Source organism: Carcharodon carcharias, chromosome 32, assembly GCF_017639515.1.
Source record: "Carcharodon carcharias isolate sCarCar2 chromosome 32, sCarCar2.pri, whole genome shotgun sequence".
NCBI lineage: Eukaryota > Metazoa > Chordata > Chondrichthyes > Lamniformes > Lamnidae > Carcharodon > Carcharodon carcharias.
In genome coordinates, this window is record NC_054498.1 from 19,084,591 (window position 1) to 19,215,042 (window position 130,452).

A 130,452-nucleotide genomic window follows, 5' to 3' on the forward strand; every position below is an offset into this window, starting at 1 on the left:
AGGTGGTGTTGGGTGTTTTGGTGAGGTAGAGTTGTGTGCTGGTGTGAGGTAGATCTGGGTGCTGGGAGAGATAGAGCTGGGTGCTGTGAGAGATAGTGCTGGGTGCTGGGAGAGATAGAGCTGGCTGCTGGGGTGGGCTAGAGCTGGGTTCTGGCAGAGATAGAGCTGGGTACGAGGGTGAGGTAGAGTTGGGTGCCAGGGTGAGATAGAGCTGGGTGCTGGGTTGAGGTAGGGTTGGGAGCTGAGTATGGTAGAGCTGGGTGCTGGGGTGAGGTAGTGTTGGGTGTTTTGGTGAGGTAGAGTTGTGTGCTGGTGTGAGGTAGATCTGGGTGCTGGGAGAGGTAGAGCTGGGTGCTGTGAGAGATAGTGCTGGGTGCTGGGAGAGATAGAGCTGGCTGCTGGGGTGGGCTAGAGCTGGGTTCTGGCAGAGATAGAGCTGGGTACGAGGGTGAGGTAGAGTTGGGTGCCAGGGTGAGATAGAGCTGGGTGCTGGGTTGAGGTAGGGTTGGGAGCTGAGTATGGTAGAGCTGGGTGCTGGGGTGAGGTAGAGCTAGGTGCTGGGAGAGATAGTGCTGGGTATGTGAGGTAGAGTTGGGTGCTGGGGTGAGGTAGAACTAGGTGCTGGGGTGAGGTAGAGCTGGGTGCTGTGGTGAGGTAGAGCTGGGTGCTGAGGTGTGGTAGAGCTGGGTGCTGCGATGAGGTAGAGCTGGGTGCTGGGTGAGATAGATCTGGGTGCTGGGAGAGGTAGAACTTGTTGCTGGGAGCGGTAGAGCTGGGTGTTGGGACAGATAGAGCTGGGTGCTGGGAGAGATAGAGCTGGGTGCTGGGAGAGATGGAGCTGGGTGCTGGGGTGAGATAGAGCTGGGTGTTGGGGTGAGATAGAGCTAGGTGCTGGAGTGAGGTAAACTTGAGTGCTGGGGTGAGGTAGAGCTGGGTGCTGGGTTGAGGTAGTGTTGGGTGCAGGGATGAGGTAGAGCTGGGTGCTGGAATGAGGTAGAGTTGGGTGTTGGGGTGAGGTAGAGTTGGCTGCTGGCGTGAGGTAGAGTTGCGTACTGGGGTGAGGTAGTGCTGGGTGCTGGGTGAGATAGCTGGGTGCTGGGAGAGATAGAGCTGGGTGCTGAAGTGAAATACAGTAGGGTGCTGGGTGAGGTAGGGCTGAGTGCTGGGGTGAGGTAGAGCTAGGTGCTGGTGTGACATAGACCTGTGTGCTGGGAGAGATTGAGTTGGGTGCTGGTGTGAGTTTGAGCTGGGTGCTGGGGTGAGGTAGAGCTAGGTGCTGGAGTGAGGTAAACTTGGGTGCTGGGGTGAGGTAGAGCTGGGTGCTGGGATGAGGTAGAGCTGGATGCTGGGGTGAGGTCGAGTTGGGTGTTGGGGTGAGGTAGAGTTGGGTGCTGGGGTGAGGTAGAGTTGCGTGCCGGGGTGAGATTGAGCTGGGTGCTGGTGTGAGATAGAGCTGGGCGCTGGGTGAGATAGCTGGGTGCTGGGAGAGGTAGAGCTGGGCGCTGAAGTGAGATAGAGCAGGGTGCTGGGGTGAGGTAGAGCTAGGTGCTGGAGTGAGGTAAACTTGGGTGTGGGGTTGAGATGGAGCTGGGCGCTCGGAGAGATAGAGCAGGGTGCTGGGGTGAGATAGAGCTGGGTGCTGGGAGAGATAGAGCTGGGTGCTGTGATGAGGTAGCGCTAGGTGCTGGAGTGAGGTAAACTTGGGTGCTGGGGTGAGGTAGAGCTGGGTGCTGGGGTGAGGTAGAGTCGGGTGCAGGAATGAGGTAGAGCTGGGTGCTGGAGTGAGGTAGAGTTGGTTGTTGGGGTGAAGTAGAGTTGGGTGTTGGGGTGAGGTAGAGTTGGGTGTTGGGGTGAGGTAGAGTTGGGTGCTGGGCTGAGGTAGAATTGCGTGCTGGGGTGAGGTAGAGCTGGGTGCTGGGGTGAGGTAGAGCTGGGTGCTGGGGTGAGGGAGAGCTGGGTGCTGGAGTGAGATAGAGCTTGGTGCTGCGGTGAGGTAGAGCTGGGTGCTGGGAGAGGTAGAGCTGGGTGCTGGGAGAGATAGTGCTGGGTGCTGGGAGAGATAGAGCTGGGTGCTGGGGTGAGGTAGAGTTGGGTGCTGGGGTGAGGTAGAGCTGGGTGCTGGGGTGAGGTAGAGCTGGGTGCTGGGGTGAGATAGAGCTCGGTGCTGGGGTGAGGTAGAGCTGGGCACTGCGGTGATGTAGTGCTGTGTGCTGGGGTGAGGTAGAGTTGGGTGCTGGGGTGAGTTAGAGCTGGGTGCTGGGGTGAGGTAGAGTTGGGTGCAGGGGTGAGGTAGTGCTGGGTGCTGTGGTGAGATAGAGTTGGATGCAGGTGTGAGGTAGACCTGGGTGCTGCGGTGAAGTAGTGCTGGCTGCTGGGGTGAGGTAGAGTTGGGTGCTGGGGTGAGGTAGAGCTGGGTGCTGGTGTGCGGTAGAGTTGGGTGCTGGGGTGAGGTAATGCTGGTTCCTGTGGTGAGGTAGAGTTGGGTGCTGGGAGTGGTAGAGCTGGGTGCTGGGAGAGATAGTGCTGGGTGCTGGGAGAGATTTAGCTGGGTGCTGGGGTGAGGTAATGCTGGGTGCTGGGAGAGATAGAGCTGGTTACGAGGGTGACGTAGAGTTTGGTGCCGGGGTGAGATAGAGCTTGGTGCTGGAGTGAGGTAGAGTTGGGTGCTGGGGCGAGGTAGAGCTGGGTGCTGGGATGAGGTAGAGTTGGGTGCTGGGGTGAGGTAGAGCTGGGTGCTGGGGTGAGGTAGAGTTGGGTGCTGGGGTGAGGTAGAGCTGGGTGCTGGGATGAGGTAGAGTTGGGTGCTGGGGTGAGGTAGAGCTGGGTGCTGGGTGAGGTAGAGTTGGGTGCTGGGTGAGGTAGAGCTGGGTGCTGGGTGAAGTAGAGTTGGGTGCTGGGGTGAGGTAGAGCTGGGTGCTGGGAAAGATAGAACTGGGTGCTGGTGTGAGGTAGTGTTGGGTGCTGGGGTGAGATAGAGCTGGGTGCTGGGTGAGGTAGAGTTGGGTGCTGGGGTGAGATAGTGTTGGGTGCTGGTGTGAGATAGAGCTGGGTGCTGGGGTGAGGTAGTGTTGGGTGCTGGGGTGAGGTCGAGCTGGGTGCTGAGGTTAGGTAGAGCTGGGTGCTGGGGTGAGGTAGAGCTGGGTGCTAGGCTTGATAGAGCTGGGTACGAGGGTGAGGTAGTATTTGGCGACGGGGTGAGATAGAGCTGGGTGCTGGGGTCAGGTAGTGTTGAGTGCTGGGGTGAGGTAGAGCTGGGTGCTGGGGTGAGGTAGAGCTGGGTGCTGGGGTGTGGTAGAGTTGGGTGCTGGGGTGAGGCAGAGCTGGGTGCTGGGATGAGGTAGAGCTGGATGCTGGGAGAGCTAGAGCTGGGTACGAGGGAGAGGTAGAGCTGGGTGCTGGGGAGAGATTGAGCTGGGTGCTGAGGTGAGATAGTGCTGGGTGCTGGGGTGAGGTAGAGTTGGGTGCTGGGGAGAGGTCGAGCTGGGTGCTGAGGTGAGATAGAGCTGATGGTGCAGGGGCAGAAAGAGAAGCCATTGAATGGAGCCAAGCGAGAGCAGCCCCACCCAGCTGGACAACAATGGAAAAATTTTGGAGGAGGATTGTGTGGTCAACCATGTCAAGAACTTCAGACAGGTCAAGAAGGATGAGGAGGGAATGTTTATCTTTGCCACATTCACATAGGATGTCTTTCAGTGACTTGGATAAGAGCCATTTTGATACTGTAGCAGGGGTGGAAATCTGACTGGTGGGATTCATCAGAGTTCCAGGAAAGTTGGAAACAGATTTGGGAAATTAGTTGAAGGACTTTGGAGGGTGAGGGGCTGTTGGAGATGGGACAGCAGTTGGCAAGGAAATTGGGATCAAGAGTGGGATGATGATGGAAGGTTTAAAGGGCAGGGGGCGATACCTGACGAGGGAGAACCAGTTACAATACCAGCTAACATGGAGTCAAGGAGTGGTCAGCAGTTTAGTGGGAATAGGATCGAGGGAGTACGGGGTGGGTCTCATGGACAAGATATGCTCAGGAGAAGAAATGAGGGGAGTTAGGGGAGAAATTAGGGAAAGGTGCGAGTGCAGAGCAAAGGGAAGAGTAGACCTGAGAGTAAACCTAGCCCAATGTGTTAGGAAAAGGGAGGGAATGAACAGATGAAGCTGATCGTATGGTGTCAATCTTCATGACGGAGAAGTTCATGAGCTCCACTTGCTTGTTCTTAGCGGTGAGCGGGTAGGAGACAGGGAGTTTAAGAAGATGACATAGGAAAGAAGACAAGTGTAATCATTGCATTCCAGGATGATCCTGCAACAGGGAACAGGCAAAGAGTACAGCCCAGTATTACTTTTGTGTCAGTCATGGCTCTGTTGAAAGCACTCTTGCATCTGAGTCAAAATGTTGTGGGTTCAAATCCTATTCCAAGACTTGACCGCAACAATCCAGATTGACACACACGTGCAGAACCGAGGGAGTGCTGCACTGTTGGAGGCATTGTCCTTTGGATGAGACATTAAACTGAGGCCCCATCTGTCCTCTCGGGTGCATGTAAAAGATCCCAATACAGGTACTATGAAGAAGAATAGGGAAGTATCCTCGATGTTCTGGCCAATATTTATCCCTCAATGGATGTCATGAAAAGCAAATGATCTGGTCCTCATTCACATTGCTGTTTGTGGGAGCTTGCTGTGTGCAAATTGGCTGCCATTACAAAAGTGACAACACTTCAAAAAGTGCATCATTGGTTGTAGAGCGTGTTGGGATGTCCTGAAGTCATGAAAGGTACTATATAAATGCAAGTCTTTCTTTCTTTGGTAGCTATGAATGGTTAAACCTGTTGTGTGGTTCATCAGCTGCTATTCCCCTGGACCTAAGGGAATGGTAATGAAGGCTGTACCAGATGTCATGCCCAGTTAAGGCATGTCATAGTCATAACATTACACATGGACTGAGCTCATATGGAAGCTTCTGGAACCCTTTTATTTGTTTAAAATGGGCATTGATGAACTGTTAAGATGCCTGCCAAGGCAGTCAGGTGAACTTTGCTTTTTCACCATAATTATCAAGATTCTTGAAAGTTCTGAATTGAATAAACCTTGGGGTGGGGGGGGGGGGGTGCGGCAGGAAGGCTCCTCCAGAAATGAGCATATCCATGCAGAACCCCTCCGTGGAATTCCTGCCTGCCATTGTTCGAAGCTTGCCCAAGGCATGGGCTCCTGGGATGTATGTCTCCAGATTTGCAATTTAACAAAAGGAAGTTGGCGAGACCAATTATCTTCAAATTAAGTGGGAAAGGCCACTATCTATCTCCTATTGCAGAGTGAGGCTTTTGCAGTCCAAACCATTCTGGTTGGATGATTGCCAGTGTTGGCCACGTGATCGAGATAACAAGTTTTAATCGAAAGGTGCCAAGAGACCAGAGCAGACTGCGGAGAAACACAGACAAGAACAAAAACACCAGCTGCAGGGAAAGGTTGGGCCACCTTTGCCTTTTAGGAACCAGTCATCAGCCAGTCTGAGAATCAGACTTTAAAACTAGCTGCAAGTCATCAAGTAGCCAAAGTATTTAACCTGTTCCAGTTTCGACTATTAGAAACCCCGCAACCTGCTGTGAACGATTTGCTTCACAAGGACCCTCACTTCAACTTTAAGTCATCGAATCCATTCAAGAAACTACAGGCCCACCACATGGGAGATCAAAGTAGTAAATCAGAGACTGAATTAACTGTAATCTGTAAAAGTGTACGATCTTTATACGTATTCAGTGTGTGTGTGTGTGTGTGTGTGCGTTAATTTTCAATAAGTATATGAGAATAAATAACATTCTTTATTTTAAACTCACAAAAGCTTGCTTCTGGATTATTTAATTGTAATGCACGCTCCAAAGGTAAGAACATCTCGATCCATACAAAAACATACTGATTACAGACAGTAAGAGCAAATTGATTCTGTCCATGACACAAGGAAAACCTTTCGGGTGGAAGAGATAAAGGCCGGGATTTTCCAGCCCCCTCACGGTAGGACCTGTCACGGGGCATTCAGTGGCCCAGTCAAAAATCCATTGACCTTTGGCAGGACTGGGACGATCCCGGTGGTGGGCGGGGGCTGGAAAATCCTGCCCTAAGCGTTTTTATCTGGGGACGCAAACATCAGAAGTGGAGGCGAGGGAGTGATTGAGTGGCAGAAGTAACCATGGTGATATCCGTCAGCTGCACAACCTGTGTTGGAGAACCTTTCCAGAAAGATCCAGTGATGCAGTAACCACAAACGGATCAGTTGGGTAAACAGGAGGACCCTTTTTTTTTTTAACTTGAATTGTCAGTGTGAGGGGGACACTCTACTCTGGCACACTGACCCTTTAATGACTCGAACGCCAATCCACAATTTTCACCAAGCCTTTTTGCCACCCATGTTTAACCAATCCTGCAAGATTTGCTTCTGAACAGCAGTTCATTAAAAGCTGACATCACCAGCTTGGGTCTGGGGTGACATGAAAGCAGTTCAACAAAAACCTTCCAAATTCTGAGAAGGGTTGGAGAGAGGGGATGATGAAAGATTATTTTCACTGTTCGATGATTCAGTGACTAGGGGCATTAATTTTGGGATTAGAACTGAAAACATGAAAAGCCAGCTGGAGGGTTAGGAGAATATATTGATGCAAAGTGGCTGTTTCCAACCCCCTAGGATTATCCTAAAGTTTTTAGGAATTAAAGATTCATCTCTAGGGCACTGCTAGGGAGATAAATCATAGAAGTGAAAGGTTTAAATAAGTTTACATTCATCTCTAGGACATTGTACATTTAAATTGTTGGCCTATTGTGAATCTAAAACTTAAGAGAGCCTGTGCAGAAATCATTTGAAAAACCCAAAAGCTGATAAGAACGAAACGAATAAATTTAAAGCCATTAGCAATCATTGGAAAGGACGGGGCATATCTGCGTGAAGAAAGGCTTTTGAAAAAGTTTGGACACTGACAATAGAGGCCTCATAGTCTGGACCGGGAAGGACAGACTCTGAGTGAAGGGTTACACCAAACTGCCAATCGTCCCTCATTAACGCCTCACAATTGTGGGCAATCGGACAACGTGGATCCTCCTCTAACTTTTGCTTGCTCCTCAGCTGGCAGGAATGGGAGCAGGTCTGGGCACTGCAGTTGGAGAGGAGCCTGAAGAAGCTTCACCAAGAGGGAGGAGCAGCTTCAGGTGGTATAATGGAATTGATCACACTTCCGGGGATATTAAAAAAAAAATTGTGAGCTTTTCTATGAAGACTTCCATTTATTGGTTATAAAAACATTGAAGATATGAAAAAATGGCTATTTGGGGTGTGTTGGAAGCAGAGAGCATGTGATTTTTTTTTTTATTCATTGGATTTGGGCATCACTAGCTGGGCCAGCATTTATTGCCCATCCCTAATTGTCCTTGAGAACTGAGTGGCTAGCTAGGCCATTTCAGAGCCAACCACATTGCTGTGGGTCTGGAGTCACATGTAAGCAGGATTTCCCCAAAGGACATTAGTGAACCAGATGTGTTTTTACAACAATGGTGTCATGGTCATCACTAGACTTTTAATTCCAGATTTTGTATTGAATTCAAATTTCACCATCAAACCCAGGTCACCAGAGCATTACCCTGGGTATCTGGAGTACTAGGCCAGTGACAATACCATTACAGTGCCACCTCCCTTTAAGAAACCTGTTAAAGTAGCTAGTCCCAGTATGGAGCTAGCCCAGGCAGCATGAGCCAAATGCAAGATTCAGCACAACAAGAAGCCATGATTGCATGGTTCCAAACCACAGAGTCATTCCTATTGCACAGCTGCTCTGAACAGAGCTGTGACATCAATCCTAGGGTCATAGGGGTCTACAGTAGAGAAAAAGGCCTTTTGGCCCATCAAGTCTGCGCCGGTCAAACAAGTAACTAACTATTCTAATCCCATTTTCCAGCACTAGGCCTTGTATGCCATGGCATCGCAAGTGCACATCCAAATACTTCTTAAATGTTATGAGGGTTTCTGCCTCTACGCCCTTTCAGGCAGTGAGTTCCAGATTCCCGCCACCCTCTGGGTGAAAAAACTCTTCCTCACATCCATTCTAAATCTCCTACTCCTTACCTTAAATCTATGAACCCCACCCCCCCCCCCCAACCCGGTTATTGAACCCTCCACCAAGGGGAGAAGTACCCAAGGAATTTTAGGTTAGAGGATCCCTTGCTCTGTCCTGCCATCAGGAGCAGTCACTGCAAGGAGCTGTTGGTGCTCAGCAGCTCTCTGCGACCTCCAGATATCTCTCACATCTCCTCTGTGTCGTATAAATACATCATTTAAGCCGTGCACCCTCTGTGCTTCATCCTTCTTCCTGATCCTACTGAGTTGCTTGTTCACTTCTCAGTTCGGGTGAAGACTTGGAGCCCGAATCATGAACATGTAACACTTGTAATGTGTACACTCTTTCTCTGACCTGTTGAGTGCTTTCTGATTTTACTTCAGATTCCCAGCATTTCAGGATTTTTTTATCCCCCCTGTATACGAAGAACGTTTCACTGTTATTTTACAAATTTGGGGTTTGGAATTTATTTCGGGAAGTGTTAAAGTGCTGTTAGAATAATTTCCGACTGTTTTTGATCAGATGAACTGTAAAAGGGTCGAGCAATCACCAGGCGACAGTTTTAGTTAAATAAATTAAATTGGTTCTGATTATTATAGATTTAGCAACGGAGGGCTAACGTTTCTGACGGCTGTGATGTGCATTTTCAAACTTATTTTAAATGCAGCTTTCGGGTTCCCTTTCCTGTAAGGTTAATGATTAATATAGACTTGACCCGGTCTCTGTAACTGGGGGTTCAATTCCGTCTCCCGGTATTTAACAAATTTGCAGAATGCCTGAAGAGAAAGGCATTCCCTTCACAAAGTTTAACTTCAGATTGGTTTGGTATCAGTGCTTGACAACAACAAAAACAACAACAACTACTTGGATTTCAGTAGGGCTTTAAAAGTAATAAAATGTCCCGAAACAGTTCACGGGAGTGTTAATAAAATTTGACAGCGAGGCACGTTGTGACAGGATGGAGTCGGGGTGGGGGTGCAGTGGGTGGTCAAAGAATGTAGACGACCGATGGGCAACACTGCGTGATATGGGTCCACTTTCAATGGGGCTGCCTGATTATCATTTAACTGCCAGGCCCCACAATCTCCACAGTGACTCAAATCCACCATCACCGACCCCCCCCACCGATCAATTATTTAAAGGCCCAGTTCAGAGGTGAAATAGAATAGGAGGTTTGTAAAGCTCCACTTCAAAGAAGTAGCTGAAAGTTGAGGGACAAGTGGGAGATGCATTGGGGGAACACCACCGCCTGTAAGTTCCCCTCTGAGCCACACACCATCCTGACTTGGAAATATATCGCCGTTCCTTCACTGTCGCTGGGTCAAAATCCTGGAACTCCCTCCCTAACAGCACTGTGGGTGTACCTACACCACATGGACTGCAGCAGTTTGAGAAGACAACTTGCCACCACCTTCTCAAGGGCAATTAGGGATGGGCAATTAATACTGGCCTTACCAGCAACACCCGCATCCTGTAAGTGAATGAAGAAAGGCTGGGCCCAGGTTTTCAGACCACGTTTCTGAGGGTGCTAAAGGGCAAATGGAGCTGCTGCTGGGGTAAGGCTGACGGGGGTGAGGGGGATGTGCCGCTGGGGGTGTTGAGGGGAAGGTGCTGGGGAGCATGAGGTGGGGAGGTGCTGCTGGGGGTTGGGGCTTGCTGGTGTCTCGTGGGCAGAGGTGTTGCTGGGTGAAGGGGAGGTGGGGTTGGAAATGCTGTTCGCAGTGTGTGGAGAAAGTAAGACTTAGCCGGAGATGTCCCAGGCAGTCAACAGGGGGAAGATGTCCCAGAGGTCATAGGTCAGCATCATTGGGGAACCCTGGTGATTTCTGAACATTTTAAACGATCCTTGCATAGACAAAGAAACACAAAAAGACTCGGGGACATTTTTAAAATATCGCTGGAGATGAGGCATGATCAGAGAGGAAAAGGAAGAATAGCCTTTACTTATGACCTCAGAACATCCCAAAGTGCTTTACAGCCAATGAAGTAATTTTGAAATGTCACTGTTAGGAAAAATAGCAGCTGGTTTGTGCACAGCAAGCTCCCAAAAACGGGGACACAATAATGACCAGATAATCTAGCGACGCTGGGCGAGGGTTGAATACAGATTAGTGAGTCTCGGCCTGTTTGTATGGGAGAGCTAGGGGTTTGAGGAGTTATCTGTTCTGTTTGTTGGGCAAAGGAATTCAGGAATGGGGCCTTAAAAAATAAATACTACCGTATTGTCGATGCTGAATGTGAGGAGTTTAACGAGTACTTTCAGGCTGGACAAAAGCATTCTTCATGATGGTGAATGAGGACAAAGCCTGAGTCAGTGAGTGATCGCACAGAGTTTGGATACGAGCAGACTCTGGAATGAAGAAGTGTTGGATTTCATTCATTCGGACACAAGGAAGGTCAATCAGCATTTCTGGAGGCAAAAGGGGGACAAATCTTTTAGGCTCCTTGCACATGCTTCAAATGTCGGAGAGGATTAGCACTGCCAGACGAGGTGTAGGCGAGGAGTGTATAGACGCGGCTGAAATTTAAAGTTGGCAGTACAGTCACAGTCAGTGGACAATCCTATAAAAACTTTATTATTGGAAATTAAGCTACTGATGAGGAGTTGCCATCACCAGTCAGCTGTGACTCTTGCCAAACTGTCAGCACATTGTTGGGTATTCGGGAATGGACTGCCAAAAAAAACCGTGGGCATCGTATAACATGATGCCTACTTTGTGAGACTCTGATAGCAATGTGAGCTCACACAAAAACACCTTGCCCCATGCCAAGTGGCCCACCTCCACATAACCCACTGCTGTACAACCCACACCCCCGTGTTACCCACATTGTGTAACCCATGCCCACGGAGAGTGTCCAGAGCTGTTACACCCTGGCGCCAATAGCTACACACTCAACAACTGACATTTATGTCGCAGGAAGAGATGTTTTAAGGAAAGCCTTAAAAGGAGGAGAGGGAGGTTGAGTGGAAGTGACGTTTAGGGAGGGAGTTTCAGAGCTTAGGGCTTAGAGGCCCAGCATAATGTTGTAGCATTATCTCAAAATCCCAGAGTGTTGTAACCTTATAACTTACCCAAAGCTGGATATAACTGCTCTGGAGAAATTGCCATGGAAGGTCCACTAGACCAGTTCCTGGGTTGAGGGGATCGTTTCGTGAGTGGAGATTTACTAGTCGGAGCCTATGTTCCCTAGAGGTTAGGAGAATGACAGGTGATCTAATTGAAACTTATAAAATTCTTAAGGGGCTTAACAGGGTAGATGCTGAGAAAATGTTTCCCCCGGCTGGGGAATTAGAACATGGGGGCACAGTCTCAGGATAAGGGGTCAATCACTTCGGAGTGAGATGAGAGAAATTTCTTCATTCAGAGGATTGTGAGTGTCTGGAATTCTTTACCTCAGCGTTGAGAATGTCCAGTCATTAAGTACTTTCATTTTTGATTTTCGATTTTTGAATGATAAGGGAATTAAGAGAAATGGGATAGTGCAGGGAGGCGGAGTTAAGGTAGATGATCACCCATGAATGTATTGAATGGTGGAGCAAGCTCGAGGGGCCGAATGGTCAACTCCTGTTTCTATTTCTTATGTTCTTATCTCTGACCTAGTGGCCACCATCTGCCTCATGTCCACCTGTGATGTACCCAGGACCCCTTGATTGGGCATTGATGAGGTAACTCAAGCCTTAGTACTCACCAAAGTTCCTTAGACAGCTCCAAACCTGCAACCTCTATAACCTAGAAGGACAAGGGCAGCAGATAGATGGGAACACCGCCACCTGGAGGTTCCCCTCCAAGTCACTCACCATCCTGACTTGGAAATATATCGCTGTTCCTTCACTGTCGCTGGGTCAAAATCCTGGAACTCCCTCCCTAACAGCACTGTGGGTGTACCTACACCACAGGGACTGCAGCGGTTCAAGAAGGCAGCTCACCACCACCTTCTTAAGGGCAATTAGGGATGGGCAATAAATGCTGGCCCAGCCAGCGAAGCCCACATCCTGTGAATGAATTTTTAAAAACACTCGCAAGTGGGCCGGGAAGGGCAAGCCCATTTAGCAACAGCTCCGAGCGGCTTGTAGGAAACTGTAAAAAGCATTTTTCACCATTAAATTTACTTCTTCAGGCCTGAGGCACGTTTTTGTGCCAAAAACGCAGCTTCATGGGCAAAGCCTCTTGAAAGCCCAAGAATGCAGCAACAGCGCCACCATTAAAGTCTATCTGTAAACTGTGGCCGATCAAGGAACTGCAAGTCAGGGGAGCCACAGAAATCAGGTGTTGAAGGTCTGTGAAAGTCTGGACCTTTGTTCCTGTTGTAGTTATTCTTACTCGTCCTGCGAAAAGCCACAGGATGACCACAAAGTTTGTAACACTCAACTGGAAGGCAGCAAACTTGCTCTCAGAGTTCACTCTGCTCAGACAACGCACTGAGCTCAGTTTCCTGGACCTGAGCATATCCGAGCCAGATAAACAAGGCATAAAAAGGTTAAAGTTGCTACAGGCAAAGACAACTTCCGGTCTGTCAGAAGGTGACCTTGAAAATCCAAAATATGGTCAACATTCAAAGATCGACCAGGAGCGAAGCTCAACTTCCGAATACACCGTCTGGATTTCGTGTCTTTTAGACAACAACCAAAGGAGATCATAGATCAGTTTGTAAGCAGATGCAGAGAGAAGAGGCATGACTGTGGCTGGACTGTGACTTTGCAAAAGCAGGGCAGGCTGACAGAACAGTTGAGCCCTAATAGAAGTGTTCCAAAAAGATTTCTTGGACCAACCCAAATTAAATTTACCTCTTCAGGCCTGAGGCAGCTTCATGGGCAGAGCCCCTTGAAAGCCCAGCGAACGCAGCAACAGCACCACCATTAAGGTCTATCAGCAAGTTGTGGCCGATCAAGGAACTGCAAGGCTACAGCGTGGAAGCACTACTGCCGCAAAGCAGACGCAAGTGTGGAGTCCTACTACCAAGCAGAAAGAGTCTAAGCTACATGTAATTTGTCCACCATTAACCCGATAGCGAACACAGGCGAGCCCAGTAAACATTACAGGCAGTGCAACCTCATACATGCACCCAGAAATTGCCCAGCTTTCACCCGATGTATGTAAGGCCTGTGGCACCAGAGGGCACCGAATGCCCCAATGCAGAAAGCCAAGGCCGGAACAAGCGGTTCGATGCCACAACCAGAGGCCAGACAAATACAGCACTCCAATCAATCAAAACCCGTCGCAAACATAGTCAGGAAAAGATCCACGAAATGGTCGGCCAAGCTATGGTCAGGTGATGAGGATGACCAGGACACCAAACACACCAAGTGAGCAGACGTTCAATACGGTGAACATCAAAGAATGTATCGGCACAGCGGTAGCATCGGAAGCATTTGCCACCACCCAGGTTATATGCCCACAGATGCAGGGACAGCATAAATTATATGCATAATTGGACACTGCTACAGGTGCCAACATCCTTCTGCTTTACCCACTGAAATATCTGTACCCACAGATGTGGCTCAACCAACCACTGCCAAACCCGCCACGTGCAATGGCTTAGAGACTCCGTCCCTGGAATCCATTACACTTGAATGTCACGACAACAACTCACTCTGGTCACTCCACACATTTCATGCTGTGGACACCACAGGTCGCAGGGCTACTGGTATGCAGGGTCCCGTCCCTGGTCACCATTCATGACAGCGTCAGGACAGTGATGAAGAACCACAGGGAGCACCATTGGGAACCGGTGCTTCCAGCGAGAGAAGAGCACCTAACTCTGCAATGCAGATCGGCTGCTGACAGGCTACGCAGCACAGTCTGAAACGAATATGCGTACCTGTTCCAAAACTACAAACTTCTTCATACTGCGGAGCGGCTGTGGAACTGTCATTCAGCAGACAAGCCCGAGCAACCCTTCCCAGTCATCTCTCCTCGCTACTCCCTGCAGCATGGGATGCCTTGCTCGAAGGACAGTGGAAGACGAAGAGATACCCACAACCAGCGTGCGGCTAACAAAATTACCCAACCTAAACATCGGGCAAAAGGTTAAGGGCACAACACCCAACGGCACGTGGAATCAAGTGGGAATCGCCGGCATAAGCCCAGAGCTGAGATCATATCATGTATAAACACCAAACGGCATGAGAGGGGGACGAAGCAGACGCCAAATCGGACCAATACCACAACCAGGAACACTGAATAACCCTATTGCTAGTACAATACGGTCTGCAACAAAACCAAAACACAGCACCCCTGCCGACAGCCAGCACCAAGAGAACACACACCGATCTCAAACCAAGGTCTGGGCATAAGTAAACAACCAGTCGGCCTCAGGGGCTTATAAATTCACTGCTTTGTTGAAATATATTCAAACACAGCATAGTTTTATTTTGATGTAAGGTAAATAATTTTTGATTCCTTGGATAATTTAGAAAAAAAAGGGAGAAGTTGTGATATGTCTTTAAGGGGCGTATCTTAAACTGCTGTCCCTCACTAGTCACCATGAGACAGGACGTGATGTATAATTCCATCTACTCTGTATACAGAGCAGAGCAGCAGTCCCACAGATTAGACATGTCCTACATAGTTTCCCAGCTTATCATTGTATTGATATGGTCTTAGCTTCAAATAATAAAGAACCCACGTTATTGTTCTTTCAATCCTTGTTTTATGATTGGTACGCTTGTGCTAAACGGAAGAATGCAACACTCACTGTGTTCCACTGAGTGATCTTCAAAGTCACTGTAATAATTTGCGCACAGCAAGATCCCACAAAGAATGTGATAATAACCTGCAACGCTAACTCTGTTTCCCTCTCCATATATGCAGCAGACCGGCTGAGTTTTTCTGCCTTTATGTCTGTTTGAGTGACGTTGGTTGAGAGATGGTCAAGACATTGAGGACAGAGCTAGGGAGAGAAATCATGAGGCCTGGGATGAGCCAGAGCCCAGGATAGAGGGGGTAGGGAGGGGGTGGGGAAATGCAGAAATCCCATTCGCTTGGGAAATGCTGGCCAATCAGATCCCAGAAGCTTTTCATTGACGACAGCGCCAGTGAGGGGGGGGGGGGGGTGAAGCAGTGGTAGATGCTGGTAATCCGCCCACCAGGATCAGCGAGGGACCCCAGGCCACAGGCGAGGGGGGCGGGGGGGGATGTGGGGGGTTGGGGGGAAGGAGGCTGAGGGGGAAGTTGACAGCAAGAACTTTTGGGGGATGAGAGGAGGGGGTTAGAAAGAGGAGGCACTCAACGGGCCCCCCTCTTCCTGATGCTGCACCCTTTGATCAAGCACTGAATGCCCAACACCAAAAGGAGCCATTCCCACCTCCCCTCCCCCACCCCACTCCTCCCCCACCCCTCCCCTCCCCCACCCGTCCCCGCCCCTCCCCCACCCCACCCCACCCCTCCCCTCCCCTTCCCCACCCGTCCCCCACCCCTCCCATCCCCTCCCCCACCCATCCCCCACCCCTCCCACGCCCTGCGACTCCCCGACCCTCCCCACCCCTCCCCTACCCCACCCCTCCCCTCCCCTCCCCCACTCCTCCCCTCCCCTCCCACGCCCTGCCGCTCCCCGCCCCTCCCCCGCCCCACAGCCCACAAGCAAACACAACAGGGGTTTGTTTTTCGGGCTTCCCACATGGCGAGTCCCCTGCCCACTGCGGGGGGGCGGGACGAGGCCCTTAAGTGAGCATTAGTTGCCCACTTTAAGGGCTTCAATTAGCGGTGAGGTGGGAAGGACGTCCACAAGCCTTCCTGCTCCGGATTTAGTTGGGACAGAGGCTGGAAAGCGGAGGGGTCCCCACCCTGCATCGTCCCGCCCAATTAAATGTACCCCCCCCCCCCCCGCCCCCCCCATCCAACCTCCAAGCTCACTGCAGGGGGAGGGCATTAAATTCCACCCAATATCTCTTCACCTGACTTGGTGCCGGGAGCATATTGTATGACACATTGTGATCCGGCCCCTCTCTGTCGGTGAATAAAGTGTACGACAAATGGCTGATTAAGTTGAGTGGGAGTTATTTCCAGTCCAGAACCCCACCGTGTCATATTTTGTTTTGTAGCATTCCTGTGAAGTGCCTTTGGGAACACTTAACCACATTAAGGTCTCCAGATACGGACTGGTTGTTGCCGCTGAATTTTAAATGTGAGGCATTAATGCTGGAGCAGGGGCCAGCGTAGGTCGGCGACATACTGAAAAATTACATAGCACCAAATAACAAGCAGCTTGTGGGCTGGGATCAGGTGCAGCCACGATGCCCCATGTGGCTGAATAGCTTCTTGCTGTCGCGATGCACATGTAAATAATGATCTCTTGGGGATCAAACTGATTCCCACACAAACATCTTCTGAAAAAGGGGGCAAGCCAGTAAAAACAAAAAAGGGTAAAAGCAAGATACTGCGGATGCTGGAAATCTGAAACAAAAACTGCTGGAAAAACTCAGCAGGTCTGACAGCACCTGCGGAGAGGGAGACACAGTTAACATTTCGAGTGCGTATGACCCTTCATCAGAACTAAGGGACAACAAAAAGGGATTCATTCACGTACCAAGCCTTTCAAGACAATAACATTGAACTCCTCGTTCTGCTTTTTACTTTTTCCCTTTGTCACTTCACACATTCTCCTGTTCATTGACAGCCTCGCACCACAAGGCAGAGAGAGTGTCACCAGGTGGCTGAACAGTGAATTACAACACAGGTCCGGGGGAGATAGAGGCATTGTGGTAATCTCCCTGGACGAATAATCCCGAGGTTTAGGCTCATACTCTGGAGATGTGGGTTCAAATCCCACCAGGCCAATTTGAACGCAGTTAATAAATGTGGAATAAATCTGAAGATGGCGACCGTGAAACTATGTGGACTGTCGTTAAAACCCATCTGGTTCCCTAATGCCCCTTTAGGGAGGGAAATCTATCATTTTTACCCGGTCTGGCCTACTTGTGGGCGCGCCTGGAAGCAGCCGAGATTGCTGCTTCCACCCACAATCGCCAGAAGAAAGCAAATATGCAGCAAAGTCTGATTCTCCACGGAGTTGGCAGCCCAGATCAGCGGGTGCGCAGCAGCTGGATTCATTGCCGAAGAAGGTTCAATAATCTTCTGCGCTTGGGAAGGGCAGGTACCAATTTAGCCTGGTTGCTGTGTGGAGAACACTTGAAGGGTGGCCGTCCTTCATGGTGCTCAGGGGTCAGGGGTGTCAGGTTCAGAGATACCTGTGCCTGCTCGGGCTGGGAAATCAGGCCGGTAGCCCTGGGTGCTACATGAGGGTCAGCTCTGCAAAACATGCCGGGGCTTCAACCTGCTTCCCGACGGGTTGCAGAGGGTGGGGGGGGTAGGGTGGGGAGACTGGGACGGTATTGCAGAGGGCAGAATGCCGAATGGACCTCTGTCCGTACAGAAGAAGAGAAGCCGTCAATGCCGCTGAGCATGGGTGGTGGGGTGGCCAACCTGCCCGTCCTGAGTAAATGAGAGGTGGACGCCTCTCGAGTGAGAGCGTGCGCCAAGATCACCAGGTCGCGGAGAGGCAGGAGTCTGGGAGGAAGGGAGGAGGCCAGTGGACAGAAGCAGGTCGGGCCGAGACTGCAAACAACATAGGGTCCCCATCTCAAAAAGATCACCTCCAACCAAGACCCTCCCAGTGATCCAGCAATGACAATGCCAACGTGATGCTGCTGTCCATAGTCTTACTAGGCTGCCTAGCATACACATTCAATATGTGATGATCGATACCGCTGACACTGTCTTCCTCCCTCAGATGCACCATCCTCCAGAGGCACCTGGGACCACGGGGAGTCTCAATAGACACCGGAGGAGGAGCCATGTACAGAACCGCCCATGTCACACCCTGTCCTGCCACCAGGCACCAGCTCAGATACCAGCACTTCCTCGGGCTGTAGTTCGTCAGCTCGCACTGTAGTGCATTGTGGGAAGGGCACGGCACACTCGCAGAGGGTGCCCAGGGCGCCGGCTGTCGGGGGACTGCTGGAGACCAGGACCAGGCCGAGTCTGAGGCAGATGACGAGCCTCTGGAGTCGTCTATTAGGCAGCAGATGCTGGGAGATGAGCAGGAAGATTTGACCGAGAGCCCCAAGGGTTGCATGCCATGGTTTGTCATGGAAAATCTCATGAGCACTTGCACACTGCGTTGACCCTCCATTGAAAGTGTGGCAACTCTCATCAAGAGGCAGCTCCAGCAGCAGAGTCAGAGGATCCTGGGGTCGTGCTCGGACTTGCAAGCCCACACACCAGCTGTGAACTCAGGAGATCACTGCCAGCGCAAGGAATGGATGAGGCACCTAGTCCCTCTGAGTGAATATCAGGGAGGTACAGATGTGCCTCACGCTAGTGGGTGAGCCGCCTGTCGTCTCCAACCCTCTGCCAGTGACCATGGCAAAATGGAGTTGAGACCAGATCAGCCATGATCTTATTGAATGGCGGAGCAGCTCGAGGGGCTGAATGGCCTCCTGCTGCTCCTAAGTCCAATGTTTCCTTCAGGTTTTTATTACAGGACTCACATGAGAGATGAGAGTCCTGCTCTGCCAGATCCCAAATTAGAGTTATGGAATTTTACAGTACAGGAAAAGGTAATTCGGCCCAACATCTCTGTGCTGGCTTTTTTATTTCCCCTCTCCATGTTAGTTTTTTTTCAATTTCAAATATTTCCCACTTCTCCTTTAGGGATTCTGATTCCACAGGCATTGCTGGAGACCTATGGTCTGAGAAACATGCAATCAATATGGAGAATTGAACTCAATTTACAAGGTCAGCTTTAAATATATTATATCCCATATGCCTGTGTGGGGGTTACCGTTGACCAGAAACTCAACTGGACTAGCCATATAAATACTGTGGCTACCAGAGCAGGTCAGAGGCTGGGAATCCTGTGATGAGTAAATCACCTCCTGACTCCCCAAAGCCTGTCAAGGCACAAGTCAGGAGTGTGATGGAATACTCCCCACTCACGTGGATGAGTGCAGCTCCCACAACACTCAAGAAGCTTAACACCATCCAGGATGAAGCAACCACTTGATTGGCACCACATCCACAAATATTCACTCCCTCCACTACCGACGCACAGTAGCAGCAGTGTGTACCATCTACAAGATGGCTCAGCAAGGCTCCTTAGATAGGACCTTCCAAACCCATGACTGCTACCATCCAGAAGGACAAGGGTAGCCATCACATGGGAACACCACCACCTGCAAGTTCCCCTCCAAGTCACTCACCATCCTGACTTGGAAATATATCGCCGTTCCTTCACTGTCGCTGGGTCAAAATCCTGGAACTCCCTCCCTACACCACAGGGACTGCAGCGGTTCAAAAAGGCAGCTCACCACCACTTTCTCAGGGGCAATTGGGGATGGGCAATAAATGCTGGCCCAGCCAGTGAAGCCCACATCCTGTGAAAGAATTTTTAAAATCCTCATGTCTCACACCCGCCTTGCTGTGATCTCTGAAAGAACAAGAAATAGTGTCAAATATCAGGCATGATTGGACTGTTTTCCTGTTTCAAAGGTTACGGGGAGAAGGCGGGAGAATGGGGGTTGAGAAACTTATCAGCCACGATTGAATGGCGGAGCAGACTCGATGGGCCGAATGGCCTAATTTCTGTTCCTATATCTTATGGTCTTTTCAATTTCCTCCATGGCCCCGCCCATCTCCTGACCCCCCAATTCTCCGAGATATCTGTGCTCCTCCAATCCTGGCCTTTTGGAGCATCTCCTCATTAAAATCTCCCTCTTTGACCAAGTTTTTGGTTACCTGCCCTGATAGGCCCATCTGTGGCTCATTGCCAAAAATATTTATTCATAGCACTCTTGTTAAACACTGTCATTAAGACACTGTATAAATCCAATTGGTTGTTGCTATTGTAAAGCTACATTCTTAGGAACCAGGTTGACCACCCAAACCTACTTCACGTAGAACCCTAATGGCCAGTGGGTAGAAGGGGCTTTCAACACTTCACATTTTAAGGGACGGTGGATGGTTCACCCGAGAATGAAGGGGAACAGTCAAAGAAGCAGGTTTGCCCCATTGGATTCACTCTTCTTGACACTCTGCTCCAGGAAGACATCCATTCGGAGAAGGAAATATCCATCAGTCAGCTACCCCATGTCCTTCAACTCACACTGGGCAATTGGTTAATTGGAGATCTAGATGAAATAGGAAATGAGACGCTATTGTAAATTAAAGTAGGGTGGGCAATGGGGATGAGGTGTTGGCCCACTTGACTGGAAGCTCTGAATGTCCTCTCTGCAGAACAGGCACCTAATTGAAGGCCTGCGCAGGCTATTTTAACTTAACTTACCAAGTATGGCTGCTAGGGTAATTATTATTGCCCCTTGCTAGTTGACCTGAAGGTTTTTAAGAGTCCAATGTGCTCCCTTCCCTGGTGATCTGCACTGTCTTGGTAATTTATTGGTAATTCCACAATTTACTGTGATGGGATTTGAATTTATAACTTATTCTGTTTTAATGGTAATAACACGATCCCGAGGCTGCCATAGCTTCCTTCCTTCAGCAGCAATCTCAACTGGAATTTAGCAGCTGAAACTGTAGTGCTCAGTCTCCGGATCCCTCTTATTCTATCTGCTATAGCTAATGCTCCTCGTCTACCGCCCCCACCCCCAGGAACGCCTCTCTCAAAGTCAAAGTGATGCAAAAATAACTGATCATTAAGACTATGGTGGAAATTTACTGCAGCATGCATTCTCCCTGGATTGTCCGGATATTCCAATCTTTGGGTTGCCCAGAGATTCCCCCTCCCAACACTAATGTTTACGCCCAGCCCCCAGCTCACCCCCCCAGAATACAGGATGGACGGATGCTGAATTCAGCAGCCCGCCCACCATATTTAAATAGATAATCAACGGTCAATTAGGCTTGTTACGAAGCCACTTGGCCCTGATTCGCTGCCCACACCATATAACGTTTGGCACGAGCGGCAGGGCAGGAGCAGGCTGCCCAATATTGTTAACTACATTCGTCAAAGGGTTGGGAGGAAGGGAGGTGATGAGTAAGGGGTTTGATCATTGATGGCTGGCCTTTGCGGATCAGGTGGTGGGCGACCCACCTAAGTTGGAAACCCCTCCCTTTCTTCCTACTCCCCCGCAGCCTTAAACCTAAACACCCCCTCCACCCCCACCCTGGCCCACACCACCCCCTGACCTGCTGACACTCTCCTTGCCTAAGGTCCAGGACTTAGCTGGTTCTGGGGATCCATGGGCCTCCCTCCTTCCTCCTCCTCTCTCATGCCCTGCAGCTCCCACTAATGTGCTCTTGGCGCTGCCAGGGATAATCCAATTGGTCGGCTGCTCCAAGCAGGGGAGGGGGGCAGGACTTCCTCCCCAGTGAGGGGCAGTAATACCACGTGGTCCTTGTGGGGCAAGTTGTCCACCACTCATCCCCCCTCACCCGGTAATATTCATCCCTTTGTCTTGATATTCCAATGCCCTAATCCTGGCGATTTTCTCTGCCTTATTCCACCTCCTCTGCTCCTGTTTGTGGCTGACTCATGAACTATGAGATACAGGGGAGGATTGGGGGCTGACAAATGTGACACCATTATTCAAGAAAGGCTGTAAGAACAGACCAAGCAGCCACAGGCTGATCAGGGGTGAATATGACTTTAGAAGCCATATTAGCTCCCATGATGGTCTAGTGGTCAGGAGTCAGTGCTCTCAACCCCCTCAGCCTGGGTTTGATTCCTGGTCAAGGGATTAAAAGTTTATTAGAATGACAATGAAGTCAAAAGTTATCGTTTGTAGGGAAATTGTGGATTTGAGGCCACAATCAGCTCAGCCATGATCTTATTGAATGGCGGAGCAGGCTCGAGGGACTGAATGGTCTCTTCCTGCTAATTTGTATGTACTTATGCATCAGGGGCAAAAAAACCGACAGGCACTTGGGAGGTTTAAGCTAATTAAGCAGAGCGAGCACAGCTTTGTGATAGGCAGATCTAATGGAATATTTTGATGCAGTAACAAAGAAGGCTGATGAAGGGAATCTGTTGGATGTCTTCTATATGAATTTTAAGAAAGCCTTTGACAAAGTATCACATAAAATTCTGGTTAACAAAATTGGAAGAGGCGGGTAGTGTTTGATTGGATAAAAGAATTGACATTAGGACAGAAAGCAGCAAGCTGTGCTAAATGGTGTGAGAATGGTGGTATAGAGAAAATGTTACTGGACTGGTATTCTAGAGCCCTGGGCTAATGGTGTGGACACCTGCATTCAAACACCAGTGTGGCCGCTGGGGGAGTTCAAAATCAAATCATTCAAAAATCTGGAAGTAAAATGGTAGTCTTATTAATAATGGTCATGCAACAACTGGGATTGTTGTAAAAACCCATGTGGTTCACTAACGTCCTTTAGGGAAGGAAATTTGCTGTCCTTACCTAGTCTGGCCTACATGTGACTCCAGACCCACAGCAATGTGGAGGGGGGGTGGGGGAGAGCTGGTGGAGGATTTTGGTCTTGCTGATGTGGAGTGAGAGACCAACCCTTTTGTACACGGAGCTGAAGAGGGTAAGGCTGGTCTGAAATTTGCTTGCAGCGTGGGTCACAACTGCTCGGTGGCTGGCATATTGTAAATCGCGGATGTGCTGGGAGGTCACCTCAGCCTTGGCTCTCAGCCTGTTGAGATTGAAAATCTTCCCGTCAAGTCAAAACTCAATCATGACCCCTTGTGGAGGTTGGTCACAAATGCATTCTTCGACCACATTCCATTAGAGGGGAAGCAGTGTTGTCACTGGACTAGTAATCCAGGGGCCCAGTCTAATGCTGTGGTATGACAGGTTGAAATCCCACTATGGTGGCATTTAAATTCAATTAATAAAATCTGGAATTGAAAGCTTGCGGTAATCTGAGGTGTAATACACCTTTAAGAGAATGTGAGCAGATTGACCACGTGACTATAAGACCCAATAGCTGTGTAGCGCGGGCTACCATGTTAGTGTTAGTCTAGAGAGTAGGGTCTGGATGGAGAAGCGCACGTCATGTTAGTGCTCTGTTGCTCGTGTAAATAAAAAGTATGTGCTTCATTTCATATTGGTCCCTGTGTCTGTCGTATATTGTTATCAACTCACCCGCTGACAGATAAACGTGCAGCCTGTTTGCGAACAAAGCGACCCCGTAGTAAAACATAACAACTGGTGACGAGGCAAAACCACAAGTTGGCGACACCAAAGAAAGCTGCAAAAACTCAGCTGAAGTGAATCAGCCGTGCCCTGCGGGCTGATTGTAAGTACGTTACAATTGCAAGCCCTCAGAGTAGTAGTCGTAGTTATCTCCCTCCAGTATGCCACAATTTGACTGCATCGAACCCTTTGATCAGACCAGCTGGTCGCAATATATTGAACGCCTTATGTTCTTTTTGGCCCACGACATATCGGGGAGGAGAAGGTTGGGGGGGGGGGGGGGGGGGGGGGGGGGGGGGAGGGGGGGGGGGGGGGGTGGTTGGTGGTGATCCTCATATCAACATGTGGCAGTAAAACTAATTCATAGTCTAGTGGCACCCAACACCCCAGATTCCAAGAGCTTTGATGTGTTGATGAATCTAGTGAAGGGCTACTTTCAGTCAGTCAAAGCCTTCGGTAACAATGCAAGGTTTTAAATTCAATTCGAGGTGTTGCGCCCCTGGGAGACAGCTGCTTGCCATGTAGCAGCCTTGAAACAACTGACGGAGCACTGTGAGTTCGGGACGTTGATTAATGACATGTTAAGAGACCGATTCGTGTGTGGGATTAACGAAGACGCCATTCAAAAAAGGTTGTTGTCAGAAACGAACTTAGACTTCAGCAAGGCGCTGGGGTTGGCGCTCGCAATGGAGAGAGGAGTCGGGGACTCAGAAGCAAACAAGGGAGCACAAAATGGCGCCGCTCTTCACGTCAGGAGGGAGGCACCGGTTAGAAATGGCGCCAAAATGCAGGGCTCTGTGGAAAGGCGGGAAACTGCCACTGTTAACAGACCAACAAAAAGCAATGGTTTAACAGATAAGAACCACGTTAATAATAACAGAACTGGAACCAGACAGCCTACAAACCGACAACAATTTAAAAGAACCGAGTGTTCCTGCTGCCATCGCAATGGGCACACTATGTGATATTGTAAAGAAAGATTGAGGCAAAATTTCAAACAAAAAGGCAAAAGTCGAGAAATTTATATAATGGAGGAACCTGAAGAAACAGTCAGATATTTACTGACTATACAACTTAAAAATGGGTAAAACGGAGCCAGTCTCTGTGATAGTAGAAGTCAACAGAAAAACTGTTCAAGTAAAGGTGGATACAGGGGCATCCATGATAGTCATAGGGGAACATATGTTTAAGTATCTGAATGGAGGAGGCCACTCACTAAAGCTGGCAAACCTAGATGCCAGACTAAAGACATACTGGCGAAAACATACAAGTAAAAGTTATAAGCAAGGTTCCAGTGCAATATGGAAGCCAGTCTGCTAATCTTCCCCTCATGGTGATAGCAGGCAGAGGACCGAGTCTCCTCGGAAGAAACTGGTTAAGAGAGATCAATCTTGATAGATTACTGAGATCTCAATCAGAAGCAGGAAATGTTGCTGTTTGGAAAAAGGAGCATGTAAAGACTCAACGAAAGGAACTCGAGGAGCTGATCCTTCAGGACAGAGCTCGAGTTGAAGTCAGTAACCTCCAAAAAGAAAAAGAAAACCTGCTGAAGGGATTTCGCATATTACAAGATTCCCTCAGATCCCAAGTTGTACCACTGAAAAGGTATGAGGAAGAACGGAAAGAATTCCACATGTCTCTGGCCAAGATGGAGAATCAATTTGCCAAGAAAGCACAACAATAATTAATCCTCCAGGAAACAACTAACAAATATAAAAAAGAAAGGGAAGAGCTGAAGCATCAGCTACATTGAAGCCAAGAAGCCTTCAAAATGGAGACCCCTGAGTTTTCAAAGGAGCTGATAGATGAGGAAATGCTGGAAGACTCAACCACTGAGTTCACTCAAGTTGAGCTCATACCTGAGCCTAGTCTCCTAGTCTGGCCAATAGGGAAGCTGAAGAGGAAGCCGAGATTAAAGTCAGCGCTACCAAGAAGAAAACCCATCAAAAGTAGGAAGAGAAAGTGAAATTACTAACAAGGCCCCGAAACTTTCTTTACACAACAGGAAGCTGATCATTTCATGTTGCATTTAGCCTTGCCCAACACCCTAACCCTCAGAACCTGCTTGACAGCTGCCCTGCATATTGTTGAACTAGGAGGGGAGGGGCAGCAGGAGTGCAGGCAATGGGGCCCGAAAGAGGGTGAAAACATTCTTGTTGGAATCTACACCACAGATAGAAGGAACTCCTCCTGCTTTGCAAGTACCTGTAAGATCCATTGAGCCTGAGAGAGTCGAAGAGGCAAACCGACAGGTTCCTACTAGGGAGCCTCGTGGACAGATAACTCCTGAGAGCAAGGCCTCAGATAAACCATCTGAAGTCGTAGAACTACAACAGTTGACATGTTTAAAAAAGCCTCCAGAGAGAGTAAATTTGTAAATAGTTTTTTTTTGTAAATAGTTAATATACTGTAAAGTATATTTACAAGTATATGGAGGAGGGATGTGGTAATCTAAGGTGTAATATGCCTTTAAGAGAATGTGAGCAAATTGACCACGTGACTGTAAGACTCAATCGCTGTGTAGCACGGGGTCCTTACCTGGTCTGGCCTACATGTGACTCCAGACTCACAGCAATGTGGTTGAGTCTTAACTGCCCTCCGAAATGGCCTAGTGAGCCACTCAATTCTAAGGCAATTGGGAACAGACAACAAATGCTGATCTTGCCAGCGATGCCCACATCCCACGGAAGAAAAGAAAATGACCAGGCTGAGGTAGATAGTGAAGGGAATTCACACAATTACACAGTCTTATCACCCTTCCTGGAGAGTGAGGGGTGTCTTGATTGAAATATATAAAATCCTGAATGGTCTTGTCAAGGTGGACGTGGAAATGATGTTTCCTCTTGTGGGTGAACGAGAACTAGAGGGCAGTGTTTTTCAAATTAGGGGTCACCCTTACAGGACTGAGATGAGCAGAATATTTTTCTCTCAGAGGGTTGTGCAACTTTGGAACTCTCTGCCTCAGAAGGCGGTGAAGGCGGGGTCAGTGAATATTTTTGAGGCAGAGGTAGATGGATTCTTGTTAGGCAAGAGAATCAAAGGTTATTGGGGTGGTATATGCGGAAACACAAACAGATCAGCCACGGTCTTATTGAATGGATGAGCAGGCTCAAGGGGCCAAATAGCCTACTTCTCCTCCTATTTCATATGTTGATATCTATGCTTGATGCCCATCCAGACACGAGAGGGCTCGGCCTCTGATCCATTGCAAATGTCATTTGCTATCATACCTTCATGCAGCAGCCACAGGATAGTAACAAATTTTGATGGACATCCAAGTCTCCGGAGGACTTTCCAAAGGGCTTCGTGGCTGATGGAGTCAAAGGCCTTTGCCAGGTCAATACAGGCCATGAACAGCTCTTTGCATAGTTCCAGATGCTTGGATTTACTAAGAGACAAAGATCATGTCTGTGCTTCCCCTGGATGGCTGGAAGCCACATTGGGTCTCTCGGAGGATGTCTTCGCTGACTGGTAGAAGGCAGTCTCGGAGGATTCAGGCAGGAATCTTCCCCACAGTGGACAGAAGAGATTTGCCTGTACAGTTTCCACAAATTGATTTATCACCGTTCTTGAAGAGTAAAACAGTGATGGTATTGCGAACGCCAGGAGCTGGTACCTCTTCTTCCCAGCTTCTTTTTTTGGAAAAATATACTTTATTCATAAAATATCTAAAAGAACATGACAAAACATTTCTAAATGGCCATCACAAAACGTGTAATCATATTCAACTTTTACAAGTGGATCACGAGGTGCTTCAATACAATCAGTGAATATTACAGTCATGTCAATGTGGCCATTACAGACAGTCAGACAGTGCAATGGTATTGGAGTTATCAACATACATCATTTGCACCCTGAGGTGCTTCAGTACAATTATGACACATTTAGTATTCACTGCATACATTCATTGTGAGCCATACAGCCCGAGGGGTCTACATAATTCCCAGCCCCTCGGTGCACTATGGCAGAAAGGTCTTAGACAGCGACCTTTCCCCATTGCGCCTTTGCAGCAGAGTCTGAGGGTTTGAGAGTTCATGACCACCAGCTTTACAAATCCCTGCAGGAATGTTATCCAGACCACACCCCTCGATTGGAATGTTCCAGCCCCATTGACATCGGGTGTCATGGTAGGATGTCACGTAAACTGTGGGCGGTATGGCTGCAGTCCTGGGTAAGAAGGGAAGTGGCACTAACTGGATCCAGCAAAGGCAAAGCCTCCCTGACTTACCTTCTAGCCTGGTCTGCTCCTGCTCGTCAGGGCCTCAGGTCCCAGCAGCCGCCAGCACTCCTGGTCTGATTGGCCGGCAGCTCTTGGGGGCAGGACATCCTCCAAGATGGCGGCAAAAGCCACGACCTCAGGCAATTAACTGCCTGACAACTGTGAAATCTGGCTGTGGCTTCATGGCCTGGTGGAGGCAGTCTCTCCCCCGCCTCCCCAATTTTCAGCCAGCGTGCCTCCTTGAAAAATTCCGGCCTATATAACTTTATGAGTGGAACGTCATGCTAAAGCTGAAATTTAAGCGGTATGTGGCTGCATAAGGGGGGCAAACTTTCAACACTATGATTGCATTGGAACCCTTCAGCAGCCTTTCTCAGGGGGAAGTCAGGTAAAGGAAGCACCAGTCCAAAATAAGGTGGCAAGGAAACTCAATGTGAAGGCAAAATTCAAGTCTGTGCAGCATGGTGCAGCAACAAATCACTTGAACCTCTGTAAGGGTACGATTAAAACCTTTATATTACCTTTAGCGTTCAACAAGTCCCTGTTAGCAATGCTCAGTTATTACGAAGGACGCCAATCAGACAGGGTTGTAAGTGATAAGCAGAGGTCACAAAACTATCTGTTTTCCCTTAGCTGGAATAGGCACCAGCCATTAGTCTGGAAAATGAGACAATGTGAGTCAGGCTTGGGGAGTTGTTCTTGTTCAACCTGAAGATGTTGCAGCTAATGGGGTGAGGCCACACTTTAAAACATGCAGATTCCAACTGGCCAGTGTGAAAAGTTTAACAGGGGAACAAATACTTCAAAATTTGACAATCCTATCGAACTTGAAACCTGTGATAGGGTAAATTCTCCAGTCTAGTAGCACTCAACCAGGTGTACAATTATTACTGGTATTATTATTGATAAAAACAAAAAAACTGCGGATGCTGGAAATCCAAAACAAAAACAGAATTACCTGGAAAAACTCAGCAGGTCTGGCAGCATCGGCGGAGAAGAAAAGAGTTGACGTTTCGAGTCCTCATGACCCTTATTGTATGTATGTGGCTATCGGTAATAATGGTTAACATTGCATGTTTATTCTCAGCTACATACTGCCCTTTGACATCATCCGAAAGCAGAGTTAGCTTTCACATGTACACTGATGGCTCCCAGCTCTACGTCACCACCATCTCTTTCTCGACACCTCCACTGTTACAAAATTATCAATCTGCTTGTCCGACATCCACAACTGGGTGAGCAGAAATTTCCTCCAATTCATGTTTAGGAAGACTGAAGTCATTGTTTGCAGTCCACCCCTTCAAACTCTGTTCCCTAACTGCCAACCCCATTCCTCTCCCTGGCAACAGTCTGAGATTAAGCCAGTCTGTTTGCAACTTTGGTGTCACAGTGTATTTGATCCTGAGATGATATTTATATCATCACTAAAACTACCTATTTTCACCTGCGTAATATCACCTGACTTCACCTTTGTCTCAGCTCATCTGATGTTGAAACCCTCATTTATGCCTTTGTTATCTCTGGACTTGACTATTCCAACACACTCCTGGCTGTTCTCCCATGTTCTACCCCCTTAAACTTGAAGTCATCCAAAATCTGCTGCCCATCTCTTAACTCGCACCAAGTGTCATTCCTCTTTTACTCCTATGCTCTCTGAACTACATTGTCTCCTGGTCAAGCAGCATTTCGATTTTGAAATTCTCACCCTTGTTTGCAAACCCCTCCATGACTTTGCCCTCTCCCTACCTCTGTAATTTCCTCCAGCCCTACAGCCTTCCAAGATACCTGCGCTTCTCCAATTCAATCCGCCAATGCCTCTTTTGCATTCTCAATTACGGTTGCTCCATCATTGACGGCCATGCCTTCAGCTGCCTGGGTCTTAAAGTCTGGAATTCCTTCCCTAAACCTCTCCGCCTCTCAATCAGGCTTCCCTCCTTAAAACTTTCCTCTTTGACCAAGCTTTTGGTCATCTGACCTAATATCTCCTTACATGGCTCGGTGTCATATTTTGTTTTATAATGCTCCCGTCAAGCACCTTGGGATGTTTCATTTGGTTAAAGATGCCATATAAGTATAAGTTGTTGTTATGTATCTTATATTTATGGCCCCGTCTTTCTTTCTAGTTTTGTTCTCTCCACAAGTGGAAACATTGGCCGGGATTTTCTGGCCCCATAGTGGGTGGGACCTGCCACGGATGAGATGGCGCCCCAGCCAGAAGTCCATTGACTTGCGTCGGGACCAGAAGATCGCGGTAGCGGGTGGGTGCGGAAAATCCCGCCCATCGTCTCTACGTCTACCGTAACAAACTCTTTCGTAATTTTAAAGACCTCTATCAGGTCATCCCTCAGCCTTCTCTTTCCCAGCCCCACCCCTTCTTCCACTGCTGTATATTCATGGGAAATGACTGACAACACAAAGCTTTAAAGTTAATATTTTTTCTTCAGCTTCATACAAAATAAGCAGAGGGTATGAACTTACAAAGTCTGCGAAGTAATGTTTGAAAAGAAAAAGAATAAAATGCATGGTTTATGTCCAAGGCGACATAATCTGTGTAATTCGTGCTCATTAAATATTTAGAGCAAATTACTCCAACTCCTCCACTTTCTCTTAGGAATAGTTTTCCACTTGTTAGTTATTCCCAATAAGCAGTCCTAAGTTAAAATGCCCTTGATCCTTTGCACCCAGTCTCTCTAAAAGGGATTGTTAGTTAATGCATTGCCCCCCTCTCCTAGGCAAAAGAACCTATGAAAGCATGTGTTCTTCTCCTTGTCCTTATTCCCATGTCACATTTATAGAATAAGGGATTCCTGCTAGTTCATTCAAAAACTCATGACCCAAGAGGAGGAGGGTTTACATTATAATTGAGGTGTTATTATAGTTTTTCGGCTTTGACTGTACTTTACCGCTTTATTTTATCAGACTGTCATGTGTTTGCCATGACATGGAATTCCTGGGGTGTTTTCCCATAAGCAGCCTCAAAGCAGGCAGGAAGATATGCAGCATGTGCAGCCAGATCTGGACAATGTTCAGGCTTGGGCTAATAAGTGGCAAGTAACATTCGTGCCACACAAGCGCCAGCAAGAGAGAATCTAACCATCTCCCATGACATTCAATAGCATTACCATCAATGAATCCCCCCACTATCAACATCCTGGGGGTTAACATTTACCAGAACTGGACCAGCCATATAAATACTGTGGCTACAAGAGCAGGTCAGAGTCTGGGAATTCTGCAGAGTAATTCACCCCCAGACTCCCCAAAGTGTGACTACCATCTACAAGACACAAGTCAGGAGTGTGATGGAATACTCCCCACTTACCTGGATGAGTGCAGCTCCAACAAAATTCAAGAAGCTTGACACCATCCAGGGCAAAGCAGCCTTAAACATCCACTCCCTCCACCACTGATGGACAGTGGCAGCAGTGTGTACCACCTACAAGGTGCACTGCAGCAACTCACCAAGACTCCTTTGACAGCACCTGTCAAACCCGCAACCTCTACTACCTACAAGGACAAGGGTAGCAGATGCATGGGAACACCACCACCTGCAAGTTCCCCTCCAAGTCACACACCATCCTGACTTGGAAATATATCACCATTCTTTCACTGTCGCTGGGTCAAAATCCTGGAACTCCCTCTCTACGCCACATGGACTGTAGAGGTTCAAGAAGGCTGCTCATCACCAACTTCTCAAGGGCAATTAGGGATGGGCAACTAATGCTGGCCTAGCCAGTGATGCCCATATCCCATGAACAATCATAAAAGTAAAGGAAATGTCCATATTTGTCGTCTTAACGCTTAGACTTAGAGGTTTCATCAACATTTTCTCCATTGGTGATGACAGTGCCCTTTAAAGCAGGTAAACCAACAAGACCCGCACCCATTCCTCTAAATCCTAATTAATCCTGGCTACACCCCCTGGTCTCCAAGGCCTAGTTACCCTTGGTCATACCCATGCTGTCCGAGACCTTGGTTCTCACAGGTCCTGCTTATCCATGTGCTAACCAAAGTCCAGATAACAAGCTCCCCTGAGCCGAGCTCTTTCTTGCTGTCTGAGGCCAGGTAGCCCTAGTCAGCTGGGAAGGCAGCAGAAGGTCACTGGTTCCATGCTGGAGCCAGTCAGGTCTCAGAAGTCCTGGGAGCCATTTATAGCTCAATGAAGCCGGGAGACTGGAGTTCAGAGAAACCCAGAGGCAATGCCAGCTCAGTAAAGCTAATGGTCTGTGAAAAAGTTGGAATTGTGCTGGTAATTAGAGGTGGGAGCTTTGTGAATCCCATGGAACGCAGTCTCAGGAGGAGAGATTGAACCATCTGGAGGTGAGCAGCTATTGAGACAGTCCTAGTTGGAGTTGCTTTTCAGGTAATTCGGAGGCTAGAACTTCAAAAGTGAAGCTTTGAAATCCCTCATGAGGGAGAGAGAGTTTTAACAAAATTTTGTGACTCAGCGGTCCCTGACGTCTGGATGGGTTGCTGAGAAATCCGTGGGATCTGTCTTGCTCACATGTGCCATTTAATATGTAGTGTGGTGTGTTTGACCAGTTTGCCTGTTAATTCAGATTTACCTCATGTTAATTCTGAGTATTAGAATTTAAGATAGATATTGTAGGTTGTCTTACTTTTCTGAAATTGTAAAGTTTATTTTGTTTGTTTAAAATCATGGAATCTTGTGGCTTTATTCTCCAGGTGGGTAACTGGGATTTCCAACATTGTCTACTTTAAACAAGAGGTTACTGGGTCCCTAGCTTGATCGTAACCTACTTTAGGAAATTAAAACCCTTTTGAGTAGTTTCTACAATCATAAAACTTTTTCATGCAGAATCACAGAATTTTAATGGCACAGAAGGAGGCCATTCAGCCCATCAGCCCCTCTTACACGGCTGTAGTTCTGACTGCTATCCTTTGTGTTTGGGAAAGCAATCGCTTTAAGGGTACAGAGATTGTTGAACCAGACAGGAAGGGTATTTGATGATCAGATCTTTCTTGATGAAATCTGCTCTTTAATAATTTTGACATAAGTAGAGTGTCATGAACAATGAGAATCAACCCTTGCAACAATATTACTGCACGTTCAGGGAAAAGGCTACAATCCCTTAGAAGTAGGAAAACTTGGTTCTTGAACTCACTTGGCCCTTTTCTATAAGAACTTTTAACAGCCGTTTGATGAATAGATGAGGATATGTACTCATGAAAGGTTTCACTGACTGGGAGAAAAATGCATTGGAACAGCTTTTAATGCATTTTAATTAAAGTTAAACCTGATAGGGTCGTTTCATTGAAATTTTTAAATGAATGAGCATTGTACCTGAAATAAATTTGCATATGGACAATAAGAAAAAATTGAATTGATTGAACCTCAGGTTACCTCATGACTCTCTGACCCTGAACTCCTGGTTAGCCCCAGGTCAGCCCACCCCCCTCAGTTAATCCCCAGGTTATCCCCCCAAACCCATCATTATACCCCCAACCCTAACCCCACCCCCAGGTCATCCCCCACCCCAACCTCCCCCACCAGCCCCAGGTTATCCCAACCTCACCCCATCCCCTGGTTATCCCCCCACCCCAACATTATCACTCCCACCTCACCCCCCCAGGCCCAGTTTATCCCCCCCACTCCACCCCTCACCGCTTATCCCCCCCAACCCCCCATCCCATCTCCCCCCCACCCCAGCCCCCCACCCCCGCTTATCCCATCCCCCGCTTATCCTCCCCACCCCCGCTTATCCCCCCATCCCTCCCCCCACACCCCCCCAGCTTATCCCCCCATCCCTCCCCCCACATCCCCCATCAACCCCACCCCCTTATCCCCCCATCCCCCCCACCCCCCTAATCCCACCCCCCTAATCTCCCTTATCCCCCCCACCCCCCAGGTTATCCCAACCCCCTCATCCCCCCCTCACCCACCCCCACCCCCCCTTCACCCCCTCACCCCTCAGGTTATCCCCTGGTTACCCTTTGTTGACATTCAATCTTCCCAGGCATTGTGACGTCACAAGGACAATCCCCATGGTAACCGGAGGGGGGGGGGTCATTGTGACCTGTCCCTGCTCCCGGGAGGGGAGGGGGCAATGGTTGCCATGGAGACCGGCGGGGCGGCGGTTACTGAGGCACCGAGCCGGCGGGCGGCCGCTCGACATCCTTCAGCCCCTACCTCAAAACAAAAAAAAACACCCCTCCCCCCCTACCCCTTCCCAGGTCAGGCAGCGGCCTCGGGGCTTCTGAGGGACATTGAGAAGAAGCGGTTTCCCCACACACTTCCCCCGCCGGGCCCCCGGAAGATGCGCTGAGGCGGGGAGGAAGCCGCACTCGGACTAGGCCCCCGAAGATGGCGGCGGAGTGATTGAGAGCGAGCGCGGCCCACGCACCCACCCCAGTTCCGCATTGTCCTCCTCCCCTTCCTCCCCTCGGCACCTCCTCCCGCCCCGTCCGTCCGTCCCTCTGCACACCGAGAGAGCCTCCCCGACAGGCGGGCGGGCGGGCAGAGAGAGAGAGAGACAGAGAGTTAGCGCTGCTGTTGCTGCTAGTGACCAAATCCTCCCCACCCCCCACCTTCCCCCCCCCCCGCCCCCCAACCCCAGCCCCTCTCCACCACCTCCTCCTCCCCCCCCCCCTCCCCCCAAATCTCCCGGCCTCAGGCTCCAGGCCTCGGCCATCCCCCCCCCCCCCCCCCCCTCCTTCTCCCCCGGACATGGAGTGCCCCCACTTGGCCAGCAGCGTCTGCATCGTGCCCGACTCCACCAGGTTCCCGAACGGCTCGCCCTCCTCCTGGTGCTGTGCCGGTGAGTTGCCCCGCACTCTCTGCACAACCTGGCCCCGCACACACACACACACTTACACTTCTTCCAATTCTTTCCAAACCTCCTCTTCTTCCTGTCTGTCTGTCTGTGTGTATATATATTTGTGAAACCAGCTCTTTTTCTCCCTCTGTGCCTCCCCCCCCCCCCCCCCCCGGGGGCTAAAACACCAGGAAAGGCCACCCCACCACGGGCTCGGGTCGAGGCCTGATGTGGAATTATTTTAAAAAACATGTTGGGTGGGGGGAAGAAATAAGGGAAATCGTGAAGCTTATTTCGCAGAAGTTGAGGCCCCCCCCCCCCGCCAGCTCCTGGACTTTTTGTGTTTGTGTGAGAAGAGGCCCGGGTGTTGGGGTCTCCCCTGGAACATTTTGCCTCCGTAAACTTGTAGACAGCTAGAGGGAGTCTACCTCCCCCCCCCCGCCCCCTGCTTTTTAACCCGATTCTACCCCCTGCTTTTTAACCTGATGTATTCTTGGGGCAAATTCATGCTTCTAATCTTGACTTATTCTGATTTTTCGGGGAGCCCAACTGGATTGAAACTAACTCGAAGCTGCATTTAATTAACCTAGGGAAAGTTTTTTTTAAAAAAAGTGTTAATGATCAGTGTGTATTTTGTAACCTCCTTGTCTGTTGACATTTTTGCCACGTCCTATCCATCCGGTCTGGATGTAATGGGCAGGCTTCTAGTTTCCAGTAACCCGCAGTTTATCCCAAGGATGTAAGATTTATTTTGCAAAACGGAAGACAGTCGGGTTACTGTAGACTTTGCGAGCGACTTTTCTTTGTAGAAGGCGTGTTCGGAGTCGGAGCAGACTGGCTTCCCTTTCTTTGCTCAGATGTTAGGCCTTGTATTGTTTCCATTGTCTGGGCTGCCCAGTGCAACGTCTGAAGGAAACTTGTTCTCCAGGCCTACTTTGGCTTTAATGGGAATGGTCTCCATATCTCAAAAGCTAGCATTTACTGCAGGCTCCGCACAGTTCGGTCGACCTTGCACATAGAATTCTGTACAATGATAAAACTCGTACTGAGGAGACGGATGGCTTTGCGATCTAATCAGCTTTGTCTCACTACAAGCGAAATTCAATAGGAATTTAGATTTAAGCGATGTGAAGTTTTTCCTGTGATAATTGTTAGCAGCTTTAATGGCAGATTACCGAAGCCCACTTTTTCCTTAACACTTCCCTGTCTAGAAGGTTCAAATGTCTACACTTTATATTGTATATGGGAGTGGTGTTGTATTGTGGGTGATTTTGTAGGTTAGTTTTAAAACGCAAAAAAACCTCGCACAACTATCGTTGAAGTGCTTTTGTTCAAAATCTGATTTGAGGACATTCAGGCAACCTCTGGGATTTCATAATTTCCGAGCGGTTTTCCTTTTGCTTGTCGTGGCAAATGTTTAAAACTTCTGAAAATAATTTCAGACTTGCAGAAGGACTACTTCGTCGAAATAGTAATGTGAGTGAAAAAAATGATCTCTGCGTATTAAAATAGCAGTATAAAAGCATAATTAATGGAAAACCTGAATATATGTTCAGGATGTGTCGGGCGTTTTGAAATAATTTTTCAATATGCATGATTGTTCCAGCCTGGAATTTAAATGTAGCTTTGTTTTACTGATGTTTTGGAATTGCAGTGCTGAGCTGAAGTTTAATCCCATTAGGCTTGTTTTGGTTTCATGTGTGGGTGGTCCCCTGATACATTTGTCACCTGACTCATCTGGTAAACCACACACAAAGATTTAGGGAATGTTTGGCCAAAGTGTTAATCGAAGTAGAGTAACAGCACTGACCATTTATAGTACTGTGATCTCAGCAGCCCAGAACTTACTTCCTGACTGGTGCACACGAGATGGTTAAAGGTGAGAGTAGAGTTGTCATTGCAATCTTTAATGTTATAAATGGGTGTTTCCCAGTGATGCAATGTCACTGATTTTCAAAGCAGCTTAAGAACAGGCATGCAGAGCTGCCTGCAGTGTGACATTGTGAATGGGAATAGTAAACTGGGTGGTGCTGTCTTCATTCACATCACTGGAACACAACCTTGAGATCACAAGATAATTATGGATGAGATCCACATAGCTTCATTTATCTCAAAATATTCTAAAGGCCCTTCATATGCACCATCATTATGTCAGGGTGCCCACCTCCAGCCTTCTACCTTGGAGTCCATTCCATGTATTAGAATCATAGACACATACATCACAGAAGGAAGCCATTTGGCCCAACATACCTGTACCATCTTTTTAAATGAGCTATCCACTCCACTGCTCTTTCCCTGTATCCCTGCAACTTTTTTTTCAATTTTCAGGTATTTATCTAGTTTCCCATTGAATATTACTAATGAATTTGCTTCCACCACTTCTAGAAACAGAATTGCAGATGGTTTTTTAAAATCTCATCTTGGCCCTGGTTCATTTGCCAAATACCTTAAATCTGTGCACTCTGGTTACTGACTTTCCTGCCAGTGGAAACTGTCTGTGCCTGAGCATTCCAGCAAAGCCCTTCATAACTTCAAATACCCCTATGTTGTTGGCTATTCTTTGTCAAGAAGAGCTGCCTGATATCAGCCCTACATTTATTTTTTAACAGGTTTGATTCCATGTCCTACTCTTGCAATTTAATTTCGTGCTTTTTCAGATTTACCTTTTCCATACCATTTACCCTCTTTATAAGATCTTGGACACCACCTTTCCAGGCTGAGAGTCCCAACTTGTTTCACAAAGTTATAGTATCCTCCAAGATGTTTCAAAAAAGGTTTAGTGCAATGTGCCCCCAACGAGTGGCAACAGCACCAGGAAACCATAGGAACCTTTGTTATTCTTTTTAGGGCTGTATGGTATACAGTACACTCTCATATTCTAAACCCCCCCCTCCCCCCATTTTTCTCTTGGAGTTATCAGTCTGCCTGAGGCGTAACATTTTTGGGAGTCATTTCCCCAATATCTGCAATATGTGCATTCCCTGCCTGCTGTGTTGGCAAACTGTTCCCTAAAAGGGCTATTGTGACTAGTCAGATATTGCCCTTGATTTGGTTTCCACAGATGTTATTGTTCAGGGCCTTCCCCTCTCCCTCACCAGCCTTAATGCCAATTCAAATCAGCTGTCTGCTTGATCAGGATCCCTCCCATCACTTTAAACACCCTCCACCACCAATGCACAGTGGCTGCAGTGTGTACCATATAAAAAATGCACTGCAGCAATTTGCCAAGGCAGTTTCAACAGCACCTCCCAAGCCCATGGCCTCTACCTAGAAGGGCAAGGGCAGTAGGCACATGGGAATGCCACCACCTGCAAGTCTCACACCATGCTGACTTGCAACTATATCACCATTCCTTCTCTGTTGCTGGGTCAAAACCCTCTTAACTTCCTTCCTAACAGCACTGTGGGTGTACCTACATCAGATGGACTGCACTGGTTCAAGAAAGTGGCTTACCACCACTTTCTTAAGGGCAATTAGGAATGGGCAATAAATGTTCTTGCCAGTGATGCCCACATCGTACAAATGAAAATCAAAAACAAAATTGAGCACGGGTTTGAACCAGAGATATTTGTCTGTACCATACGTTGAGCTATAGAGTGAGCGAGCTATACTCTTGTTTTGAAATGAATATCAAGATTTATTATAAAATGTGGAGCTAAATCATGAGTATATAAAATTGATATCTAAATGTATTTTTGAATGATTTGTGTGGTTAAGGGAGTTAATTTATTTTTGGTGATCCGATTGCTGTGAACAATTACTTTATTGTATGAATTTGCAGGAAAGTTTAAGTATTGAACTAGCAAAAGACTTCACAGATTTCATTGTGTTTTCTGCCAAATGTTAGGAAATTACCAATTCCATAATCTTGTGCATTAGCATGGGATACTGAGAGTGGAAATGTGATTTTTAAACAATAGCTTTGTGAGGAATGAAGCAATCATTGAACTATTTACTCTGTTTTTAAGAGGCCTGTTTCCTGCTGCTGCTGGTGTTTGCGAGAGGAAGTGGAAAGGACAGTGTGATATCTGCTTAATGGTGTTTCTCATTAATGCATTACTGGGTAGTAAGGTATTGATCCAAAAATGGGGAGCTGTGATCTCTTTAATCTGGGACCTTAAACTGGTTAACACTTCCATTTGGGAAGGAGATACCATCAGAAAAGAAAACGGGCTTTTCCATTCAGAGAATTTAGAACAGTGGCTTGACAAGCAAGTCATCTACCTGAAGAATTAAACGAGCACCAAAAATAAATTTGGAAAGGCAAAGAAGAGAGGGAATTAATTTTTTTAATGTGTCAGAAAACCCTTAATGAAAGGGGAAAACTGAGAGGTAAAGTAAAAAGACAAACGAGGAAGGGAGAAATGATTTCCTCTTCTCCCCCCCAACTCCCATTCCACTCATTAACTGTTCCCTCCATTTAGAGGGTTACTGCTGATGTTTTCAGTGTTGATAAAGCTGAATCTCCATATAGTAATCCTGTCTCATCCCTTTAGTTCTTTATTTCTGGAGCTCTGCTTGCAACCGGCAGTTGTATTTGTGAAGTGAAAGCAGGAGAGAATCAGTGGTGGTAATGTTTGTGATGTAAAGGCTCCACTGACCGAGTAGTTGGTAAGAAGATCCAGAACTCAGTTATGCACTTATTTCTAGTTCCTACAAGTTCTTGGTGGGTTCACATGCTAGTTATATTATTAAATTACGTCAAATCCAGTTTAAGTGAAATATTTTAGTTCCATTACTACTACGTCTGTTTAAGATTCAAGTTTACCTGTAGGTTTAGCCTATGTAGATGTTCTTTGTAAATAATGATTACCAGCGACTTTGAGATAATATTTGAATAATTTTTTATTATTCGTTCATGAGATGTGGGCGATGTTGGCAAGGCCAGCATGAATTGCCCTCGAGGAGGCGGTGGTGGGAGTGAGCATTAAAGTGGATTTAAATATAGCACCACAAATTTTAATTTAGGCGTGTGAGAAATATTAGTTTATTTTAAACAGGACAAATGGGAATAGAGTTCAGGGAGTCTGCATTAATTCTGCCTGACAGTGTCTGAATGAGGGCCATGTAGGCACTATTCCTAAACTGAAAACCTGAGGAAATCGATAGACATTCATTTGCAAAGCATTAATGAAACATAATTTGGACCACAATTAAACATATATGTACATTTCCACAAAGGCTGAGCTGCTGGAGGCCAGCTCTGGTGTAATACATAGCCAGAGTTACATTGTGTGCAAATTAATTCTTGCTAAAAATTGTGCAGCTGAAATCTTTGAGGAATTATTGGTAGAAAATCAGTTCAGTAACCTAACCGTAACTGAAATTACATCCATATGTTGTGCACTTGATTCCATAAAAATATAAACCTGAAGCACAAGTAGTTTCTGGGGCCTTGACATTTTAAAACCTGTAATCTGAGCATCTGTGAACTTGATTGAGATAAGATTTCAGAAAAAGAGCATTGATTGTGCTTTCATTGTTTTTGCAGGTATAGACTTTGACATTTGAAATTGGAGCTGAAGTTAGTTCTGCTGATGATTTTTAATAACTTTAAATGTATTTGTGCTCAGATTAAATTCCACTCATCTTTAGTCCCACAGGAATTGATTTCTGCAAATCAAATGCCAGTCACAGGGTAGCTGAAAATATATGTACTGAAAAAGAGCAGTTAAATGCTCTAATCCCTTGGGAGTTAAATATTGCCAGTAAATATTTAAAGGCTATTACAATTCTGCAATAGTTAATCAGCACCCAAGGGCTTGCTGTTGAAAGTTTAGCTATTATCCAGACATAACCTTTACCCAGCATTAGGTACCTGGATAACTTTTCATTGGCTAGGATCTCACTCAGCTCTAAAGCTTAAATACAAACAGAAAATGCTGGAAATGCTCATCATGTTTGGCAGCATCTGCGAAGAGAGATGTTTTAGGTTGATAACCTTTCATTAGAACTTTAAGAAATTGAGGTGTGACCAGTTTTAAGCAAGGGAAAGGCACGAGCGATAGGGTGGAAAGTAGGAATGATAGTGAAATTCTGATGAAGGGTCGTACGGACTTGAAACGTCAACTGTATCCCTCTCCGCAGATGCTGTCAGACCTGCTGAGTTTTTCCAGGTATTTTTGTTTTTGTTCCAATGCACCTAATTGCTTTCCAGCAGGAGATATGGATATTGGGTGAGGATTGGATTTGCACTGGCTGTGGTATCCTTCAAAGCCAAATACTCCCTCAGCCTCCAAAGCCAAATACTCAGTCAGCATTCATCGTCTACACACTAGAATGACTTGCCACAGAGCGGTCAGTGCATGAGTCACCACCTTAAGAATGGGTGAACACTACAGGAGAAATCCACCCCACGCCTGACTCTCCCACTGTTTGAAGTGCGGTGCATTTTAAAAAATGATTTTTGCAACAGTACATTTCCTAGCCAACTTACATTCTTAAATCTTCTACTCTTTCATCCTCTCCCCTCAAAGCTTAGTGACTAGATTAGTTTAATGAAAAATGCGATTGTTTTTAACCTTGCTCTTGTAGCCCCTTTTTAATTGAAGCCAGAGAAGTTTTGAGAGTGGGAATCCGTTTGTGATTAATTTTTGTTTCATTAGGTAACAGCAGAGACTGCATTTCACAAGAATGTAGACGATTTCATGTATGTTGATTTTTTATTTATATATATATATATTATCCACTATAACTGCAAAACAGTTCTAGTTGGACATCAGTGGCAGTGTGACTAAGGAGATTAACAGCTCACTAAAACTCTGACATGTCAGACCACCAAGGGACTATCTCAAACCTGTTTAAGTTCAAAAGTGCAGCAACAAAACAGCCTGCATTTATTACCTTAAAGTGTAATAAACTCTGCATGAGTGTACAAGTGTAGTTATTCTCTTTTTCATTCATATGTTGTATCTTTATGATAACTAATTTCCACTTAATTATTGCTGCAGTGTAATAAATACAAAAGTATTATTTTGTTTTGATCACATTTCTGGATGCCATGGAATGTTTCTTCACGTTAAAGGCGCTATATAAAAAGTTACACAGGATTCAACCTTAACAGATAACTAGAATGTTCAAGTATGTTTCACCATGCCATCGTGAGCTGACTTGACCATTACTAGAAATGACTGACTGCTCACCCTGAAAATCTCCTAAGCAGGGATTAAGTACTGTATTACATTTACACAGCCGTCCTTTTGGGCCAGCTGTTGTTACCAGCACAGAGTATGTGGGTTCTTGTGAAGTTCAGTTGTTTGATGTCGCGTCAAAATGTTTCAATACCTCCTTAAAAACAACAGTTGGATTCTATAGGAAATGAAGGGCTGCTCCTGCTGTCTGAATTCCAAGCTGTTGTCTGTAAGTTTATACCACAGCCTGAACACTGCATACTTACCAGAGTTACAGGGGATGGGGAACTTTGTATTTCCAGAAGTATTTAGTATTGCTCTGCATTAGGCAAGGTTTTCTTAATATATATCTTAGAAGAGAAATAAACACCCCGAAGATACTTTTGAGAGTTCTGAAAGTAAAACCATGATCTCAATTTTCTTTTGCAGTTTGTCGCTCCAACAAAAGTCCATGGGTCTGTCTAATGTGTTCAAGTGTTCACTGTGGAAGGTAAGGTAAAATTATGCTGAGTCTCAGACTGTCACAAAGATGTATTCAGACTTTGATTGTAGCAGTTATTCATGAGTTCTTTAGTGATTGTGTTGTATAAAGATTGGCAGGTGTATAACTTCAGTTGAAATGTGAAACACTTGATAACAGATTGCAAGCTCAGCATGATTTTTTAACTTAGTTATTGTTAAATGTTTTTATAGTTATTTTTTAAATATTTCCTACCACCCAACAAAGCTGTTTGCTAGTTTAATACAGTATGGTCTGGAACCATTGCAGAATAATTCCCCATTGAATGATATAGTGTAAATATGATAGACTAATATTTAATGGAGTAGAATGATTTTTGAAAAAAACCCTGGACTTGATGACCCACGCCCTAAGGTTCTACAAGAGATAGCAGACACATGGGTCATGATTTTCCAAAGTTCCCTAGATTCTAGAATCGTCTCAGCGGATCGGAAGTTAGCAATTGTAACCACTATTCAAAAAATGAAGGTGAGAGAAAACAACTACAGGCCAGTTAGCCTAACATCAGTTGTTGGGAAAATTGTGGAATCTATTATTAAGGAAACCTTAATGCATTTAGAAAATCATAGTATGATCAGACAAAGACAACATGGTTTTATGGAAGGGAAATTTAGGAACAAATTTAGAGTTTTTTGAGGCTAGTAGAGTAGATAGGGTAGAACCAACGGATGTAGTAGCCTTGGATTTTTCAAAAGGCATTCAATAAGGTGCCACTCAAAGCTTAAGAGCTGGAGGTAATATTTAGTAAGGAATAGAGGGTTGGTTAACAAACAGGATGTAGAATTGAGGTAAATAGGTATTTGTAAGTTGGCGGGCTGTTACTATTGGAGTGCCACAAAGATCTGGGGCCTCAGCTATATACAATCCATGTTAATGGCGACTGAAAGAGACCAAGAGTAATTTATCAAAGTTTGCTGATGATACAAAGCTAGGTGGGAATGTAAGCTGTGAGGAGGATGCAGAGGCTACAGAGAATTATAGACAGGTTAAGTGAATGGGCAAATGGAGTACAATTTTGGGAGGTATGAGATTATTCACTTTGGTAGCAAGGATAGAAAAAAATTTCTTTTGAAAATGCATGAACACTTGAAACATTGAATTTCAGAGAGACTTGGGTTTGCTTGTACAGGAGCACAAAGTTAGCATGAGGGCTAGGTAAAGAGGTTAAGAGGTAAGACAGTTAAGAAGCAGTGGCCGGCATTTAAGGAGATGTGTTCCATTGCGAAAAAACCTGAGAAGGATGCGTCATCTGTGGCTAAAAAAGTAAAGGGCAATTTCAAATTGAAAGAAAAGACGGGACAATGCTGCAAAATTAGTAATAGGCCGGAAGATTGGGAAAAATTTCAGAAGCCAGCAAAGGATGAGTTAAAAAGCATAGATGAAGAAATTGGAGTATGAGAGAGAGCTTGTAAGAAATATAAAAACAAACAGTAAAAGCTTCTACAAAAAGGAAAAGAGTAAGTAGTTAAAGTGAGCATTGTTCTCTTAGAGGTTGAGACTGGGAAATGACACAAAATATTTGTTCGAAATCTCTTGTCTTCACAGTAGAAGACTTGGAAATCATCCCAAGAATAGTAAGAAAGCAGGGGCAAAAGGGAAAGAGGAACTTAAAAGAACCGCAATCACTAGAAAAAGTACTAGGAAAACTAATGAGACTAAAGGTTGACAAGTCTCCTGGACCTGATGGTTTGCATCTGAGGGTTTTTAAAGAAGTGGCTGCAAAGATAATGGGTATATTGGTTGCAATCTTCCAAAACTCCCTAAATTCTAGAAAGGCCCCAGTGGATTTGAAAGCTGCAAATGTAGCATCACTATTCAAGAAAGGACTGAGACAGAAAGCGGGAAACTATAGGCCAGTTAGCCTACTATCTATCATCTGGAAAATGCAAGAATCCATTATTCAGGAGGCAGTAGCAGGACAATTAGAAAATCATAATACATTCAGGCAGAGTCAACATGGTTTTGTGAAGTGGAAATCATGCTTGACAAGTTTTTTAGAGTTCTTTGATGTAACAAATGGGGTGAATAAAGGGATACCAGTAGATGTAGTGCACTTAGATTTCCAAAAAGTATTTGATAAGATGCCACAAAAGATTAGTGCACAAGCTAAGAGCTCATGCTGTTGAGGATGAGATATTAGCATGGATAAAGGATTGGCTAACTAACAAGAAACAGGGTCAAGATAAATGGACAATTTTTAAGTTGGCAAACTTTACTGAGTGGAGTGCTGCAGGGGTCAGTGCTGGGGCCTCCACTATTTCAGATCTATCTTCATGACTTAGATGAAGGAACTTGTACCCAAATTTGCTGATGATGCAAAGATAGGAAAACAATTTTGGAAGTATACAAAGAGACTGCAAAGGGATATAGGTTCAATGAATGGGCAAAAATTTGGCAGGTGGAGTATAACGTGGGAAAGAGTGTGGTTGTTCACTTTGGCAGGAAGAATGGAAAAGCAGAATATTATTTAAATTAGAGAGAGACTGCAGAATGCTGTGATATAGAGGAAACTGGGAATCACAAATCAGCATGCGGGTACAGCAAATAGTTAGAAAGGCAAATAGAACGTTGGCCTTTATTGCAAGGAAGATGGAGTATAAAAGCAGGGAAGTCTTGCTATAATTGTATAATTGTGAGACCATACCTAGTATACAGTTTTGGCCTCCGTACTTGAGGGATATACAAAAGCAAAATACTGTGGGTGCTAGAAATTTGATAAAACCAAAAAAATGCCAGAGAAACTCAGCAGGTTAGACAGCATTTCTGGAGAGAGAAACAGAGTTAACAGTTGAACAACAACTTTGTTCTTCTGCACAGATGCTGCCAGACCTAAATTTTTGCAGCATATCTTAAAAATTTCTATAAGCAGGGCTATACTTGTATTGGAAGCAGTTCAGAGAAGATTCTCTAGGTTGATTCCTGGAGTAAAGGGATTGTCTTATGAGGAAAGATTGAGCCGTTTGGGCCTATGTTCATTGACGTTTAGAAGAATGAAAGTGATCTTATTGAAACATACAAGATTCTGAGGGAGCTTGACAGGGTAAATGCTGAGGGGTTGTTTCTCCTCTTGGGGGAATCTAGAACTAGGGGATACAGTTTAAAAATAAGTGGCCTCCCATTTAAGATGGAGATAAGGAGGAATTTCTTTAAGTGTTGTTAGTCTTTGGAATCCTTTTCCACAGAGAGCAGTGGAGGCTGGGTCACTGAATATATTGAAGGCTGAGTTAGACTTTTGATCTATGAGGGAGTCAAGGGTTATGGATGGGCAGGAAAATGGAGTTGAGGCCACAGTCAGATCAACCATGATCTTATTGAATGGCAGAGCAGGCTCGATTGGTTGAGTAGCCACCTACTCTTTTTTTTCTTCTGATTTGAGGTTATCTAAGGAAGGATATTACTTAGATTGGCAGTGGCGCAGCGAACTTTCTCTAGGTTTGCCCTATGAGGTTGAGTAAGTTGGGCTTATACCCTTTTGAATTTGAAAGAATGAGAGGTGATCTCATTGAAACTTAAGATTCTGAAGGGATTTGACAGGGTAGACACTGAGAGGTTGTTTTCCCTGGTTGGGGAATCAAGAACATGGTGGCATAGCATCAAGATAAGGGGTCGATCCTTTAGATGAGATGAGGAGAAATATCTTCGCTCAGAGAGTTCCGAATTTAGAGTGCTCTGCCCTTGAAGGTTGTGGTTGCTCAGTCGGTGAGTATAGCCAAAGGTCAGATAGACATGTTTTTGATCTCTCAGGAAATGGAGGGATATGGGGAGTGATCGAGGAAATGGAGCTGAGGCAGATGATCAGCCGTGATCCCATTGAATGGTGGAGCAATGGTTGTATGGTGCATTTCTGTTTTGGTTTCTTATGTTGATGCAATTTTTTGTTAACTGAGTTTCAGGCACTGTCTCTTAATCTGTGATGTTGTCCATTGATAAATGTTTGGAGAGCAAGGGGCTAAGTCCAGCAAATTATTTTGAATAATTGAGCTTTTAAAGACCTGATTGAAACCTGGCATCTTTCCAGACCAGGGCTGTTGAACTCAATTTATCGAGTGAGCCTGATCTGACATCCTGGTGCTTGGCGAGGGCCTTTGGAAATGTTGGGGTAGAAATGTATAACCATTTTGTCCATTTTCTTGAAGGGAATTATTTATGGGAGGAGCAGGAATGTTCCTTCCAGCTCTGTAGTAGTGTGTGTTGCTGCCAGGCTTGTACTTGGCCCTTCAGCATCGGCGGAGAAGAAAAGAGTTGACGTTTCGAGTCCTCATGACCCTTGAAGGGTCATGAGGACTCGAAACGTCAACTCTTTTCTTCTCCGCCGATGCTGCCAGACCTGCTGAGTTTTTCCAGGTAATTCTGTTTTTGTTTTGGATTTCCAACATCCGCAGTTTTTTGTTTTTATCTATATATTTGTACTTGGCCCCTCCTGATTTTTCCTCTACCCCACCATGCAGCAGGTCTAAGTTTGTTCCCCAACATCTGATGGAGGCAGCTCATTTCTATTATTAAATTGAGGCCTGCAGCCCACTTTAGTATGATTCTTTGACCCCGGTCACTGTGAGCGTCGACTCTTATTTCTGCAGATTGCAGCATGCAGTTCTTCAAAATTCTCTCTCAGAAAAGTTTCACTGATGCAGTTATTTCATGGGTAATCCTATAATGCATCTTAACAGCAATACCATTGACACGTGTTCTTTGAACGTTGTAATCTTTCAGCACAGCTACCTGTTGCTTATAAATTGAACGTGTTGGTTTTCTTTTCAAGCCCACAATGAAATAGGAAATTAATTTCATAATTCATGCAAATATCTGGTAATGTATTTAAATGCCAGTGGAATAAGTTCTGAGTTACAAATTGCACCATTTAAGGCAGGGGCTGACACAAGTCACTATCTCTACCTGCTTGGACATGTAATCCAGGATGTATTTATCAGTCAACTAACATCATAAAATCTTAAACATTATCTGGCCATTATATTGCTGTTTGAAGCACTTTATTTTCAGCAAAGTGGCTTCCTTGTTTCCTACATTATAACAATGACTACACTTCAAAGGGACTAATTTGGCTGTAAAGCTCTTTGAGAAGCCCTGAGGTGGTAAAAGGTGCTTTATAAATGCAAAGCTTTCTATGCCATGGAGTATATAATGCTGTATAATACCTTCTACATATTGTATTGTGGGGTTCAGATTTTTATCACTTCCAAATACAATTTATACCTGGACCTATGAGACAACCCATAAATGTCAGGCATTTGATTTTCAAGGTGGGCTGTGGAGAATTGACATAGATTAAAACCAAATTCATTCATCACATTACATTTTGGAAAAGGTATTCAATTGTTCAAACATTTAGACAACATGGAGGAGTGAAGTGCAATTAAAAAAAATGATTAGAATATGTTACTCAAAAATAATTTAGAAAAATAATCCTTACTGCCCAGTACAGTCGGTCTCTCCTCCAGCTGTTCACTTGCTGCTGGTTAAAGCTTGGCCTCTGGCTACAGACTGCAAGATCCTGATGAAGAACTAACAGTGTGTCAGCTCTGGGGTAGTTTGTGGGTGTTTGTTGTTCTTAAAGAGGAGCTGAGGAAACAAAGTTGCTGCTGCTTCAAGCTCTGTAGGAAATGCTGGGCCCATCCCACCCATTCCTTCTCTAAGAACCACAGGCTGTGCTTTTTGGCATCTGTTTAAACTGAGAAAATGTGGCTCAGTTCCTGTCAGAAACCATTACCTTCTGTGCTTCAAAGTGCAGATTAATTCATCATTAAGAAGGCCTTTTCCATCCCTTGATCTAACATCTTGACTGCCCCTATCATTTCTCTACCTCTGCTGAAACCTTTATTTATGCCTTTGTCACTGGTCTGACTTCTCCAAAATCTGTTCTATTGGCCTTGCAAGCTATAGAAAATACAATTCATCTAGAACTCCAGCACTAAGTTTAACACACTATTCAACAGCTTCTATCGTCTACAGCCTCCCCAACACACAATATAGAATTCTTCTTGTTTCACAAGCTGACTCCTGTAATGATATCTGTGATTATCCCAACTCGTACCTTCTGCATTCTGCCTTAGTGTGGCACTCTGGTCCTCTGCCTTGCTGCATCTCTTCCCCCATCTTCAAAAGAGACTCCAGGGTAAACTGGGAAAATCTGTTAATGGGTAAAATGAGAGGAGCTCAGTGGGAGATGTTGAAAGAATTTTTAATGTGATGCAGAACCAGTTAATGCCTCTAAAGGGCAAGAGTTCTTGCCAAAAAATAAGGCAAAGACAACTGAAGAGCTAAGAGATGACAAATCTAAAAGAAAAACATACAAAAGTGCAAAAAAAAGCCCTGATCCTGATGAGTGGGAAAGGTAACAGCAGCAAAGAGTGACGCAACAGGTAGTAAGAGCTGCAAAAAAAGTATGCATGGAATATCAAAAATCAGCAGAAACCTTTACAGTTACATAGACAAAAACAGTGGCCAGAAGCAAAGTGAGCCCTTTGAAAACTGATGGTTACATTTGCCACTGAAGATAAGGAAATAGTAGCCACGTTGGATTATCAGTATCTACAACAGAGGAGTATGTTAACATGCTAAATATCTCAAGGAAAATATTATTGAATCAGGGACACAGTCATCAAAATTAAGCAAGATAAGTGATGGAGAAATTATGGCATGAAAGAGCGACATATCTACAGGACCAGATGGTTTCCATCCCAGAGTTTTAAAAGAAGTAGGTGAGTACGGTGCAGATGCTCTAATTATAATCTTCCAACAAAGTTTTCTTCATTTGGAAACTGCTCCTTTAGATTGGAAAATTGCAAATGTCACTTGACTACTTAAGAAAGGTGAGAGGAGGAAACCAGGGAATTATAGTCTGTTGTAGGAGATTACCAGAGCCCATAATCAAGAATAGTGTGACTGGACATCTTAAATTTTCAGCTGTTCTGAAGAGCCAGGGTGGTTTGGTAAAGGGTAGGTTATATCTCAGGAATCTGAATGATTTTTTTGAAGAGGTGATTGTAGTAGTGGACAGGGAAATGTCTATAGTTATTTATATGGACCTCCGGAAGACATTTATGACGATATTGATGTTGACTAAAGTTGAAGCTCATGAAATTGAAGGCATATTATTGATATGGTTAGGAAATTGGCTGAGCAGCAGGAGACAGTAGGGATAATGGACAGACACTCTAATTGGCAGGATGTGACGGGTGGTGTCCTGCAAGCATCTGTATTGAGGTCTCAACTATACATTACATTAACAATTTGGAAGATGAGATAGCCACATATACAAATTTGCTAATGGACATATAGGATTGCAGTGTATATGGAAGCATAAAATTACAGATTAAGTGATTGGGCAAACCTGCAGGACAAATGTGAGGTCATCCACTTCAGAGTACTTTCTAAATGGTGAAAAACTAGAAACAGTGTAGGTCCAAAGACACTTGGGAGAACCAGGTATATAGATCATTAAAATGTCATGACTCATGATAAGGTACTCACTGTTTGAGTATGTCAACGTCTTTTGTGGGTCCTCTCATGATTAAAGAGTCTGATGTGAGATCAGCGTGGACGTCTAGAGAACTGGCAGTTCATATTGTCACTGCTGATGCTTGGGGGAACTTCTGCAGTTGAGCCACTCTGGCATTTCTCTGAGCACATGGAATGTTGTGAGTTTGTCATAAATGGTCCTCTAAATATGCTGAACCAAATTTCAGTGCTTGCCTACACATAGGCTGGTCGCTGCAGTGTTTTTTTAAGAGGTGGTCTGCAATCCTGAAGCTTTTAGGGCTCTTTTATATAGGGTGTCCTTGTGTCATTTGTACTTAATCACCCTTTGATGTAATTTGTCCTGCAACAGTTTCCCAGATCTGTTTGGGGGTCTGTAATCATCGATATGGGAAACATGACACATCATGAATAGGTCAAGAAAATAATCAAAAATGCGAATGGAAGGTTGACTTTTATATCTGGATGACTGGATTGCAAGGGAGCAGAAGTCAGGCTGCAGCCATATAAAGCTTCAGTTAGACTACAGCTGAAGTACTGTGAGCAGTTCTAGGCACTACACTTTAGGAAGGATTTTTGACTTTGGAGAGAGTGCTGTGTGGATTTTCTAGAATGAGTTATGGACTCCAAAGGTTAAATTACATGGAAAGATTAAGCAACCTGGAGTTGTATCCCCTGGTATTTAGAAGGGGTGATTTGATTGAAGTTTTCAAGATATTAAGTTAAATGGGTAAGGTGGATAGAGGGAACTGTTTCCACTGGTTGGGGAATCTAGGACTGGGGTAATAGACTTATGACTAGAGCCAGACCTTACAGGAGTGAAACTCGGAAGCACTTTTTTCACACACAGGTTTGGGAATTCTCTTCCGTAAACAGGAATTGATGCAAGGTCAATTAATTTTAAATCCGAGATTTTTGTTAATTTCATTTCCAGTGAAGGCATGTCTTATAACTTTAAACATGGACTGCGCTCAGGAATTGTCTTTTATTTGAATATGGACACGAACAAAACTGTTAAGATGGCAGCTGAGGGTCAGACAACTTCTGTAATTTCCACATTGACTACCACAAGTTTCCATAAAGTTTCTACATGAATGCCTAGCCCCTTGAATGGACATACCAAGATGAAAACTATCTGTGGAATTTACACTTGCTATTGTTTGTGGATTTACCAAAAGCAAAATCCAGGCTCTCATGTCTCCGAGTTTGTATCTTAACAAAGGAGGTCAGCAGAAACCAATTCATCTCCGGTAAATGTGAGGCACTCATTCATTACCCCATTGTGTAGCCATTGTTTTGGACTTCCAGATTATTCTGCGTGAACAATAGAAGTTGATTATGTGGATAACCTTGTCTTCTGATAACGAATTGTACTTAACCTGGAGATTTACATCTAAAAAGTCTCCTTGCTTGGTTCCTATTCCAAACCCACTTGTAAAAAAGTTTCTCTTGGCGAAACTGCAAGTGACTAACTTCGCAAACTGTTGAACATCCATCTCTTCGACAAAATCCTCATTTACAACTACAGTTATTGAAACCACCTAAATTATCTTTTTGGAATGAAAATGCTGCCTCCACCAGGCATGCAATGACTGTTTTTCCTACGACAAACCAAACATCCGAACTACGAGCTATTCTTTTGTTTATAGATTTCGGGGTGAATGTGTGAAGTGTGAATCTTCTTTAGTTAAATCCTGAAATGCACAAGCACACACCTTCCTTTCCAAACCCACAGATTAAGGACAGTAAAGGAAAGAGTATAAGGGTTTCGGATCTCTCCTGACCCTGTTCATAACAGTTAGCCAAAGGTATTGAGGGTTTATGGAGTAAAGGCAAGCATATGGAGTTACGTTACAGATTCACCATGATCTCATTGAATGATGGAGCAGGCTCGAGAGGTTAAAAGGGCTAATCCTGTTTCTTACCTATAAAATTTTCCTCTACCTCGTTTACTGACTATGATTTGCAAACCTCCTTTTGGTGAATGAGTGAAACTGGTAATGTTTCAGTTCCTCCCTTGGCCTTTGCCTCAGGATGATCAGCTTAATCAATTTTTAAAAATCAAGACTCCATTTGTAAAAATAATATACCTGTGGATTTTACTTCCAGCCTTTTTCAGACTTTCTGTTTGGGGAAGTGCACCGATGCATGTTAATTGTAAATTAATCGAGGAAAATGCAGTGGAAATCAACTTATTGTGCAAGAAATGAAATTAAGGTTTTATTAAATGTAGTTTGGCTGATATAATGTTTAAAACCTTCACTTGTGGAATTATTTTAGGAGGACTTACATCTGCTGTCAATGGCAAATATTGTACCTTTTGAGTTGGGCAATGTTTCCTTATTCTGGAAACCTTTTGGGTTTAGTGGTCCTGTTTGTGCTGTTATGGCACTGGTATAATTTTAGTGTTTATGTGCTGTTAGTTTCTTTTTCAAAGGAAATCATTTGATTCAAAAATGTAAAGGCAAAATTTCAACTGTTTGAAAACCAAACTTGGGCTGGTGAACAAATCATAGATTGACGTGGATAATTTTAAAAATAACATCCCTTCTCTCTGCCCCCTGTATACAAACCACCTGTCCTTCATGATGCTGTCCAGCAGGGAAGGGAGGGCAGTCTGCTGTGATGATTTCACCAACATGGTGCTCCTGTTTGTTCAGCCACCAGGGGCTGTGATTCAAATAAAGCTGGCACATTTTTTAATGCACAAAAAAAAAATACAATTCTGCAGATGTTTGTAATCCGAAATAAAACAAAAAAAATGCTAGAATCACTCTGATTTGCAGAGTATCTATGGAGAAATGGGAAAAATGTTACATTTTCATTTCCATTTTCTGACCGATGTTTATGTAGGCAGCTTTTTTTCTTCCGCCCTCATTGCCCTGCATCTTTCTGTGGTTTTCCATCCAGCAGGCAAAATTCGTCTAAATGAACAGCCAATTTATAAAAACCATGCCAGAGAAATCTTGACTTTCAAGCCTCTAGTTGGGAATGAAATATTCCTGTCTCAGTTCAGATTACCAAGTGACTTGAACACTGTTGGGGTCGGAGTTGTAGCCGTTCTGTTTCTTTTGAAATTCTGCACGTTTTATAAATCAGCTTATCTTCTTTCCAGAAAATTATGGTTCAGCCATTTTCTTTAGCCATGATTTGAGATCTGAATCACTAGGAATGAATTATCTTGCTTGTTTTTATTTGGCATGGCGCAGCTAAACAGACTATTTAACCTAGCAACAACCATGTAATCTTTTATGTGTAAGCATACATGTGGAATTTAACAATAGCGCCTTTGTTAAATGTTTAGCCTAATTATTCAGAACTATGCACACATTGGGTACAGCTATAGTTAACTTTGGAAGAAGGCAATATTTTTTTCCCGTATCTTTGTTTTTCTCTTCCTTCATTCCTTTTCTGATGCCAGTGATTTGTGAAGTAAAGTTTCATGAGTGATCAACCTATGTGCTTTTGTTCATGTGATCCTAACCAATGGGTGTTTGCCAATTAATCATTTGTGGTATTCATAGAAGCATAATATCCAGAAAATGGCACTGATGATGGCTGGGAGGCCTTCACTGCCTCCCCAACGGAGATTGGATAGCTCTGGATAGGAATTAAATATTGACCACTCTGATCTGGAAACAATCCATTGTATGTTTGTTGATTGATCTTCCTGTGGAGGTCTAGGGGGCAGGATTCAATGTGTGCTCCTTTGTTTGTTTCCACCCCTGAGGTGGTAATTCATGCAGTTTTCGCATGGGCAGTCAATGGTAGTCTATTTGGGGAGAGGTGTATATTTCTCTTTTTCAATCCCTCTAAGTCTGAAACTCAGCAGTGAAGTTGTGTTGCACAACTAAATATCAGGATGCATTACTGGGGATGGGATTGGAGTTGGTAATGGTGTTGACTTGGGTAAGTGTGCACCCTGCACAACAGTGTTAGTTGCCTCTGCTGATGCAGGCGCTGGCTCTGGAAGGTGCTGGGCAAGGATTGAATATTCGAGATGTGAACATGCATGAATATTCTGGAGCTCTACTCGATTATTACCTTGAAGAATCAGGGAGTATTTATACAGAATTTTGTCATGGTATGAAATGGCTTTGTAAGAGCCTATTAAAGTTTTATCTTTACACGGTGAGGCTGAAGTGAGTTTGGTGGGTCAGATGCCATTTTCTTGTTCTCTGCTCCCTCATTTTTGTTCTGACATGCTGAGGCTAGTTTAAAAATTAATGCTGTCCTGACTGAGAGGCTAAGGTAGCTCAAATCAAGGATTGAAGTTGCAACCTTGTTGTCTATGTACTCATTACCAACGACCCCTGTACTTTCCTTTTTTGATGTTGTTGTGCACTGTCTATTCATTTGGTGACTTTAAATTGTTTTGCTTAGCTGTATGTGTGCGTGCACTGTATCTTCAAGGGGACAACTTGTACGTAGCCTACACGGTAACTGCCAGGTTGCTGCTTGGTTGTGCAGCTTGGAGCAATTATCAACTGAATCATCAAATGTGGGAAGAGGGTGTGTCACAATGTCTTCTGAGGAGAAATATATTTGGAAAAATATAAATCCATGTGCTGAAAAGGAAGTGCTAATTGCTAATTTGGCTAAGTATCAAATGTTGATAGAGCTGTTGTGTATAATTAAAAAGAACTTCGATTTACATTGTACCTTTCACATCCTCAGTACATCAAAAAGTAATTCATTGGTATGTAACATGCTTTGGGATGTGTGGTCACTGTTGTAATGTCAAAAATGCAGTAGCTAATTTTCAAATGGCTACCACAAACAGCGATGAGCTACATGATCAATTAGTCTGTTTTTGGTGGTAGAAGTTGGGGAATAAGTCTTGGCCAGGGCGCAAGAGGAACACCCTTGCTCTGTTGCCATAGGATCTTTTTGTATTCACCCGAGAGATCAAATGGGATCTTGGTTTAACATCTCTTCAGAAAGTTGGCAACTTTGACAATGCAGTACCAGTGTTGCCAGTCTAAATATTTCAAACAGGTGAAAATTCAAAGTCCAGACCTCAGTAAATGGTGACAGTTTGGAAACTGAGAGCTGAATCCTTTTAATTTTTTTATTTGCAGGTATGTGAATGGACATGCCAAGAAACACTATGAAGATGCTCAAATTAATTCCAACAACATTAAAAAGTCAGAAAAGCATGAAAAAGAGAAGTTGCAGCATGCAGTGTGTATGGATTGCAGCAGTTACAGCACCTATTGGTATGTGAAGGTCAAATATTAAATGTTAATGCAGGTTTGTAATAAGTTCTTTGAACTGCAGCACTTGGTGTGCATTTTAATGTACATTCCTTAAAATTTAAGGACCTGCTTCATTCTGGCCTTCAATGCTGAATAAAATTTGCAAGTACAAGGTGTAGATGTAGGATGTGGGTTTTAGCTGAAATGTTTAGGCTTTTCAGCAGCCTAAAAATCAAAACACAGCTTGACTTTTGTCCCTTTTGAAATCTGCACAGAAGAAAAGAATGAATAAACTTGGAATCTATAGCACTGCATCATGTTCAAAAGCGTTTCAAAGCAAATAGGTGATGAGTTAGTTTTCTGGGAGTGTTGGTTGAAGGGGAAATGATGGCCAGGAAACGATGAGAAACCTCAAACTTAGCCTTCAAGCGGAGGTCTGATTATTGCCATTAAAATGGATTTCAGCACAGCCAGTTTGCACATGCACCAAGGATTCTCAAGCCGTAAAATGGATATATGACTAGATAATGTTTTTGACTGTCGGATGACGTTTGACTAGGACAAGATAATTTCTTGCCTTTTTTTACTTGGGTTAACATCTCACCTAAACAAAACAGGTCACATAATGTTGCGCTCCTCTGGTACTTATCTCTCTCTATCTCTGAAATTTCCTAACACATTCAGTTTCTTTCTGATCCTGACCTCTTGTGCATCCCCCCCTCCCCTGCCTCTTCACTAGTCATAGGTAGCTGTACCTACTGTTGACTGGGTCCTACAGTCTGGAATTTCCCTCCTTTAAACTCTTCTTCAAGTCCCTGTCCTTAAAAGCCCACCTCTTTCACCAAGCTTTTCGTCAGTCTGCCTATTAACTTCTTTGGCTTTGCATTTATTTTTGATTGTGTCTCTCTGAAGCACTTTTTTTCAATGTTAAATGTGCTAAGTAAATACAAGTTGTAAATCACACAGCAAAGTAAAAAAAAATCACTAAAAATTTGAATTATCAGATTTCAAACCAAATAAATTTGAATGAAGTATTTTTAATATATTAAGATTCTTGAAATTGGCTGCCCTGTTTCCCTGCAATTGTTTGGCTATGATATGTTTTGGGATAGTCTGCCATTAGTCTGCTATATAAGATGAAAGTTCTTTTCTTTTCAGAAAAACTGAAAATGAATTTTTGGAATAGCAGTGTTGTGCAATGATAATGCAATGTTGCATTAAGCATATTTGAAGAAGTGGTTGCTTCTGTTTAAATACTTACTTCTGGAAATAAAACCAAAAGCAGTGATAGCTTTATCTTGGTGGTGGTGACAAGACAGTTAAATGTCAGCTTTAGATCTGTGATGGTGTTCTTGGTTCGCCCAGCATCAGCTGATACCTACAGGTACTGCCCCACACATCTCAGCAGTAATTTGCATCCAAATACTTTGTCTGAGATCTGTTATTCCAGAGCTCTTGTTAAGTCTTGATGTCAATTTTGCTTTCTTTAAGCTATTGAACTCCTTTGTAGACTGCACCTCTGCTCTGTCCTCAGGTGATTTTTCTCAGGGCTTTCAAGTGTGCTTCTGCAGTGAGGTTTTCCTTCCTTCAACTGAGTACAGTAAGGTCCTAGGGGAGGGAGGTTTGTCCGTTTTAATATTCTCATGTGTCTGACTGAGCTTGTGTTTTCACCTGTCCCAGTAACAAAGGTGTTTTGCAGTATTCTTGACTGGCTAGGGGCAGACTAGATGATCGTACAATTACTGCATTGTAGGCTTCTGTTGCTGCTAGCTCAATGACTTGATTCAACTTATGTAGTGAAGGCACCTTTGTGAAATTTTTGCTTTACAGGTGCTGCATATTCTTCCTACATTACTTCTAGCTTGGATTGCAAATAAAAGCCCAGAGTTTTGCTCCCTTTTCCAGAACTGGGAATTCACTCCAGCTATGTATTCTCATTTGTAATGGTTTTAAAAAAAATACAAGACAAATTTGTGTTGCTGCATTTGTTCAACAGGAGCATTGACACTCTTATGTGTCCTTTTCTCCTCTCCTGATTGTTTTTGGGAATTTTGGTGCCCCAGTCATATTGAGTGCAGCAAAGAGAAGAGGTAGGATAAGAAAATTCCAGGGAGCACACCATAATTGCTTTCAAATCTCTATGATCAGTAATCACTACTTGCAGCAATTCAACATTGCGCAAGATGAGAGGAGGAAGTGAAGTCCTGATGTCATTCTTTTGACCGTACTTCGCATCACTTAAAAATAGGAACTGGAAATCTATCTTGGGTATTTTGCTGTATAGGATGAGGCATCTGATGTGGAAAAATGAAGTGTAAACCTATTTGAGTATTGGCATCCCTGCATTATATAACTATCACTGGGGGGGGTCTGAGGAGTTTTTTTCTTTATTTTTTCATTGTCACTGCTGGGGCCATCAACCCCAACTGAACTGAATGGCTTGGTAGGCCATTTCAGAGGCCAGTTAATAGTCTGGAGTCACATGCAGGCCAGACCAGGTAAAGATGGCAGATTTCCTTCCCTAGAGGGCATTAGTGAACCAGATGGGTTTTTACCAGATGATAGTTGTCATTGTCACCATTACGGAGACTAGCTTTAGATTCTAAGTTTATTAATGGCATTTAAATTCCACCAGCTTCCATGGTGGGATTTGAACCCATGTCTCCAGATCATTAGCCTGGGCGTCTGGATTACTTGTCCATGGACATTGCCACTACACTCCAGTCTCCCCTGCCCTGTTAACACTGTCATTAGGCAGGATTTCAGCTTGATACCTTATGAATATTCTAATTGGTCAGTGCTGCCATTTTTCATTTGAGGAGATGGATGTTTTGCAGATATGGGCAAGTCACTGAATAAACAATGGTGGAATATGACTTCAGAGTTAATGCAAAGTAAACTTGAACTGCTTCTTATGAATTTAATTAACTTGAAAGACAGTCAGTTAAAATTATAAAATCAGCATTTTCTCCAATTTCCATCTTTCCCTCATGCATTTGGGATTTCAGATTTCTCTTTGAAAACTGCACAAGAGAGCTTACCATGTGCACTAGAAATATGCAGTTTATTGTTAAAGTATATATTTTAGAAAATCTCAGCCACACGCAATTACATCATTTGCTTCAGGCTGCCAGTAATCTTTGTGCATCTTCATCTATTGCCTTTTTGAATATGCCATGAGACCAGTCTTTATTGCATTTAACATTACATACAACTTGCCTTTTCTGCTATATATAGTTATTGCTAAATATATAGAATTTTTATCAATAAAATAACAACGTGAAATGAAAGGAGATTATTTGTCACTTGATTTATGTTTAAAAGTTGTATCTTTCTTTCTACAATCTTGCATCTTTGAACACTTCAGCCCTGAATTTCTTGGCTTGCATTTACTTTGTGCTGATTTTTTTTATATCAGAAACCCGTGTCGAGTGCTTCTGCCACTGTTGGGGAAATGTATTTGAATGTTGTCTTCTGCCATGGCACTTCACTCTTGAGCGTCTTGTCTCTTCTAGATTTTCTCGTCCTTTATTATGCAAGGGTGTGCTAATTTTGGAGACCATTCCAGCTGCTTAGTCCTTCTAGATGTGTATGATTTGGGGGAAGTGGGTGGGTGGGTGCGCAGGGCCAAAAAAAAATTTTGAGTGCATCGAGACTGCTAGCATTTTGTTCGAAATAATGCAGGTCTCTTAAAAACATTTTTAAAAGTGGCAAAAGGTTTGCGAAGATGTATCTTGGAAGCAGCACAAAAGATCAAGGCAATGCACATGGCTTGGCATAAAACTAATATAAATCAGTTATGCAAGAATTTCCTCAGGAAAGAAAAGGGGCAAACTCCACTTGTAGTTAGGTCAAAAGTTTCCAAGAAAGTGCAGGCCTTCCTGTCGTCCCTTTCCATTATAAATATTTTCCTCTGTCTGCATTTTTAATGGAGATGACCTTTGTCAACTTATTGTACTGTAATTGTATTCTGCTGCCAGTGGACATGGAAATGATGATAAGTTACAATAAAGTAAAGCTGGAATTCACGACTTTAAAAATGTGGACCAAATTCCATCTACATATTCTGGCTCAGTTACCCTTGCTCTTTGCTCCGGGTGACTCATAGTCTTGACTTTCTGTACCCTTTGCTGCAGGAGGTGAACTACTTTATCAAGTGATGTACAATCAAATGCGTAAGGGTCAATAATGTTGAGAAGAAAAGAGACGCCTACTTTTTAAAAATGTGTAATCTGTTTTTTGCTTCTAGTTACAGATGTGATGATTTTGTGGTGAATGATACCAAGATGGGCCTGGTTCAGAGGGTCAGAGAGCATCTACAGAACTTGGAGAAGTATGTGTGAATAAGTTAATGGCACTACTATAATCACTTGACTGTGTGAGGTTTATTTTCTAGACTAGTTTATCTGTGTTTAGATGCAGGTTTTGGAAATCAAAAAATGCAGAGTTCAGAAAAGGTTTCGGTATGGCTCACCAAAGTAAGGTCTTGAGACAATATAGCTTGCAAGAGAAGTATAGCTTATAACAGAAATAATGCCAACTTGTGCATTTCCTTTACTTTACTCAGTTCAGTTCCCATCAGCTTGTCCTGGTTAAAAAGGCTACAGTCACAGGTAATGACTCTCCCATATTGGGTGCTCTGACAGCAGCACCTCCTGAACAATTTATTTCAGATTCTGTGGGAAATGCCACTGTGAAAAGTTCCCACTGGGGTGAAAATTTCACCACCTACAGAGTAGTAGTTTTATTCATTTTGTATCAAAGTGGGATATCTTGCCGAGTTAAGTTTCTCATTGAAAGTAGTTTTTGCTAATCTTGGGGGATATGTTTACTGGTAGGCAGAGAACACATTTATGGCCAAATGTACTGTTGGCCTGGATAATTGCTTTCATTTGAAGTCTTAAACAAAAGGAAAAGAACAAGTATTTAATTTGGTTTCCGTTGAATTTACATTTTCTATTTAAAAGTAAACATTTTAATTCTAGATAATACTCCAGCCTCAGCAGTAATGTCACATTTTGCAATTTAGTACTTTTTAGGTAGTTTAATTTTTATTTTAGTGGAAATGTTGTATTAAAGGCTTTGTTTTGTGGCAAGGATAAGGGGGGTGTGGCATGTAAATACAAACTTGCATTTATAAAGTACCTTATCTTGTGTTGCAAGCTTCTGAAAGTCTTGCATAAGAACAAGAAATAGAAGCAGGAGTAGACCTTATGATCCCTAGATCCTCTTCCACTAGCCAGTAAAGATCATGGCTGAATTTTCACCCACTCCACTTTCCCACTGTAATCCCATATCCCTTAATTTCCTTAGTTTCCAAAAATATTGACCTCAGTCTCAGAATGTAGGCAGTGAAGGAAGCATTCACAACCCTCTGGAGTAGAGAATTACAAAGAATCACCATCCTCTGAGTGAAGAAATTTCTCCACATCTCATACTTAAATGATTGCCCCCTTATATTGAGAACCACTGTTTTAGATTTTCCAACCTCTCAGCATCTGTCCTGTAAAGCCCTCTAAGAATTCCTTATATTTCAATGAGATTGCTTCTTCTCCTCCTAAATGCCAGGAAGTAAAAACCTATTCTATTCAATCTCTCTTCAAAGAACATACCCCTCATTCAAGGAATCAGTTTAATGAACCTTTGCATTCCCTCTAAGGCGAGTATATCCATCTTCAGGTACAGAGACCAAATCCATACACAGTATTCCAGGTGTGGCCTCACTAAAGCCCTGGATAAATGCTGCAAGACTTCCTTACTCTTTAACCCCTTGCAATTAAAGGCCAACATGCTTTTTCAGAAGCAAAATATCACTGATGTTGGAAATCTGAAATAAAAACAGAAAATACAGGAAATAATCAAAACATCAGGCAATATCTGTGAAGAGAGGAACAGAGTTAACATTTCAGGTTTGCTAGTTGTATTTTTTCTCATTTCTTTCTTTATTCTTTTACTTTGCATTCAGACCACTGCTATCCAGCCATTCACACCTCATCTGGATGCATTTTTGGTTCCTTTTATCTATTACCACATCCTTTTGTTAAGCCCAATCAACTGTGCCTTTTTTTTTGAGGAGATTGTGATGGGTGTGGAAAAGCTGGATGGCTGCAAGCCTGACAGCTTTTTATAGAAACACAGAATGGATGCAGCACAGGAGGCCAGTCAGCCTGTTGTGTTTGTGCTGAATCTCTGCAAGAGCAATTCACCTAGTGCCACTCCTACACCTCTTCCCCATTGACCTACTAATTCTTTTTTTATAGATATAAATCCAATTCCCTTTTGAAAGCTATGTCTCCACACTCTCAGTCAGTGCATTCCAGGCCTAACCACTCACTGCATAAAAAAAGATTTTCCTCATGTCATCGTTACATCTTTTGCCAATTACCTTCATTCTGAGCCCTCTGGTTCTGGATTCTTCCACCAATGGGAATCATTTCTCCCCATCCACTCTGTCTAATTCCCCACATGATTTTGAACACCTTTATCAAATCTCCTCTAAACCTTCTCTTCTCCTAGGAAAGCAGTCCTAGCATCTCCTGTCTTTCTTCATAGCTGAAGTTCCCCATCCCTAGAACCATTTTTGTGAATCTTTGCCACACCCTCTCTAATGATTTCGCATTCTTCCTAAATCACGGTGCCCCTTTAGAATTGTACCCTTGATTTTATATTGTGTCTCTGCGTTCTTCCTACCAAAATGAATCACTTTGTGTTTCTCTGTGTAAATTTAATCTGCCACTTGTCCGTCAGTTCCACCAATCTGCCTGTCCTTTTCAAGCTTAACACTGTCCCCCTTGTGGTCCACAATAATTCCAGGTTTTGTGTCATCAGAAAACTTTGAAATAGTGCCACGTACACCAAAGTTTAGGTCTTTAAGATTTATCAGGAAGATCAGGGGTTCTAACGCCGATCCTTGAGGGACTACGTTATAAGGCTTCTTCCAGCCTGACAAGCCTTTCACCATTACTCTGTTCCCTCTCATTCAACCAATTTCATATGTTGCTACTGTCCTTTTATTCCATAAGCTCTAACTTTGTTCACAACAGTTGTGCAGCACTTTATTAAATGCCTTTTGGATAACTTTTTCTCCAGCACTACAGTATTCCCCTTGATCAATACTACTGCACCCCCGCCCCCTTTTTTACCTTTCCTATCTACTCTGAAGACCTTGTGTCCAGGCATATTTGATATCCAGTCCTGTCCTTTGAACCAGGTTTTTCCATGCGGCTATCTGCAGCTCGCCAACCTTATTTATCACACTCTGCACATTCGCATACATGCACAGTAACTCTAATTTAGACTTCATTACCTTTGCTCTTATTCTGACCCCTGACTCTGACGTGCCCCAGTTAATTCTCTATGTAACTTGGTGCCTCTCTAGTATTACTTCATGGTTTCCACACCACTTCTAAGTTAGTGTAAACCCTTCCCTGCAAGGGGAGTATAAATTGCCCTGCAAGGAAATTGATCCTGGCTCTGTTTAGGTGCAATCTGTCTGGCCTGTACAGGCTCTGTCTCCCTTAGAACTGGCCCTAAATCTCAGGAATCTAAAGCCTTCCTCCCATTTGCACCAACTCTCCAGCCATACATTCATCTGCTTTATCAGCCTATTTCTATACTTGCACACGGTACTGTGAGTTATTATTCTTTCGGGGATGTGGGTGCCACTGGTAAGTCTGCATTTGTTGCCCATATCTAATTGCTCTTGAACTGAGTGGATCGCTAGGCCATTTCAGAGGGCAGTTAAGTACATTGCTGCGGATCTGGAGTCATGTGTAGCCCAGAGTTCCTTCTCTAAAGGGCTTTGGTGAGCCGGATGGGTTTTTACATCAATTGATAGTCTCATGGTCACCATCACCGAGACCAGCTTTATATTCCAAATTTATTAATTGAATTCAAATTCCACCAGCTGCTATAATGGGGTTTGAACCCATGTCCCTGGCCTGGACCTCTGGATTACTAGTCCAGTGAGGTTACCACTGCACCATCATCTCCTCCCACCCAGTAATGTCCCAGTAATCCGATAATTGCTACTTTTGAGATCCTGCTTACTAATTTCCTACCCAACTCCTGAAATCCTGACTGCAGGACCATATCTCTCTTTCTACTTATGTTGTTGGTAGCAATGTGGGCCATGACCACTGACTATTGACCCTCCCCCCTCAATGTTCTTCTGCCATTCAGCGACATCCTTGGCCCTGGGATGAGGGAGGCAACACACCTTCCTGGATTCACATCTACAGTTGCAGAAACGCTTGTATGTACCCCTGTCAAATCTCCTTTTGCTATTGCTCTTCCAGTCTTGGTGACCCCCAGTACAGCTGAGGCAGTTGTACGACCATGGACTTGGCTCTGGCTGCACTCCCCAGATGAACTATCACTTTCATCAGTATTCGGAACTGAATACTGGTTGGAGAGTGGGATAGGCTCTGGAGACTTTTGTACAAGCTTAGTCATTCTTGACTCGTGGTCACCCGTTCCTTCATTCCCTGCATACCCTTAAGCTGTGGATTGACCACATCTATAAATGTGCTATTCACAAAGTTCTCAACTTGTGGATGCTAACCACTTCAACACAAGTGGGAGAAGAGAAGCATTAAATTCTGGAATAGCACATTTGGAGTCCTGCATTTGTGTTGTTATATTGATACTTAATTTGCCATCAGCGATTTTTAAATAGCATCAGCCACGTGTATCTGTAGTTTGAACCATAATGATGCCATTCTTGACTTTGCATCCATTATTGTGATTTCTGATTGTATTCCCTGGGCACAGTAAAATATGACTATGATACACATGGCTCTCTAACTAGTATCTCTAATACCAGTTAGAGATCATAAACCTAATACGACACCCAACATATTATCTGATTAGAAAATTGTCCATAATTGTGTCTGGATTGTGGTGTTACTGATCTTCATTTAAACCCGTGTGGTGCAATGTCCCTGCTAAGATGCATGGGTATGTGGCTGTGAAAATGTCAGGAAGGTGCCACATTAGGATTTGTTCTGTGATAAATACTGTGCGCGCCTGGCTGCATAAAAAATTTAAAGGGACTGCACATAGTGGGGAAAAACTGGCTACACACAAGAAATACATTTTAAAGGATGAGTGGTGTGTTTCTGTATTGATCTTTTAGAATACCAGCCCCAATAATTAACCACCTTCACCTTGGTGTCTGCTGAAAATAACCGACTGATACATTTGAGCTGGACTGTTTGTGTCAAAAAGATTCAGTTGGTCCAGTTATGAATAGTTGGAGTGGTACCTCCATCGATTGAGAGCAACCTGGAATTGTGTACAGACTGGCTTTTAGTTCTCCATTTGGGTTTTGCCCCATCAGGAGTCTGGAGAAGGAAATATCTCTAATTCTTTACTGGTTGTGTAAGCCCGGCTCCAAACTTACGTTGAAATCTTCGTTGACTTTTCCTGACAGTTAAGAGTTTTCTCACCTTGTACTCTCCAGTCTTTAGTTGGGCCTCCATGGTCTACCACTGCTTAGGAAGATGAGAAAAGGCCTTTTGATCCGTTGAAACCAATCCCTTTAAAGCATGCATTTGCCATCTAGAAAACACCCTATTTAAAAATGTCTATAGCTGCAAATAGAAAAGATCTGCACTTATGTCTGTTTTAGAGGAATCTACCACAATGTGTGAAAATAGTATCACCCTAACTACAGAGCCGACCTGGGGAAGTCGATAGCTATTCCTGTAGGCCTTATGCAACAACTCTATTCATTTCCTTTCTCCCCACTCTCCCAACTTTGGAAGACGCTCAATTGCAGAATATTTGCAAATAGCTTGTTGACAAAAAAGTAAATGTACATATTTTTTGAACTAGACTTTTTTTGGTATTAAATGAAGTCCCCTGACCTGAAGCACGCGTAGTCCTTGACCCAGAGTATTATTATTTTTATCGGCTTTGGTGATTGCCAGAAAAGCAAGTGAACTGTACACTCTGAGCTGTTCCCTTATTTGACAGGAAGGCAGTGATCAGACATCACTGTAAATTCCTCCAGGGTCATGCCTGAATTCTGTCTGACTCGGGCAATCAACCCTCAAATCTGGTGTGTGAATGTTTGGGTGATAGCCTGATGCATTTTCATCAGCGCCAGTTAACTGGCTGTTTTGCCATCGAAGAGAAGTTGTGTTGTAAAGGCAAGAAATGTAAATCATAGTGATTTCGCTTTATTCTTGCACCCCTAGTCATGCTTCTGAATAATTATGTTACCCATAATGTAGAAAAGAAGGGCGTTACGCTAAAAGAATGTGTACTGTATTGAAAGGTGCGCCTCCCTTGCTTTCTGTAGAGAGAGTGATAGCCTCATCCACTGAAGGAGATGATTTGATAAAACCTTTCACAATATGATGCATTAGATTGAGGGGCAGCAGGTATTGAGTTTATATTAAAACATTTTGTGGCATTGTTTGATATATACACTTTAATAGAGTTATTGCACAGGATTGGGAGACAGAATTGCACCTGAGAATCATTTTTCAATTGCGTACGTTCTACCAGAAGAAAATTAAACCCTTGTTCCTATAAAATGCGTTGGACATCATCTTTTTCTCTTTAATCTTGAATGTTATCACAAAAGACGGCAATAGATTATCAAGCATGTTTTGATTTATGTTCTTCATTACTTCAGCAACATAGCTATAGTTCGTGTCCATGTGAGAACGAAGTGTACTGAATGGGTCATTTATCCCTTAGGTTGCAATGTTGCAAGTCAAGAAGGAACTAATTTGAAAAAATACTGTTCTGTAGTTATTCATTTGATTCCATTTATGTACCGAGCGAAGAAAAATGTAGCCATATTTAGCTATGGGATCTATTAAACATTTAGATATTTTAGTGGTCCTATTAAGAGTGCTTTATATCATCATCTCTTTGCAGCCATTTGGTCATTGGTTTTTACAAATATCCTATGCTGGTATTTAATTTACATGTTTTTTAAAAAGTAGACGTTTCGTTGCATACATTATAGTGTGCACTATTCATGAATTTAAATGTCTCATGTTCACTCCCCTGTGCGCGCCCTCCCCCTCGCCCCTGGCGCGCGTGCACCCCCCAGCACGCACATGTCCCCCTGCCCCCAGCATGCCCATCCTCGACCCCAGCAAGCACATCTCCTCCCCCCCCCCCCCCCCCCCCCCCCCCCCCCCCAAACATCGCCAATCAAGCTGGCTGCTTTGTCCTGGAGGGTGTTGAGCTTCTTGAGTATTGTTGCAGCTGCACTCATCCGGACAAGTGGAGAATGTTCCATCACACTCCTGACTTGTGTCTTGTTGATAGTGGATAGGCTTTGGGGAGTCAAGATGTGAGTTATTCCTAGTCTCTGACCTGCTTTTGTCACCACAGTGTTTATATGGCTTGTTCAGTTCAGTTTCTAGTCAATGGTATCCCCCAGGATATTGATGGTGGGGGATTCAGCTATGGTAATGCCATTGAATGTCAAGGGTCAGTGGTTAGATTCTCTCTTGTTGGAGATGGTCATTGGCTGGCACTTACGTGGCACGAATGTTACTTGCAACTTGTCAGCCCAAGCCTTGATATTATCCAGGTCTTGATGCATTTGGACATGGACTGCTTCAGTATCTGAGGAGGCGTGAATGGTGCTGAACATTGTGCAACCACCTCTGACCTTATGATGGAAGGAAGGTCATTGATGAAGCAGCTGAAGATGGTTGTACCTAGGACACTACCCTGAGGAACTCCTGCAGTGATGCCATGAAACTGAGATGAGTGACCTTCAACAACCACAACCATTTTCCTTTGTGCTAGGTATGACTCCAACCAGCAGAGTGTTAACCCTCTGGTTCCCATTGACTTCAGCTTTGCTAAGGCTCCTTGAGTGGCCACATTCGGTCAAATGTGACCTTGATGTCAAAAGGGCAGTCACACTCACTTCACCTCTGGAAATCAGCTCTTTTGTCCATGTAGGAACCAAGGCTGTAATAAGATCAGGAGCTGAGTGGCCCTGGTGGAACTCAAAGTGAGCATCAGTGAGCAGGTTGTTGCTAAGCAAGTGCTGCTTGATAGCACTGTTGATGACCCCTTCCATACCTCTACTGATGATCGAGAGTAGACTGATGGTGCAGTAATTGGCCAGATTGTAATTGCCCTGCTTTTTGTGGAAGCTATGTACTTGGGCAGTTTTCCACATTGCTGGGTAATTGCCAGTGTTGTAGTTGTGCTGGAACAGTTTGGTTAGGGGCATGGCAAGTTCTGGAGCACAAGTCTTCAGTACTAATGCCAGAATATTTTCAGGGCCCATCGACTAACCTTTGCAGTATCCAGTGTCTGCAGCCGTTTTTTGATATCGCGTGGAGTGCTTTCAATTGGCTGAAGATTGGCATCTGTGATGCTGAGGACCTCCAGGGGAGGCAGAGATGGATCATCAACACGGAGCTTCTGGCTCAAAACTGTTGCAAATGCTTCGGCCTCCTTGTTTGCACTGATGTGCTGGGCTTGAGCTGTTTAATTGTCTTCCACCATTCATAAGATGTGGCAGGACTGCAAGGCTTGGATCTGCACTGTTGGTTGTGGAATTGCTTAGCTCTGCCTATCACTTGCTGCTTATCCTCTTTGGCATGCAAATAGTCCTGTGTTGTAGCTTTACCAGGTTGACACCTCATTTTTAGGTATGTCTGGTGCTGTTCCTGGCATACCCTCCTGCATTCTTCATTGAACCAGGGTTGATCCCCTGGCTTGGTGGTAATGGTAGAGTGGGGGAAGTGCCAGGCCACGAGGTTACAGATTGTGGTTGACTACACTTCTGCTGCTGCTGATGGCCCACAGTGCCTCATGGTTGCCAAGTCTTGAATTGCTAGATCTGTTCAAAATTTATCCCATTTAGCACGGTGGTAGTGCCACACAACACGATGGAGGGTATCCTCAATGCGAAGATGGGACTTGTGGCATCAAGGACTGTGTGGTGGTTACTCCTGTTGATACTATCATGGACAGATGCATCTGCAGCAGAAAGGTTGGTGAGAATGAGGTCAAGTATGTTTTTCCTTCTTGGTTCCCTCACCACCTGCCGAAGACCCAGTCTGGCAGCTATGTCCTTTAGGACTTGGCCTGCTTTGTCAGTCGTGGTGCTACCAAGCCACTCTTGGTGATGGGCATTAAGGCCCTCATCCAGAACACATTCTGCACCCTTGCCACCCTCAATGTTCCTCCCAGTGGTGCTCAACATAGAGGAGCACTGATTCATCAATACTCAGGAGGAGATTTCCTTGCCCATGTTTGACCTGATGCCATAAGACTTCATTGGGTCCGGATGTTGAGAACTCCCAGGGCAACTCCCTCCCGACTGTATACCAGTGGGACAGGGCATCCCCAGGAATGATGATGGTGGTGTCTGGGGCATTATCTGTAAGGTATGATTCCAAAAGTATTACTATGTCAAGCTTTGGTTTAATTACACTGTACGACAGCTGTCCCAATTTTGGCACAAGAGCCAGTTGTTAGTCGTATGGAGGACTTTGAAGGGTTGACAGGACTGAGTTTGTTGTTAAAGTTACCGGTGCTTAAGTTGATGTTGGGTAGTCCGTCAGGTTTCATTCCTTTTAGACTTTGTAGCGGTTTGATACAACTGAGTGGCTTGCTAGGCCATTTAGAGGGCAGTTAAGAGTCAACCACATTTCTGTGGTCTGGAGTTGCATGTAGGCCAGATCGGGTAAGGACAGCAGATTTCCTTCCCTAAAGGATATTCGCGAACCAGATGGATTTTTACGACAATGGTTGCAAGCTCGTCGTTAGACTTCTGATTTTTATTAAATGCAAATTTTGCTATTTGCCTTGGTGGGATTTGAACCTGGATCCCTAGAGCATTACCCTGGGTCTCTGGATTACTAGTCCAGTGACAATACCACTACGCTACCACTACAACTTCTGCTGATTTTTCTTCGTCCCAACTTTAGCAATGCGGAATCATATTTGGGTCAAGGCATATTATTATCTAAGTAAATTGATAACAGATAACAGCTAGAACTCATGATGTTCAGTCACAAAATATAAAATTCCTTCGTAAGTTGCAGTTTGCATTGTCTTGCTGAGCAAAATGATACCACGAGCTACCCTGTTAGTGGTTTGTGTATCACCTGCTAGCCAATTATGAGTCGCTCCCAGATGTCTACTTATTTATCGAGAAAGGAATTAACTGTGGCCCTTGTTTTGAGGCAGTTTTGCTACAAAAAATTTTAGTTTATTGCAGAAAATAGAAGTTTGCTACATTTATTAGTACTGTACGGAATATTAAGGTTGACAGACTTTTTTAAACTGATCAGCTTTTGAATTAATACATGTACATTTTGAGCATCAGTAAAAAGGTGCTGCAGAGAAATCCAGAGATGTGTTTTGTTTTTCATTATTATTAGCATTTAAATAACAGCTTTGTGACTTTTAAGATATTGCGTTTTTTGACTCCTCTGATTGAGGCTGCCAACCTCTGTTATAGACGATTAGCATCCAGGATCTGAGTTCTGGAGCTCAGGTTACAGCTGGCTCCCTATTCCAACAGCAGATAAGGAAGCTAAATTTAGTACTGTGATCCATTTTGATCTAAGCAAACAGCATTTGTTATAGACAGGAGGTGGGTTAATTTGAACAGCCCTGACTTTTCATCTCACCAGTCCTTCGTAAACAAAAAGGTGCTTTGATTTGCTTCCCCCTTAATAAGCGGTGGCATGTTTCCCAACCCCTTATTCCCGGTGCGATCCAATTTTCTATTGGTAACCCCACAGCAAGCTCAAGATAGGATGAACTCGGAGGGTTGGTTTATTTGCACACACTCAAAACATGGGAGGGGAGCGTCACTGCGTGCCTTGTACTGTAAAAGATGGATAGAGAAAGAAAGATTTACGGGGCAAAGACCACAGAGAAAAGAATTTTGGTTAACGTGTATCCAGACTCCAGAATCAAAGTCCAATGAGGTATTCGTTCACCGAGGTCGGTAGGCTGAAAACTGATGCAGGGTAATTCACTTTTCCAGTAAAGTTGACTTCCACGATGAGATAGGCACACAGATGAATCAGTCTTGTAGAGGCAATGGTACAGAAATTCCAGTAGAAATGTAGTTGGAGCCAGGCATTCAGCCTGGCAGAGCCCCTTTTCCGTGCTGCTGCTAGGTAGATGGAAAGATGGCAGACTGGGATTTCTTCATACTACAAAGTAATATTACTGGTTCCACCAGCTTAGGGGTTCATGTCGCATGACTCTCGCCTCTCCTCCCTGGCTTGGACAAAGGGTGTGTGTCCGTTTGCTGGTTAATGAGATGGTTAATGTCCAACCATTAAGCCTTGAATGGGAGGTTGCAGGACCCTTTGTCCTAGCAAATTAATTGGCTCTTGTTGGCCAGGCCTGGCTTATGAAATTTAGACAGCTTTTGTATAGTTGCCTTTGAATTTGGTCTCTGCAGCACCTTGTTAGGGTCTCTTCAGAGATAACGAGATGTCAGTTTCTATGAAACTGCCATATTAGTTATAAAAATATAATGTGTGAGGTCTTAGCCCTCTGACACAGTGCAAAAGGGTTTTGTAAGCTCATGTAAAGTTGTGTGTTTGTCTATGTATATTTTGTCACTCCTGCCTGCAATGATAATGCATTGCTTGCAATGATGATACACCACCTGTACCTATTTGTTATAACCTTTTTGAGGTGAGAGGAACTGTTCCCCACGGTACCATTTATTTCCGGCCAGTAATAGGCATGATAGCATGATCAATAATTTCACATCACACAGCTAGGAATGTTTTTTTTTCTCACTTTATATAGGGCAAGGATTCCAAACATTGAGCTGAGAACACTGTTTATGCTGTATTTTTGCTAGAATATATAAGTAAAATATATTTTTTCACAATTACTGTACATGTTTAATATGAATCTCAAATAAGATGCTTCCCAGCTCAATGGTGGAGAAGTTTTTTTTTTAAACCTTCTGTGGGAGAGGGCCTTCATTCTCAATCATCGCATACATCTGCTCAAATATTTGTGCCTCTTCAATGCTGGCCTATGTCTGACAAGAACAGTTAAGTTCCAATGCCTGATTGTTTTTTTTTAAACTGGTTACTGCACTTTTTTATGTTGCTAAATGTCTTGATGATCTTTAGTTGGTTCACTGACTTATGAATCTGCATGTGGCTATGCCACTTTTATCTGCACAGCCTCCAACCCAGGTCCCCCTCTTGCACACAATGCCATGACCAATCCGGCAAGGTGGAACAAAATTGAAGCCTGTTGTCCACGTTGGACTCTTTATTGTTGGCCACAGTACTCACCCAAGTTTAGTTATGAATGACTGCTTCAAGCTGTAGAGATTATACATTAACTAATATCTATATCTAAGCATGGCAAACATTCATAGTTTATCATCCTTAGTAAGGCTTCATTGCTCACAATATCTGAATAGACCATTCAAAATACTTGGTATAGAACAGTGAAAATCAAATAGTGGGAATATAGAACCAGCTGGAGTGGTCACATAAATAAGCTCATAGGGACAGGAGTCGATCATTTAACCCCTCAAGCTTATTCCATCATTCAATTAGATAATGGCTAATCTGTATGTCAGCTGCATTTACTTGCTAATACAGAAGCAAAATAATGCAGATGCTGGAAATCTGAAATAAAAACAGCAGACTAGAAATACTCAGCAGGTCTGGCAGCATCTACAGAGAGCAACCGGGGTAATGTTTCTGGTCAATGACCCTCCTTCAGGACCTGAAATGTTTACTCTGTTTCTTTCCACAGATGCTATTTAAATGCAAGTTCACCTATTCTTTAAAATTGTACATACAACAAATTTTCATTTTTAGTTCTCAGCAGGTGTCTTCAAACATCTTAATTTGAGTTCTTCCAAAAAAAACCAAATGAATTGAATTTCAAATAAACAAAAATGATATATTGACATCACCTTTTTTTGTTTGAAAAACTCAAGTACAATGTGAGTGAAAAATATTCTGCTGCACCCTTTTGATCTATCAAATCGGTTTCTGTGTCATGTGCACTGATATCTACATTTGTTTACTACTGTTCTCATGATAACATTTCCTGTCTTCAAAAGTCTCTTTCATTTTACCACTCTTGCCCGTCTTAAGATAAACTCTTCGAAAACGCTCTGGCAACAGGATGTATGCAGTGTCTTAAGTGACATCTGGATGAACTCACCCAGTGTTTCCTTAACTGCAGAAACACTGTACTAATCACAATAAATCCATTCTTTACTTGACCACAGTTTATTTGGCCAACCCTTAAAGGGTTCACGCATAGTATATCGTTCAAACATTTTACAAAACTTGCACAGCATAACACACTGCCTAGTAAGATGCATGCACTGAAATCTCCTGTGCTGTTGCGCACAGGAAGTCAAAAGCTGCCTGCTTTAATACCTCTCATGCACAATAAGACAAACACATCAGTCTTTGACAGCAGAGGATTAAAGCTTCATTTCACATGATAGTGAATAAACAGTTTTTTCTAATCATAAAATGCAGTGCTTACGTTTGGTATTGTGTGACATACTTAGAGAAACTCTACCCAGACAGAACAACACATACCAGATATGCTGCCAGTCACTTACTGTCCCTGATGTTTGCTAATATTTGTACAAAATATTTTCACACCTTACTACACCAGTTGCCCATCAAAAAGAAGCATCTCACAATAACAGACTATTCAGTTTCTAATGCATTCATTCATCGTACAAATTAGTAACTGACCCATATCTACCGCTACCCGTCCTCAAACCTGCTGTTGATTCAAACCTCAGATGCAAAGGCCACAATCACCCATAAGGTTGTCTGACCACTTTCTGGTTTCCCTTACCATTCGGCTGTAGAAAGTGATCCCTGCTGCTCCTTGCTTGCTTGTGTCCTCTAACTCCCATCGCCCAGTCCTTTTGGTTCTCCAGTTGCCAGAACACATCTGGCGCTAAACTGTCCTCTCTTCAAAACTCTTCTTCCCAGCAAACCAGCCTTTGTCTTCCACCCATGGTACACGTCACCCACTCTTCACTGCCTAGATTAGAAGAATGTAATCTTGAGTGCAATTGGCTGTCAATTTTCAAGATTTGACTTTACCTCATTCTCCTGCCAAGACACTTCTTATTCCAAAATAATTCTAGAGCTCAAGAAAGACCTTTAATTCCATTCCCTTCTCTACCCTCAGCTCAAATACTGAATGTGAGGAGCTTGTGGATTTCTTTGTCTCTGAGATGACATCCATACAACTGCGTCCTCCTTTAGCAGACCTCCACACAGTCTCCCAGCCACTCCAGCCCTAATCCTGCTTCACTTTGCACTTCCTTCCCCATGTCTCTTTTTGCCTTCTAATTTTCTGCTCCCATGATCCTCTTGTACCTAACACCTGATGGTACTTAGTTACTTATGGTTTTTATTATAATTGACATTATTAATGGTTCATTTTCCTCAGGGACTGTCTGTCTGCCATTCAAAATTGCTATTATCCTTCCCCACCTGAGAACTCACTGTCGACCGACCTGTTGCCCCATCCCAGTAAGGTCTTTGCTCATTGGCCCCACCCCTCAGCTCTGTGATTACCTCTTCAAGCCCTCCATCCTGACTTCCAGCCATATCAAGGCAACATTCCTGAGCTAATGTCACAGGTAAAATGTTGCATGTGACTGAATTATCCCTTGATGCGCTTCTTGATCATCCTGCAATATTTGTCATGACGAGCACTCCCCCACGAGATAGCCCTTGTGCAGTCCCGTTCTGACCTAGTGTATGCAGCCAGTTTATTTCATAGCAGTGATTTCTATTCCACTCTCTGCACCATTTGTCTTGGGGTCTCTCAATGTCCTATGCTTGGGCCAACCTGCCTTCTCCCCTTCACTTCTCCTCTTTCAACTGCTGCTCTCTGCTCCTTAGTGGAAAAGTAACCACAGTGTACTGCTTACTAATAAGTACTAACTCACCATTTCTCAGGCATTCTGTTTTAATTTGTCTATATGCTTTCTTTGCCACTCTGTCACCCAAATTAGTATTGGAAATAATTGAGAAACTATGATAACATCCATAGGATGTCCCAAATGCTTTACATTCACTATTTTAAGTGAAGTCACTGTTGTATAGTTAAATGTGGGAGCCAATTTGTGTCTGTTCAACAGCAAATAGATGAATGATTGAGTGGTGATAATTAAATGGAAAATGTTGGCTAGAATGCCAAGAGAATTCCATACTCTTTATGGCATTATTTTGTGTCTGCCTGACCAATCAGGTTAATATCTCTTCTGAAATAAGGCACCTGCTATAATCAGTACTCCTATAGTTCTGTAAGTAAGTGCTAGCCTAGGTTATATGTTCAAAACCTTGAGTGGGCCTTGAACCTGCTGCAACCTTTTTACTAAGGTGCAAATGCTACCCACTGAGTCTGGGATGTCCAACAATGAATTCCAGTCTCTTGGCTGTAAATGGCTTATTCTATTTTATTGGCAGCATTTTTTTTTTATCATTCATCGGATGTGGGTGGCTGGCTGGCTCAGCCAGCATTTATTGCCCACTGCTAATTGCCCCCAGCAGATTTCCTTCCCTAAAGGGCTTTAGTGAACCAGATGGGTTTTTACAACAATCGACAGTGGCTTCATGGTCATCATTAAACTTTTAATTCCAGATTTTTATTGAATTCAAGCTCCACCATGGTGCGATTTGAACCCAGGTCCCCAGAGCTTTACCCTGGGTCTCTGGATTGCTAGTCCAGTGACAATACCACTATGCCATTGCCTCCCATCATTGAGTTTTTCATAATGTATTAAGTGAAACTATTAACCTAATTAGTTGTTAACAGTTCCTCCAGGAATATGGGGCTGGGTTTTATGACTTCCAGCTGGGTGAGGGAGGCAGAATGGGAAAAGTAGGTTGCGGGGGTTGGTCCACTTGCTCCTGCCATTGCAACACTGAATTAAAAGTTGGATGGTCAATTAGCGGCTGCCTGGTGGGAAGGTGACCATCTTCCAGTGGTGAGGGGTGTTGGGGCACCATACCCAATGGGCATCTAGGGAGGGATGTCCAGCAGGAGAGGGGTTATGCCATGAACCAGAAGTCGGTCACAGCCACCTATTTAAAGGCACACTGGCATCGTATTGGATACTGCAAGAGAAATCCACGTGTGATGATCCACGTTGGTTGAGAGAAGTCCCGGAAGAAGGCAGCATCCAGAGTAGGCAATGAAGCAGCAGCAGGTGAGAGCATGTTTTTCCCATTCTGTGGACTATTGTGCCAGCAGTGTCTCATTCAGGACCCTTGACAGGGAGGAAACAACATCTGAGCACACCTTTCTCATTCCCCTTCTGAATAAGAAACATTCAGAAAAAGAGTCATATTATACCCTTTAACTTTGTTTGTCTCTCCACAGAGGCTGAAAGTGAATCTGTCTGTTTTCAGTAGAGTAAGCTTTGAATCCTCACCACCAATTGCAGTTGCCAGGCCAAATGGAGGGGCACAGAGCACATACAGCCCCATGTTTCGACGATTACTTGTGCGAGCGATCGGCGGGAGCTCCTCATGCTAAGGGATGGCAAGAGGAGACCTTCCACCCAGACCAAAGAAGCCTGGATAGAGGTCACAGGCGGTCAGTAGCTGTGGGGTTATCCAAAGAATCTAGCTATGGTGCTGTAAGAGGCTGAATGACCTCTGAGTGCCCAAACCTTTTGTAGACTGAGCTATATCAGAGGGTGTGACGCATGTCAAGTGTGGGGTTGCCTAGTGTCAGAAGGTGGAATGAAGCAGGCATGACACCAGTTGATTCTGAGGGGGGTTTGAAGTCCAAGACCTGTTAGTTTGCAAGGATCATTGGGAAGGGGTGGACACTGACAATGGGCATAGAAGTAACTGCATGATCTTTCCACAGAAGATTTATGACCATGTCCCTTTTTCTTTGGAGAAGGCAGCATGTGAGAGTTCATGGACCAGAGGAGGTGCACCAAACCTGGAGGTGGTGGTTTTGGAGTTGGTAACCAACCAATGGTGCAGGACCATTGACCATGGAGAGGCTGGAGGACAGCCCCAAAATGGTGGTGAGATTCCAAGGGCTCATAGCTCCTTCCTAGAGAGATTGTGCTGAAGTTGGGGGGTGGAGGCAAACTGGGTAAGGGTGCAAGGAGGGAGCATTGATGGGTTTGACTTTAGCAGCTTGCAGTATTTGGGGAGGAATGTTTGTCTGAATTTTGAAGGGACTGAGTGTTACACACTGGTTAACATTTTCCATGCAGAGTATGTGTCTTTTAATTCATTCATGGAATGTGGGCATCACTGGCTAGGCTAGCATTTATTGCCCATCCCTAAATGCCCTTTAGAAGGTGTTGGTGAGCTGCCACCTTGACCCACTGCAGTCCATGTGGTGTAGGTACACCCACAGTGCTATCCAGGATTTTGACCCAGTGACAGTGAAGGAACGACGAAAAATTTCCAAGTTAGGATGGTTAGTGACTTGGAGGGGAGCTTCCAGGTGGTAGTGTTCTCATGTCTGCTACCCTTGTCCTTCTAAATGGTAGTGGTCACTGGGGGGGTGGGAGGAGGGTGTGTGTGTAACCTTGGCAACTGCAGGCAACCAGCCCTGAGGGACTGACAATTAACCTCTGAGGAGGGGGCCTCAGAGGGTACACCATCACTTTCTTGCAATGCACCTAGCACAGGTATATGCACTTCAGTGGGAATGGACGAGCTGGCTGAAAGGCGTTACACTCACTGATGTGAGTGCAACACAGCACAATTGCATGACCAGCTGTTAGAGTCTGAAAGAGTGTAGGCATCTGACACTCGGAGGAGTGCTGGAGGCAACTCAGATGCTGAGCCCCAGGCTGATGATGAGCCTTTGGAGTAGTCGGTCAGAGGACAGATACTAGACGTCCAGTGCAAGATATGTGGCAGAGCTTCCAGAGGGGTTGCACAGACAGTGGAGGTGTCCATGTAGGCCACAAGTGCTGCAATAACCTCTTCAAAACGCATGGCTTCCTGCATAGAGAGTGGCACCTGTCATGGAGGATCAAACCCAACAGCTCACTGTTGGGATACTGGATATGCATTCTGACCTGCGTTCCATCACCTTGTCTCTGAGCTCTGGCGCCCAGAGCCAAGGTGAGAGTTGGGTCAAGACACCTGGATGTTCAGCCAGGTCCTGCTTTCTTCTCAGGAAAGCAGAGAGGGCCAAATGGACCGCACAGTAGCGGATGAACAGGTGCTGTCGCCATCGGGGAACGCCTTTCAGGGCACTTCTAATGGGGACAGCTTCTCTTCTGGATGAAATCTCCCATGGATTCTGTGCACGGGGTGGTGAGTTCGCCTATCATGAACTGGCTGCTATTGTCTCTCTTGTGCTAGCCCTTACCTGATCCTTGACAGCTAGCCTCTTCTGTCATCATCACCCCCTGCTCATTGCCTCCTCCAGAGTGCATAATTCCCATGGGGACAATGATCCTTAGCTCCTCTGCTGGAGTCCTCAACCTCCAGGATATCCATGTCTGTAGACCCCCTTTGCCCTTGCTCTTCTTATTTGTTATGGCAACCTAAAAACAGTGAAGACTTTGTAACCCCAAGATCAAGAGTTCAAATCTCACAATGGCAAACTATGAAACAATGTAACTTCATGTGAAACAGATGGAAACGGGTTTGTACTCGAAAGAGTTTCATGCAGCCATGCATGTTTTTATATACCCTTGTCTCATACCTGGCGTAACTCGCTCGCAATGTTTTTTTTCCTGCGTCTAAGAAAAAATGGAGTGGATGATGTAAAATCGCAGTTGATTGCATCTTTAACAAGGTCAGTTATTTGCTATGGCATCTGCTTGCCTTCTGTAGTATCAGAGACAAGCATGATGACCGTAGGGAGGTGGGGGGGTCGGTGGGGGGGGGGGGGGGGGGGGGGGGGGGGGGCGGTGGGGGGTGTTCCATGGAGTGTAGAATTTTCATTAAATTCGGTCAACCTAACAAAATGAGCATCATAACAGTCCTGGAGATCTGGAGTACAGTTCAGTATTAAAGATGGCGATACTGAGCTCTTGGAGCTTCATTACACATCAATAGATCAGTAATCAACTTGGGAAACACACAAAAAAAACATGTCTTCTAATGTCTCTGATAGTTAATTCAGCCTTTATCCATTAACTATACAACAGATCACTGCCACACAGTTGGAAAGCTGGTTAGTTGATTATATACATGAGAACAGCAGTGACAACTTTGAAAATTCTGCATCTATAGTTAACATTTCCTGTTATTTACAAAAGAACATACTGACCAGTCTTTAGTGAGGGCAAGCCATTGCAGAATGGTGAGAAAAATAGGCCTGTGAATTAAAGTTGGTAGGGCCTTAGCTGGAATTGAACTACTTGGCTAATTTGGTGAGGTGGGTGGGTGTCACCATTAACCAGCCACTTAAGTATTGTGGCTACCTGATTAGGTCAGAGGCTGAGTATTATGTGGCAAGTCACTTGCCTGGCACCCCAAAGTGTACCACCTACAAGTGGAGGTCAGGAGAGTGATGGAATAATCTCCTTGTGCCTGGATGAGTGCAGCTCCAACAACAGTCAAGAAGCTCGAGGGCAAAGTAGCCAGCTTGATCACCACTCCCTCCACCATTGGGGCAGCGTGGCTGTAGTGTGTTCCATTTACAAGATGCAGTACCACAACTCTCCAAGGCTTCTTTGGTAGCACCTTCCAAATCTTTGTCCACCTACCTAGAGGGACAAATGCAGCAGGCACATGAGAGCACCACCATCTCCAAGTTTCCCTCCAAGCTGTACAGCAGCCTGACTTGGAAATATATTGTTGTTCCATCATAGTCTCCGGGCCAAAATCCTGGAGCTCCCTCCCAAACGCACGCTGAAGGTACCTTCACCGCATGGCCTGCAGTAGTTCAAGAAGGTAGCTCACCAACATCATCTCAAGCGTAATAAGGGAATAAATGCTAGTCTTGTGATGCCCACATCTGGTGAATGAATACATATAAAGGAAATAGCAAGTATCCTTTCCATCAGAAACGCAACCTGCATTCATGAATGCTGATGTTGCCTGTCTCTGCCCTTGCCTTGCCTTATCTGTGTCTGCAACCTTCATCTATGCTTTAGTTCCAGACTGCACTATTCTAATGCTTTCCTGTCCAGCCTACTCTCTTCCCACCCTCCGTAAATTTGACCTCATCCAAAACTCAGCTGTTTATACCCTGCACCAAGTCCCATTCACCTATTGTCCGTATACTTGCTGACCAGCATTGGTTTCTGCTTCACCAGCGACTCCAGTTTAACATTCTTTCACATGTTCAAATCCCCCTAGGCTAGGGTTTCCTCTTCCTATCTCCATAACTTTATCCAACCCTGTACTTCCTCCATTACACCATTGGTGGCCTTGCTTTTAGACATCAAGGCCATAAGCTGTGGAGCTCATTTCCTAGACTTGACCTCCTCTCAAGGCACTCCTTAAAACCTACCTCTCTGGCAAAGCTTTCTGCTCATCCTCTTATCTCATTTGGCATGGTGTTAATTTTTATTTAACCATGCTCCTGTGTAGCACCTTAAGATGTTTTATAGCATTAAAAGGCATGATATGAAGGCAAGATGTTGCAGGGCCAGTATCTATCACCTAGCTTAGGGTCTCTACTTGAATCACAGCTCTTTTTTTTGTTCATGACATGAGACTGCTGCTGGCAAGGGCAGTATTTATTTCCTATTCATGGGGAAATTGATACCAATAACGGGCCAGAAATTTTGTGACACGAACTAAGTATGCAGAGCACAGGAAATGCAGACTAAATGTTGATTTCCTGCAGTCTTGCATGAGAGGACTTGGGACAAATTGAGTACTGCCCTCAGACGAAGAAAGATTAGAGGCTGGGGAGTAATTTGATGAGCACACATGCAGGCATATTTCATCCTCCTCTCATCACCGCGCCCCCCCCCACCCCACCCCGCCCAGCCCATTTAATATCATGCATTCTGTCCTTATGGACACTGCCTATGTAAACTTGTGCTGTAATTACAGCTTCCTGCCAATGGTGGTGCTCCAGCACACACATCTGTAATTAAATGATCAGTTATTGTGAATATGGAAACGAGCAAAATGCTGGGGATGCTGGAAATCTGAAATGAAAATAGAAAAAGCTGGAAATATTCAGGTCAGGCAGCCTCTCTGGAGAGAGAACCAGTGTTAACATTTCAGGCCGATGACCTTTCGTGAGTTTAGTCCTACATTGCTAACTTAGTTTGTGACCCAAGTGATTTGTTTTCCTGCTTTGTAGGCACAGGGTCAGCTAGAATCAGTGATTCACATCCAGTTCCTTTCAATGCCTCTGTGGGTTTTTATCAAATTGTGCAGCATGGCTCAATAATATTTTGAATAATTGGCTATTTGAACCCAGCAATGAGGCATTGAAGAGAAAATACCAGCTAATAAAAGGCTTTCGTGGACATGCTGCACTGCGCAGTCACTTGGGGAAGTGATGCACTCTCTAATATGTCCTTCTCATCATACAGTTCAGCATTTTCAGCAGACAGACACCGCAAAAGAAAATTGATGGAAAGTTCATCTATGAACAACAAGTATGTGAAGCTCAATGTAAGTATAGGACATAACAATTAATGGGCACCCTGTTAATATTAATTTGATAGCATTTACTCTTGCAGCAATTGTTTTCTGTGCAATGTACCTTGCACAATGAGCATGATTGAGTGATCAAAGTGCCTTGCTTACTGTAAGGGATGCTATTGGAAAGTGACTATATTTATCTTTTACAAAATCGATTTACAAATTGGGTTGTGCGTCTTTTCAGATTAATGTTCAGAAATGTGCCCCATTTGGGATGTAACTTTTGGGGATATATTCTGTCTTTAAATTTTTCATTAAGATTAACTTCAAATTCTAAGGAAGATTGTCTATATGCCAGCTGGCCTAGGGTGCTCATATTCTGTTACCCTTTGTCTATTTTTAAAAAAAAATGTGCCCTTGCACAAAGGCGCCAACATCTTGGAGCCTGTTCTCTTGTGTGTGAGAAGTTAATCGGAGACATGTGTACCAAATATTAATTCAGAACCCAGGCATCATTGCATTGCATCATTTAAAAGTGAATCTTTACACAGCCATGGGTAATCTCCCATTCTAGTACATTATACCTTTCTGGCTACATTTTTCAATTGGCATGAACAACATCCATGTGTTTGCACATGAAGGTTACATTCTGATAGAGAATCGGTTTCATTATCATAGCAGTGGTTGACAATGTTTCTTTATCTATCTCTGACTGGCACAGTGGGCTAGATGGTGGTTGGGGGGATGGTGAGGTGTGGGGTGCATGCATGTTGCTTCGAGCCTCCTGTGTCCATTAATTTTTATGATCCTTTACCTTGATTTTGCAGTTTTTCTGTTGCAACTGGGTATAAAAGTATCACTCTCAGAAAAACAGATTTTTGTTCAGTCATTTCACATTTTTGCAAATTATCAAATGAGCAGGACCAGCATATTAGAGAGTCCCTTTAGGCCTTTTCATAGCACTCCATGTTTGTATTTCTGCTGCTGTGGGTAAGATAACAACGATCAGGAAACAGTTCTGTGAAGCCTTTCTTCATTTGATTTCTTATTAGCAGCTGTTGTAGGTGACTTTCTTTTATGTTTCAATATCTTTTAACTCCACACTGTGAGGTAATTATCGTCAAATTGTATGTTTTGAATGTTGAGATTAAAGTCACACTAGCCTTGTGATTAGGTATTTAAATAACACCGTAAATTTCACTTAGAGTTTATACAGTTCATTATGGATGACTTGCCATTCTGGTTGCATTTTAAATTATTTTGTCTTTAATCTATATTCGTAGAGAAATTTAAAAGGATTGACATAACATGGCTCCTTTTAAAGGAAAACTTTCCAGTTAAATTTGGATGATTCTATACTGTAGAAACTCAGTTTAGTCAGGGTACTGTACTTTGGCTGTTCACACGAGTTCTAGCTGGTTATGCCTCATTATTGAACTTGAATGGAGGCCAGATTACTAATTGCCAACTAACAGGTTTTAATTGTCTGATAGGGAGGAACCACTGCCATTTGCGCCACAGGACTTCGGAATCTTGGGAACACCTGTTTTATGAATGCTATCCTCCAGTCACTCAGGTAACTGACTCAACACTGAGGTGTAATTAACCCACTATCACTATTACAACCTATATTAATGACTTGGATAAAGAAACAGTAATGAATCTATGTGGATGATAAAGGTAGGTAGAAAAGTAAACTATGGGGAGGACGCAGTGAGACTGCAAAGAAAGATGGACAGATTGAGTCAGTAGGCAACAAGATGGCAGATGGATTATAATGTAGGGAAGTGTGAAGTTTTTCACTTTGGTCGAAAGAATAGAAGAACTGAATACTTTTTCAAAGGTGAAAAGTTTGTAAGTGTTGATGTTCAAAGAGACTTGGATATGCTCATACAAGGAATGAAAAAGTTATCATATAGGTACAGCAAGCATTTAGGAAGGCAATATCTTGTTGGCCTTTATTGCAAGGGGGTTGGAGTACAGGAATGAAGAAGTCATGCTGGAGTTGTACAGTGTTTTGGTGAGATCACATCTGGAGTACAGCATGCAGTTTTGGTCTCCACATTTAAGAAAAGATATGCTTACATTGGAGGTGGTACAGCGAAGGTTCACTAAATTGGTCCCTGGATGAAGGGGTTTTCTCTATGATGAGAGGCTGAGCAAACATTGGGTCTATTTTCTCTGGAGTTTAAAATAATGAGAGGCACCCTCATTGAAACGTACAAGACTTGGAAGTGGCTTGATAGGGTGGACGCTGAGAGATTGTTTCCATCGGCCGGGGAATCTAAAACGTGGGGACACAGTCTCAGGGTGAGGGGCCAATCATTTAGGACTGAAGTGAGGGGAAATAGTTCACTCAAAGGGTTGTGAATCTTTGGAAATCTCTGCCCCGGAGTGTTGTGGATACTCCCATTATTGAATACATTTAAGTATGGCATAGACAGATTTTTGGAATCTCGGAATCAAAGGATATGGGGAACGAGCAGGGAAGTGGAATTGAAGCTGAGATCAGCCATGATCCTATTGAATGGTGGAGCAGGCTCGATGGGTCATATGGACTACTCCTGCCCCTATTTCTTGTGTCTTATCATAATTTCTAGATTGGCAAATAGAATTAATTTGCTGGCTTTAGAGAACTGTTGTGATGTTCAACTAGGCCTTTTGGAACAACATTGAGAAGTGTGTATCAAACATCCTCCTTTATTGAGGCCTGCATTGTAATGCTCAGTGAGCTGCGAAATTGAAGTAAACCATAGAAAAATAGGGGAAAGTAATTGCATGCAACAAAATACTATTATATCTTGTTCTTTGATAAATTTTATCTGACATTTTTAAACCTTTTCAAAACAGCCCTCTAACTTAGAGCTGTGACCCCTTCAGGGAATTTACCTTTGTCATACTAACATAAAACTGAATGTTTTCCTGCTGACAGGCTTATAGAAACAGGCAAATTCTTGTGTTGGCAGAAGTTGTGAACATACTTAGTTGGGAGTTTATCTCCCTATTTTTTTAAGCATTGATGTATTGGTATTATACCAGACAAGGGACGTAATGAAACTCTTAAGTTCTTAATTGCCCTGTTCAATCTCTGATCTGCAACTCAACAATCTCCGTTAATCTCTGCTATGTTGCAGCCAACCTCAAAGCATCTGAATTGGACTTGCCTAACCTTTTTGCTTTTGTGGGGGGGGGTACATTTCACCTTTTTTTTCATTCAAAGGGCTGATAAGCAGCTTTCAGAAAGATAAGGTTTAGCATGACATTGATTGTGAATTTCAAAAAAAAAAGCTGAGGTATGAAAAGAAACTTCTTTCTAAAAAAAAAATAACAAAGCAATAAATTGATCATTTTAAAATATGAGTAATAAATCTAGATGACCATTAGAGTATGAGAGGGTGTGTGCATGTGTGTCTAGCCCACTTCCCAATCACAGGGTGCACACTCACTCGCCCTCACCTACTGTGGGTGCATGTAAGAGTGTGTGTTGGTCTGTGGGGTTGAGGGTGAATGAGAACCCTGAGAGTGGGAGTGAGCCTCGCTCTCTCACCCTCCTCTCGCTCACACTCTCTCCCCCCCCCCCCCCCCCCCCCCCCCCGGTGCTCTCCCCACCCCTCCCGGTGCACGCGCTGTGTGCCCTGCTCCTGCTTCTGGCACTATTGAGCTTTTCAGCAGCAAATGCAAGGAGAACCCAGACTCTGATTGGATGAGCAGTTTTACAGTATTTTTCAAATCTATGTCTGTTGTACATCCAACAACGTTTGGCGGGCTGGGTGCAGAGGGGTTGCAGTCCGCATTCCGGCCCGCCAGTTGCACAAGCCTGATCTGAATAGTGTGTAGAAGCGAAATGCTAAATGATTGAGTAGGTTCTGCATGCTTAGCAAATCTATTGGAATTTCTCTAGTCTGACCTTGATACAATTTTGCAGCCCTTGTTGCAGTCTGTCTTTGAAATGTTTTTTGCAGCAGGGATACTCTACCATATTGCAGCAGTTTATCAGTAATCACATACTGGCCGTATGATTTAACACGTTATAAAGTGTGTACTGTGCAATGCAGCAGTTAGAATAAAGATTGGAGTGCTTTCTGTTTCTCAAAATCAAGAATAATTGTGTATTAAGCAGCAAAATATGTTAATACAGAAAGATTTAGTGTATTGTTGCTTCAGGGTGAATCCAGTTGTGCACTGAGTAAACAGCACTCTGTTCGGGCCTAGGCTGATGGATTTTACATAGGCAGATGATGCTTTGTGAAAGATACATAAAGGATGGGAGAAAAACAGCATTGAGGTTAAGAGGGAAGTCAAAGAGATGTTTTGTATTAGTGGCTGTGGTAGTGCAACAGGAGTACTGCGTAATGCAGAGGCCTGGACTATTAATCTGGAGGTGAGCGTTCAAACCCTACCATGGCAGTTGAGGAAGTTAATTCAGTTAATTAGACAATTCTGAACTAAAAAGCTAGTATTGGTAATGGTGACAACGGATCCACCAGATTGGCGCAGAAGCATAACTAGTTCTATAATATCTTTTCGGGAAGGAAGGAAGCTTCTTAACCTGGTGTGGATTATCTGCGACTATAGAACACACAGCAATGTGATTGACTCTTAACTGCTCTCTGAAAAGGCCTATCAAGACACACTCTGTTGTACCAAACTGCTACAACAAAGCATAATAAGGATAAGACCAGATGGACCCAACTGGCATTGACCTAAGTTCTGGATTCGGACATGACAGATACATACAACCTAGTCAGCCCTGCACAGTGCTCTTTGATGGAGACTTAAGCCAAAATTGAGAGTTGTCCAGCAAACTCACCAAGCAACAGCCTGACATAGTCATATTCATAGATTCATACCTTTCAGACAGTGTCCCAGGGTCCTCCAACTAACAGGACAGTCCCACCTGAAGTGGTGGCATAGTAGTATACAGTCACCCTGCGAGGTTTTTTCATTCATTCATAGGATGAAAGATTCGGTGACTAAGCCAGCATTTATAGCCCAACCTAATTCCCCTTGATAAGGCCATGGAGCTGCCTTGAATTGCTGCAGTCCATGTAGCTTAGTTATACCCATAGTGCTAGTAGGAAGATTTTAGACTCAGCGATGATGAAGGAATGCTGATATGCTTTCAAGTCAGGGTGCTGCGTGTATTTTTTTCAAAATTTATTCTTTCACAGGATGTGGACATCACTGGCTAGGCCAGCATATGTTGCCCCATCCCTAATTGTCCTTAAGAAGGTGATGGTGAGCTCCCTCCTTGAACCGCTGCAGTCTATTTGGTGTAGTTTTAAGGAGGGAGTCTCAGGAGTTTGATCCAGCGACAGTGAAGGAACAACAATACATTTCCAAGTCCGGCTGGTGTAGGGCTTGGAGGGGAACTTGTAGGTGGTGGTGTTCCCATGCATCTGCTGTCCATGTCCTTCTAGGTAATAGAGGTCATGGGTTTGGAAGGTGCTGTTGAAGGAGGCTTGTCGAATTGCTGTAGTACATCTTGTATGTGGCACACACTGCTGCTACTAATTAATATAACTGTCTTTGCAGTATAGATTCAAAAGATGGCACCTTTAGTGATAACTGAAAAATTGTATCTAAGTAATGACAAAGCTCGCAGACATGTATTTAACCTTCAGAATTTGATGATTGATTGCATGCAAAGCTTTCAGTGCCTGCCTAATGTTCCACGTGTAGGGTTTTTTAAAAAGCACTTTCCTCTCTAAATGTTTTGTTTAACTGCCAAGATACAATACTGTTGGGTATAATAGTTGATGATTAATGAAATGTTCTGCTCAGTGTTGAATTTGGGATGGAAATAAATTGATCTGTTCAAAAATGCTTTGGATTGTACATGGTCTGATTAGGTGCAATTAATGTATTGTACTCATTGTGTATGATGTAGGAGTTGATGGAAATAGGCTTATTCACACTTGTCAATCTCCTATGACTTTTCATATGGGGATTCAAGATTAAATAGCCAATTTTAACTCAGAGCAGGAGTTGTGTGGCAGGAACCAAAGCAGACAGCTAAACGTCCAGCCCTTCACAGAGTGGGGCCTGGGAGATTTTAACCTCCTAGCACTCCTCTAGATAGGCCAACTACCCCTTCCCACCTCCCAACCCAAATCAGTCCCCTGCCCAAATCCGGCAGGAAGCATTTGCTAGCCATTACCAGGATTGTGATTTTGAGCAAAAGGGGGGCTGTTGTAGGGGACGCAAAGGAACGGTCCAGGCATTCTGGTAAGGAGTGGGGAGGTCTCGGCTGGTAAGGCCCAGGTTTCCTTTGTGGGGAATACAGGAGCATTCTTGTTTCTTTGTGGACTAAGAAAACCAAAAAGAAATACAATTCACTCCCCTTTTTGAGCTTGTGGCAACCTTGGCTCCTCTTGCTGCTTTGATTGTGGGGAAATCATAACAGCCATTTTAAGACAGACATGCCTTAGGTTAAATTAGCCGTCAGGCCTTATGTTGTCTTTGGAGCCAGATCTACGTATTTAAAAAGGACCTTGCAACCATCCAGCAATGGTCCATTCACCTGTCAATAGAGCAAGTTAAAATACTCCTGTGGGAAGGCACCAAGAAGATCAGTGTGACAAGTCACTGTGGCTATTTTAATTGTCCTCCTGCCTGGTAGGAAGTAAAGGGGCCGGGGAAAGAGGTTAAAATTTTAAAAATGACGGAAGCAAAGAAGGGAAAAATCACTCAGACAAGGTAGGAGTGAAGTGGGAATTCACTTCATGGGAAGGAATCCAAATAAGAAACCCTGCCTGTCATGAGTGTGAAGTGTAGCTCCTTGCTCTCCTATGGCTTCCCGTCTCTTCAATCACCCTCCCAAATTTTATCTCAGTGAGCTTTCCTTTTCTTTCCCTCCTGCAGGGAGTGGTTGCTTCTCACCTCCATTCAACCATTCAAGAGGTCCTGATTTTTGTCATTGAGAGCAGAACAGGCTTGCCAGCTGGGCTGCTACCTCCTCTTCTCACCTGTGGATGTGGTAGAAGGGAAGTGGCTTATCCAAGCCTTATCTTCCCTCCACTAGGCTTCAAAGTGGTGGAAGGCTCACCTTCCCTGAGAGGCCCTGGGAATCAACTTGTTGGGGCCAAGCAGAATTAGGTTCTCTCCAGTAACACCTGGAAGCCAGTGGGGCTTCATCCCTCAATACCTCAGTACTAGCATGGCCTTGGGAAATGTCTCTGCCCAGCAAGCCCCTAAATAATACCCTCAATTGTGGAGGGGGCAGAATAAGTATTTCATTCAGCAAGCTGACAAAACTAAGCTGCTGCTTATTGGGTATTGGTTCAAAAATCCCTCGTACAGTGTCCTGAACTCAGCTTCCTCAGGAGAATACCTCTGCAGAATCCATCACTCCTGAATTGTTTTAATTGGAGGGGGTTATTCAGAGCCCCCTTGGTGATATTGGATACTTTGCATTTGATGACATTTTGGTTTGGAGGAACACGCTAAGGGTAGGACTTGGAGGCTCAGTTCAGCTCCATGTTGTCAACTGTGTAGGCTCCTGCTCACAGGAAAGGACAAGGGACAGTTCTTAAGAGCTGGGATGTTTCTTGAGTTGTAAACCTAGATGTTAGCTGATCAGTAAACTGTTCAAGTCCAGCCCTTTTTCTGCTATTGCCCGATAACATGCATTTCAAGCAGGTTCTTTGGCTTTCCCTTTTCTAACCAAGATGTTGTGGAACTGACTATTTCTTTTTTACTTTTTCATGGGCATTGCTGGCAGGACCAGCGTTTTGTTGCCCATCGCTAACTGCCCTTGCGAAGGTGGTGGTAAGCTAGCTTCTTGAACTGTTTCAGTCTGCCTGGTGTTGGTACACCTACAGTGCTGTTGGAAGTTACAGGATTTTGGTACAGCAACAGAGGAGTAACAGTTATATTATTCCAGTTCAGGATGGTGTGTGGCTTGGAACTCCTTTTACCTTCTGACTGAGATTAGCTATTTCAACACTGACCAGCGATTGAACCTGGGTACTTTCTGCCCTGTTTACTTTAGCTGCTCACTAACTAAACCAACAAAGTTCTTGAGAGCCTGCTAGTGATTTTTTTTTCAATTGTTTTTTCTGAATTAGTAACTTGGTGGAGGCACAAGATTCTAGCCTACACCATGTATTTTAAATTTCCAGCAAAACTTGAACCCCATTTCACTGCAGTACAGTCTAGGGATCCTAAAAAGATTTGCTGTAAATAAGATATATAGAGTGATTTTAACTGGGTCTGTCGCTGTGAATTGTCTGGTAGACACTCATCATTTTTTCTGAGAGGTTTACTATTTCTTTAAAAAGCCACACTTTTGGACCTGAGGGTTAAGTGCATGATTTTTCTAATGTTTCACTCCTAAAATAATTCATGCCCAAGAGCAATATCAAGGCAAAGATCTGATTGATGAAGTGTTCAGCACAAGAGAGCACAGTATGAATAGCTTCCAATAGAAATATGTGCACAGAGTGAGATTACTGCCTTGAGATCGCTTCAGGGCACAGTTGATACCTAGTTGCACTATTAACCACTGGCTTTCACACTGCCGGAACTCATCACGCTTACAGTGTAGAATTCCCTGAAGTGATCTTCAGGTTGTAATCTCACCTCTGGGTTCATAAATCTGTTGGAAACTATTTGTACTGTGTTGGCTTGTTCTGGGCACTTCATCAATCAGGTTGCTGCCTTGTGACTGCTCTGAGGCATGTATTATTTAACAGTGGTACTTTGGAAAAATCAGGCAATTAGCGCTTTTAAAGACACACACTTTTGGATTTAAAGGTAGTGATGTTGTGCTTTTCAACCGATTGTTATTTTCCTTCACTTGCAGCAACATTCAGCAATTCTGCTGTTATTTCAAGGAGCTTCCAGCAGTGGAGTTGCGCAGTGGTAAAACTGCAGGTAGAAGGACCTATCACACCAGGAGCCAAGGAGATAACAGTGTGTATGTTGCTACATCTCTCTGATTATTATAATAATCTGTAATACTTAATAAAATGGACACAAGTGAGAGCTAATCAAAAATGTAATAAAATCGAGGCCACAAAAAAGCCCATGTTGAAACACTCCTCTTTTATTTAACTTGAGCTGCAGGCAAGTTTTCTCACTTTCGTATTGATGAGTTAATCCACTTGAATTGAGCCACTGTTTCGGACTGTTAATTCCTTAGACTCTTGGAGTGGGGGATAGTGGTTACCAGAGGATTGGAAAATTGCAAATGTTACGCCCTTGTTCAAAGTCTTTTTTTGAACAGTGAGTGGTTACAATGTGGAATGCACTGCCTAATTGTGGTGGAGGCAAGTTCAATGGAGGCATTCAAAGGAAATTGGATTTTTATCTGAAAAAAAAATTGCAGGGCTAAGAGGGAAAATTGCAGGGAACTGGCACTAGGTGAATTGCTCCTTCAGAGGGCCAATGTAGACAACTGGGGCCAAATGTCCACCTGTATTGTCACCATTCTGATTCTAATTAATGTTAAAGAGGAGTAGAAATTTCAAAAGGGTTGAATGTTGTTCAGAACTTGCCTTGCCTCATTAGCTAATGGCTGAGAGAAATTATAAATCAGTTGTAAAAATGCTACTGCTATAGTATGCTATGCCTGTAGTATATCTTAAGTTTTAAACAAGACCCTGAAGACCTCAGGATATTATATAAACGATGGTTTAGTGACTACGAATATTTTTTTATACCAGAAATAGTGGGAGGGTGGAGTCTATAACAAATTTTAAATGGGAAAAGGGTGATGCAATAAAATGCTATTATGTAAGGTAGAAGAAAGGAACTGCGTGGATAGCACTTTAAAAAAACTGGGTCAGGCGCATTTGGTCAAAAGATCCTGTGTGTTGTATGGTTCTCTCTTTCGAGAAGATGTGGGAGTTAGTAACTGGGACCTGGAGCCTTAGAGCAATGCTTATTAATGATGCACCTTTTTTTTTTTGCTTCCCTGTTAAATATTACAGCTCCCTAGTTGAAGAGTTCCGGAAAACTCTCTGCGCTTTATGGCAAGGAAGCCAAACTGCATTCTGTCCTGAATCTCTCTTCTATGTAATTTGGAAAATCATGCCGAATTTCAGGTAGGCAGCAGAGGAGAATCACACCCAAAAATGTTGAGCTGCCTTTCTCCTTACAGGTGCTGTATATTCCTAGCACGTGTAGTTTTTGCTGATGTGAATTACTATTGGAGAGAGTATAATGAATCAGTTTTGCTGCCCTCTTTTCTACAACTAAGATGCCTCTGCGAAACAGCCCTAATTCTCGTTAACCAACTAGCTGAGAACACACACAATTACCTGTGGAAGCCTGTTCAATCAAGAAAATGTGGCTTTGATTTCACAATTTATTTTGTAGCAATGTCAACTTAAAGCAGCATAGTGATTCTTGGGAGTTAGTGATTTGTAAACCTACTTAATGTTTTGAGTTTGTTTGAGTGGCCTTGCCTCGAACTGTAAGTAGTAACTGTGATTAGGAGGCTATCCATAATGTGTTTCAAAACTGCACCATAGAGTATAGAATCTAAAGGAATTTTTCTATGTACAAATATAGTACGGAACACTAAGTAAGGAGTCATCACATTGAATTCCCTCAACAAAATGAGTGTTTCCAGGCAAGTGAATTGAAATTACTACCATTTGCTTTATCATGGAGCTAGAGTTAATAATGGGGAATCCTAATTTGCAATGCTGGATGCAGTGAGGGAGAGAATTCACCATTGGAGTATGATATAATGAGGTCTGTAAAAGCAATGCTAATCACTTGTAATGTGTGAGAGGCCATTTTACAGTTAAAGATGCCCATTCCCTTCACATGGCTTAATTCCCCTGATTCATTGTTACATAATTCCCATTGCACATAGTTCCTTGGCCCACCAGGAAGCTCAGTGACCACATCCCAAATGTTCAGATATTTGCCAGTAATTTTCAGAAAAATTTTTTTCCTCCCTTCCCTCCCGAGGCAAGGTATCACAGAGTGCATGAGTGTTTCACAAAAATGTATTTTTTTATTATTCTTTCATAGGTTGTGGGTGTCACTGGCTAGGCCAGCATTTATTGCCCATCCCTAATTGCTCTTGAGAAAGTGGTTGAGAGCATAGACTGCAGCATGGCTGCTGCAGTCCCTGTGGTATAAGTACACCCACAGTATTGTTAGGAAGGGAGATCTAGGATCTTGACCCAGCGACACCCACAAGGAACAGTGATATAGTTCCAAATAAGGATGGTGTATTCCAATGTTATAGACAACATCAAGATTTCACACCAAGTATGAACAGTTTTATAACAGTGAAGTTAAAATTTGTCATTTTTTGCAGAAGAACTAGCTTATTTATCCAACAAACTGCAACTCCCTCATTAAGAATATCAGATTAAGTACAATGCTCTAAACAATTTGTAATGGAAAGAATCAAATGATTGAAATTTTGTGCCTCAGGAAGATTGAATAATGATTTTCTCTGTCTCCATGTGCAGAGGATATCAGCAGCAAGATGCTCATGAATTTATGCGATACTTGTTAGACCATCTCCACTTAGAGCTTCAGCGGAGCTACAACGGTATGACAACTTCATTTATCTCACCAGACAGCTCGAGCATCTCTTCATCCAGTAAATGCTGCATGTAAGTCCTTGATTTCGTCCGTATCGTGTATCAGATAAAATATATTGCTAAAAGCTTTATTTGTGTCTTGACCATCATTGCTGTGGTGTATAGTTGTTGGTTATTTGACAACTGAGCTGTCTCTTCTCCATTTTACTGTCACTGATAATATTTTGTTTACTTTCAGAAATGGTGTTTCAACAGTTGTTACTAACATATTTGGAGGAATACTTCAGAATGAAGTAAACTGTCTAATTTGTGGGACCGAATCCAGAAAGTTTGATCCATTCCTTGGTAAGTATTTTTGTTTTAGAATATTTCCTACAAAGGGATTTATTATACTCTCAACCATGTTTTTTCTTTCAAGATCTTTCATTAGATATCCCAAGTCAGTTCAGAAACAAAAGATCCAAGAACCAGGACAATGGACCAGTATGTACCCTACGTGGTAAGGTTCTGTTTGGTTTTAATGTTTACATAAGTGAAAAGAGGAGTACAAAATTGGTAACTAACTAGTAATGAACAGATCATTAAAAGCCACCTCAAATAAAGGAGGAAGAAAGTTAGACAGCAAGGTGCAGCCTAACTACGAAATGTCTATTTAAACTGAGACCTCTTGTGGCATTTCCTATGGTAAGTCAGTGGAAAATAGTGTTTCCCTACCCACTGCAAGGAATAACAGACCTGCTGTGCCACAGCTCTCAACCATACCATAAATACAGACAGTAGTTCTGAAGCCAACTCGAGCCTTAGGCCTGTGCCTGGGACTAGTTCCCATTGGACAGTTTTCTCCAAGTTGACGTATGTTTTGCAAGTTATTTAGATCTTCATACATTGTTTGCTAGTTTGTTGTTAACAGTCTGAAGAAATAAAAACTCATCTGAAACGGTTGAGAAAATATTTTGAGTGAGTTGTTTGGTTCAATATTTCAGTTTTATTGCTGGCTGTTGCTAACTGCTTATTTTTGCTTTGTGGTCTTTGGGTTTCATTTCTGCATTGCATTTGCTATTTGGCACTGTTCAGTATTGATTTGCTTCTGTTAAATTCCACCTGAGTATTACCATTAATAATATCTTTCCTTTTTCCAGACTATAACTATTTTCATATGCTCATGTACTGTTCCTTCCTGCAGGCAAGCACCTGTGTCCCTGCTTTACCATCCCCCTCCAACTGTGGGATAATTTTCTTCTGGAATGTGTCCTCCATATACTTTCCCTTTGCTCACATGTTGCATGGTATAGTCAGCTTGTCCTTGAGCTCTACATTCCTCTGCTTGAGTCGCAACTTCTGGAAACTTTGCAGATCCAGGATATCCTACATTTTGCTGTAACTAACTTGGCTCCTGATTACATTATTTCTGTTTCCAGCCACTGTACTACTCTGGTTCGAATTTATTTGATGTAATTTTCATTTACCTACCTGCTTTTGCAGATTCAGATTCACTCGGACTCCTGCTTATGGGCAGACCAGCCCCTTCCATCTGTCCACTCTGCTCAATAAGCTATTTGTTACAACTGTATTGTAAATTTCATACCTGCAAAAACTTTGTAATGATTCACTCAGAAATTTTATTAGAGTATTGTGAATTTTATTCTGTGCTGATGTAGCTTTTTCCTGATTAAAATCACTAATCAATAGCTTTTGCCATACCTATATTGCATGATTGTGGCTATGATCCCAAGTCATACTCAAAAGGAACAGTGATAGATGATATGTTTAGTGAGAAACGTTGTGTGTTTTAAGGACGGTTTAAAGGGCAAGTATTTTATTTTCAAAGAAATCTCTTCCTTTCTCCAAAAAAGTTATATTCAAAGTGCATGTGGGTTAGACCCTAGGAAAGTCCTTCTCAAAAGCATTTGCATTGGGTCCATCTTTGGCTGGTTATTGTAAACTCGCCTTGAGATTAGGGTTATTCTGTTCCCCCATTCATGGCTAGAAATTTGTGTAGAATAGTGGGTTTCTGATCCACGAGATTGCACAAATTCTGGGACAGATTGAAAGTCTTTACATGGGATGAGCACACCCTAAATTAAGCAGTTAATTTTAGAGAAGCTGAATAGAGCGGTTTTGGAGAGATTAGAGAAACAGTCGAGACAAAATGTCATAAATAAAAGGAATGACATAATTCGTAGAAACGTAGAAGTTCAGAGAATTGGCTTAACCATTAAGACATGCCTTTTACAAATATATCAGAATGACTGCACTCATGGTTGTTGCAGCAGTTAGAGACTGGAATGTAAATGGTATCTCAAACACAGCAAAAAGAACTTGCTGTTATACACTTTCATAGCCCCAGGACACCCGAATATAAATTATTTTGAAGGGTAAACATTATTGTAATGTGGAAAATGCAGTCACAAATTTACAAACGTCAAAGGTCCACAAGTAGCAGCGAGATAAATTATCACATTATCTGTTTTGATGGCGGTGGTTTGAAGGCCAAGATACCTGAAGAACTCCCTACTTTTCTCTTTTGGATGTTCTACACCCAGCTGAGGGGGCAGTTAGAGCTTTGGTTTCACATGTCACTCAAAAGATGACACCTCTGACAACTCAGCAATCCCTCAATGCTGCATCATAGTGATTTTTTTCTTTCTTCTTTCATGGGATGTGGGCGTCGTTAGCAAGCCCAACATGGGTTGCTCATCCCTAATTGCCCTTGAACTGAGTGGCTTGCTAGGCTATTTCAGAGAGCAGTTAAGAGTCAGCTACATTGCTGTGGGCCTGGAGCCACATGTAGGCCAGACTAGGTAAGGATGGCAGATTTCCTTCCCTAAAGGACATTAGTGAACCAGATGGGTTTTTACCACGATCAATGATATTCATGGTCAACATTACTGAGACTAGATTTCAATTAACAGATTTTTTTGTATTGAATTTAAATTCCACCAGTTACCATGGTGGTATTTGAACTCATGACCCCAGAGCGTTATCCTGGTCTAGTCCAGTGACATTACCACTATGTCAGCCTGGTTTCTGTGCTCAAGTCTCTGCAGTTGTTTGGAGTACAATGCAAGGAAGAACAACAAATTTATTTATACAAATGTATTCTTTCAGTACATTGTATTCTTGTGATTGTCCTGATGAGTGCAAGGTGAAAAGCTGCATCAAAATGTTTCTCTTTTCAGCAATACTCAAATTCTGTACTACCAAATAACTATAGAGAATTTAAATGTTCTGGAATAACAGTTTAGACTGGAAAAAGGAAATAGAGCCATTAGATAAGTCAGAGATACATAAAATTACATAGAAAATCCAACCTGACCATATTCCTTTTGTTTGCACAGAATGGGTCCTTGCATTACTACGCTAACAACCAATTTAAGATAATCAGTCAAGCTCGCAACATCATTCATTTACGCTTGCTAGAATTGATATATATTCATACAGAAGGATCCGTCTCTGCAAAAGAAGGAATATGAATATGTTCAACCTTGGTCTCTTTTAAATGACCTGGGAGCTAGGGGAGCCTATGGTTCCCTGTAGTCTTCGCCATGGCAACGCCTCAGCTGAACAGTCGACTTTGCCAACCAATCAGCCTTTCCTCCTGTGGTGTAAATTGTAGACTGTTTGAAATTTGGCATTTTGGCGTTTGTCCTGTTGAGTGCAAGAGGAGAGGCTTCAGCAATGTATGTCTCTTTTCAGCAAGATTCAAATTCTGTGCTACCAAGTGACCCTAGTGAATCTGTGTGCATTCTCTATTGCCTCAACAATCCTTCTGATAGTCTGGAATCCAGAACTGGACAGACTGTACCAGCTGTGGTCTGCTAAGGTTTTTATAGATTTGCGATTATAAAAACGCTTAGATTCTGTACTTCTAATCATAATTAGCATTCAATTAACTTTCTTTATGGCCTTATCAACTTGAGATGCACCTTGTGGAGGGAGCTTATTGTTAATCATGTCATGGCTGGATTTTGGCTCTGTTCAGGAGCATTGTTGGTCCTAGTGTCAAAAAGCTCATGACCTCCCCTGTTACTATAACACGTAATTGCTATGTTCAACCACCAACCCCTCATACCGCCTTTGTCCTGTGAACCACCCCCAACCCCCCCCACTGCCTCACCGCCTTCTCAGCTCTTCTGGAGTCACTGAACCATACTGTAGTGGAAGCAGGGGCTGCCCTCCACAACAATGCTCAAATGGCTCTTTGACACACAGATATTGATTAAGCTAATCGACTTGTCACTGTTTGGCTTGGGTCATTGCTCATATTGTCCACACAAAGATCACTGGAAAAGAAGCTGAGCTTCTTAAATATATTAATTTCAATTATTGAAGATGCCAGAGGGATAGGAAATAAAACAAAATATTCAAATCAGGCTACTAATGGCAAGATAAATGTTAGATTGGTAGACCAGTTGGAGTTGCTTATAAAAACAAAGAATGCTGGAAACACTCAGCAGGTCAGGCAGCATCTGCAGGGAGAGAAGAGAGTTCCCGTTTCCACTCAATGATCTTTTGTCAGAAGTTAGTTTCTCTCTGATTCTGTGTCCACAGATAATTCTTGACCTGCTGAGTGTTTCCAGCATTCTCTTTTAATTTCAGATTTCCAGTATCTAGGATTTTTACATTCTGAGCATGTAAGTGATACAATGTGGGAGTTTTAATTTTCATCCTGACCTTCTGCAGCACATAACAACGAACAAAAGAAATTAAAATGAAGAAAGATTACGCCACAAATATATATATTTTCTCTTGCAACATTTTTAGAAAAGTTTGCCTGTAAATAATTCGTAAGTTAACAATATTGTTTTTGATAAGTCGCTGAGAAGGACTGATTTTCATGGCAGGCAAAAGGAGGACATTTGAAATGCATTGATGCTGAACTTGGATATTCTGGATCAAAGAAATTGTCCATCAGTTGGTTGGTTGGTCGGTCTGTCAGTCAAACCCAAAGCATGGTGAGAGTGCTGGCTGTTGAAGAGAACAAGAACCCCAAATCCAATGTAGGAAATAGATGAGCAAACATTAATACTCCTGTAAATAGCTGAGAAATCGAAAACTTTGGAACATAAGAAATAGGAACAGGACTGGGACATTCAGCCCTTTGAACCCTCCCCACCATTGAGTGAGATCATGACTGACTTCCTACTTCAGTGTCATTTTCTGCACTATCTCTGTATCTTTTGCTGTTTTTAATATGTAGAAACCTATCGAATTCTGCCTTGAACATGTTCAATAATCGAGCCTCCAGAGCTATCTGGGGCAGAGAATTCCAAAGATTCACCTCCCTCTGAGTGAAGTCCTAAGTGGCCTTTCCTGTATTCTGACACTCTGTCCCCTGGTTCTAGGCCCCCTGCCCAGCTTGGGGAAGCGTCCCTCTTGTATCTACCATGTCATGCCTTATTGGAATTGTGTATGTTTGAATGCGATCACCTCTCATTCTTCTAACTCCAGAGAATAAAGACCCAGTCTATTTAATCTTTCCTCATAGGATATCCCTCCATCTCAAGAGAAAAGACAATAGAAGTGCTGCATCTGGGCAAAAATGATAAACCCAGCATGGCAAATGGAACAAACAATATAAATATTTGAGCTCAGGCAGGTTTATAGAGGGATGAACAACATGGCTATAATCTGTGAGGGCCTCTATATTTATATCATGAGTAAGGTGAGAAAAATTTTTAACCTGAAGCAGCCACGTGATACATTGCTTCAGTACCTTTTCAATAACTCCAAAGCTATGAATTCTGAGCAGCTGAGCATTTGAAATTTGAAGAATGAGATGTTTTTGTTGGGTAAGGGTCTCAGGAGTTGTGGATCAGAGGTGAGTAAATGGATTTAAAGTACAGATCTGATTGAATGGCAGACCAGGCACAAGGGGTTAATGGCTTTCTCCTGTTCCATATTACACCGTTAGCCGATTAAATGGCAGAACAGGCACAAGGGGCTGAATAGCTGTCTCCTGTTCCATATTACACTGTTAGCTGATTGAATGGCAGAACAGGCACAAGGGGTTAATGGCTGTCTCCTGTTCCATATTATACTATTAGGTGAATCTCTGTTGTCAGTGGCACATTGATAAAGACTCCAGAGCTATCTTTGCAAAGCATGATAGGTGATCTGGTTAAAAACAGTGCATTTTATATGTTGAGAATCTCACCAATATCGGTGTGTCAGATACTGTTAACAAATTCTTATCACTTATTTAATTTGGGAATAGAGAATTCTATGTGAGCAGCATGGGGGAGGAGAAAGAGCACTATTCAATAAGACAACTTGTATTTATATTGTACCTTTTAACATAGAGAACACCCTTAAGGTGTTGCCATGTCTACAGATGATGCTCCCATTGATACTAAGTTGGAAATGCTAATGTGCAAGAGTGCTGACCTTTATTTAGATTGTCTTCTCTGAATTGAGTTTAAATAGTTTGCAATTTGTCTCTCCTAATGTTTTTTCAATGCAGATGACTCTGGTAATGCAATCAGGATCTTCTACTTTTCCCCTCAAGCTCTTGCCTGATATATTTTGCTCTTTTTTTCAATTGAAATATGAACTTCTCTTCAAATTAAAAATAGGATGCTACGTATAAAAGCAGTGTTGACAACGTATTGTGGATATTTTTATTTCAGTAAACGTAATTAAAAACTCTAGATGCATCAACGGTGTCCATTAGAAATGCAGACTGCAGCTGATTTCTCCAAATACTGCACTAGACTACCATCCAAAAGAGGCCTCTTGAAGTGTTTTGGGGAAGAGTCCTAGCCATATGCAAACTTAATGCACCAACTCTGGTTTGCAAAAGACATCTGAGGCTCGAGAATCACAGAATCATTCAATTGCATAGTACCTGTGCCTGTATCGACTATTTGAAAGAGCTACCCAGTTGGTATCATTTGCCTGTTGTTCTCTCATAGCTCTGTAGCTTTTTGTCATAGAAACTAGGAGCAGGAGTAGGCCATTTGGCCCTTCGAGCCTGCTTCGCCATTCATTATGATCATGGCTGATCATCCAACTCAATAGCCTGCTCCTGCTTTCTCCCTATAACTTTTGATCCCTTTCTCCCCAAGAGTTATGTCTAACTCCTTCTTGAAAACATACAATGTTTTGGTCTCAACTACTTTCTGTGGTAACAAGTTCCACAGGCTCACCACTCTCTGGGTGAAGAAATTTCTCTTCATCTCAGTCCTAAATGGCCTACCCCATATCCTCAGACTGTGACCCCTGATTCTGGACTCCCCCACCATCGGGAACATCCTTTCTGCATCTACCCTGTCTAGTCCTGTTAGAATTTTATAGGTCCCCCCCTCATTCTTCTGAACTCCAGCGAGTATAATCCTAATCGACTCAATCTCTCCTCATATGTCAGTCCCGCCATCCCAGGAATCAGTCAGGTAAACCTTCGCTGCACTCACTCAATAGCAAGTACATCCTTCCTCAGATAAGGAGACCAAAACTACACACCAAGGCCCTGTACAATTGCAGCAAGACATCCTTGTTCCTGTACTCGAATCCTCTGGTTATGAAGGCCAACACACCATTTGCCTTCTTTACCGCCTGCTGCACCTGCATGCTTACCTTCAGCGACTGGTCTACAAGGACACCCAGGTCTCGTTGCATATTCCCCTCTCTCAATTTATAGCCATTCAGATAATCTGCCTTCCTGTTTTTGCTACCAAAATGGATAACCTCTCATTTATCCACATTATACTGCATCTGCCATGCATTTGCCCACTCACTCAGCTTGTCCAAATCAGACTGAAGCTTCTCTGCAAACTCCTCACAGCTCACCTTCCCAGCCAGCTTTGTGTCATCTGCAAATTTGGAGATATTACATTTAATTCCCTCATCTAAATCATTAGCATATATTGTGAAATAACTGGGGTCCCAGCACCGATCCCTGCGGTACCCCACTAGTCACTGCCTGCCATTTGGAAAAAGACCCGTTTATTCCTACTCTTTGATTCCTGTCTGCCAACCAGTTTTCTATCCATCTCAATACATTATCTCCAATCCCATGCGCGTTAATTTTGCATACCAATCTCTTATGTGGGACTTTGTCGAAAGTCTTCTGAAAGTCCAAATAAACCGCATCCACTGGCTCCCCCTCATCAATTCTACTAGTTACATCTTTGAAAAATTGCAGTAGATTTGTCAAGCATGATTTCGCTTTCATAAATTCATGCTGACTCTGTCCGATTCTGCCACTGTTTTCTACGTGCTCAGCTATTAAATCCTTTATAATGGACTCTTGAATTTTCCCCACTACTGACATCAGGCTGACTGGTCTTTAATTCTCTTGTTTTCTCTATGCCTCCCTTTTTAAAAGTGAGGTTACATTAGTTACCCTCCAATCTGTAGGAACTGTTCCAGAGTCTATAGAATCTCAGAAGATGACCATCAATGCATCCACTATTTCTAGGGCCACTTCCTTAAGTACTCTGGGATGTAGATTATCAGAGCCTGGGGATTTATTGGCCTTCAATCCCATCAATTTACCCAACACCATTTCCCTAATACTGATTTCTTTCAGTTCCTCCCTCTCACTAAACCCTATGTTCCCCAACATTTCTGGTACGTTATTTATGTCCTCCTTTGTGAAGACAAAACCAAAGTATGTATTTAGCTGGTCAGCCATTTCTTTGTTCCCCATTATAAATTCCCCTGTTTCTGACTGGAAGGGACCTACATTTGTCTTGACCAATCTATTTCTCTTCACATACCTATAGAAACTTTTACAGTCAGTTTTTCTGTTCCCTGCAAGCTTACTCTCGTACTCTATTTTCCCCTTCTTAATCAATCCATTGGTCCTCCTTTGCTGAATTCTAAACTGCTCCCAATTCTCAGGTCTGTTGCTTTTTCTCGCCAATTTGTATGCCTCTTCCTCGCATCTAAAACTATCTCTAATTTCCCTTGTAGGCCATGGTTTGGCCACTTCTCCTGTTTTACTTTTGTGCCAGACAGGAATAAACAATTGTTGCAGTTCACCCATGCACTCTTTGAATACTTGCCATTGCCTATCCACCATCATCCCTTTAAGTAACGTTTCCCAATCCATCATAGCCAACTCGTGCCTCATACCATCATAGTTTCCTTTATTAAGATTCAGGACCCAAGTCTCAGAATCAACTACGTCACTTTCCATCTTGATGAAGAATTCTAACATAGTATGGTCACTTCAAGTATTTGCATCCACTTCCCTTCTGAAAGTTAATATTGAATCTACTTTCATCCTTCTTTAGGTATGCATTCCAGATCATCATAACTTGCTGAGCTTTTTAAAAAAAAAATGTCAGATAATCTCCCAGTCCTCCCTTTGCCAATTACCTTAAATCTGTGTCCTCTGGTCAATGACCCTCTTGTCAATGGAAACAGTTTCTCCCTATCAGTTCTATCAAAACCCCATATAATTTTGAATGCCTGAACAGATTAAAGAAGATGATCATTGTTGTATTGTACTTTCACTTTTTAATTGCCATTTTGCGGCACTGTGCAAGCATTACCTCATATTTTCTTTTCTGAGACCGGAATTACTTAATTTGATGAAAAATTAATTACAGATGAGAGTTTGGAGAGCCAGTGATTGCAGTTCTCTGGGCTATTTTTATTGCAGATTGCCTACGCAGTTTCACAGACTTGGAGGAGCTGGATGAAACTGAGCTCTATATGTGCCACAAATGTAAAAAGCGACAGAAGAGCACCAAAAAATTTTGGATTCAAAAGTTGCCAAAGGTTAGTATTTTGCTTTTTGGGCAGCTGAGTTGCTGAGAGATCAAATACAAAATAATTATCAGGATGTTTTTGATTTCAAACCTGGCTCTGAGTTCTGTAGTTTGAGTAATCTTACAATACACGTGTCTGAATTGCAGTTTTCAATTTGACAATTGAGGACATTATCAACAGACTTGACTTCAGCACTGTGATACACAGGTTTGTGGCCATCATTAATCGCTTTAAAAATGCAGTGATTTTACAGCCTTTTTAAACATTTAAATCCCCATCCAGTGATCACTGAGTGGACTAGTTTCAATAATAAGGATGTGCTGCAAGGCCCTATAATTAACCTTCTAGCCTCCATTGTACAGTACAAGTGATGTCATTGGTACATATAGCTTGCAATCTCGCAGTTGCTTGGTGGGACGATTGATCTCTGTGCACGCCAGCATTAGTCAGTACTTCCATTGAACAATAATGCAGAAAGCCTCGCTGAGTTTTTAAGGATTTACGGGTAGGACACTCTGCTGCAAAGTATCTATTTCTGATACCAAATGTGCAGTAAAAGTTTGTCACCCAGCACATCTATTGCACTTAATTGAATAAAGTGGATGTCACTAGTAAGGCCAGCATTTGTTACCCATTCCTCATTTTTTAAATTAATTTACGGGATGTGGGCATTGCAGGCTAGGCCAGCATTTATTGGCCATTCCTAATTGCCCTTGAGGCGGTGGTGAGTTGACTTCTTGAACCACTACAGTCCCTGTGGTGTAGGTACTCCCACAGTGCTGTTAGGGAGGGATATCCAGGATCTTGACCCAATGACAGTGAAGGAACAGCAATATATTTTCAAGTCAGGATGGTGACTGGCTTGGAGGAGGACTTTGAGGTGTTGGTGCTCCCATGTATCTGCTGCCCATGTCCTTCGAAATGGTTGTGGTCATGCGTTTAGAAGGTGCTGCCTAAAGGAGCCTTTGAGAGTTTCTGCACTGCATCTTGTAGATGGTACACTGCTGCCACTGCACGTCGGTGGTGGAGGGAGTGAATGTTTGTGGAAGGGGTGCCAATTAAGTGGCTGCGTTGTCCTTGATGGTGTCAAGTTCCTTGAGTGTTGTGGGAGCTGCACTCCTCCAGGCAAGTGGAGAGTATTCCATCACACTCCTGACTTGTGCCTTGTAGATGGTGGACAGGCTTTGAGGAGTCAGGAGGCAAGTTACTTGGTGCAGGATTCCTAGCCTCTGACCTCTTGTAGCCACAGTATTTATATGGCTGGTCCAGTTCAATTTCTGGTCAATGGTAACCCCGTCAGGATGTTGATAGTGGGGGATTCAGCAATGGTAATGCCATTGAACTGTTAAGGGGCGATGCTTTGATTTTCTCTTGTTGGAGATGGTCATTGCCTGACACTTGTGTGGCACGAATGTTACTTGCCACTTGTCAGCCCAAGCCTGGATATTGTCCAGGTCTTGCTGCATTTGGACATAGACTGCTTCAGTACCTGAGGAGCTATAAATGGTGCTGAACGTTGTGCAATCATGAACGAACATCCCCACTTCTGACCTTGTGATGGAAGTAAGGTCATTGATGAAACATTGATGAAGATGGGTAAGCTTGGGACACTACCCTGAGGAACTGGTACAGTGATGCGCTGGAACTGAGATGATTGATCTCTGACAACCACCTTCATTTGTACTAGATATGACTCCAACCTGCAGAGAGTTTTCCCCCTGATTCCCATTCACTCTATTTTAGCTAGGGCTCCTTGACGCCATACTCGGTCAAATGCTGCCTTGATGTCCAGGGCAGTCACTCTCACCTCATCTCTGAAGTTTAGCTCTTTTGTCCATGTTTGTACTAGGGCTGTAATGAAGTCAGAAGCTGAGTGACGCTGGCTTAACCTACTGATGCTCAGTTTGGGTTATTTCTAAGCAAGTGCCACTTGATAGCACTAATGATAACTGCAGCTATCACTTCACTGATGATCAAGAGTAGACTAATGGGGTGGTAATTGGCCAGGTTGGATTTGTCTTGCTTTTTGGGTACAGGACACACCTGGGCAATTTTCCTCATTGCCAGGTAGATGCCAGTGTTGTATCTGTACTGGAACAGCTTGGCTAGGGGAGCAGCAAGTTCTGGAGCACAAGTCTTCAGTACTTTTGCTGTATTGCCAGAATATTATCAGGGCCCATACCCTTTGCAGTATCCAGTGCTTTCAGCCGTTTCTTGATATCACATGGAGTGAACCGAATTGGCTGAAAACTGGCATTTGTGAAGCTGGGGACCGCCGGAGGAGGCCAAGGTGGCTCATCCATTCGGCACTTCTGGCTGAAGATTGTTGCAAATGCTCCAGCATTTTGCATCGAGATGCACAATTGTCCTTGAAGGTGGTGGAGAGCCGCCGCCTTCAACCACTGCAGCCTGTGTGGTATAGGTACACCCATCGTGCTGATTAGAAGGGAGTTCCAGGATTTTGACCTAGCAACAGTGAAAGAGTGGCGACATAGTTGCAAGTCAGGATGGTGTGTGGCTTGGAGAGGAACTTGAAGGCATTGGTATTCCCATGCATCTGCTGCTCTTGTCCTTCTAGGCGGCAGAGGTCGCAGGTTTGGAAGGTGCATTTTGAAGGAACCTTGCTGTTGTGCATATTGTACATGGCAATCACTGCTCCTTTGTGCATCGGTGGATGGGGTGCCAACCAAGCAACTTTTTTGTCCTGGATGGTGGGAGCTGTGCTCATCTAGGCAAGTGGAGAGTATTCAGTCACACTCCTCCCTTGTGCCTTGTAGATGGTGGACAGCTTTGGGAAGTCAGGAGATGAGTTATTCGCCAAAGAATTCCCAGCCTTTCACCTGCTCTTGAAGCTACAGTGGCTGGTCCAGTTGATAGGGGATTCCGCAATGGTAATACCATTGAATGTCCAAGGGAGATGTTAGCTTTTCTCTTGTTGGAGATGGTCATTGCCTGGCACTTGTGTGGCACAAATATTAATTGCCACTTATTAGCCCAAGCTTGAATGCTGTACAGGTTTTGCTGTATATGGACACTGACTGACTGTTTCAGTATCTGTGGAGTCGTTAATGGCATTAAACACTGTGCAATCATCAGTGAACATCCCACTTCTGATCTTCTGAAGAAAGAAAGGCAACTGATGAAGCAGTTGAAGATGGTTCAGCCTAGGACACTACCCTGAGGAATTCCTGCAGTGATGTCCTGGGACTGAGATGATTGACCTCCAACAACATCCTTCTTTGTGCTAGTATGACTTCAACCACCGGAGAGTTTTGTCCCTGATTCCCATTGACTTCAGTTTTTCAAGGGCTGCCTTACTGTCAAGGGAAGTCACTCTCACTTCACCTCTTGAGTCCACGTTTGGACAAAGGTTATAATTAGGTCAGGGACTGACTGACCCTGGCAGAACCCAAACTGAGCAGGTTATTTCTAAGTGCTGCTTGATAGCTCTGTTGCTGACATCTTCCATCACTTTGGTGATGACCGAGAGTAGACTGGTGGTGCAGCAATTGGTCAGATTGGATTTGTCCTGCTTTTCGTAGAGGACATACCTGGGCAATTTTTCACATTATTGGATAGGTGCCAATATTGTAGCTGTACTGGAACATCTTGGCTCGATGTTATTCTGGAGCAAAAGTCTTCAGTACTACTGCTGGAATGTTGTCAAGGCCAATAGCTTTTGCAGTATCCACTGCCTTCAGCTGTTCCTTGATATCACATGGCGTGAATCAAATTGGCTCAAGGCTTGCCACTGGGACCTCAAGGAGGCTCAGATGGATCATCCACTTGACACTTCTGGCTGAAGATGATTGCAAATGCTCCAACCTTGTCTTTTGCACTGATGTGCTGGGATCCCTATCATAAGAATTTAATGTTAAGGTCTTGAACTTTTTTCAATAGGTTTACCAAAAAAGCCCTTGAAATCTATGAAGAGGCACATAAGGATGTAAGAAATAGAAGCAGAAGTAGATCTTTTGGCCCCTCAAGCCTGCTGTGCCATTATTTTTTTTAATTTGTTCATGGGATGTGGTGTCACTGTCTAGGCCAGCATTTATTGCCCATCCCTAACTGCCCTTGGTCAGAGGGCGGTTAAGAGTCAACCACGTTGTTGTGGGCCTAGAGTCACATGTAGGCCAAGCCAGGTAAGGGTGGCAGATTTCCTTCCCTAAAGGACATTAGTGAACCAGATGAGTTTTTTATGACAATTTTGTGGTCATCATCAGTCTTTTAATTCCAGATTTTCACTGAATTCAAATTTCACATTTGCCATGGTGGGATTCAAACCCAGGCCCCCAGAGCATTATGCTGGGCCTGTGCGATACTAATCCAGTAACAACCTCCACCATCTCCCTTGAATAAGGCCATGGCTGATCTGATTAAAAACTTCTCCAACTCAGCATTGAATATATTCAATGATCCAGCCTCCATTGTGCCTTAGAGTAAAATAGAGAATTCTGTAGACTAATGACCCTCAGACAGGAAGTTCCTTCTAACTGCCTTAAACAGGGGATCCCTTATTCTCAAATTGTATCCCCTGCAAGACAAATTCCCAAGTTTAATACTTTGTTGAAGCTATACTCCATCGAGCTGACCGCTTCGTGCTACGTATTCCATGAGTTAGCAATAACTTGCTAACTTGTACCTGCCCCAACATGAGAGCTCTGTTTAGAATATTTACACCTCAATACTAAAATAATGACAGGGACACAGCTTTTCATCCTTAAATCTTTTAAAAACTCAAGCAAGCCTGCTGCACTGCCACCCCTTGCAGATAACTGACGAGAGCTGACTTTGTATTGGGAGCTTTTTCCCAGGGCAATAAACTCCTAATTCACAGCTAGAATAGGCAAAAGTTAAACAGCCTTCATCTTCTTGCTCAGAAACATTAACAACATATCCTGTGGTAGACAGTTGTTTTAAATCAAAATGTTCCACATTTGCAAAGAGTAAGTGAAAAGTAAGTGAAAGCAAAAGCTAATTAAAACCATCAAAGCAGACAGTTTCATTCAGGTCTGCTTATTCCAGTAAAGAAGCCGCTGGTTCATTTACTATAACTGGTAATCAGTCCTGTTGAGGTTTCTGGTTTTTTTAAAGGATGGGGTGCAGTAGGTGGAGTGCTGCATTCCTGCCAGTGCTGCAGTTTAATTTGTGTTTTTTGCTGACCCGTTCTTATACTGTCACTGTTAAATTGACTATAGAAGCAACACTTGTTTATTTAGGCAATTCTCATTCCTCAGAATTAATGACCAGCAAGGGGGGAATTGTATTCTGCTGAATTCTCACATAATCACAATTATTATGCACAGTTCTGGGTGCTTGTCCGCCTTCACTTTCCTGTGTTTTAATGATGCTCATAGCCCACCAACTGGATCAGAGCTTCAGGCTGCTTTGGGCACAGTTCCATCGAGTAACAACGGCTGACAGAGACACCTAAAAGGAGATAAATGCTTTAATTTGGGGATTTAACAGAGTATAAATCCCTTTAACTCTGGGTATGTTCATTGTGCTGTTGAAACTGGTTTAGGGTGTGATCTTGTATTTAGAATGTGATAGTCACCATTTTATTTGCAAATTGTAGCACTAGAAAGTGTAAAGTCATAGTTGCTGCTGTTTTATACGTGAGTTGACTATTAATCAATTAATTTAAAATTGATAGAAAACTCAGACAACTCATTAATTTAAAGAAGTATGATTCTTTTGTAGCACTTGAATCGTGCTAAGGCCCTTTTTTCTTGTATAAGTCCCTTTAACTCTAGGTTATGTTCATTGTAATGTTGAAACTGGTTTAGGGTTGTTTTGGTTGTTTATGTAATAGTTGAATGTGTTGAAGGAAGTTGCTACATCATGAACTGAATAACTGAGTTATTCTAACCCTTCCCACAAAATCTTTTATTTTTTCCTTTTTAACTTTAGGTGTTATGCTTGCATCTGAAAAGATTTCATTGGACAGCTTATCTGCGAAATAAGATAGATACATATGTAGAATTCCCTCTGCGAGGCCTAGACATGAAGTGCTTCTTATTGGAGGTAATTGCATTCGGATATAAGGCACTTTATCTGCTATTATCTGAGGATGTAAATATTTGCAGAATATCTTCACTGACTGAAATCCTTATTGAGATGTGCAACTCTGTGCTTGCTGGCTTATCATTTTGTGCCTTTTCACTTTACTGTAGAAATTCCATGCCCCTCCTTAGAGGGGCCCCTTTTCCACCATGCTCTCCCGCTCATATGCTGTAACTTCAAGGAAGAACCAGGATAATCCTGGGCAAACACCAAAAATGGCATTTATGTCGTTTTCCCAGGTTTTTTTGTAGTTTTGGTGGGCCCAATGTGAGAACCTCAGTGGGAATTCACCACTACATCATGTTAAGTCTTGCAAATAGACACACTTAAGTTTCAATTCACTTCTTGGAATGCTTTAGATTATAAAATTGTTTGTCCTCTGCCATACTGTGAGCAACTCCATGGGGGATCTATCAATATATATACGTCAACAGTACTTCAGACATTGGGCATTGCACTTGATTGCACTTAAAATGCTGTGTGCTTCTCATGCAACAAAAGCCACTCTCTACAGATAAAACAATGAACAGTGGCCTCTGAACTCTTTCTTACTTGATAACCATTAAACATTATCAAAAGAGAATCACGTAACCCAGAATTGACTTCACCAGACATTTAAAGAATGCAGAGCAATGGAACCTTGTAGTCCTAGAAATACACCGTTCAATTGTGAAGAATATTTTTGCAAAAACGTGATTGGTGGGGGCTGACTTGGTTTCATTTGGCTAGGTGAGAGGACTGAATTAATATAAAGAGAGAGAGTTATGAGTGAATGCATGCACACAGAAAACAGTCTGCCTGATCACAGCAGATATTCTGTCAGGCCTTGCGCTGTCCTAACTCACTATTCGCGCACATGCTGCGAGTCTAAGTAATATGTAGAAGCAGGTGAGATTTAAAGCAAAGTATTTTTGGAGATAGTGAGGGGGGGAGAGAGTAAATGTTTTCTAAAATATAAACAGAAATTCATGGAAATACTCAGGATGCCTAGCAGCATCTGTGGAAAGAGAAAGTGTTAATATTTCGGGTTTAATACTTTTTCATCAGAAATCATAAAACCAATGGGTTACAGCACAGAAGGTCATTCAGCTCATTGTCTGTTCTAGCTCCAGGGATGAGAATTTTCTGCCATTTTAAATATATGTTACGATCTTCGGGCCTGGTGCATGGCTCAAAATCATTCACAACTCTTGCTGTCTTTGAGGGCAGGTACTGACTGCAGAATAGTGATTGGTGGAGCAGTGAGCACAGGAGAGACAGAGCTGCTGCTCCAATCACAGATTGTGTCTCCCACAATGCTGGCTTCAGCTCCTCCAATCAAAGGGTTTCTCCTTTTCCACTCATGCTGCTCCTGCAGAGACAGAAACTATGATTGGAGGAGCAGTGAGAGGGGGAACTTGTAATTGCTGGAGCAGTTATCCTGGATGGTCTTCTCTTTTTTTCCTCAGAGCTAATGTTTCAAGTCCAATATGACTCTTCTTCCTAACCCTAACCCTGCACTATCGGAGTTCTGAAGAAGAGTTAACTCAAAGCGTTAACTCTGTTTCCCTCTCCATAGATGCTGCCAGACCTGCTGAGTTTTTCCTATATTTTCTGTTTTCATTTCTGTGCTTTTCTCTCATGTTTCCTAAATCTAAGGGGTGAAATTCTAGCTTTTAAGTTTGAAAGCAGCTAGCTGATCAAATTACTGTCCTCCATTATGTTGAGATAACATTGCTTTTGTTCCTCAATATAGATCACAGCACTCCTGTGCAATGTAAAATGTGCAGTATCAGCATCTACTTCAGATTGAGAGTACCCTCCCCCATTGTGGTTTTGAAACCGTTCAATTTTCTTGTGTGTTTAGCGGCTGTTTAATGTGACTTGATTGGTTCTGAGATGATGAAGAACAATTTGACCTCAACTTAGCTTCTCTGCGCTAATTTTAATTTCACTAAATGTCCTCACAAATCGGTTTCAGTTCTGTGTTTTAAATGTGTCAGATTTTACCACTTCATGCCTTACTAATACAAGTGGGTAATACTTTTTTCTTTTTTGAAAAAAAACTTTTCTTTAAAGCAAAATAACATGGAGGGTTTCCAATGGATTGCCCAGCTTAATCCACAAGTAAGATTTTTAAAGCTCAGGTCAACTTTCCATTTGTTAGATTTAAGGAAAGAGTTGGTGTTATTGTTCTTGTAGAATTCTGATTGAGCATTCCCTACCTCAGAACTGTTTGTTTTTACTGACCTCTGTCCTCCACAAATGGTGGGAAATGTGACCCTTAATCAGATAACTTGCTGCATTACTATAGTCGGACAAAGGATTCCAAGATTTTGAAATTGAAACAAACTATAAAATGGCGAGACGGCAATCCAAGTGTCCACAATGACTGGGTGAATCTGCGATGGAGCAGCATAAAACTTTTTCAAAGTCCCTGCGTCATTTTGGAGTGTTCATATCTTTCAGGTCCTTATAACTAGATAATTTCCCATGCTATTGCTGACAGAAAAATAAATATTTTTTCTATACTATTTGTACTTGATGACATCTGGGCATTGCTCACTTGCCTATGGTACATGTAACTCTCTTACAATGTTGAACCATACCCGCTTCCCAATTTGTTGCATTTGTGATATTTTTTAGAAAGGGTTTTTTTGTAACCCAAGAGGAGCTTCCGTGTGATGTCATGTAATGGAGAATGGCATCACAATCACCTGGTTACCAGAGAACAGTTTTTCGGTGGCATTTTTCCCACAGGCCAATCACAGGGACTACTGAGTATAAGGTTATTTGTGGAAACCTGTCATGTATTTAACTGGGAACAAAATATAATCCCGCACCTACGGGACTACTTTATAAGCATTGGTCCAGAGCCCTTGGAAACTGTTGATCATGACCGACTGCAATTGGAAAGGTCAAATGGTCACTCTCAGTAGTGGTCCAACATCGATGTCTTCAAAAGTAAAAAGATTCTGATAAAAGCTGCTGTAGCCAGTAAAGGCAATTTCAGCCCAATTAATGTTCAAACTGGCAACGTGGCCAAGTAACTGGTATGGAAAGTGGACATGGTTCAACTAAGGTTGAATTGAGGGACTGGTTCTTGGCTCACACCTTTTCTTTCCCTCTCCTCCTACACCCTCAATACAATGCCGCCAGATATCAGGATTCAGCTCTTTCCATGCCATACTCCATCATGATGCTGTGACACCCCAGGACACCTTTTCTTCATTTGGGGTGTTAGTCTGCAGGGTGCAGCCAATTCTGAAAAGCCTCAGGTTCCCCAAGTTGGTACGAAAGAGGAACCCACAGTCTTACCAGTCAGCAGCTCAGTGTTAAACCTCATAATCCCCTCCTCATCTCCAATGATACTAAATAGCAATGTGAGCCTTAAAGTACACTATCTTGCCATAAATGACCTGTTTGTTTCAAATGGTAATGTGACAACCAAATTACACATAGCAAAGTTACTCAAATGGCAAATGAAACAAGTGATGGGGTAATTGTTGGTGTTGGCCAAACAAAGAATGTCAGGCAAGACACCAGGAGAGCTTCCTGCTCTTTTTTGAAAAGTGAATGTGATCATTTTACACAGGCACATGGTGTATCATTCAAAAGATTGCATCCTCAACAATGCAGCACTCCATTATTCCACTGAAGTGCCAGCCTCAAGTATGTTCTCAAGTCCTGTAGTGGGGCTTTGAATCTACATTCTATTCGGAAGTGTGTGCACTGCCACAGATTTGTGCTGATGCTTCCACTGGTGTTCTTCCTCCATAAGTTCCTGAATAAGAAGGATCAACCAACCCATTTGTTAAAATGGGTTGTTTAAAACTAGAATGGATAGAGGCCTAGGGAGAATGGCAAATCAGCTGAAAGTGTATCAAGAGATAGAAAACCAATTTTAAAATGCCATGAAGAGAAATATAATAAAACATAACTGTTGTAATAAAGATTTCTGCACTCTTCTTTTACCCTATTCTAGCCTGAGAACAGTGGTCCAGAAAGTTGCCTGTATGACCTTGCAGCTGTGGTGGTGCATCATGGTTCAGGGTGAGCACTTTTGTTTTTAATTGTCTTAGATCTGAGAGGTTTCACATAATGGGCAAGCACTTTTCACAGAGAACTGTTGTAAAATATTTATTCTTAAGATTTAAATGATGTGACAAGTACATTACACTCAGTGCTGGAATCGCTCCAACGAACCCAATCCATTATCAAGAGTGTACATTTTTGCTCTCTTTAAGCAGTGAGCATTTATCTAATTGAGGTACTGGCCTGATGATTATGGGGAGTAAAATTAATTTGCACAGTTGATGCTGAATCAACTTTAGGTTACTGTGTCCCTACTAACCATCACCTCATAACCTGATTAAACCATTGAACCATCATGAATTCCTATTTAAACAGAGAAAAACATTGAAATGGACAGAAGAGCATTAATAGTTTTAATAAATTTTCTAAGTCATTCTGATTCTATGCTCTCAATCATTGGTTTTAAAAAGCTGATCGCTTTAACCATTAAACAAAATATGGTATTTTTAATAAATTATTATTCATGTTTAATGTACCTTTTGAATGCCGGGTACCTCATTTGGCTAAACAGCCAGTGTGTGGCTCAGAATAATGCCAACAGCGCTGGGTTTGATCTTCATTCTGGTTGATTTGGACTTGGCACTTGCTTCTTGTCCTCCCCCATTAATAAAATCATGACATTAGCTGTGGTTTGGTGACCCTGGGATTGTCAAGGATGTTACCTGGAGAAGAAGCAGCTTTGTATCGTATTTTAAGTTCAGAACCGAGACCGTGCTTTAAGAAGTGGCCGACGTCCACATACACAGATTCAATGTAAATGTATCTCTATGAATGAAATGTTTTGTTCAAGTGTGACTTGGTTTAGATCTTGTTTTGTTTTCAGTAAAAAGTCCTGCACTAACTAGTAGTTCTGCTGAGCTGATCCTCTGAGATTGTGGTACAATGTTCATTTTGCAGCTCTAAGGTTATGGGTTTTCAGAAAAATGTACTTGTAAATGCAACAATCCTTTGGGGAAGCAGCTTCCTTCAGTCTGAGGCCTGATAAAAATGGTGCAACAGCAGTAGTAAATCTGTTGGGGTGAGAGGGAGGTTTTTAGGGAGCGGGGAAGAATCAGAGTGGCTGCCGGGGGTGGGTGGCAGTTGGGAGGGGGAGGGGTAGAGAGAGAGCAACTACCAAGTGGGGCTAGAGGGGGACTAACGGAAGAGGGCAAGGGGTAGAGGGACTACTGGAGGAGGGTGAAGGGGAGAGGTGGGGGTGGGAATGAGGGGGCAGAGGGACTACGGGGCGGGGGGGTGCGGGGGGGGCACGGCAGGGGAGCGGGATGACCAGATTTATTGGCAGGGGGGTATTGGGGGACCGAGGGGGCCAGAGGGATGACTGGAGGTGGGGTGGGGGGGTGCCGAGGGGGGAGAGGGACAACCGGAGGGGTGTTGAGGGGGAGCAGGATGGCTGGAGAGGGACTACCAGAGAGGGGATGATGCGGTCGGTATGCTGAGAAGGACTACAGTTGTTCGCAAAGTTAGCTTCCTATCATCATCTCGAGGGCATTTAGAAATGGGCAATAAATGCTCACCAAGCCAGCGGCACTCACATCCCATGAACAAATTTTAAAAAAGGGGGTGAGGGTGTAAGTGTCTGCTCACTCCCAGTCTCAGGGTTTGCACTCCCCCCACACACCACACCCCCCACAATGTCCCACACACCACACTCGCCCCCCCCCCCCATCTCCCACACACCAGCACACTTGCCCCCCCCGTCCCACACACCAGCTCATGCCCCCCCCCTCCCCCCATTCCACACACTAGCACTTGTGCCCCCCCCACACACACCAGCACTACCCACCTCCACACACACACACACACACACACACACACACACACACACACACACACACACACACACACACACACACACACACACACCAGCACATGCGCACCAACTCGCACAGTGGGTGAGGGTGAGTGAGTAAGCACCCTGAGACTGGGAGTGAGCTGGACAAATAAAATTTGACCCCCCCTCGCACTCAAATGATCACCTTTATTTATTACTCATCTTTTAAAATTATCAATATTGCTCTGGCATTAGTTTGGTTTTGATCAGCAAGCTGTTTCTTTTCCTCATACCTCAACATTTTATTGAAATTCATGTTTAAAGTTGCACCAAATCTTATCTTTCTGAAATTTGCTCATCAGCCCCTTGAGTGAGAAAAAAGAATTAAGATCCCCCACCCCCAAGCAAAAGGGTTGAACAACCTGGCTTAGCTCCTTAACACTGCTTTAAGCTGGGTTAGGCATTCGTCATTTAACTCAATTTATGTAACCCGATGACAATTGGCAAGCCCAGCGAACTGCATTTTCAGAGCCAGGTGTCTTCCACAAGACAAAATTAATGGTTTTCAGTTGAAAATAAATGTCAGTCAACTAAATGACTTTGAAAATGCAACTTGTTATTACTGCTAAGAGTTTAACTTAGAAATCATTTGTATTGCTGCTTGTATTCATGAAACCACAAAGGAGCAGTAATACATTCAGGCATTTTTTTTATTCATTGGCATTTGATTGTCCTGGAGTGCAATAAGTAGGAAAATTTAAACTGGGCCCTTTATATTTTTGTTTGAAAAGTAATTTGGAATTACAAGTTGGAAGTTAAGGGGTGAAGATACTGAGATGTACTCTGAATGGTATCTGACTGGCTGAGCTGCATTTTGAAAGAGATCCTGGGATGTTATTTGACACTTGTGTCCAGTCACTGTACAGCAGAAATCCACAAAGCAAGTATAAGGCTGCATTGTATTTCTAGATAGGTAGAGTACAAGGCTAAGGCTGTACAGCGCTGAAACTGTACACCTTAATCACATGCTTCTTGATGGGTCAGATCTAAGCTCTGCAGACCTGCCACATCCAGTCGTGAATGATGGTGGTCAATTAAACAACTAACTGAAGGAGGAGGCTCCACAAATACCCCCATCCTTAATGGTGGGGGAGCCCAGCATGTCAGCATTTGCAGCCATCTTCAGTGAAAAGTGCTGAGTGAATTATCTATCTCAGCCTCCTCCCAAGTCCCCAACATCACTGATGCTCGTCTCCAGCCAATATGATTCACTGCTTGTGAACTTAAGAATGGCTGCAGGCACTGAGTGCAGCTAAGGCTATGAACCCTGACAACATTCCGGCAGTAGTACTGAAGATTTTTGCTCCAGAGCTACAAGATTTCAATTTTTAAAACTTTTACTGTAACAACAAAACCAAAACCAAAAATGAAACATGAATTAGCAGGCAAGTTGTATTCAATCGAACTCATCAGATACACTTTAAATGGCTGTTACTACAAACCTGGACCTCAGATTTCATGATGGTCCCTTCAGCATATATTGCATTAATATCAGCCACGTTGTCTCTCAAAAACTTGGTCTTCTTGGTCTTTCCCAGGTAGAGTTCTTTTATTCACACAGGAATTAGACGTGAAGTCCCATCCGATAGCCACTTTACTCCACCTGAATTTCACAGGTACAATTTCCACCAAAAGGCGCACACTCTTCTAGATCCCCCTCAGCTCTGCTTGCGGAACCAGACTTTTTGATCATCTTTTCGATCTGTTCCACGACTTTCTCCCTTCGCTGTCTCAATCTCACACAGCACTCCGCAGCCTATCTCTATTGTTCTGACCACTGACAAAATTTGATCTCTCAATTTTGTGGTTTTCCAACTTCAGCTTCAGTTTCCCTAGAAACCCAAGGTCGCAAGCTGATTTCACAGAATTCTGAATCATAGCCAGGAATCCAGGGTTACACACCATTTTCCAGAAACCTGGTTTCTTTCTCAGGTAGGAACTGTGTCAAAAAATACAGGCTTTGAAACCCCACAGTGAATGCAGACAGCAGCTTGCAAACTATGAATTTCATCACAGTACAGCTTCAACACTGGCACCAACCTGGCAATGTGGAAAATTGCCCAGGCATTTCCTGTCCTCAAAGTGGGACAAATCCAATCTGTCATCAGTTTACTTTTGGTCATCAGCAAAGTTGACAAGCGCTATCAAGAGGCAATAACCTCACTGATGCTCAGCTTGTGTTCTGCCAGAGCAAATCAGCTCCTGTCCTCATTGTGGCCATGGCCCAAACATGTTAAAAAGAGCCGCGTTCAAGAGGGTAAGTAAGAATCAAGGCTGGGTTTGACCAAGTGATATAGCGAGGAGCCCTAGCAATATTGAAGTCAATGGGAATTGAGGGAAACTCTCCACAGAGTCACACCTAGCACAAAGGAAGATGATCGTGGCTGATAGAGAGCTAACATCTCAGTCCCAGGGTAGTGTCCTAGACCCAACCATCTTCAACTGCTTCATCAATGACCTTTCCTCCATCATAAGGTCAGAAGTGGGGATGTTCGCTGATGATTACACAGTGTTCCATATCATTCACAACTCCTCAGAAACCGAAACAGTCCGTGTCCATATGCAGAAAGACTTGGACAACATTGAGACTTTGGCTGGTAAGTGGCATGTAACATTTGTGCCACACAGTACCTGGCAATGACCATCTCCAACAATAGGGATTCTAACCACCTTGCCTTGACATTCAGTGGCATTACCATCTTTGAAACCCCTACCATCAACATCCTTTGGGGAGGTGGGGGGGAGACAGGGGGTTTACCATTGACCAGAAACTGAACCAAACCAGTCACAAATACTGTGGCTACAAGACCAAATGAGAGGCTGGAAATTCTGCAGTGACTAACTCGTCTCCTGTCTCATTAAAGTCTGCCCACCATCTACAAGGCACAAGAGCCTAATGGAATACTCTCCACTTGTCTGGATGAGTGCAGTTCCAGCAACACTCAAGAAACTTGGCATCATCTAGGACAAAACAGTCTGGTTGATCGGCACCCCATCCACCATCTTAAACATTTACTCCATCCACCACTGGACCACAGTGGCAGCAGTGTGTGCCATCTACAAGATACATTGCAGCAACTCACCAAGACTCCTTAGACAGCACCTTCCAAATCCATGGCCTCTGCCACTTACAGGAATAAGAGCCCCAAGACACATGGGAACACCACCACCTGTGAGGTTCTCTCCAGTCCACATACCATCCTGACTTGGAACTATATCGCCATTCCTTCACTGTCACTATATCAAAAACCTAGAACACTCTTCCTAACAGAATTATGGATGCAGATATACGAGGTGAACGGCAGTGATTCAGTAAGGTGGCTCACCAACACCTTCTCGAAGGCATTTAAGAATGGGCAATAAATGCTGGCCTTGCCACTGATTAAATAATTTTTTTAAAAGTTACTATATCCACTTCTGGTTACCAAGAGACTAGGGAAGCATCTGAACCCCAGAATTGGTGCAGGCAAAAACAGTGAGGCTTATCTCCAGCAAATGAAGAAAAACTGCAGAAACTTGGGCTCTTTAGCTTTGAGAGGAGGTGACTGAGGGGAGACCCAGAGAGGTCTGTAAGATGCTGTTATAGAAAAGGTAAATCTGGAGCAATGTCTCTGCTAAACCTTGGCACTAAAGACTTTCCTCATGGTGATGAGGATTTGGAATGGACATCCTCTTCTGACAGTGGAAGCTGATACCTTGGAGTCATTCCAGGAACACTTAGGTACTCTGGGTGTTTCAGGACTGAGGGTAGATCAAATGATCTTCCTTATGTGTATTCACCTTGTGGTGTGGAGCTATGAAATGTGACCTGAAGCTTCAGTGAGGTTAATCCCATGGGGATTTTAAAACAGACGCCAAAAATTGTACAGGAAGAATTACATAGCTAAAAGATCCATTTCCAGTATAGTAATAAACTTATAGCTGTTCTATGTAAATATGATTCAGTTTAAAACAGTGGAGCCGAAGCACAGTTCCACCTTTTTAACAATGGAGTTAAGCCAAGTATGGCACTTGATCCTCTCTCTCTTGGCACGTTTGATCATTTCTTTGCACCCAGTGGAAATGAGCCAGTCATCCTGGTCTAAATAAAATGCAAACTGAAGATGCCCAATAACTTGATGTTTGTGCTGAAAAGCATTTTTTGACAGCATGATCAAGCAGCAGTTAGTGGTTCTAGACTCTAGCTGGAGGCAATTATTCTTCATAAACCAGGCGGCAGTGTTGCGACATGCTATACCATAACACAATGGGATTGGGACCCAGGTGCCAATTTTTATATAGTGAACTCAGTGTTGTGAGGAGCTGGAGCTTTTCCTTCAAGAAGGAAAAGCAATAAGGTGAGTCACTCAGCAATCCTTTCAGGAGCCAGCTAGCCTGTTCTATAGGGCAGGGATCAATGCCTGAGCCTGACCCAAGAATGGGAGATAATTAACTTTTATAATTGCATTGTATAATTGCATTATGGTGTGTATCTTGTTTTTGGCTGCTGTTCTATGCATTCACCAGTGTCTGGGGCAATGGTCAAATGTATTCCACACTTAACAAATCACAAAGCATTATATACCAGGATTGATTTACAATGTAGCTCGCAACTGGGCTGGAAGCCAATGTTGTTAACTTTCAACATTTGTGTGTTTGGCTATGTTGCTTTTAAACAGTTTTAACATTTACCATGTATAAGCATTGCTGCTGTTAGGCCTACCTTATCTGATTGACTGGTAAAATTGGTCATCTGTTGCGGTGATTGCAATTGTTTGAGCACAGTCACTTGGACAATGCAGGTCTAACCTCATGCACTGTAGGTAATCTTCCCCTTTTGCTAATTTTCTCTCCTCCTGTCCTGAAGGCAATAACTCGTTGCTGGAGTAGGTCTCAGTTTTCAAACTCTCATGTATTTATATCCAAGTGTGCCATGAGTCTAGACTGTGGGTGTTTATTATATATCTTACGACAGAATTTACCAATGAGATTTACCATGCGGAGTGAGAAGCTCTGCAGTTTCCTTTCACACTCTCAATCCTCCTGAAGTCAGTTATTATACCTGCATTCTCCTCCACTTCAGCTGAGATCAACTAGATCAGCCCAGGGATCAAATCTGTGACCGTCCTGGTCTGTGACTTAGCAGCTCACTGTAAAATTGAGATGCACAAATGCCGTAGACTGAAACTGATTGCATTTCACTTCATTATCCTGTTAAGCAAACCAGCCTAATTCTGCCTCCAGTATCCCACCTGGCAGATTATTCCAAATTCTTATTTCTTTTGAATGCTGTTCCCAGTATCAGTTGAAAATGACTTTGTTCTCTAATCCTGCCTTTTGCTTTATTGGAAGCAATAATCTGGGTCTGCCCTATCTCTACCATTCGTTGAGGTCGCCACTTCCTCAATCATAGATTTTTAGCTTCTCTCTCCTTTACACCTAGCTCATCCTTTTTACACTTGATCGATCTTGTTGCTCTTCACTGCAGCCTCTGTAGTGATTGTTTTATGGGGCATAGTAACCAGAGTTGAAACTGAATAAATGCATTACCATATCCAGGAGCTAAGCTCCGTTCTCTGTTGTAGTGGGCCTAAATGACTGTTTCTAGTCAAATGGCTTTAGGGCAGACATGATTTAACTTGGGGAAGCTTGTTTTTATGCGGTCTGGAGTATGTTTCCACCCAGAGCCACAGCAGAGCAATCAAACACCATTATATTAATTTTAGCAGAGTCTTTATCTTACCAGATCCTAATTATCCGCCAGCATTTTCACAGGGGAAACCATTGTGCAAGACTTGTTCCATTGCTCAGAGAGGTTATACCAGGACACTCCTGGTTGACATGAATTAGCCTAGCCCCACAACACAGATATTACATGTATTTTAAGGCATATATAATTTCTTTAATCCAATTCAGAGGGTGTTGCTGTTACCACAAGTATAAAAACATAATGTGGGGACTCCAGGTTATCAGCCGATATTCATTATGCACTGGAATCCCTTCTGTTACAATAAATAATGGAGGCTCACTCTAAATTCATGAGAAATGTGTGTGTAATTTCTTGAGGATATGGATAAGAATGTGTGTCTGGCAGTCAGACAATAACGGGATGGTGTGGCAAAGTGTTGAGCTTTGTATTTTCTTTGGATAATTCCTTATCCAGTTGATTGTATAATTGATTGTTATGTAAAGCAAATTGAAATTGACTGAAGATATCTAGATATTGCAAAATATGTCCTTTCTCAGTAGAGCAGTAATTATTTTTTTTTTTTTGCCCCTCAGAGTTGGCTCGGGTCATTACACTGCATATGCAACTCATGAAGGGCGTTGGTTCCACTTCAATGACAGTACTGTTACATTGACTGAGGAAGAAACTGTAGTGAAGGCCAAGGCCTACATCTTGTTCTATGTGGAACGCCAGACCAAATCGGGATCAGGCACCAAACTTTAATGCATCCCATCTTTTTATATATACAAGTGTTTCCTAACATATATGCTGAATTGGATCGCACACAAACAGTTCCACGTTTCCACAAGTACTTGATAGCTCAAGACTATTTTCATCTTGCACTTTTAAATCGCTGATGAGAATTCTGTTTATTGCACCATTACTAGTGTCGATAAAGTAATCGAGGAGACCTGATCTAATTTTAGCCTATCACAGAATATTTTTGAATCTGTAATGGCTGCTCTTGATCAAGAATTTAGTAGCTGGGTTGACATTGAGATTCAATATTTTGAAATGACCTCTGTACTGTAAATTGTGAAATAGCATTGGCTGGCTTCAAGGTGCATTTACATCGGTGTTTCTTCAAATCTTTTACACTACATCTTAGTCTGCAATTCCTCAATTGATACAAGATTCAGGAGTCGTCTTTGTTTCAGCAGTCAATCTCCCAGTGGCGTACTGAGTGATTAAACATTTCAGTTTAGAGTGTCCACATGAGACCAATAAAGTGCTGATGTAAGTGCTTAAAATGATTGTACGCACATAAAACTGGTTGAGGGTGCTTAAACAAATTACTGTTGTTCCCTTCTCTCCGGCAAACAAGTATATTACTGTGTATATCCAGAAATATGCAGTTCAGTATTATGAGGTGCATGGAGTGTAAATGCACCTTGACTCTGCATTGCTATAACTCCCTGTAATACTCTTGTACCTGCCCAAGAATTTTTTTAATGGAAATAGACCATTCTGTCTGTAATTGTTTTTTTTTGTTGCCATTTCTCTTGTGATCACTTGTAAACACTGGTAACTCAGAACAAAGGGTTTCTGCCTCACATTCACCTGTACTACACAATTCCATTTGTGTTTTTACATTTTAATTTAGGAATTCGACTCTGGCTTTTTAAAAAAAAAATTCTCATTTTCTTGAGGCATTGCCAGACACTTTTGCATCTTTCAGAAAGCAAAAACAATTTTAAAAACAGAATGATGGTGCAAAAAATAAAATGAACTGCTGGGTTTAAAAAAAAAAATGGACTCCTCTATCCCAATACTTTGCTGGGCAGAGTAGGGTTTATGTATAGCTGTCTGCATCACACAGTGCCAATGAATGGCTATGATTTGATTGGATGTAGGGTGGTAAATATGGCTTATAATTTGCAATGTCACCTGATTAAGAGAGACAAATTAAACATGCTGGGTTTTACATATGGGGGAACTAGGGAGGGCTGTATCTTTGAAAAAATTGTGTCTGACCATTTATTGTATGCGGTGTACAACATGAAACAGGTTTACAGCTATCGGAAGAGTCTTTTATTCATATATAAAATGGTATGATTATATTTTCGTACCAGAATAAAGTCCTTTTTACTTATCAAAGACACTTTTTCTCATAAATTCCGTTATAGTGGTGGTTTTGGAACTGAATGTTTTAATCACATAATGAGATGAAGTGATGTACTTGCATGTGGATGTACTGTACCAGGCAGCAGCAGAAGAAATTGCAGTTCAGAGGTTTTTAGCATGAGACTCCTGTCTCTTAAATGTGAAAACATGCACATCCTAAACTTGAATCTGAATTATTAGAACTGTACAAGCTTATTTAAAAACGTTAAATTGTTTTGATCGCAAAACATGAACTGACACAGTAACAAGAAGGTCAAATGGCATTTATTCAATTTAATCCCCACAAAAAAAAAGTCCTATTGTATATGTACTACTATGGCTGCTTATAATGATGGTATGTATATTAGTAAATGTTCATGTACTGTTTCACTGATAGTAAAGTGCAATGTTAATGATGCAAAATAGTGCGTTTTGTTTTTAAGCATAAACCATTTTATAAACCCAGTTTCCTTCAGTTACTGAAGCTTTTATATTTATAGCTGTACCAAGGTGTGGTACTTGTCAAAATGTCAGCAGTTTGTGGTCCCTGGGAGGAGACATTTAAATGTAATGCATCCAGGCGTTTATTGCTAGGCTAAACTTCACTAAGATGAATCAATTGTTTACTAACCTGCTGCCAATGTCCTTTTTATCAGTTGTATTTAATTTGATTGTCCTCCGCACTTTCCTCAGGGAAGTGGAAGCCCATCTGTGTTCATTTCTCTGTAAAGTGACAGTGACTACACTTCAGCAGAAGTAATTCACCCAGTTATGAAGTGTTTCAGGACATCTGGAGGGTGTGAAAGCCACTGTTAAGTGTAAATTATTCTTTAACTGTATTTAATTATTCTTCCCAGCTTCACAAATTAATCTCCTCTCCTTGACTCTTTGAGGTGGGGCTCCTGTGTCTGAAGGGCTGTAAAGGATGAAGAGTTTGCCATAGCTTCTCGTCTCTGTAAAGTTGCAACTTAAATAGTGAATCTCTCTTGGATCTGGCAGGATCTTCATGCCCCTTGCCATCGCCAGAGCTGTGAAAACCCTAACTGAGGAGCCCGTGGAATAAGAGGAACTGGGATTCTTAGTTATTAAATTAGACTTTCCATTGCATTATGAGTAAATAAATGTTAAGTATGCTTCAATAAAAACCCTCTGACCGCTACTTTTACCAGAAGCATTTGCCTGTACAAAGTTAATCAATTAACTGCTGCTTTAAAATAATAGATTTTCACGTTGCTTCAGAGAAGTACCCAGCACAAAATACACTGGCTTTTAGTCTAGGTTGAGGTCATCTCATGCATTGTTAGGACAAGTCTCTATTTGCATAACCGATCGCAAATGCAATGTATGAAGTCAGTATTGTAGGGGTGGATGGAGGCATTGGCTTTGCGCCACACTTGCTTGTCCTGGAGGCATTTGACCTCTGTTCTCCTCAAATGCTGGAATTGCTTGATGACAGAGCCTTCTCCATTTGAGTCTGTTCCTGGTTGTTTTAAAACAATGATGATGGATTCTCCTGTCGCTTCAAACGAGTGTTAAGCACAAAATACACCAGGTTGATGTCACCTCATGCAATGATCCCCATGTATTGACATACCACTTTGCATCAGGCTGGCCATCATGTCATTGTGAAACTAACGAATGACACTGATCACCTTTTCAGGCCAAGCTCTGAGGCTGGCTTTCGGATTGTCTTTATACCTACGCTTGAATGTCCTGAGGTGCAGGTTCCCGTGCGCATCTGGCTGTAGATTACTGCCTCTGGTACACTGGAGTCTTCATGTGACCCATATGACCTGACCAATCCAGCAAAGCTGAGCTAAATGAGCATGTTTTCAATGCCAGGTATGCAGCTCTTTGTAAGAATCTCTGTGTTGGAGATTTTGTCCTGCCACCTGATTTTGCAAATTGATCTTAGAGCGACTAGAAGCATCTTTGCTGTCTGTGATGCTGTTAGGTTGTCCAAGTCTCTCACCCATAAAGACCACTGCCTGGCAAAGATTTTGATCTTTGTTCTAAGACAAAATCCATGGTCTTTCCAAAGTCTAAGAGTGAACCTGCTAAACACTGAGCTTGCTTTTGCCAGGCAGTGGTTGATTTTGTCATGCAGCGTAGTGTTACTGGAGAGGATAATCCCAAGGTAGCAAAACTTCTGATTTGAGCAGAGGAGCATATTGTTGATGGTGACTGTGGGATCTTGGAGAACATGCCAGGGGCAAGTTGATACAAGATCTGTCGTCTTCAGGCTTATTGTCATGCCAAAATGTCCTGAGGCTAGGGCAAAGTGATCAACAAGCAACTGAATGTTCTCCAGAGCATGTGCTGTGAGATTGCAGTCATCCTTGAACAAGAATTCACTCAGTAGCTGTTGACTAACTTTTGTGCAAGCCTTGAGCCTTTGCAGGTTGAAGAGATTGCTGTCTACCCTAAATTGAATGTGTACTCCTGTGTCCAGATCTTTGAGTGCGTACTGGAGCATGAACGAGAAGTACATGGCAAACCGAGCTGGAGCTGATACACAACCTTGCTTGGTGCTGTTGGTGATGGGAAAGGCATCTGATGACGTACCACTTTGGATCAGGCTGGCCATCATGTCATTGTAGTGAATGACACATCTTTTCAGGGCAGCCATACTTGTGCAGAACCTAACACAGGCCTTACTGGTTTACTGTGTCAAAAGCCTTGGTCAGGTCATCAAATACCATACAGAGGTTATTGTTCTGTTTGCGGGACTTTTCTTGAATTTGACATGCTACAAAGATCATGTCTACTGTTTGCTGTCCTGCATGGAAGCCACACTGATTCTGGGTACACAGAGTCAATGAAGTGAGTGACAATTCAATTAGGAATAACCCTTGCAAGAATTTTTCCTGCTGTTGAAAGGAGTGATATTCCACAATGATTGTCACAAATGAACTTGCTCCCTTTCCATTTGTCGAGATGATTTAAGATGGCATCCTTATAGTCTTGGGCAATCGGCCCTGATTCCAGATTAGGCAGAAGAGACTAGTGAGTTTCCTAACAATCAAGTCCTACTGTACTTCAGGTGGAATGCCATCAGTTCCATAGCCTTATGGCCTTCGAGACCCCCACTTGAGAAGGATTGAGAGCAAGCTTAGTGTGGTGCTGTGAAAGTGCTTCATTGGTATCATAGCACACCCTGGATTGCTGGTTTAGGAGATTACTGAAGTGCTCTGCCCAATGGGAGAGAACCTCATGTCTATTTGTTAGGGGCTGATTGCCATCTGCTGAGAGGATGAGGGTCACACTGTTGGTTTTGGGGTCATAGACAGATCACAGACCTTCATGTAGATCCTTCAGGTTGTTTTTATCAGCAGCTGCTTCAAGCTAATGAGCCTTGTTTTCCCACCATTGGTTCTTCGTCTCTCTTAGTTTGGCATGCACTATGTTTTTGCGCAATGGTATCTGGTGTTTCTTGCTTGTGATATTTTTCAGTTAATGTGAGGTCTGAGCATCATGCACTTTGTCTGGAAGCGTGCCTGTGCCTTGCTCGTTGTTGAACTAGTTTTAATGCTTCCATTTAACAAATCCTAGGACCTCAGATGCTGTGCTGTAAGTAACATCTTAGGTCAAACTTGCTGCACTTGAAGGAGCTGGCCATTGGTGTTCGCTCTGCCAATACTGTTGTGTCTTCCTACTCACCATGTGTTTTATTCTGAAATCACCAGGGATGATGAGTTTGCCCTGGTGTACTGGTACTGAATCATCTTGCTGTGGTCACCATAGAATGCCTCTTTGACCTCATCTGTATGTGTCATTGTTGGAGCAGAGGCACTAATGAGTGTTGCATGCTAGTCACTGGCTAGACATAAATGAAGAACACTGATCCCCGTAAATGAGTCAAGCTTGCGTGCCAGTTCAGATTGAATGGCAAAGCTCACGCCTAACTATTGTGGCTAGTCCTGGAACTTGCCAATGCAGTAGAATGTGTAGCTTGCACCAACCTCCTCAGTGAGTCTTGTTTCACTTAAGGCGGTGAAGACAACATTGTGCTTGCCCAGCATTCTGGCTATGATGGCTGTTCTGCGTTCTGGTTTCGTATTATTGTCTAGAAGTGTTCGGACATTCGATGAACCAAGCTTCATACGCTGTCTTGTTCTTTATGTTTCAACCGTGGTGAATGGATGACCAGCCAGGAGCAGTAACCTGGCAGGTGCATGGAGAGCAGGCTGTGCTTAGGGTTCCTTTCATTCCCTTTCCCAGGATTGGGGAGAGCAGCGCTGTACCTGAAATGGTCTGCTCTGTCACCTCAGGAGGATGCATACTCCACATCTGTCCTGAACTGTGGAGAGTGACCATCACCCTGAGGCCACCTGCGTGCAGCATCCTCTACCTGCCCCCATCGTCACTTCCCCATCACCACAGGGCTTGGTATGTCTGATGTTTTGGTGGTTGATAACTTCATGAATAGCCTGGATGTGGCGTATATTCAAGTGGGTGGGGTTTGTGCAAAGCCTTTCCTTGTCCAAGGCAGCTAATATTACATTGGTGCGGTATGCATCACAAGCATAGCGCCCGAAAGGATGCAGGTTTGATTTTGGATTGTCCTTCTAGCTGAGCTGCTGAGCAGGCTGAAGAGCCTCATTTACCCTTGGCATCACCGCCCCTGTTGGCACTATTTGTGATTTTCTGCACTGTCAGCCAATGCTTGCTTGCTAGTTAACCCATATCTGGGGGCTTTGGAAATCAGAGTCACCTTTTCCTACATAGACTGCCAGAAAAGGCTGATGAGCCCTACCAACCCAGAGCTGTCTGGTTTAGTGGCGTCAAACACCTGCCTTCACACCTCTGCCAGCAACTCTACAAGATGCACTGCCAAAACTCACCAAGCTGCCTGAGCCAGCACCTTCTAAACACATGGCCACTACCATCTAGAATGTCTGCTACCATCTGCAGCAGATACATGGGAATATCACCACCTGGAAGTTCCCCTACAAGCCACTCACCATCCTGGCTTGGAAATATATTGCGTTTCCTTCACTGTCGTTAGGGAGTTCAACAACACTGCGTGTACCTACACCACATGGACTACAGCGGTTCAAGAAGGCAGCTCATCATCTTCTCAAGGTCAACTAGGGATAGGCAATAAATGCTGGCCCAGCCAGCAACATCCACAGCCCATGAATTAATTTTAAAAATGAAGGTAAGCAGTTGGATTTTGATTAGGAGAGGCTTGTGGATGAAGAGCTTCTCAACCCACTTCATTCTGGTCCTGATAGGGGAGTGTCATTTGCACACATTGTGTTCATCCATTAATATCACCAAATCATTTCTAGTTCATGCTAATATGTGAAGATGGGGACCTGTCCACATTTTTTACACTACCTCTTTAGACCACACCGCTTGATGCTGTTTTCTGTGTAAGCATTGCCCCAATTGGCCATCAGGTATCAAAAGCTTTAGTTGTCTAAGCTTGGCTTATGGCATTACAGAGGTGATGCTATAAGACATTCCTTTCATTGCCAGGAAGGAACATGAGGCTTGTTTTCTAATTCCAGTGAAATTCAGGCCAAAATGTCCACATTGAGTGCAAATCCAGGAAGAAGTGCAGTGTGCTGATAATACGCAATTGTCATTAGCTTTATTATGCGTAACCCCAGTTGTAGCTTTGCCCTTGTGCAGGGAGGAGAATTTCACGGGACAAGAGAATTGTGCATCCTGTGAAGTGTAGACCGAAGTGGATATCTAAAGGTCACTTGCAACAAAATTCTTAAAGCTTTTCAGGTTATTGAGAGCCTTTGCTTTCCCTTTTTTCTGCTTCTTCCTCATCTTCCCCTTCAGCTATGCCTATGTAGAGGAGCTAAACCAGGTCAGGCAAGTGATGGAACACCGGAGCACCTGTTTACCAGCTGAAGTGGAGGTCATGCTTTTTAGAAATTCATCCTTGGGGTTTGAGGATGGCATTTATTGCCATAGTTGCCCTTCAGAAAGTGATAGTGAGTTGCCTCCTTGAACTACTGCAGTGTAGTGAAGATGATCCCACAATGTTAAGGTGGGAATTCTGGGATTTCAGCCCAGTGACATTGGAGGAGTTGCCACATGTGCTTGGAAACATCATCTCTTCCAATCATACACCGCTCTGGCAAACATCTTCTGCCCGTGTTTATAGGGGTCGTGTATTTGTGAGCTGTATCTCTGTTTACCTCTTTGTGGCGTCATTCTCATAGACTGCAGCACACCTGGACAGGGATTGAGACAGAGGTGAACACATAGCTGTCCTTTGCTGGCACTGAATGACTCTACTTCTGACTCTTTGTGAACCCAATGTTTGCAAATCACTCTGGAATACATTTGAAGCATGAAGTAATCACGGCCTCTCCATTCCTCTGAGTCATGCATTCCACTTTGCCCCATCATTGGCCCCATTCTCTGGAACTCCCTTTCTACCTTCCTTTAACACTTTGATTTCAAAATTTTCATTGTTCTGTTCAAATGCCTCCAAGATCTCTCCAGTTCTGGCCTTGGTGCACAATCTAGTTTTCAAGGCTCCACCATTGGTAACAGTGTCTTCAGCTGCCTAGGCCCTAAACGTTGAAATTCCCTCCCTAAACCCCTGCCACTTTCTCTTTCAAGACCCCTTTAACCGTACCAGATCTGTCCTGTTGCTCGTTATGTGGCTGGTTGTCAATTCTTGTTTGATAACACTGCTATAAAGCACTTGGAAAGTTCTGCTCCATTAAAGGTGCTATATAAATGCAAGTTGTTTTAAAGCTCACGGCATCCTTTCTAATCTGTCTGGCTCAGCATCTGTTTCTCACAGCACTTCATATGAAGCGTCCTTCGACATCTTACCCTGGCGCTGTATAAATCCAAAAATTATCCTCCAGAACCTTCAAGCATTGGAGTTGATCAGGCTTTCTCATTCGACACAAACTGGTGTCAGCTGTCAGTCTCCCTTGGAAATTAGATCCAATGGCAAAGCACAAAGTGACATATATCTTTTTTATTTTTGCAAACGTTCTTCTGTTGTAGCCTCTCTAGATGCAGGGCATTAATGGGTCAGCACGGAATACCATAGGTGCAACTAACTTGCCTGGTATTGCTCCATTAGTACTCGAAAGCACCCAGCATAAAGGAATTCCCACGGGATAATCCATTACGCCACAATTAATGTCCCTGGCAAAAAACCAAATAGCTGTGCAATAACCTTAAGTGTCAGCTGACTATCTACGGTCAGGAAAAAAAGGCAGGTTAGTAGTTAACTGAAACTTTTGCAATATTCAGTCAAAACCAATGAAAGATCTGTAAATATGGTGCTTAGTAACCCTGGAGCCTCACACCTTTCACTTTGTCTCTCAGTTAAGACTGTTTTAATCAAGTGGCTTCGAATTAAGAGTGGACTATTTTATTCAGGTAAAGGAGGTGTTCATTATACCAGCAGGACCTTTTTTGTCATTTTGGTGATGGATTTGATAGGAATCCAAAGAATTGCTGCCCTGATGCTGAAATAGAAACAGCCCCACAGAGCACAGTCCTGCATCTCCCACAATTTGACTATTACACAGGTTCTTACAGTTTAGCTCATGGCCTTAGTGCAGTGGTCCCACTCTTGACCCTTGCCTCGTGCCAGAGACCTGGGGAACAAAATCTTGGCTGACAATCCAGCGCAGTGCTGAGAGGGAGCCACACTGTCAGATTGGATATTTAACCGAGGTCTTGTCTGCGCTTTCATGTGGACATTAAAAGTGCCAGGGGCAAGATGTTGAAGGACGGAGGAGTTCTCCCTGAAGTCCTAGCTATTAATCAGCCCTCACCCATCACGAAAGTGATGATCTGGTTATTATCATATTGCTGTTTGTGGGATCTTGCTATGTCACATTTCCTATAGTATAATGGATTACTTTCCAAAAGTATTTCATTGACTTTAAAGCATTTTGGATGCCCTAAGATTGTGAAAGGCACTTTAGCTCTTACTCCTCACGAAATATAGACAAATAGTTGAACTCTGCACAGCGTGACCCTCTGAAGGTAAATTTCTTTTGATTAAGGCTGATTAATTGTCTTGCAAGAACAATTTTTGCAAAGCCTCAAAGTCAACTGTGTTCTAATCAGTGCTACAATTTACTCATAACCCCTAAGTGATATTCAAAGAATCATGGAACTTTATAACACAGGAGGCCATTTGACCCATTGTGCTTGCCCCCTCTCTTTCAAAGAGCTACCTAATTATGCCCATTTCCCATTTCTCTGTAACACTGCAAGTTTTTATATTTTTCAAGTACTTATCCAATTCTCAAGTTACTATTGAATCTGCTCCCACCGCCCTTTCAGGCAGTGCATTCCAATCATCTTAAATCTGCCTCCTCTGGTTTCCCATCCTAATGCCCGTGGAGACAGTTTCTCCTTATATACTCAAAACCATTCATCATTTTGAACACCACTATTAAATCTTCTCTTAACCTGTGCTTTAGAAGGGTGATTTCTGCTTCCCTAGTCTCTCTATGTAAATGAAGTCTCTTGTGCTTGATTCCATTCTGATGAATCTCCTCTGCACCCATCCAGAGACTTTGATATCCTCCTTAAAGCTGGGTGCCCAGAATCAGGTACAATGGCATGGCGGGGCAGGGAAATGTGGCTGGGTTTGAGCTCAGGTAAGATGTGAACATTTTTAAATTTCAAACCCAAATCCACCCTGCCCACTTCCGGTTTTAATTGAGGTTGGAAAGGGGGTGTCAACCAATCAGTCCACTCCCAAAAATTCCATTTCTAATGATTTCACTGTGCCCTGAACACACACGAGCTAGCTTGTGTTCCATATCGTGCACAGTTAATGAGAGTGTTAACCAATCCCAATATCTAACATCCCACTGTATCATTGTACCGTTTTCATAAACATTGGTAAGAAAAATGACACCAATGAACTCATTTTAAATTGCTTAGAGCACAAGTGCCTTTCTCAAAATGCCTGCTCCAAGTGTGTGACAAGGATTGTTTGTGGCCTACATAAAGATGTATCTCAGATAATCCTACATCTTCAACTAACCTGGTTGGAAGAGTAACACTTGTACAAGCTCTGTGTGAGCTAAGGCAAGGAAGGAGTTAACACAAAGGGTGAACAGTGTTTGTTTCAATTTTCAAATTTAACCTGATAATGCCTGGCACGTTTTATTATTTTAAAGGAACTATGTAAATATTATTTGTTACATCAATATTATCTGATGTATTTAAAAATATATTAAGTGCTGGGTGTGTCAGTTCAGTTCAATTCTAGACTGGATTTGAGCCTGATAAAGGGACTGTTTCTTTTCAGGGCTGGTTTGGTTGGATACAATAGTTGCTGCATGGTAGTAATTTCAACCAAGTGATTCCATAATATGTCAATGTACTTTCATTAAAAAAAAAAGCC

General features: G+C 43.4%; 1 protein-coding gene across 3 annotated transcripts; it reads left to right on the forward strand.

The window, feature by feature from the left end:
* The first annotated feature begins 34,069 nt into the window (after positions 1-34,069).
* Positions 34,070-121,504, forward strand: usp3 (ubiquitin specific peptidase 3). Of its 3 annotated transcripts, none has more exons than XM_041178506.1 (15): positions 34,070-34,200; positions 41,757-41,817; positions 54,423-54,560; positions 58,789-58,872; positions 80,023-80,104; positions 81,568-81,650; positions 88,881-88,994; positions 90,010-90,123; positions 91,513-91,659; positions 91,826-91,932; positions 92,006-92,086; positions 101,198-101,316; positions 107,221-107,334; positions 111,338-111,405; positions 119,540-121,504. In XM_041178506.1, the coding sequence occupies exons 1-15, from the start codon at positions 34,110-34,112 to the stop codon at positions 119,706-119,708; spliced, it is 1,572 nt and encodes a 523-aa protein (XP_041034440.1). In that variant the 5' UTR covers positions 34,070-34,109; the 3' UTR covers positions 119,709-121,504. The 3 variants fall into 3 exon arrangements, with proteins under 3 accessions (XP_041034440.1, XP_041034441.1, XP_041034442.1); XM_041178507.1 differs by lacking the exon at positions 34,070-34,200 and adding an exon at positions 34,812-34,936; XM_041178508.1 differs by lacking the exon at positions 34,070-34,200 and adding an exon at positions 34,973-35,673.
* Positions 121,505-130,452: the final 8,948 nt, after the last annotated feature.

What these genes read in the sequence shown, in the direction of transcription:
- usp3 (XM_041178506.1), top strand. Translation starts at nt 34,110, where the DNA reads ATGGAGTGCCCCCACTTGGCCAGCAGCGTCTGCATCGTGCCCGACTCC. An exon ending in CTCCTCCTGGTGCTGTGCCG is followed by an intron (nt 34,201 to 41,756) that starts GTGAGTTGCCCC and finishes TTTCTTTTGCAG; the next exon opens with TTTGTCGCTCCAACAAAAGT. An exon ending in AAAGTTTGATCCATTCCTTG is followed by an intron (nt 91,933 to 92,005) that starts GTAAGTATTTTT and finishes TTTTCTTTCAAG; the next exon opens with ATCTTTCATTAGATATCCCA.